Source organism: Apteryx mantelli, chromosome 14 (assembly GCF_036417845.1).
Source record: "Apteryx mantelli isolate bAptMan1 chromosome 14, bAptMan1.hap1, whole genome shotgun sequence".
NCBI lineage: Eukaryota > Metazoa > Chordata > Aves > Apterygiformes > Apterygidae > Apteryx > Apteryx mantelli.
The window spans coordinates 20092860-20236252 of NC_089991.1; the positions used below are offsets into that span (position 1 = coordinate 20092860).

The 143393-nt window shown below is 47.1% G+C and overlaps 1 protein-coding gene across 1 annotated transcript; it reads left to right on the top strand.

Annotated features, from left to right (window-relative positions):
- Positions 1–6376: 6376 nt before the first annotated feature.
- Positions 6377–54640, top strand: FGF18 (fibroblast growth factor 18). The gene is made up of 4 exons (XM_067305086.1): positions 6377–6388; positions 6475–6655; positions 33042–33148; positions 53683–54640. The coding sequence occupies exons 1-4, from the start codon at positions 6377–6379 to the stop codon at positions 53947–53949; spliced, it is 567 nt and encodes a 188-aa protein (XP_067161187.1). The 3' UTR covers positions 53950–54640.
- The last annotated feature ends 88753 nt before the right edge of the window (positions 54641–143393 follow it).

Sequence of the window (143393 nt, forward strand, 5' to 3'; positions counted from 1 at the left end):
TGCGGCGCATCATTCGGACGCCACCTCTGCGCTGGGCTGCTCGGCGCGGGGCGGCCGCGGTGCCTCCGGGAGGGAAGTTTCGGGGCGGCCCAGGGGAGCCCGGGGGGGACACGCTCAGCACCGACCCTTGCGCAAGGGCGCTGCGCCGCGCCGGGAGCAGGCGAGCGTGGACGGGCTGGACAGAAGTACGCAAGCTAGAATATTAAGACTTCTAATATTAGGGAAATGTGTTTCTGAAACAGCTTTTGAGGGAAGCAAGGCCAAAAGATGATTCATAATTCCTGACACGGGCTACAGCGTGGCATAGCTCACGTGCAGCAAAGTCTTTTGGCATCTGGATTTTGAATAGAACTTTCCCACTTCTACATGGAGTTGTGTTTTTTTTTCTTTTTTTCCCAACAAAAAGGTCAAAACACAAAGCATGTCAATTGAAATCATTTGCAAATGCCGTTGGTGGAGTCTTTTGTGGAGTTCGGGTGTCTCGTGTCCGGCTTTGTGGGTTGAGTGACCTCTTCTGTGGCGCATGGTGTTGCCCTTTTCTTATAGTGCATCCTGGAGGTTGTATAGCCATCATTCAAGGTGACGTCTCCCAAGACGGAGAGTCTGACTTAGCTTTAGGGATATTTATTTTTCAGGGAAAATTCATTTTTCTGTGGAGAACAGGAATAAATTGTTCAGTAAGACAAGAAAACAAAGTTCTGTTATTTTGAAAGGTTTCCTTAAATTTGTGCAATTTTTGGCACTGCCGCACCATAGCCTCTCTCCTGTTGGATGCATAGAAATTTGCTTGGGATTCCTGCTGTGCGTCTGAATACGGAGCTGCTTTGTGTCAGGTTCATTTCCAAATGTGCATCTAAGCACAAAGAAGTGAATACGTCAAGCCAGCGCACATCCACGACTGTCTTGCTTTTAATGAGGCCGTATAACCTGAACCGAACAATATCCTGGCTATGAATTGACTTTGCAGTTGAGATGCAGTGAATAATAATAAGAAAAAGCAGCGAATAAGGGATACATCATGCTTCACTCTATGACTGAAAAATGACTGTAATGGTGAGCTAGCAAATCTTGTAAATTGGCATGGAGGAGTTTTGCCAAAGTCATGGGAGCAAAGTGGTTTGTTACTCGCCTTGGCAGATTTGAGAGAGATCTGTCTTGGATATCCTCTTGTTGACCTTATTAAGTCAAGTTTCATGTGTTTAAAGGTCATGGCGAAAATCATTAACATTAGGTTGATGGCTGAAAGGTAGTAAGTATTTCCTGCTTATCAGATTGGGTTTTGAAAGGACTTTGAATTGCTGGATTTGTTTATCTTTGGAAATCAGGAAGGCCCTCGGTGAAAGGGATTTTGTATTTCTAGTTCAGTTTTGGGAATGACATATGGTTTGCTCTCCGATGAGGTTTGGAGACTCGGTATGATAGCAAAAAACCAGGAAATTCTAAAGTCCAGCTTCCAGCTAATTTGGTTGTGCTGTGGGCCTCGAATGTCTAAGGCTGTAACAATTTGTGACGTGAACAATAACATATTAACGTTCCCTTTTACTGGAAAGCTAAAAACAGAAAATGAGACGTGTGTAGAGGTTGGTTGGATTGAAAGCCAGATGCTGTAAACATGGCTTGGCACTATCAGAATTTCATTGACCTTGGCGTGGCTTTGATTGCTTGCAGTTCAAAGCAGCGCATTGGTGTTTGCAGAGTTGTGGCATAAGCTTATGTAGGACCAACAGCGCAGTATTGCTGTCAGAGACTTTTGCAATTCCTGACCGTTTCTTGGATTACTTAATGCTGAAACCTTAGGCTGCATCAGCAAAATTCTCTTTCCCTCGCCCTCCATCTGGGATTTAACAAATATGATAGTTATTCTTTAAATTGATGGATCATTGTAAAGCCATTTAAAATGAAACCCATTCATTGTTTGAAAGTCATTCTGCAAAAAAGCTCTTGAAAATTTGCCGTTGTGGGCTGGCTGAAGGCAGATAAGACGTTGTTTCTAGTTTCTGTGTTTGCTTGAAAAGGAGCTGGGGCTGAATGCACCCACCTTGACTGTCTGGGCAGGTAAAACAGAGAAGGTGGAGAGATGGGAGAACATCCTACTGTCAGAAGTGCACATACTTCTGGGAGGCATTTCTGATGCACCAGTTCCTTGAGGTGACGGTTGTTTCTAAAAGGAATGCTATTTTTTCCCTTGAATAAACGTTTGTATTGCCAGCCATATTTTTAGTATGCCTTTGTAGGTCGTATGTTATTACTGGAAGATGTAATGATAAATAAATAATAAATGTACAAGGAACTGCTTGAAAAGAAAGGAAAAATAAAAATGAATCTGATGTTCTCTGTTTTAATGGCCGAGATCTTCTAGGCTATAAACAGCTGGCAGAGAATTAGATGGAGTTACATGAAAGCAGTTATTCTGAGACGCTCAAGTTGCCCTTCATAGACAGTGGCAAACACCAGTTGGGTAGGTTTGCAAAACAGACCACAAAATACAGTACCAAATCCCAACAAAATGCTGGAGGAGATAAAGCGGTACAGGGAATCATTTTCCTATCTCTAGAGAGCGTCCCCTACAGCCTGTTCCCCATCTGGAGCTAGAAGCAGAATCAGCCGTTTCGTGCAGGTGCAGGTGCTTGGCCGGGGGCCTGTTCCATGGTCCGTTGAAGCGAATTGGAAAGGCAACTGCAAATTTCCATGGGCTTGGGTTGTACGCGTCTCGCAGGATCGGTGGTTACAGGGCAGGTTGCCTGGATGCTCAGACTGAAAGTCAAAAGAACAGGCAGTCATTTTGTATGTAATGTTTTTTATATGCAGTAGTAGCACATAGTAACGATAAAAGGAAGATTTCATTTTGCGTTGGCGAACAGAAGTTAAAGCCCTTAAGTTCTTAAATGTGGCTGGGACTTGATAAAGACATTTCTGTGTTCGTTCTTGTGTGGTTGTGATTGTTGCAGAAATATATATGGGGGGGAACGGGCTTGGTTTTAGGTGACCTTCCTGAGAGAGTGTTGGCGATCAGTTACTGCAGGAGGCATATGTTACTAATTTTTTTTTGAGATTTATGAAAGAGAGCCTCTCTTATGGTATATATAAATGGACTTCCTTATCTCAGTAAAGTTAGCTGCTTGAGGGAGTACACTCTTTAGGGCAGGGATACTGTGAGAGTGGATTTCAGCAACGATCAAATAGGTTTTATCTTATGAAATCAACACTGCATGAAATTTTATTTTAGAATATTGATACTCTCTGCTGTGGGCCAGATGCAACCCAGGCTGGCACAGCTAATTCACTTTGGCCATGCTCCAGCAGAGCATCCTGTTTCAGCAAAGTGATTAAGCATGTACTTATCTTTAAGCACACAGCTAAATCCCGGTGATTTCAGTGCTTCTCTGGATCAGGGCTTCTTGTCCAGGGGACAGTTCAGCCACAAGGAGAGCACTTGTAACTCTACCTTCCTCTTCCAGGATTTCTCCCCCTGCGAGAACTGTTTTAGAGCCGGGTCTGTTGCTGGCAAGATGATGGGGTGATAGGTACTCGGGTGGATTTGCTGCTGGGGCTCACGGTCCCCTTCTGATCCCTGCCAGGCCACAGCTCATCTGTTCTGGTGAGAAACCTTTCCCATTTCTCAGCTCTTCAGAAGGCGATTGCTTTAGCGAGCTGAAGATGAAGGCTGTCATCCTTCACAATTACTGCATTTAATGTTAAATGCTGGGGCTCGGTTGGACTGGCCACGTGGACGCGGCTCGGGAGGATCAGGGCACGGGGAGGAAGCCTGGTAGTTACAGCCTGGGAGATCAGACGGAGCAAGGGGAAATCTGGGGAAGCCGATCCACCCCAAAGGTGTTTCTGTGCAAAGAGACGATTAAAATGTGCTTTGGAAAATAGATTGCCTTTTCTATTTGAAGTTTCCAAGAAAGCAGAACAACCTTCCCTTCCCCCCACTTCCAATCCCACCTGTTTTGTTTTTTCCTAGAAAAAATGTGAAACTCATTAACATGTGGTGAAAGCAATGTACCGACGTCATCTTGATTTAAAATCTGTTTTAAATCTTAAAATGATGGAGCCAGAATCTTTACTGCAAATAGCCTTGCTTTTGTGGCTATGAGGCAGACTGTCAACATTATTTGAACATCTCTATTTTTAGTACTTTTGCATCCTTTGTAACAATGTTATTTGAAAAGAAAACAAGAAGAGATGTAGGAAGAAAAAAAAATTAGTATTATTCATGTTAAAAGCCAAATCCTGCTTGCTTTGCTCAGACTGAGCTCCGGTGACTTGGGATGTAGTAAAGTGAGCGGAGCAGGACTGAAGCAGAGGCCGGGAGCGCCGTTAACCTTGTGCGGTGTCCTGGCAGGTGCGAGGGCTGTTTCTGCTCTTGCTTCCCGAGTTTGAATCGCTGCTTCTTGCCGGACTGTTTTCGGAGGGTGGGAAATACTGCTCCTGTTAACCGTAGAGTCCTCGTCCTTCACCTCTGTTGTCACCTTGAATGTCTGTTCAGACACAGTGGCTCCCTGTGTCTTCTTTTGTGCCACCTGTGTATTTAGCTCCTGCAGGCTCCTTTTGACTTCTGACAGTAAAATAAGAGAGTTAAATTGGTTTCTTTCCTAGGACTCAGGATTCAAATAGCATAATCCCAGCATTTAATGAGGGCAGCAAAGGCGAGCCTGTAACATCCCTGTGAACCTCATTGCTGTTGCCACTGTGTTGAATATAATGTTTTTGTTTGGGTTGCTTAGTGAAGGGCTGGTGCTAAGCAGCACTGCCTGCCCGAAGTTTTCCTCCTGCTGCTGATCGGTGTGTCTACTTGATAATTGGAAAAGCTAAAAAGTTCTTGTGAGGTTTTGACTTTCAGGGAGGATTTGTCTGTTTGGCTTAGACCTTTTCCCGGTATGAGATGACAGATGCAGAAGGCTGAAGTGGGACTGCTTTGTGCATTGCGGCCACTTGCTCCTGTGTGTTTCAGGCTGGCATGGACCCGAGCGAGGATTTATTGACCCTTTTCCATTTGCATTGCCCGCTCCATCCCCACACTAATATATCAGAACATTGTTGCATCCAAGCCTGAAGGAGAAGAATGCTGTAGCTGGAATGTATTAAAAGTAGTAACTCTGCTAGGAGTAAATTTTGTTCCTTTGCCAGCCCCAAACCTAGGCATCATTAAATTCCCATGTGATTCTTATTTTGCGGGGAATTTCATCTCTCACTTGCAGCTCGTACGCAGCATTACAGCTCATCAACGATGAGTAGATTTTGAACATTATTTGTCTTGGTCAAATTAAAAATTGCCTATTGTGAAGAAGTTTTGTGTGTGTGTCACTTGATAATCCTTTGCCGCTTTTGGTTTCTGAATGATTTATTGTCCCGTGAAGGGAGTCTGCCACCAAAATGTTGCCCATGCGTAGGATTTGTGTGGGCAGTGTGGGCACAGTGGTGCAGATGCTCTCAGATCATGGAGTGATTTCTCTCTCTTTTATGTTGAGCGTGAAGTGCTTCGGATGTGTGCTGCAAAGCCTCCCGTTCAGGCTGGCCTTCTCCAGAACTTCTTGGTCGCCTGGTCCTCTCACCCTGGGTGAGCTGGGGTGACTCTGGAGCAGAAGCAGGAATGCTGTTTCAGTGTTTTTTGGGAAACTTAAGTTAAGGTTGGAAACAGTATCTCCAGAGAAGGGCAGATGTGTCAGAGGAAGTTTCTAGTAGTGTTAGAAAGCTGTAGTTAACTAAGGTTAATTTAATCCGTAGGCCAGAAAAAACACGGGAAGTGGCTCAAGAGAGCAGATCCCTGCTGCGAACAGCTCCTTTGCTCCGTGCGCTGCTTGTGCTCTCGCTGACTCAAGTGATCTCTCCCCCAGCGGCGATCCCGTTGGGGCAGACAGAGATGCAGCGGTAGACTGTCAGCAATGAGCTGGCTTCGCTTAAAAGCAGAGCTGGCTAAAACGTTACTCTGAAGAGAGCCCCATATACAAATTCCACTTAGCTTAGTAGATTTTATGTCCATGCATATTCAGAATTGAGGATGCTAATGTCAGCATAAGTAGTTAGTCCTGTGGAAGCAACGTGGCTGCTGAAGGTGAAGCACAAAGCCTTTTCTTTGGAACCGAATCGTCAGCCCCCTGACTCCCATGCATGCCCCTTTGCCCTGGTAGAGGCTATGCATATGCAAGCAAGAGCCTAATTTATGGACAGTTGGGCTGACCAGGATTAAATCAAAGCAGGACTGAGCAGAAGTTTTTACTCAAAACAAAAAAAACCCACACAGTTTGATTGTTAAAATCAAGGTTTGGTTTACTGTCTAGAGCCAGCTCCGGGTAGAATTACATTTTGAGTGCCTGATACAGTGGCCTCAACTGTCAAGTGAAGGCCAGCCAAATTCAAGTACTGTTGCGCCATGTGCCCTTTGGCAGGTTGATGTGTAATCTTTCTATCCAAGATGCTTATTTTGTTTCATAGCCTGTTCTCTCTCATCTCTCCCCTTACCGCTTTCAGATGTTTGCTGCCGAGGAGAATGTAGATTTTCGGATACACGTGGAGAACCAAACGCGAGCAAGGGACGATGTGAGCAGGAAGCAGCTTCGGCTCTATCAGCTCTACAGCAGGACAAGTGGGAAACACATCCAAGTGCTAGGCAGGAGGATCAGCGCCAAAGGAGAAGATGGAGATAAATATGGTAAGAATACTTACTGGGATCCCCAGACTCTAGTTCAAAAGCTTTAATTCACTATGTTGGGTTGAGAACTTTTTGGAAGAAAAACGAGATGAGCAATAAAAAACAGGATAAGAGGGAAAAAAACCTTTTTCAGATTAAGATCATGGGATTTGCTGTGTGAGAGCAGGCTGTCAGCCCAATCTCCCAGCTGCAGACAGTTCCCACAGTAATGTGATGCCCCAATTTATTAGTGTATGATGGTGCTTGAAGAGAAAATCTTTCTCTGCCCAACAGGTGGGCTTACAGTGTGTCTCATGTAATTCACAAATGATCCCAAGGTTGGTGATTTGGGAAGTTCTTTCCATGTGAACTCTGGCCCCAGGCTTAGGGACCTGCGGTTGTGAATTTGGCCTGAGTTTGGGTGAATCCAGTCTGATGCTTGAGTGAAGCATTCCCTTCTCTTCATTTCCAGGGGAGGGATATTTAGTTTGAGCTGGAATGAAGCAGATTTTGGAGCTTTAAGAGCTGGATCTCAGGGCATGTGGGTCCTGCTGGAACACAAATAACTGAACTGCTTGTAGGCCAGCAGTGGATTCAACTGTTTTCACCTTGACTTGCACACAAGAAACATGATAAAAAGTGCTGCTGAGAGACTGAATTGTGAACAAACTCCATAGTCCTGGTACATTTTGAGATGGTTTTGGCAGAGATACTTTTGCTCCGCTTGGTTTAGGCCTGAATGACCACTGCTGGAAGGGTTTCCTCTGTTTTGAGTACTGTTCCTTTCTTCTGTTATGGATGGACAGCCCTGTGCGTTCATGTGTTGTTGCAGAAGTCTATTTGTATGTGTTGGCCAGAACGCATATCCGCATGATGCTGATTTCGCATGCAGTGCTGGTGGAGGTGGAAATGGGGTACAATGAAGGGCAGGTCAACATTTGTTTGAAAATAGTTGTTCCCAGAGGATACTTCAAGCAGGATGAGGGATGGTCCATGCCTACCACAGAGGGGCAGCTACTGGCACTGTGAACATATGCGGAGGAACAGGGTGAGTTGTGCTGTAGCAAGCGTCAGCTAGAAAGTACCTGACCGGTGTGAAATGAACCCCCCAAGGCTGTTTGGTAAAGTGACCCGGTGGCTCAGAGAAAGCTCTGCCCCGAAGGCTCATCTACGTTGTCCTTTGTCATTCCAAAATTTTGCGATAAAACAGGAGTGGAAAGTACTACCATTTGGTTGCTAATTATGGTGTCATTTTATTGCATTCATCCTCTTCAGGTTTGATATGCAAACTAGTTACTGCATGTGAGCTGCTGGCTTCTCAGGAAACGCTCTTGCCCACAGTAAATGGCAGGTAACGTGATGCAGTTTTCTTCTCCGTAAAAGAAGGCAGCATTTACAGTGGGGTGCAGCAGGGAAGTGTGCCCGTGAGCAGCTGACAAGTGCTAATTTATGTGTCAAAGCCCATCTTGTCCCCTTCATACATATGCAATCATGTCTGAACAACAAATCCTCGCGCAGGAGAGTGCTCGTGGCCAGTAGAAAAGCTGCACGATTGTAGAGCCTTAGATTTCCAATCTGAGGAGCTCCCCGGTACGTGCACTGCTACTTGCCACCAAATCCTCTCCACTCCTGGTCGCCGGCATCCTTCTAATAACCCGAAGTGCTCTGACCATTGAGTCCATTTGCTAACGCCCCTGCCTGCTCCCTCCCCCGCTCCCACCGATAAAACTCCTTGATGTGTCAAGCTGCAAAGCCTTCCCATTTCTAGCCATGCTGAAAGGTTATGGAAATCTGTTCGTCATCTTGCTTGGCACAGGAACACTTAGAGCATGATAATCGGGGAGACAGTGAGGTGGGGCCTGGAGGTCCAGGATGTGACCATGCAGAGCTCCTAGCTGTGATAATGAAGGGGGGAGAGATGTCAGAGTTACTGAAGTGAGAACCATCTGTGTTACAGCCAAAACTGGATACAAAGGCAATGACACAGGATTCATTATGTGCTGGGAACCCCTCCCCCAGAGGCATTATTATGGAGTAACCTTTGATCAAGACCAGAGAGAGGCTTAAATCAGGTCTGGGGATCTGAACAGTTGCGAACTTTTGATCCAAATCTCAGTGTTGCTGGTCAGATCTGCCTCGGTAGCAGGACACCTTTCCTCTTGTGCAGCAGATGGCTGTTTTTCCTCCTGCCCTTTCTCTCTTTCCTCCTTTGCTGTCTCCAAGTTGGCACAGCGAGTTGGAGCTAGGCTTAGCATTTGGGAGTGCCTAATTCCCAGTTCTTTTTTTGGCTGCACTGCCCTTGCAGACAATGCTGTCTCCCACAGCTTCTCCACTCTCTTAACCCTGTCCCCACTAAAAGGGGAGATAATGGTGGAGGTGAAATGACGTTGTCGGGATTACAGAGACCACGTCTCAGTCCAGCAAAGGGTTGGGGAGGACAAGCAAGAGCCAGTGTCTGAGAAAAGGCAGCGTAGGAAAAGGTGGATGTGAAACTGGAACGTGAGCTGGCTCCGGCCCTGAATCCTCCTGCCTGCCACTTGCTGAGCCGCGGTACAGCGGCAGGCAGGGCTGTTGCCGACCGCTCGTGCTGGACACCTGCTCTGCAGTCCAGCGGGATAGCTATAGCTGGTCGGGCACAAGCGTGGGCAACGGAAAAACGTGCCAAAGTGGAAAGCTGTGAGACAGAACAAGTGATCCTGAGTGTGCCACCAGCAGCAGGACTCATTGCTTCAGCACAGCAAGGCCGTGAGCAGGAGGCTCTGCAGAGCTTACAGCGTGGAGGGTGCATCGAGGGGCCAGAAGCCCTTTTCCTGGCTCATCGAAGTGGCACTGTGTCCTTCCAGCTTAGTCCCAGTAAGAGAAGGCAACATTGGGCAAGGGCTATAAGGACTCGATCTTGGTGCGGGAAGCAGGGGAGTCTCTGCAGAGCTGTGCGGCCATGGCTGTGTCCCACGGTGCTCATCACGCGCAACTAGCACTGGCCAGTCCTGAGGATGGGCGAGCTAATTGAGCTCCTTTTTCCCCTCGCCCCCATCCACACACAACTGATTAAAGAACAGAGTGTCCAAGTGAAGAGGTGACCTTTTCTTGTGCACGTATACAGCTTCCAAATGGCTGGTGTGTGAGGGTTACCCTGCCTTTGAAGACCGGGAAAATTGACTAGTTTTATTGCAAGCTTTTATTGACTTCTGTAAAACTTCTCACCTCTTGGTTGAAGAGAATGCCCAGAAAAGAAGGGAAGCGACAAATCTTAGGCAGGGAATTGCTGTTTTCCAGGCACCATCATGAGTACAGCAAAAAGACCAGCCAGCCACGGCTCAGCGAAGAGCTGAGATAGTGCGGGGTCTGGAGCAATCCAGCTGGAGGAAGCCCCTTGAATGCTTCATCTTGCCCTGCAAATTCCATGTGCAAAGAAAAACGCAGGCTCTGAAATAGATAGTTTTACTGGCATAATAATTCTGGTATGTGATTTTTGGTTTATGCCCTATTCATGGCCAAGATCTGGCCCCATGTGTCGAATTATTAAATGGCAAATTAAGTCAGTTAATAGAATTAATTGAGTCGATGTAATCCTTTTAATCAGATGGATTTGATCCCTTTGCAGATGAATTAGAATCCATTAACAGATAAGTCAATTATTGGACTAAATTAAATCTAATAATAATGCCTGCTGCTCACAGAAGCACTAATTAATCTAAATACACTTACCTATCTCCCATGGCTGTTTTTTTTTAAGGGTTAATTGATGTTCCTAAAGTGCTCTGAGATCTTTAGATAACAGGCGATCTATGTGAGCAAAATATTATCTCTTAACAGACTATAAACTAATTAAAAGACTGATCTATTTACCAATTGCATTTTTGCTTTAATGTCTTCAGCCTATTCAGAAAGAGTTTGCACTGGCTCAGAAAAACAATATTCCTGTTATAAGCTTATTATTACTTTACAGGTTCCTAAGTGGTTCTTTCATTCAGAAAATGAAAGGGGGAAGGAGAAAAAACAACCATTAAAGAGCTTGACAAAAAAAAAGAAAAGGACCTGGAACCTTTATTTTCTACCTCCGATAAATGGTACAGATAGGGAAGAGAGGGATCAGTGACCTGAAACCTTAGATCCTTTCATTTATTTTCATTTCACAAAAGGCAGAAGACATTCTATCCTGTTTGTTCACTATCTTTGTATCCGGTTCACTCGGTGAGACAGAGCTCTCTTGGTTGGGTGAAGGCATTTTTTGCCTCATTTGTATTTCACAGCCATGTGATTTTTGTTTTAAAGTGTCCCTGTCTACTGTTGTCCTGGGGGGCAGCGTGAAGTGGTGGCCGTGAGGAGAGATGTAAGGGGAGTGTGAGGGGTGTTTTGGGCTGGCCCTCTCTCCGGAGTTAAGTTGTATCTGCAGTGAGGAGATTGCCTGGGAATACTTAAGGATAGGATGTGGTTATTAGCTGTTGGGTTATTAGGTAGGTTATTAGCTGTTACGGGTTATTGCCATTGGTATTTTGGCCTGAAGTACAACATTGACTTAGTCTATCCCAATTAAAAAAAAAATTCTTGAGTCCAAACCTCCTAGTTTATATTGTAAAAGTGGCTTGTTTTAAGATACCCCAGGCAAGGGGCACAGCGCGCAGGTGTGCTAGCTCTCGCTCACAGCCTCCCTTCAGCCACCAGCATTTTCAGCCTCCCGGAGGACCCGGCCCTGAGCTGGCCAAGGATTTTCAAAAATTCCCACTGAATTCGGTGGGTTTGAGCTCAGGACTCAGCACGTCCTCCGCAGACAGGAGCCTCGCAGAGGTTAGCAGAGCATGTGTTTGCTGACAGAGCGTGAACAACTCTGGGCTCAGGTAGACCAAGGAGGGAGGCAAACTGCAGAGATGCTGCGCACGCGTGATGCCAGCCTTTGCCTTCGCTTATCGTGAAGACGCGTCCTGGCCGTTCCTCGGCGCTGGCATTGCACCCGGCACAGAAGTGCTTTCGCAGGTAGGAAGGTCTCTAGCTCGGAGGGTTGCACCGGGCACACGAATTCCTCCTGCAGCCTTACGGAGGAAGCAAGGAGCTCGGGGAGGCCGGTGCCTCCTTCCTCGGCCACGCCAGGCTGGGCGAGGTGCTCAGCAGCTGGCTGCCCCCCCTTCCCTTCTAGCCGGAGCATCCCACAGATGCCAGTGGACAGGCCCATGTCGGGCACGTTACAGCTGTCTAGACATCAGCCACACTCCATCCCGACGGAGATTTCATTTGCGGTAGAAGTGGGCTCTGTTCCATGAGGAGGTGTAATACGTGTGGAAAATATTATTATAGCAAAATAGCCTCCTTTAATTGACTCTAAATTTTGCAGGATTCCTTCCTAGGTTCGGGTAATCCTGCGCTCTCCAGAATTAATGAGCTGACATAGCACTTCTTTGGGTTTGGCAGCCTGACAGCTAATTTAGAACTCCCTAAACTCATTTCACTAATGACTCCCATTTGTTCTATCTCAAAGCCGGGAAACAAATGCAAAATACCAGTGCCATTGTCCCATCTTTAGCAAGTCATTCTTTCCCCTCAGCATTTCTGGCACCTTAACAGCAAGCTGCCTTGGGAAAACTGGTTAACCCTTTCCCTTCCTAGAATAGTTAAAATCAATTTTGACCCCCCTGGGAAGAGCAAGAAGAAAAACTATCTCATTGTGGCTGGAAGGCACAGAATTAACCTGTAAGAAAGACAGGAGATGCATCCCAAGTAGTGACTAGGGCTAGAAGGTATTAGACGTATTTCCACAGGCATGACGTTCAGAAATTGCTTTTCTTCCCAGGAACCAGGTATGTGCGAAAGAGCCTGTCTGGCCCAGTACAGATCAGCAAATACCCTGAATGAACTGTGATTTGCTTTGTAATTTATTCAGCTGAAACATCGGGATGGCTGTTTCCTATTTAAGCTACGTATTGCTGCCTCCAGTCTCTTCCCGTTACAGTTTTGACATGACAACAAGACAAATAATTTTTTTAAAAGACCTTTTATCTTCTAAACCATTTATTTTCACTTACTTAGCCTGGGGGCAGAGCTGACCTCAGCGTAAGCGATGATCATTCACCATGGCAGCTGTACAGTCATATGGGGCCGGTGATTGGCCTAAGCCAGGCAAGCCTTCGCTGTCCAGCTGCTGTGTTGTCTCGGTTTTTTTCCCTCTTGCCCAACATCGCCCGATTCCTTTATTATTACTTTTTTTAACGTCTCCCCTTCTCATTTGGGCAGCGCGATCAGCCAGTGGCAAAGTTTTCCCTTGCGCGGCGGGGCCGAACCGGCAGCGCTGCAAGGCAACTCGGTGCTTTGCTGAGCCGCTAACAGCGAGGCTGGAGCTGGACCTCCCCGTTCCCGGCGCGGCCAGGAGGCTCCATTGCCGTCACCTTAGCGTCGGCTCTGAAAGGTTCAGCAGCCATTTGAAATATGTTGTAATCGTCTTATACGAACCATCTGTACATTCAAGACTTTTTTTTTTTTGCTGTATTCTGTGTCTGTGCCAATGTAGGGGGAAGCTCTGCTTAGACAAGATGAGAAGTCTGGGGAAAAAAAAACCCAAACCTTTTGCTTTTTGATTTATGAACAACCTATTTCAAACAATATGTTTTTTTGCCAAATTCCTAAACCTTTGTTTTTGATACCTGCTACTCCAAACTCCCACTGAGGCAAGTTTCGCACCTGAAGTTCATTTGTCTCTGCAGACTCTGCTTTGTATAAGTACCTGTAGTAGCCCCTGTAGCAGAAGCAGTTGTTCATTTCTCCTCCTGACAGTAAAGTGATTTTTGATTTCCTTATTTCTGGACCTTGAGATGTCTTAAAGAGTCTTGGCTTTTAGGAAAAAAAACCCAGTCACCTATTTTATGTATGTATTTCTGTGTCTGAAATTAAAGTCCCCTAAATCACTGGTCATGCTTTGGAAAACGTAGGCCTGCCTGTCAGTAAATATTAGGTACCCAGAAATAACGAGGAGAAGTAATTTAGAGGTCTGCTGATAATTTGTCACTTTTAATTTCTATGTGGAGTGGAAAGTGAGCTACAAAATGAAAAATCTTTATTTTCATGCAAGTCGTAAAAGGGTTTTTGTTAACAGTTTGTGTGTGTATATAATTCTATGCTGTGATTTAAGTGTTCCCATTAGAAATGCAGAATAGGAAATAGGATCCCATCTGTGAGCAATTTAAGAGGAAGTGAGACAATGGAGTCGATTGCTGCTTCAGTTTAGATAATCAATACAAATATTATTAGTATAGTGATTTATCTTCCTAGGCACTTTATGAAAATGTGAATGCCAGACCCTGAAGACAGGTCAATATGATATTATCTGTTCCTGCCTTGCTGTGATTACGCTTTTTTCCCGTGAAGCTTGAGCAGCTGCTTTGCTAAATGTTCTTTCCTGGCTGTGATGAAATAACACAGAAACAAAGTTGGGGGTTCCCTGTCTCTTCTGTGATTCTGGAAACACATTGTGTATATTAGTACAAAAATTACTTTTATGCAGAATTTATATACGGGAACTCCCTTGTGGTTACTGGGAGATGATGAAGTTCTAAAAGAAGTTTGCGTAATTTTAATATTTCTAGACCATGAGTGATTTTATGCACAAGGGCTGAGAGAGTCTCAAGTTTATTCTAGTTGTTTTATTTTCGTGTCTATTATCAAACCTTTTATTGTGGTATCTGAGGTTTTCCCGTATCTCGTCATTTGGATAGTCATGAATTCAAGTTGGTTCTTGGGGCACAATTAAAAGTACCCTGAGAATAGGTTACCCAGAATTTCTGAAAGGCTTTTTTAATTACTTTTGAGGGAGAGGGAACAGGAAAACATCTTAAACAAATTGACTTGTAGTAATTTGCTTCTTTGCCTTCTGCATGCATTAATGTGCGTTAGCAAGTGGCCGCTGAGATTTGTCCTTTGTCGGAAATGCAGCTTGGGGGAAATGAAGAATGTCAATAACTGCATTAAGAACATTCTAATTAATTTTTTGTTACGCATTCTTCCCTCTCCCCCTGTATTACTAAGAATTTCACAGGCAAAATGGGTTTGCTTCAAAAGAACTGAAGACAAGATGGGAAATTCAGAATTTGATGTGTAAAAAAGCACACTTCTGCTCGAAGGTAACACGTATACCTTGCTAGGCTGCAGTCTGAGAGACCTAAACTGAGCAGCTTGCTTTGCCGGAGACTTACGCCAGTGGTGGCAGCTGAGGCAATCAGCTGGAGCATCTCCCCTGCTTCACTCTCCCCAAATTAGATGATGAGACACTGGGGCTAGACCCTCTGGGCAGTGGCAGCCAAAGGACCCTAGCTCCTTACGTAGAGTGACACGGTATGAATTTCTTCCTCCCTCTTCGTCTCCTTGTGGGTCCATTCCTCATCCCTAAAATGAGAGTTGCAACATTACCTTACCTCATAGGCGTCCTGTCAGGATAAAAACATTACAAATGGTGAGATGCTAAAGAGAGGGTGATAATGGAGACCCTATCAGCAGCTTGTTCAGAACTAATTATTTGGTGATTTTAGATGCTGTGAGATCATCCCTGTTTTTCAGGTTTGGGTTTCTCCAGGAAAGGTGCTAGGCTTTATAAAAAGCAAGGCACTTCAATTGCATAAGATTTTACCTTGGCTTTTTTAAAAAACAGATAGTTAGGAATTTCTGCAGCTGCGAGGTGGAGCACAGCAAATATTAACAAAGCCAGTAACATTGCGTGGCCGTCTGGAAGAGCAGGGAAGAGCCTGGTGCCCTACTAAAACTGCAGAGAGCCTTAGTCTGGGCAGAAAGGTGAAAAGTAAGAAGTTCTGAAGAGGAGAAATTGCTGACGCATGACACTTGGAAATCTGGAAGAGTCCAAAAAGGGAGCTGAAAATACCCCCCAAAAATGAGTATCTGTGGCTTGAATGAAATAGTGTCCGATCAGCATTCAGAAACCGCTGAATTCAGGCCGTTCCAATACTGGCATTTTCCAGACTGCCTGCCAGTCGGATGCTGAGGAGAACACGTGTAGAGCGTCTGCGGTCTCCTCAGCGTTCGCAAGAAGGGGAAGGCATGCTAGAAGGAAAGGGAATGAGAAGGCCCAGTAAAAAGCCCCATCTTTTTCTCACTGCGTGTGAGGAAGGAAAGGGGCACTGGGATTGGAGGGAGATGGTAGCATGGCTTGTACTGTGTGAGCATCCTTCTTAATGAACCATGCCAGCAACAGTACACACTCTGTCCATAATACATTTTCAGTATTTTTAGAATACCCGAAACAGAAGAGTCATACTTTTTTGCTGATAGAGAAGCTGAGAGCTTCTAAATGGCTCTTGAGCTCTATCTCCCTGACTTTGGTTGTCATAGCTTTAGAAATGCACCTTTTCTTTTCTTTGCTTATGCTACCAGGAGTGATTGAGTTTGAAGAGTCTCTGGGCAGCACTCTGATTATTATTATTATTTTTTTTTTGTCCTTGTGTCTCAGAAGCGAGATGGATGCATACAAGGCCTTCTCCTCCTTTGCATCCACTGCTGCCAAAAAGTGTGCCTTTCTAACCAAAGCAATAAGAAAAAATCCTGCCATCTGCTGAGACCCTGCCTTCTGCAACTGTAACGAATTTTGGGTCTTCTCCAACAAGCAGTTTCCCATTTATCACAACTGGATGGCAGCTGTTTTGGCTGGAAGGATCTGGTCCCAGGTAGCGCAGTGTAGACGAGTCCTTATTCTCTCCTGCTGCTCAGCTGCTTCTGTTCTCCATCAAAGAACGGGACTTGTGCAATGGAGGAGGAGCGGGTATTGTGCCTTGAATGATGATGGTGGCAGCTGAGATGTTTTCTGGTTGGCATTTGAGCATGTGGTAGGCAAAATACACTTGGGATTCAGGCTTCAAGTTGGTGTGGCAGGTATGGTTTGGTTTATACCCTTTGTTCTCAACTGCTTTTCAAGACTAAGTGGGAGTGGAAACTGGCAATTAAGTATGGGGCGGGGGGCTCTAGCAGCAGGGGATAATCGGCCACAACCGTTGGAAGCGGTGAAGACCCCACGCTGTGGAGAAGCAGCAGGGGAGAGCTAAGAATAGGACGGCATATACACGCCAGAGAAGTCTAAAAAGTGGAGAAGACGTGTACAAATGGCCTCAGCACTGGGCCAGGGACAGCTGTGAGGGCCATGTTGTGTCCCTGGCTCCCACCACGTGGGATGGGTGTGAGGGGAAACCTCAGTGCAAACGCCATTATTACTGTTGCTGGTTTTTGCAGTGGTGAGTGACAAAGCGGTCCGAGGGGTGCTTGGATTTCCCAGTTTCAGCTAACGTACTGCGTCGAGGCAGAAGGAAAACTCCTCAGCTGCTGCAATCTGCTCTTGTCCTGTTGGTGTCAGTGATGTTGTCCCAGATTTGACCAGCTAAGCATCTTGCCTCATACCTTTAGTATAAATCCAAAATAATGTTTCTACTAGTTCCATGGAGCCAGAAGGATCACCAGGCTGCTTCTCTGCTACAGCTGAGGCCTGATTTTCCTCTTGCCTGCACTCCTGAAACTCTACTGACATCTGTAGAGCCGTTCCTGAGCCTCCTGTGTGAGACTGAAAGGAGATTAAGCGCCCAGCAGTGCCTCCCGTTCATCATGCGTCTTGCACCTTTGATAAGACCTTGCATTTCAAACCTTTTTAGCCAGTGGGAGGCAAATCAAAGCTGTTAAGTTTTAGCCTGTGATAATAGTCGGGTGCTGCGTGGTTAGCCCGGCCTCCCGGTCTTTGTGTGACATTTGATCAGCGGTGATTCTTACCTTTATTTAATTTGCTTCTGCATCTGCATTTTTAACAGTCTTTTTCAAGTTAAGTTTTTTAACTGGCAACAAGTTAGGAGGCAAATAAGAAAAGGATATTGACTTTACACCTACTAATTTGGGGGTGCTAACAAGTAAACCTAAGAGCTTTGTAGTCGCTGGGTAAATTGACCCAGCTGGGAGGGCTGGAGGAGGGGAGCTAAAAGGCATTGCAAAGAAACCGCGCTGTTGTTTCTAGCTGGAAGCCTTGGCTGTTCTTGCAACTATAATGAGTTTGGGTGAACACTTGGCTGGCACCATTGCCGTAACCTGTTTTGGGCTATGCCAGGATTTTCTAGGGCTGTACCAAGTCCACAGTGCCAGGACTATTAGACCTGCGTGGGCACAAGAAGAAGCTGAGATCCTAATTAGAAGATGCTAAATATGTTGCCTCCGAAATGAGGTGCCCTTTTCGGTGGATGGTGGAACAAAGCCTTCTTCCTGCAGCATATGTGAGTGCAGTTGGATGGATGAGTCAGGATGCTCGTAGTTATCAGGTCTGGCATGCTAAGAGGGGTTTTTTTTGACGTGATGTGTATGCTGCAGGCAGAAGGGTAGCTATAGAAGGTGCAGACATATAGTAGCTGTAACACAGCTAGTGTAGATACCAGCAGCAAAAAATGGCAATGTGGGAGCACAGCTGCTAGCAGTCCCCAGCGGCAGTGCGGAGGCACGCAGAGAGCGGGGAGGGGTGTGCAGGGAATGGGGAGGAAGCTTCAACCTCCAGAGCAAAATACTGGAGACGGTCATGATGGTAACCAAAGGAAGGAGCTGTGCGGGTGGGGACTGTAATGTAGAGTGTATATTAATGAGCACTGAAAAGGTACTTAGCAAATGCGAATCAGCGTGGCTCCATGGATGTTGGATGCAAGGACCGTGGAGGCCTGCCCTGGGCTGGGACACATACGTGGGCAGTGGGCTTCTGCTGCAAGCCACTCTGTCTGGACCACTGCTGCTGGGGCTCAAGGCAGCTGTGGATGTGTCTGTCCCTCTCCAACCGTATCTCTGACACCGTAACTACTCACCCTTATGTATTCTTAAACCAATGCGAGGATGTCAGCCTTCCTGGGGGGAGAAACCCATTGCAGGGGTGCTGGAGCCCAGCTAAGGAGTGATGGTCTCTGACCCTGATGATCGTCCTTGAGCCCAGGATTGAGCCAGATGACCTCTGGAGATCCTTACCCACCTAAATGACTCTGTGATTCTGTGCCTGTCTTTCAACACCAACTCTCAGGACAGACCTGGCAGACAGTCAGTGATCTGTTGCTTTGAAGGCAGTGGGTCTCCTTTGGGGGAATTCAGTGGGACCCTCAGGAGGCCTGTTCTGGAGGTCTGTCTCTCTCTGTCCTCCTTGTGGTTTTGTATTGCGATTTTAAGGAATTTGTATTCTGTAAAAATGGAATGGAGGCAAAATTCTCCATACATATTGTTGGGGTGACCACTTACATCTGTAAGGAGTCTACATTGTGCAGGATGGAATAATCTGTAGTTGGTGTTAAAAGGCCTGCACTGTGGCGTGGAGAGGCAAGCTTTGCGCACCACTGCCATAACCAATACCTCGTCATCTTTACCTCTTTCAGGACGTTAAACCAGTTTACTTTGCCCTTTGAGTGGGGAAGAAAGGCAGAGGTGAAAGAAATCTCTTGGCTTGAGCCTGTCTCTTTAGAGTGCTTCCCAAACTCCAGACTGTTTTACAGTCCTGTTGTATCTGTTGTCAGGCGTCCCTTCACAGTCCAACGTTGTGATTGTGACTTTCAGCCTCAGTCCTTCTCCTTGGTGTCTGACCTGGCTAAAACCAATATCTGTCTCTCAGCAGGAAGAATCCGAGGAAACACAGCAAATTTCAGCTCCTGGGGCTAAATTGTTGTGCTCTTTAATGGCAAACTGTGTTGAACTAATTGATAACCAGCTTTAAATATACCCCCTGATCAAGAAAATACATTGATTTATTTTTTCCTCTCTTCCCAAGTGTTAAGCAGCTTCCAGCTTGGTTTCCTCCCCAAGATTTGGATAGCTCATCTATTGTGTAGTAAAACTGATGGGCAGTTTTGACCTCTATACAATCCTTTCAGTATGTCGAGGGAGGAAGGAGTTTCTTATACTTGTATGAATGTTTGACCACTTAAAAAAAAACAAAACAAAAAAGCCCAACCCAAAACCACACACAACAACAAAAGATGATCCATTTTCTCTGGATGTCTTTGAAAGAAGCTTAGTCTAGAGACAGACTGGAGAGAAAGGCTATTGATTTTGTTTGACCTCCAAACAGACTGCGGTCAGTATATTTTCCCTGTTGGAAGCAGTTCAGGACTCTGAATTTCAGTGTCAGCGTTTGTATTCTAAAGTGCACTGGCGCTTTTGCTGCTTCTTCAATAAATAGTGAGCTGTAAGGAAAGGTAATGCTGGAACATATGTATTTCCCTCCGGATCTGCCCTTCCTTTCTTTTTCTTTCCTTTATAACTTGGTCGTGTTGCTGATTAAGCATTTGCAAGTCCTGTTCACTGAGCTTCGGTGCAGGTTAGTGGCTTCGGCCATGACTGCATGCAACGGTTTTGTAATTCCCACCTTGCTTTTTCCAGTGCTGAGCCAGGTCCTTTTCCAGCCTGTTAATTTCTTTCCTGCACTAGCACCCATCATATACCTGATGTTAGGAAAGACGGTCTGGATTTTCCGATCAGCTGGGCACATGCAATGCTGCTGCAATCTTTATCCCTTCGGCAGAGTGTTCCTAGTTTGGCCATATGTTAGATCTCATTTCCCTCTCTCTTCCCCCTTCTTCTTTTTTTTTTTACCCCTTCTTGTACAGAATAATAAACCCTCTGAGAAGTACCATCTCCATCTTATACCCCCAATTGCTCTCAACTTCATATAGGAAAGCCTTCCTAATTTGCACTTAGCATCCTGCAGCTAAATGGAGTATTCCGTTCTGTGACTGCCGTAGTACTGGAGGAAACACAGTTACTGCTCTGTTTGACACGGGATTGTATCATTTGTAGATGTTCTTGTAAAACTTCTTGTGACAACTGATTTGCCCTTTTCCTGACAACTGCCTGCGGAGGAGTGGTTAAAGGGATGGATACATCTAGGACTGCTGTTAAAAAACAGGCCATTAAATCGGGGAAGTTTTTGGTCAACGAAGAGCCTAAAGCCACAGGAGATGCATTGTTAAGGCCACAGAGCTCTTAAATGTCAGGTTTCAAATTAGCTTCTCAGAACCCCTTTGAGATGAGCAATCTCAATCAGCATCTGTCCGTGCCGAGGTGTTGACTGCGTTATCTCCTCGTAATTTAACAATAATGCTTTACACAGTGTGGTTTTGGTTTGTGGATTTCCGCCGCTTTGTGGCAAATTCAACCCAGTGAGCTTGCCGCTGTCAGCAAAGGATGCAGATCAAAGGGCAGCCAGATAAACCAGAAACGATTTAATCAAGCCGTAGGCAGAGGGTAGGTGATGCTGGATGCCAGTTGCTGAGTTCCCCTGTTGGCTTCGGTAGTACATGCTCCATTTCAGCCCGAACAGATGGACACTAACTGTGCTAACACTGACCCCTTCTTTAGAAAAATCGCTGGGCTTCATTGCCACCGCCGGCCTCGTGTGTGCTTCCGAGCTATGTTTTAGGTGAGGGAAAGGCTGCTGATACAGATGCGTGACAGCCTGCCTGCAGCCTATGTGGGCTGCTGACAATCATACAGCACCAGTTTTTAACAGAAGTGCTTCATTTCCCACAGTGCCCACTGCATCCCTAAGGAATAACGACTGACGGAATAGGTGTTTGCACAGCCTGTGCCAAGCCTGGCCGAGGCTGCAGCCTCTGTTGTGTGTGTAGCTCCAGTGACTCCCCAGAGCAGGACTTTAAGGGTCCCCCAGAACCTTTTCTTGCTGTCCTCAACCCAAACCCCCTCTCCCGACATCTGAATATTCAATTACGTTAACCTTTTGCAAATGGCTCAGCAAACACCTCTGGAAGTGGTGAGAAAGAGAACGCAGGTTTATGGCAACTGTTAAACCTTTGCACAAACACGAAGCAAAGCAGCCGACGGCCAGAGATTACGAGAAGTGATTGACTCGCTCTTAAAAACGCCCTCGCCTCCAGCCCGAGCGCGAGCCTGCCCAAGGTGGCACCTCCGTGCTGCACCCGGCAGCGTCTGCTGAGCGTCCAGCTGGCGCGGAGCTGGTGGAGGCGAGTCCCAAGGGTGCTATCCGCCAGCCCGCCCCGTTGCCCAGCCGCGCTTTACGCGTGCACCTGCCTGTGGGTGCCCGTGGGTGCCCGTGCCGAAACCCTGGGCACCAGCGGTGCCAATTATCCCTCAGCCCCAGCTTCCAGGGCCTCGTGGCGAGTGGTCCCCATCTGCTCACCGCGGGCCGTCAGGCGGAGAGGGAGTGCAGACGGGCCGGCACAGGCTGCGCGCCTCCACGGCCAGTCTCTGCGGCCACAGTAACTTTGTTCACCATCCAGTTTCAAGTGGTTTCCTGGGAATAAGCGATAATATTCATGTGCCTGCTCCTCAGCTTGGGAGCAAGCAGCCACGGGCTTGCGCTCTGACCACCGGCTGCTCTGGCCGGTTATTACCCCCCTCCAAGATATCACGAAGCCTTGCTAATTAGTAAGCAGGAAGTTTTGGAAGATGCCTGAGTGGCAGGTGATACATCAGTAAAATGTATCATTGGAAACTTAGGAAATCACTAGGAAAGCAGCAACACAGTGTGTTACCATATTGCATCTGCTGTCGTAGGCGTTCTTCATGCATTGCAATACTGGAATAGGAATATGACAGTTTCCCTCTAATGGTCTAAATCAAAAATTAAGCGTGTGTAGAAAAGCTAGGATGTCCTTGTCTTTTAAGTGCCTGTAATCTGTTTCTATGAGCTGGGCACCAAAATATCCCTTTGATTCTCAGAGGTAATTGTACCTCTTAATTAGCTGGAGGGAAAAAAAAAACCCCACAGCCTGAGATCTTGCTATATAAATTATAATTAACCCCTTGGCACTGGAAGTTGAGATTTCCTGCCCCCAAGCACAAATGCAAAACGCATTAGCGGCACTTAACGTGAGGCGCTCTCGCCCGCCGCAGCCGAGGGGTCGGCTCGCTACCCAGTAAATCCTGCCGCCCTCGGAAGTCCACTCGGGAAGCGGCGGGGAAGCCGCGGCAGCCCGAGGGGAAGCGCTCCGTGCGCCACGCGGGGATGCCTGACCTGCCGGTTTTGAGCGCCGCGAATGCCGCGGCGGGGAAGGACAACGCGGGAAAGCCCCGGTGAGGGGGCGCGAGCGAGGAGCGGTTTTGCCCGCCGCCGCGGCCGGTTGCCCCGCCGTGAGAAGGGCTCGCCAGCGCCCCGCTCGCAGCCCTCGGCGCCGTGGCTGTCCGCCGCCGGACACGCTCGGCTGCGCCTGTTGTGGGCCGAGCGCCCGGCCACGGGCCCTCGGCCGCCCGCTGCCCTCGTTCGCCAGCGTCCTGCTTTTTAGTCTCCCTTTCGGTCGTGCCCGGTGGGGGATGGATTTTAACCCTTCGCGCTGGACGGGGACCTGGCGGAAAGCGGCAGCAGCAGCTCGGCGCCGGGCTGCATGGCGCTGCAGAACGGGCTCCGGTTCCCCCGGCCGGCTGCCGCTCCGTGGGCCGTGCGGCGTTCCCTGGCCGCGGGGCGCCGCGGCTCCGACGGGATTGCCTGGGCGAGCCGGGAGAAACGCAGCCGGTGCGGGCTCCGGAAGGGCCTGCCGCTGGGAAAGGCCCTGCTGGGCTCCCGCGGGGCTTTCCGTGCGCTGAGGTTTTTGCAATGGAACGATACGAGTGATAAATCGCGACAGAACTGGGGCTTTCAGTAAAAGCGCCTGCAGGTGTACAGCCGAGCCTGAACCGAGACGTTTGGGCAACACCGCGAAAGTTCACGTAGAAGTAAACGTGGGAGTGAATCTGAGCTTTTTGGATGGGGTGCGCCTCTAGATGCATCGAAACCGGGCTCAGCAACAAATAACACCATAGAGATCCTACACTGTCAGTACTGGCTCTTGAAACCCAGAACGGCAAAAAGAAGCTGTTAGAGATCCTGCCTCTCTTCCTCGCGGCTCGTGTTTGTAGCCCGCGGAGGAGGACTGGCTTAGTCTTGTACTTCATTCACTTTTATATCGCGACTTAGCATGGGGTCTGTTTTCTAAATCCAAACGCTTGTGCTTCGAACAGAGAATTATATTTGAGATATTTAAAGTACATTTATTAAAACATAAAACTAATTTTACAGTTCTGACAGGTCTTATTTAAATATCCAGTGCCAGATGCCTTTTGTCCCAAATGATTCAAGTAATGAAAAAAAAAAAACCTTTCAAACTTCTCACGCAATTAAAACGCACTAAAAGGCAAGTAAACAGCCTTACCTCTGCTGCGTACTGAGGGTAATAATTTAAGAAAACCTTCGTGAGAAATATGCTTCCAAAAATAAATGTTCTCTCAAACCAAAGGTGCTAAAGGCAGAGTCAATGTGGTATCTGATTTTCGTTATTGTTGCCATTGCTGCTGCTCTGAGCAAGGCTGAAAGAAAATATCTCGGGGGGAGAGGCCTTTTTGGCAGGGCTGATGCAGAGCCCCGTCCTCCGAGGGACTTGTCTTGAGAGCGCTCGGTTCCCGAGCGTGTCCCCTCAGAGGAGGGACCAGGCGCTATAGAAGATCAGTCCTTGTTCCTCTTTCAGCCTTTGCCCCCCAAATAGTCACACTGTAATATTCTTATTTGAAAGCGATGGTTGCGTACGTCATTCAATAGTATTATCTTTTACATGGCAAAAGTGAGTGCTAGTAGCGTGAACATTAAAAATCAAGGTCAGGCTTATTTGATACTGGCTGTGCATCTGTTTGTCACAGCAGAGACTGTTTTTAATCTTAAAGCATAGAATAATCTTCCCCACGTTCAACATTTGTTCTTGTGGACTGCACTACTGCCTTTGCCTCTCTGAGTTCCAGAGCCCCAAGAACCCTATTGAAAGTGCTGTAGATTCGTGTGACTTTGCTTTCAGCATATTTCTTACTTCCTGGTGAAGTTACAGTGTGCCCCTTTGGGAAAATGCACAGATGATACACATATATTCCCATCCATAAAATTAATTGTCATAATTTCAGTTTTTACTGGAGGGCACAGAGTAATAAAACCTGCACAGCGCACAGAGAAAGTAGCACCTTTTTATAGCAGGCACAGCTGACAATCTTAATTCGCTGCAAATTCTTTATGGATTTCTCCTGATTAGCCCCAATTTGGAGCACTCACAAGTCCAGCAGTGGAACCTGGATGGACTAACTTTTGGAGTATGTGAAGCCATCATGATGTTGGTATACAGAGGAGATTTATGTGTTTGGGACTCCTAGATAAGAGGATATGGTGGTGCTCACATCACACCTACTTCACTGCTGAGGACGAGCAGCCAACCACCAGGCTGCCCAAGACGGATGGGTGAAGTGCTTCAGAGTAAATACGGTCTGTCCTAAACTTCTGGCTGCAAATAAAGCAGCTTTGAAGAAGCAAGAGTACATGGGGTTCCCATGATTGTCATTCACTGCTTATTATTATTTTCATGTACATCAGTATTTTTGTTGGGTTCAGCTGAGACTGGGAACAAGAGAGTCAAAATAACCTCAGCAGAGTTTGTTCTTGTGGTAATTCTAACCCTCTGCGGGACAGGAAAGGTTCATGATATTTCCAGACCCAAGAGATTCCAATACTTTGGATGCATTTCAGCGAAACACTCAGGGCCAGGCTCTAAGGTCCTTGTCTGTTGGTCTTTACTGTGTCAGTAGGAGTTTATTCAAATGAGAATGATCAAAGACATCAGAGTTTGGCCCTTTATTTTTCATTTTAGGTGCTTTTTCAAGCATAACAGAGCTTCTGAACTTTTTGAGGCTCATCCTTCACTAATTCCAGACTCGGAGCCTGGCAGCTTTTCAAGCAGTTTTCCTGCCTCTGTAGAAATACTGTCCACTTTTGAGCTGTGTTTGGAGACAGTAAGACACCCTGGTGAGATAGAGGAATTTCTGTGCTAACATTTTTAACGTTTCTCTTTCCAGGCCTACTTCTTAGTCATTGCAAGTTTGCAGGTGGTAAAGTTCAGTTCAGAATTTGTTCGTTGCCACTCCCCACCCAGACGTTTTTTTAAAGCACACAACCTATTGCCTCCAGTTTTACTGAATCTTGTCTAAATAAGCTTATTCAACAGAATCAAAGCTGCTGCCAAAATATTTTTAGTGCCTCTTAAGGTGAATTATGCATAAAACATCTGCAAGAGTCCAGGTCTGATTCTCCACTGCTTTATCCTGTTTTATTATATCTACAAATGGGTGCAAATGGCACCATGACAAAATGACAATATTTTGCATTCATTTTTCACATGGTAAATGATGAACACACTCTGGATAGTGGAGTCTTGGGCTGGTAACATACCTGTAATCTTAGCATTATCCTCATGTGTTTTGTGTTTTGTTTTTTCTGAGTTAAGTTGGGCAAAATTTCTAAGATCTACCTTGATATTTATTCTGGTCTTATGTCAGCCTAGCTAGCAAAGGATTTTCATAGGCACGGACTGATTAAAGACCTCCAGGTTTAGCATATTTACATTTAAGCTTCTCCCAAAATGTGGTGACTAGAGTTAGTTTATAGAGACCGTGTCTGAAGAGCTTTGTCATCCTTTAGGCATCAGAGTGGGCAATACTGAAAAGAGTACTTTGTTTCAGGATCTTATTTTTCCTTGGCATTGCCATGCTGGCATAAGCAATACGTCCTCTACAGAGCTGTGAGGCAGCTTCGCCCCTGAGATGATCCCTGAGACGCTTGGGGAGCACCAGCAGATCAAAGTCATGCCTTGTGGATGTTTTAGAGTCATTGCTGAACGGGTGGTGGGAGTTTTGGGGTGGGCGCCCCTTATGGTTGAACCCCCGTGACGGTGGCCAGGCTCACATAGTGGATTTTGGCGGTAGGGCGCAAGTGGTATTTTAGTACCCGAATACTGTGGTCTGTGCACACTGCAGGGTTAAGTGCCTGAGGCAGTGTGTCATGCTTGCACATCTGTATTGGGCTGGGTACTCAGGCTAGCGTGGTTGGCACGAGCACGGATATTTCCGCATGTCTTGGCATCGTGTCATGTAGACGTGCCCAGTGAGCGCAGAACGGATAGCTCAGGAGCCTGGAAGTGGGACAGGACGGCCCTCGGTTGTGAGATTGCTGCTTGCAAACGAGAGTGCCTGAAAGCCGTTCCCTGACCCTCGAGCTCTTATCAGCTAGCTCGGAGGCGAAACCTCAGGAAGGTAAAGCGGAGTGCGTTAGGGAGGGTGTCTGAGCCCTCGTTGCTCTGTTAAAGTGCTGGGATCCTACACGCTTCTCCGGCTCTTCCCTTGTGCCAGCTGTAGGTAGGCAGAGCACAGAGACAGCCCAGCGGTGGACTAGGAAGGCGAGCAGGGTGTCCCTCTGTCCCAAACCCGTGCTCCTGCCGTGTCCAGCCCCGTGGCCCATGGCAGGAGCTGGATGCTCTGCAGGGGTCTTCACCAGCACCTGTGGGACTTCTGTGTGTGTGAAGGCCTTGGTGTGAAAGCATTTCCAGTATCAGATTGCTGCAATGAAAGTGCCTTGGAGACCTTTGCAACGCTAGAGACCTTCCTGTGGTGGCTCCCATACAAATGCTCAGCCATGTCTGGTTCCTGAGACCTGCCAGAGCTGGTGGGCGCTGTCACGAGACGGACGGACTGTCTTTGTAGTCGTCCCTTTGTTTGCACCGAACTCTCCGTTCTGCTTCGCCTCAGTCCCAAAATCAGGCACGGAGAAGTGCAACAAGGGACTCGGCGCTGGAGGTGTATTACTGTGTTGTTGCTGTAAGGGCTTTATGGGCCTGAAATCTTCTCTTTTCCCTAACTACATGAGCTGACCTAATAAAAGATATTCATTATCTCTTCAGACCTGGATACTCTGGGATGTTAAAAAGAGAACCTCAGTTAGACCACAAAAAAGGCTGATTTAAGACTATTTTAGTGCGCTGTTCACTGCATAGTCTCACTGATTTAAGACTGGATAGTTCCCATTCTTGTACAAAGCGATGGCTTAAAAAACGTAAGTACCTGGAGGCTGAATCTTGGAGCTGTTGGTATGGCACCTCGCTGGAGAGGTGGGATTAGTAGAAACGTCCCGATGACCATGCCTTTTTATAATTTGACATCTATATTCTGTGCTCACTAAAGACAAACTTGATGAGCTAACTGTAATGGTATGTGGGTCAGAGCTCAGCACTCCTGAGCACCGACCTTCTTGATTTCTGTAGGTACTCCTGATTTGCACCTAACTGAGAAGGGAATTGGATTGTATGGCTTATAACTTTTTAAAATGATACGCTTTTGAGAAATATGCAAATGTGCAAATAAAACTTCAAATGCAGCGGATTCCCTCACTTGTTCATAGCCCGCAGGCTTTATTAGACCCTACAGACTTTACATAATTTTGGCATTATTCCCTCTTCATTATGTCATAAATGTGAAGTGGAGACAGGGTCATTCTGTCCTATGTTGTGGTCATGTAAAGCATTCAAAATTTTGGGGGGCAGGTTGTGTTTGAACAGGTTTCAACTATTTTAAGCGTGGAGGCATATAAGAATCCATGCTCAGCTATACTGAGCTTTTCCCTGGAAGATACAGTCTTACGAGAAAGTAAATCTTATTCTCCCGAGCTCTTTGAGGGTGAGTTAGATGTGGTACATGCTGAGAACTGTGGCAAGTGCACTCTGCCTCGGTTCATAGCAGTAGACTTAATAAATTGGAAAGCTGCTCCCTGTCACAGAAGCTGTGGTCTCAGCCTCGGCTTATCTGTGCATCATTTCTCTTCATTAGCTGGAAATGGTTTCAAGTGCTAAGAATAGTTTCCCTGGCTTTGTAATAGTATGAGCTTGTAATGAGAAAAAGTGCAACAAAAGCTGGGATCCTGGTCCCCTCTGGGAGCCTTTCCCACAAAAGAGGTGTCTTAGTCGGCCTGCTTAAAGATGACGGTGGGCAGCAAAAGTGGCAATATTTTCTTTTCCCCCACAACTCCTTTTGCAGGATTTGTACCTGCAGAAAGCCCCTGTGGATTGACACAAGCCTGCATCGTGGTTAAATCTGGTTGGCATAACATTTCCTTGGGGACTGTTGCAGCCTGTGCTGTTCAGCCTTGGAGCTTTTAAAAATTGTGCTCAAGACCTTGTTAGTCCAGGAACTGCAAATATAGCACAGGCGTACCTTGGTTAGGCTCCAGCGCCCATCATTAGCAAACAGACTCCTCCAACCTCTGCGTTTTGTCTCATCCGTTTCCCCTTTAAGGCAGCAGCAGCATCGCTACTGCAAGACGGCTCAAGTCTGTCCACTGTGCTTATGGCCAGTGCTTCTTCGGAAACATCTATGAAGTGCCCAGTCCTTCTGCACCTTAACTGGGTTTTCCTCTGTCACTTAATTTATCTGAAACTTGCTGGAATTTAGGATTTTGCGATAGATACTGTGTGAGCCTTAAACGTCTCAGGTGCCTTCTTTCTCCTGTCTTTTCCTCTGCTTTTCTGGCTCCCATCCTCCCACTCCCGGGAAATATTTGAAAGATAATTTGGCATATTTTCTGCCACCTTCACATATCTCCCTGACTTCATGTTTTCTTAGCTGGAAGATAGCTTTTCAACATATATATGTAATCCTTTTCACCTAGACATGTGAGGAATTCCAATCTCTTCCAGTGGGAGTTTTCAGGAAGGTTTAGGTTAAATGGGCCAATAAGGCAAAAGCATGTAGCAGAAGATCTTACCCTCTAAAGACATCTTTTCTCTTTCTCTTTTTTCTTTCTCTTTTTTTTTTTTTCTGGAAAATATATCAGAATATCTAGCTGTCAAAGAATTTAAACAATAATACCTGATCTGGAGGCTAGAGTGCAGGGCTTTTGAAAATAAAGATTGTAATCTCCCTACAGTGTATCCAGGGACTAATGGAGTTTAAAGTAACACGTCCTGCAGGGCGAGCTAGCTGCGAACTGCCACGGGGACACTGCTCCAACCTGGTGTCACTTATTTCCACTGAGCGCTCAGGTAAAATTCTCTTGAGTCCTTCCTCACGCTTTTTTTGTGGCTGCAGTATTTTTATTGCAGAGTCAAACAAGACAGCAATCCAAGGCCAATTTACGTTTATTGAGATCCTGTTGGTGGTGACTGAACTTTTTTGCAGCCTCATGTGAAGGGGGTAGGAGACCTCAGCACCAAGTTCTGGTGGACAAGCATCTATGTCGCAGAAACTCTTACTGCAGTGTTGGAGGGTCCAGGGCTGGGATTCATCCCAGGTAATTTTAGCTGTCTAGCAGTTAGACGTGTTGTCCAAGCTCACTGTCGAGGCTCCTGAGAGAATTTGGGGAGAGAGAGGCAAATCCTCCCCCTGTTAGATGCCTGTTTTAAAGAGGAGAGTCAGTTGTAAAGGGGAGCCTTCGACTGGAAGCCAACTGGGTGGTGAACCTAACCCCAAAGCCAAAATGATCTCTTGTAAAAGGAGGAGGATGAGGATCCCTAAAAATGAGAATATTTCCAGCAACTGAGGAAGATTAAGACTCAGATTCTTGAAAGATGGGTGCCTGTGCTTTGGCTTCATCACCTGCGCCCTGCTAGCTAGCAAAGCCCGTCCTGATCCCACAGCGAGGAGCAGAGGCAGCGCGCTGACCCGCTGTCCCTGAGCTCCTGGCTCCCGACCACACCACGGCGTAGGGTGATCTCCGGGGCCTGAGAACTGTGGCGGGCAGTGGGGTGGGCTGGGGTATTTCCCGGTGGAGGTGTCGCGCGGGATGTTTGCCCATCCACTGCTGCTCGGTCCATGTTGTGGCGCTTGGTGATGAGGCATTTAAGTGCAGGCATAACCTTCGCAGTCCACAGGAAAGGTGAGTCCCATTTAGTTCTAAATTATGACATTATTTTATTAGATCTTTAAACTTTATTTAAATTCTTTATTTAAAGAAGGGGGAGGAAGGTATCATATTTTAATTAGTAGCAGTGTCAAAGGAGACCTAGATTAATTATTTGAAATCACTCCATCCAGATGGTTTTAATTTTCACAGCAGGGAACCGGCATCTTTTTAAGGTGATATTTTTCAAATTAAAATCAGCTTGGATATTACTCATACTGGCTGCAGTGAGAGGGGGTGGGGAGCGCAGGATGGTGTGCCCCGCGGTTGTTAATCCGAGTACATGCTGCCCCAGCGAGTGCCAGCGTTGCAAAGGTGTGGGTGGCTCACTGGCACACGGGACTGCTGCTCAAGGCCCTAGCAGAGGCGTGCTGCGTTTTATGAACATCAGGCTGGCCAAAGTTATTATCTGATATTCAACATTATTCTTAGCAGTTTTGAGTAGCAGCATCGAGACTTGAATGGACAGGGAACGCCTTGCAGCTCAGACACCGTGTTTCCGGAGCAGGGATGAGCAGATGGCATGGGACACGCTTGCCGTGTCCTGTCTACAAGCTGTCAAGCCAGGCCCTTTGGTGGTCCCTGGTCCTTTTGCATTGCCAGGTGGATCTGCGGATGACTCCTTGGAGCTCTCGCAGTTGGCCGTGGTGCTTGGGCCAGTTTTTGGGATCTCTAGTGCTGGCCCAATGACCTGCACTTGGGCATGGGCTGCTGCGCTCTCCCTCTGCAGTTGACCATTAGTCCTCTGGCCTTTGCTCGTGGTGGGGAGAGGACTTTTCACAGTCACTTCTCTAAAGGTAGTCATACCCCGACTATCCCTGGTCTGTTTGTGTGGCTGGGAGAGCTCCTCTGAGCACTCTCCCTGAACTCCTTGAAGCTCTTGGTATTTACCAAGTTATTTACCATTTTGCTCAGCCTCTTCTTGAATGCCTCTCTTTGACCCAGCGTCATCTCCCCCATTGTGGCTTTGCTCATCTTTATATCCTTGCTATCATGCCATATTTCTGGTTCATGGAGCTCTTCCTCACTTAAGTGGATGGGATGTCGGTGGTTTGATACCTCCTGGGCAGGTGGGGAGACAAGGCCTGCAGCACCTAGTTATCATCAGTGAGCTGGCCTCTATCCCAGATACCCCAAAGTATGGATACATTTCTGAAAGACTTAGATAAATGCCCATATTTATGTGTGTTTGTAAGTAATGTGCTGGCATAATACAGGCATGATCCCATTTGCTATTAGAAATAAGTTAATCTTTAAATATCCCTTGTGATAAAGGTGTAATAGATATATCTAAATAAATGTGAACAGGTAGTTACTGAAAAACCCTGAACTTGCATATGTGATTGAGCTGCAAAGGGAAAACTCCATTTAGGGCCCTTGCGAGTTAAAGGTTTGTGATATTTGCGCTGCTGCAGAAGCCAAAAGCTGACTTTACAAGTGGGAAAAATATTGATGTGTTTAAATGAAACAAACTCCTATTTCTATCCCCATGGTAAATCCTTACAGTGAACATATTTGCTCTTAGAGGGTTTTAAAGTTTGAAATATGAATGCCAAAAAGAATGTGACTTTTTGCAGCACAGATCAAACATTCTCCAGAGTTTGGCAAAAGCAGGGTTTCTACGGCAAGACTTAGTTCTTACAAATGTGAGGATTTCCAGAACAGGATTGTGGATTTGCACTTGCTGACACTTACACATTCTTGCATTGTGTTTCGACCATGTCTACTTTCTCCCCTGCATATCAGAGATGGATCTGAACCAAAATGTCCAGTCTGCATGTTCCTGACTCTCCAGGGAAATTTGTGGAATCTGAACCTCGGGCATGACTGGAATTCACGTTTAGATCCTAATTCTGAAAGGAGACAGAATAAAATGCTGACTTCAAACATGTCCAGGTTTTAGTGATGATGGCAGCATGCTACATCCGGCTGGCAGCTTGGCCCACTTCTGCAGATTAAATCATGTCAACGCAGGTGACATATTAAGCTGCAGAAGAAGTCCATCCTCTGCCATGGCTCCTGGAAATGCTGCAAACCATGCGGCCCTCATAGACGGGCATTATGTGATTGGCCGTATTTCTCCCAGCCAGGGCAAGAGTCATAGACTCAGCTGAACTAGACTGACACAGAGCAATTAGTGACCTTCTGGGAACAGGTTTGGACACAAAGGACTTCTAAAGTGCAGGTGTTCATCATAAAGAGTAACTAGCACTGAATTTCTCCCCTCCTAGCTGTCTCAGTGACCTCTAGGAGGCCTGAAGAGTGGAGTGTTGTTTTGCCCCTCTAATGTGTGGCTGGGACACTTTTGTGAAGTGTTTCAGGGCTGCTGACAGGGGAAAAAGGAATTTCATTCTTGTGCTGATCTTCTGCCTTCTGCAAGACTGTAATCTGCAGCCTCAGTGTGAAGGAGAACCTCTAGCTGCATATTACTGGTGATGTAGTAGTGTTGGGTGGACAAGCGGAGTGCACAGGTGTATATGCACATTTTCTGGCATTAAACCTGGAGTGGGTGCACGGGACTCGGTGGAGACCGGGTCCTGCACCTGCGACAGGTTCAGCCTACGGATGGGTTCTCTGGGTTTCCTTGTGGTGCCCCACAGCTTTGCATGGTTCAGGTAGCTGTAACGGGAGAACATGCTGATGAGCCTTGCACACCCCATGACTTAATGTGACCACACTGGTAAATGTTTTTTCTTCTTCTTCTTCTTCCTTTACAAGCCCAGCTTCTAGTGGAAACAGACACTTTTGGCAGTCAAGTCCGGATCAAAGGGAAAGAGACAGACTTTTACCTTTGCATGAACAGAAAAGGCAAGCTAGTGGGGAAGGTAAGTGTTTCCTATTAATTCATTTGTAACATGAGTGTTACCTTTAGCAGCCTCCTCAAAGCCGTAATGATGTGTTCGAACTTTGCCTGTCAGCCCCAAATGAGAAGCGGGACTGAGGGAATGTGGCCTTTCCAAGGCAGCCCGTGCATTTCCCAAGCCCTCCCCCATGTCCATAAAACCAAGCGCTGTAGCCAGCCGCTGGGGTTTTATGATGATGGTTTGGATATGCATGGGTTTGCAGTCGCATAAATGGGCAAAAGATGTCATCCCCCCGTCACAGTGCTGGGGACATTTCTGCAATACTGCACTGCTCGATAGAAATATAACGTACTTTGGGGTGGAATTCAAAAAAAAAAAAGGCAAAAAACGTGCTCAGAAGGTTAGCAGTGTAATGCTCATTTCAATAGTGAGTCAGGGTATAGTGTGGCAAAGCTAATACTGGAATCTGAACATCTTACTAGGGCTGGGCCTCACGGTTCTAACATTACAGGAATATTTTATTACTTTGGATCCCTGCACAATGGAAGCATGTAACAAATTACAGCATATTCGCCCGTGTAGCTGAACTTCTTTGCTGAAGTCATATTTTTTATGTATTAACTTGTTTTTGTAACTTAGGCAGTTTTTCTCTATTGTTGGCAAACCAAGAAGCTTAATAACCAGGCAGGAGGTTGTTCAGAGTTGAAGTATCACCAAACACCCATAAAAGGCCCCTTCCCCCGCTGCCCACGCTTTGCACCGCCAGGAATTAAAATCTGGCATCTCTGTGGCTGTGAAAAGGGAAGCTGAGTTTTGTTTTGTGTCAACCAAGCCGGAGCAGCGAAAGCCGCGCTCCCAAACAGAAACCAGAAACCAATTGCTCTGACGAAACATTATTTACTTTTGTGGTCCCAAGAGTGACACTTGCGGGGCAAGTGCCTTTGCCGGAGGATCCCTCCTGCCACTTTGGTTTTGCTCGCAAGGAGCGCGGATGCTTCTTTTGAGACTCGGGCCGGATCTTTCAAATGCGGCCACGAGTTGTGGCACGCTGCCTAAGCCACCTTCGCGAAGCACCGAGCTTCCAGGATGCTGCTTCAAATCAGAGGGGATTTGGAAATAACCTGGTAGGCTGGGAGAATTGGACCCGAACGGCCAGTTTGCTGCTGCTTGCGCTTCTGTGGTTTATTACCTGCTCCGAAGGAGACATCGTTGTTTGATCTTGGACAAGCAAATTAGTTCTTTAACTGGGCTTGGATTGCTTAGGATACGGATGGATGCTTTTGAAAATTGCTCTCAACACGTCTAAAATCTGACCCTTGATTTCTTTATGCCTTAGTTTTCCATCCTTTAAATGTGATAACAGCAGCTCCCCTTCTCTTAGAAATGTTATAAGGATAAATATGTTAATGTTTATGAGGTGCTGATAGCACAATAATGGAGGCCTTAGCAGCGTCTAAATTAGATGGGATAAAATGAGCATAAAATCTTACTGTTTTCTTTAATAGCATTTACCCTAGCGTGGATCACTAATGGTACACAGCAGCAACCCACTTCCTTTCCTCATCTGTGCTGAGTGTCCAGAAGCGCCCTGGCAAAGTCGGAGGCTGTTTTTCAAAACGTATAGTATGTTTTGGCAAGATCCGTCCCTTCGGTTGGCCCACTGGGCAACAAGGCAGGGCGATTCTTTAGCCTGTCACCTTTCATGCCACACAAAGCTTTTGTTTTTTCTCGATGTGCTTTTTATAACGTTGAGTTGGCGAACAGTTTGTTATTTAAAAAAAAAAAGCACAACAGAAAAACCCCTTTTTCTTGTAAATATCCCATCTGAGCCTTCCCGCCCCGCACTGCTGACAAGTTCATAAACCAGCCGACCTGAGCAGGAGGGGGTACTGAGCATTGCGCTTGGAAGGAAAATGTTCCAGACGCACTGCCCATATTAACAGCTTCTCATGAGCAAAAAAGAAAATAAGAGCATGTCTTCTTGATACCAAAGAGTGTGGTTTTAATTAGTATCATAGTTTCAACTCTTTTTGTGGCAAGCGTCTGAGGGAATGCTTTTTAGACTGAATGCTCTAAACAGCTAGTAAACCCCAAGGAAAACATTAGATAAAAGTTACGCCTCGGCTTATACAAATATTTAAGTTCAGTCTGGGGGTGGAGGGGAATGAAACCCATAAACTGATTGTTTCACGGTTGCCCCGGTATGTTCATTTGGCAACGGAGGAGCCATGGGACAAAATTGGTTTTTTTCTCTGCTCGTTTCCTATTGCCTTACACTGCATAATCCCCAACAATACCAGCAGATGCCATCTGGCTTTGTTCTCCTTCTCAGTCAGCGTTTTTGGATCCCCCCCAGTTGAAAAACCTGCTTTGAATTTAGTGCTTTTTTGTTTCCCATAATCACCTACAAAGGGTATTACAAACCCGAGCAGGTTGTTGTTGCTCTCAACTGGAACGTCTGATGAATGTGACCGCTCCAGAAACTGGGCTCCTTCCCCACCTTGGAGCTAGCTACGTTACATGCAAACGCACTAATCCGCAGGGTTCAAAAGAGCAGCCTTTGGGTTTTTTGTTGTTTTGTTTTGTTTTATATCAGGCCTTGCAGCCATGCCAGCTTTTCTGAGCTGCGGCCATCTGATGGAGCTTTCTCGGGAGCCCAAAGCCTTGCGCTTGTTTCTGCACGCGAGTTTGCGGCTCGCGTCGGCCAAGGGGCTCGGAGGTGTTACGGGCAGGCTTCTGACTTTATTTATTGTCACAGCATGCAGCTTTTGAGGTCAGTTAGGTTCTGCGTGGTGCTTATGAAAACTGGCGGCAGGGCAGGTGTTGCACGGGGAATGACTTTTCTGCTAAAGACAACCTGTACCAGGCGAAAGCAAATTGGATTGCGTTTCTTGGTTGATTTTTGGTGTTGTGTTAAAGAAGGCCCAAGAAAGATCTCCTTTTATTTTTTCCTTCTGACCATATTTTTTTGCTTCTGGCTTCTTGGTGTCTCTATTTTAACGCATGAAGAAATTGTATGTCCCGACTTTTCTGATTTTCCTTTTCTGTGGACCACTGAACTTTATGGTGGGGTTATATTACAAGGAGAGAGATTAAAATATGAAAATTCAGAAGAGGAATAGTAGATGTTTTTGTTAAAGACTTTTTTCTTTTATTATTACTGTTTATTTAACTCGGGCTTCCTATGAACACTGGGGAGAAGAGGACTCTGTGAAAGGTTCAGCCTCCCTTCCCTTTCATGTGAAAATGCTTCTGTTCGAGGTCTTTAGTATTCCTACACCATCTCTCTAGTTACCTCATTTTAATAATTCCTCCTAATATTGTGCTTTCCATATTGAATAGAACCATTTTCAGATACGTTTCAACTGGTGCTCACACGTGCTCTCCCTCTCTCCTGTATCTGTAGCTTCCTACGTATAGACGTGTGAGGGTGTTCATGGCAAAGGGCATAGTGTGACTTCTCATGTAGAACATAGGAACCCTGAATATTTGCAATAATATAATGTTAGGGGAGGAGAGGAGCTAACGGTGTCTTTGGAGGAGCTCTGGGTTTCTAGCTGCGTTTCTCCCGGTGAATCCTCTTGTGGCTTTTCTCTCTGCCTCTGCTTCTCTTATCTATCTCATGCGTCGAGATAATGATGTCAATAAAGCGGGGAACTTCACGTTTGTAAAAGGCTGTCAAAGATAAGTCTTTTAAATCTCCGCAGCAGGGAACAGCAGACAGGGATGTGAGCAGGTGGCTGTTAATTAGTTTGGCCACCTCTAACTGCTCTTGCTGCGCCTGCCCTTACTGCAAATTCGTGCTATCTAGAGTAGCAGGACATTGCAGAGGTTTCCTTTCCCTTTCCTTGCCGGTCTTCTGTCCCCCTCACCAGGAGAGTGTTTGCAAGAGGTCACTGATCTGTTTGAAGACTTAGACAGGATCTGTCGGCAGGACAGGATCCCCTAGCAGAGCTCTGCCCCTTCCCATAGGGAAGGGCATCCCATGATCTGATTCCCCATCTGCCTCATGTAACATGTAGGCTTTGAAGGCCCCAGGTCCCTGGTAGTGTCTTCTGACAGACAGCAGCTTAATTTCTCCCTGTTATTTCCATGCAAAGACAGAGATGCTACGCTGTGATTTTCAGGGGCTGATAGCCACCCCATGCATCGTAGATCTTCAGCAGAGGTGACTAATAAAGGGCTCTGCCCTTCCTTCCTTTTCCATACCCTGCACCCCTTAGTCTATGAGGATATTTGAGGTTGGAGCCAAAAGTGGCCCAATCTTGCGTGAGGCTCTCCTAATGCTAGAGTGGCTGGTACTTGGTGATTAGAGCATCTTCAGTCCTCAGTGCGCTGTTGCTAGGGAATTTTCTGTGATTCTCTAGCAACCACCCATGGGATTATACAGTACAGTGAGCAGTAGCGCTCAGGTTATCAGCTGGTGTCCATAACAGGAATGTTTCACATTTCGAACCATAAAGGAGAGGCAAGAATAGGCCTGTCTGTATGGACTGACCAAGAACAGAGGAGAACAGACCTTGGCTTCCCTCAAAGCTGCAAAGTGGGAGGAGAGGCTGCTTACTGCAGGCCATGGGAAGGGAGACATCAGTTTTCAGAGCAAGATGTAGGAGCAGTGAAGGTAAGTAATGACTGGCAGGAATCCAAAAGATTTGAGATGAATGGGGAAGGAGCTAAGCATATCTCAAATTTGATCCAGAGATTGCTTCAGAAGATGCTCCAAGCAGTCCCACTAATGTTCTTCTGTGGCTGGTCCACCTTATCTGGACTGTGTCTTTTCCAGATCCATAGGTAATATTGTTCCCTGCTTGTTGTTCCTTTCATTTTGAATACAGCTCCTCCTTTCAGTAAGCTAAATCAGTCCTGGAACTCTTCCAGGAGGGAGAAGCAGGTGCTGGGTAACAGAGCTTTCTCCTCATGGTGGCCAGGGCTCTTGACATGGAGGAGTCAGGACTGCGCTTGTCCGTTTTGTGCTGTGGTCCCATGTGATGCTGTTCCACATGGTGTGGCTGCAGTCTTGATACTGCAAGTCTTTAGGAAACTCCCACCCCACAGGAATTAGGGTGAGTTCTCGTCCTGACATAGGCTGCGACTATAGAGAAATGTCAAGAAACAGGAGCAGAGTTGGATAAGCAGTTGATGGAATAGTGTGTCTATCCCAGGTGTCATCCTCTGCCGGTTTATTCTGATAAAGGGAAGGTGGGGAGTGAATGTGAAAGTATGAGAAAAGCCGCAGTTACTTTTCCAAGGTGACTGCTATGACCAAGCCTGAATCTTTCCGGCTGATGGCTTGCTTAACTGTAAATCAGGCGCAACTGTGTTTTTAAGGAGGGGGGGAAGTGCACTGCATGTCAGATCTGAAGTCAAACACGAGCAAGAATCCTGTTAGTCCGGATTCATAGCTCTGCGTTCAGATTTGGCTTTGTCAGACTTCCCTTGACAAAAGCCTTGGGATTTAGCCCAGTGGGACTACTGTCTGTGTAAGAAGTGCTGCTTACTCCGGGTTTTGTCTCCCTTCTGGGAGCATAGTCTGGGAGGGAGGGGAATACATTTTGAGCCCTACAGAAAGTGAGAGAAGTAAAGTCATGTCCCCAGAAGTCTCTGCTCGTTTGCATCAGTTCAGCTCCTTCTAAAAATTCAAGCCTAAGAGCATGTGATACTATAAAATACGTGTTTTCCCACCAAATCTGCATGCCGACTTGCACCATCTCACTTTTGGATTTCTTTAAAACACCTTCAGTGATCCTCTGTATAAACACTCTCAGAAAATCATTAGAATATATATGCATTATTCTTAAAAAAGCTTTTTAATGACTTTGTTTTTATTTCTCCCTTCTGTCTGTTTAATATGAATAGTGGGGAAAAAGCTGTTCATTAGAAGGCAAGGAGCCCCCGGCCACTTGGGATGCCTGGAGCGTTGCTTCAGCTTTGCGTTGAGCCCAGGAGGAGGATAGGTATCGCGGGTGCTTTCCGGGGCCAGCTCTGCGGTAGCTGTGTCTGCAGCGCTGAAGCCCTCGCAGCGCGCAGGGAGCGCGGACGGGGAGGGCTGAGCCCGTGCCCTCGAAGCTCGGTCCAGCTCCTCTCGGCCCAGGAGAAACGGCTGGGCCAGCCGAAAGGTGGCCGTGCCAGCGGCGCGTCATCCGTGGCTGGAGGTGACACGGCTCTGCTGGCCACCGTCACCTCCCCTTGCTCCCCCGACCAGCGCCGCTGTGCTGATACCAGTTTACAGCATAGACCTGCCTCAGAAACGTAGGATTTTTTTCTGGTGTGATAACTGCTTTCCAAGCCAATATATTTCTTAATGTTACCAGAAAGTTGCTAATACCATATGGCAAGGCGCTCTGTATTTTTGCAGGACAACAAACAAATTGTTGCTAGATGCCAGACTGCTCTGGCAGAGCTTTATCACTGATTCCTGCCAGCAGTAGCCTTTAGGGGATAGTAATAATTTGGGGTTGTTTACATTACAGCTTTAAAATAGGGGTTTTCTTGAAGCATGTGTGTGTTTAGTCAGGAAAGTTGGCTAAAAAAACCTCTGACGGCATCAAAGAGTGCAGGCGCTTGTTACGGCCCATGCATGCGGTCTTGGCCCTTCATAATACCTCTGGCCTTGCAGGAAAAGGAGTGTCTTGGGTTACACGAAGTCCAGGTTGCTCCGTGGGAGCCACCCTGCGGCTCAGGGAATCCCCCGTTGGACAAAGAGACGTGCCTAGGTGAGGAAAACCGGGCGGATTCTCCAAAGCCTTTGTTTTTAGTGCATCTGGAGCAGCCGTGGGTTTTCTTTTCTTTTTTTTCTCTTTTTTAATGCCTTGACTTTGGTGATCAAGACTACTGAGGTTGAGCCTTCTTGAAAAGCTACCTTTGAAATCCTAATGGTGTGAAACCGGAGCGTTTCTGTAAAGCTGGGGAGCTGTGGCAGCTGGAGGAGGAGGAGAGCCGGGGATTAGAGCGTGATGCCTGTAGCTTGCCTGCGCGCGCCTGCACAGCGTCTGGCCCCGCTCTTCCGCGTGTTGTGCCGAGGGCTGGTCCCCGTCGCGGGGCGGCGGGAAGCCCGGCGAGGACCGCCGGCCAAGCGCGTTGCAGAGACGGGGGCGCGCGGGCGGGGGGCGCGCTGCCAGCCGCGCTGTTATTCAGCGCTTCTGCGTAGCCAGAGGTTTGTAGTTTGAAACCCTGATGCAGCAGATGAGGTGTTTGCACTCCTCAGCTTGTATATTTAAAACCATGCCTAACTGCGTCTTGGATTTGGGGCAAAACTCTGCTTTTTACAGGGTTTTGATGCTTGTCCAGATTTTTTTTTTCCCCGAGTTACACAGTGTTAGGGTTGCTCGAAAGGGGCTTATAAAGTCAAACAATTTCTGGGCTGAATGTTGCACTTGCAACAAAGCCGGGACCAGATCTTGGTGGAGTGTCAGGTTTAACAGCGCACATTTTGCAGATCTTTGTGACATGTTGGATCATAAGCTATTCTGACTTGGCATCTCGCGTGAAAACAGAACTTGACATGGTTTTTGCTGGATTTCACTCATCTCGTTTTGAACTGCAGTGTGGTTCTTCATATATGGCAGAACTGGTTCTTTTTTAAAGTGAACTGTTGCTGCGTTTTCACTCCCCTTTGAGTCTGCCTTCCATTTTAGTCATCCAAATAAACACCCGAAAAAGAAGGTGGATCCAAACAACCATGAACCTTGTCATACTTTTAATATGGACCTAATCTGAAACCAACCTCAGTTATCCAGAAATCTTGACCCAGGGCCCCTTAAATTGTAAGGGTCTTAAAAACAGTAAGATAAGAAAAATGATATTTTTTCGATTGAACTATTAGTCTTCTGCATTCACTTATTCAGACTTTTCTCTGCAACCAGTGGAAAAAAAAATTGAATTTTTGTTCTGGAAATTCAGTAGCTGAGATTCTCATGAAACTAAAAGTAGAAGCGGAAGCTAAAATCAGCCATCGCCCTCCTCCAGTCTGAGTCCCAGAATATCACGAGGCTTCGGTAACACTGCAGCTTTTCGCAGCTGCTCCTTTTCCACTGCTGGGCAAACTGAAACATCACACTCGAACTCCCGTGAACGCTGGTGGGACTTGTAACTGGCTCATTTGTCACAATTTCACACCTTTACAGTGCCGGAAGCGTGTCGGAAAGCCTCTCCGAGGAGGGGCGGGGGGGCAGCGCGGCAGGCACGTACAGTCGTACAGTCTCGGGGTACGTGGACACACAGTAATTGCGTTGTCATATTACTTCTCTGTATGCGCACTGCGTTAAATGCTGGCCCGAGCCCTCGTGCACCTTGGTCCCTGGCGGCTTGTGACGATCCTCCCGTCCTTTGCAAAGTGGCACCGGGTCTGGGGGCGAAACGCTGCAGCCGGAGGGGCGGCACGGTCGTGTCGGGTCTGCCCAAAAGCCAGGGTCAGACGGGAACGCTCCTTCCCTCGAGCAGAGCGCAGCCGAGGCGGCCGCCAGACGCTGCGTGTTACCTGGCTTTTCCTGGAAGTCTTGCCCTGAACGGCACAAGCCGTGTAATGATTCCCCAGAAGCCATTTATGGTGGAGCCTAATGAAACTACTTTCCAGTGTTTACTACGCTGCGGCGGCTTTGGCTCAGAAGCGAAGAGACGTAGATGCTGCAGTGGCTCCTTCAAAGCGGCAGGAGTCTGTGTGAACTAACTGGACCTTTGCAGCATTAATATTTGCTATTAGCAATGGGCCTTGTCCTGGTTCTGTGTTTTTGACCGTTTGTTTACAGCAGTATTTTGCATAGAGGTTCCCTGGAGGTAGAAAGGAGAGGGGAAAAATGACATAAACACAGGTAATGATTTCTATGGAAAAAGTTCAGATTTTTTTTGTAATGTTTTGGGATAGGAAACAGCTGATCTTGGTGTTTCAGGGAGATGAAAACTGAAGGTCGTTCTGGAGCTCCATATGCTCAGGAGAGGGAGAGCAGTTTTGTGGATGCTGATAAATATGGAAAAGCAGCAGAGCTTGGGAAGGAGAGATGGGAGAGCTCGCACAGAGAATGGGGATAGCTGGGAGATACGGAGGTGCTTGAGCTGATGTGCTGTACCCACTTTGGAAGAGAGGATGAGGCGATGGAAGAAACTGGCTCATATGGAGAAGGCCCCTTTGTTTCGTAAATGGCTAAAAATGGCATTAACTCTTAAGGAAGAGATTCTGACCTCGGTTGTGTGCGTGTGTCTGTGTATTTTTGGATGCCAAGGCTCTGAAGGGTTTTTTTAGCCAGAAGACTGTAATATTCATGCCACTGAATGGAGAGAGAAAAAGAAGCTTATCACTATTTAGGCAATTTTTGAATATATTCCCTTCAGCATTCATTCATTACTGAATGTTTAATCAATGATTTCAGAGGACTGAATAATGTATTGTATATTTTACCGGTGTGTTCTCATGGATTTAGGTTACAGGTTTCATAAATGGAGATTATTAAGATTGTATAAACACACACAATGTGGTTGTGGTTTGGTTTGGATTTAGCGGCTTTGCCAGGTAGGACGCTTACGTTGTTGGTTTGACATCAGCTAACGTCTTATAGCAATAACGGGAATATTTAAGGTCTGTGCTAAGTTGTTGTAAGCTACCTTCAGTCTGTGCAGTCTTTCAAGCACCCTAGACTGATAGAGATACTCTTAGGTCCACCAAGGACCGAGGGTTTTCACTTCAACCAAGCTGTGGGTAGAGGAGTTGTGCATGACATGAGCTGTGTATCCTGCAAGCGGGACATCCTAAGATGGCAGCGGGAATATCTGAGATGGGACGGGTGCTCCACACACCATTTCACAGGACAGCCCAGGTGGTCCAGAGGGGCTAGTAGTCACACTTAGGATCTATCAAAATCTTCAGTTATCTTAGGTTTCTTAGTACAGCCAGAGTACTTCAAGTCAAGTGTTTGCTCAAAGATAAAACAAAAGGTGCCTTTGGACAACCACTTATCCTGTTATTTTAAAAATAAATTTCTTCATGATATGGGTTTATGTTAGGGAGCCCCAGTTGCTCAGCTGAGGATGTGAACGTTGGCTCTTTATCTCCAGGCTATATCTGGTCACCAGAGACCTGCGTAATAAGCATACGGATTTCTTGAGATTCCTCTTTAGCAAACTTCATGTTTTCCTTTGGCTATTCTTAAGAAGCACCAATTATCTGTCTCAGATTGAAGTTTCGCAAAGTCTAGGTTTGCATTACAGACCAAGCTTGTAAGCTTGACCTTTAAAGCTTTATCTTACTCCATGGCCGGAACCTGTACATCCCCTTCCAGAGAAAAGCTGTCTTTTTCAAAACTGCATGAGAATTTAATTTAATCCTTTCTGTGCTCAAGGAATGAGTATCACCACAAACCTGCTAACATGCTGTCCCCTGTGTTTCGTGGTGTTTGCAGCTGTGTGTCGTATTGGAGCCGCAGTGGTGCGGATGGGAGGCTTCCTCTTTGGGCCTCATCCCTTCCCAGTGCAGGTGCAGGATTCCTGTTCAGTGTGAACATTACCTTTGCAGCGCTAGGAGAATGCTCCAGGAAAGACTATTTTGACCTTGTCAAACAGGAATAATTCAGTTTCCTAAGGTCAAACATTAATTAAAATTATTGGGAGGGAATGATCATCCCTGAGCACTGGCAGTGTCTCGCGCTGCTTGGGTGGAGAGGGTGTGTTGCATGCATCTTGTGTAGACGCTTGAATAAAGATGAATTGCATTGCTTTTTTCAGACCACCTTATCTCCCAAGTGCAATTTTTGTTGATCTTGAGCCTCTCCAAGTTGGGGGTGATGTTTCTTTTAAATGTTACTTCAGAAATACACTTTTTTTTTTTTTTTTTTTTTTAAACTTGCAGTAAGGAGCAGAATAATACACTGTTGTCATTCTCAAGTGGATGTGGTTGAGATGCACATTCAGGTGAATCCTGCTGCTCAAGGACTGTTTCTGCTTGACTCTCGAGTGTGTTCTGAATATGAAGTGAGAACAGATGCTAATTTTGAAGGGAAGGATAAAACCTGTGCTCCAACTTCTGCAAAAGAGAGTACATTTAATATGGCCATTACAATAGCATTTTTAAGGTCAAAAAAAGTAGACCTTGTTTAAATATATTTTTGGCCTAGACATTTTCTTGCATTATTTTTCGGGTACGTAAAGAAAGGTATTAGGTTTTCATGAAGGAAGACAAATCTTGCAACTCTTACATTTGTGGTACACAGAAGGAAGCTTTTCATTCCCAGGCTGGAGCAATCCTTGATGACCTGTTTTTTTTTTAATACATGACACTTGATTTCATCATGGGATTCTCTTTTTCTTAGTAATATAATGCTTCACTGAGAATTAACACTACCCTGCAACAGTCAGTGACCACCTTTCACGGTCTTAAATTCCACCCTGATTTAAACTTGCCCCAGGGAAACTGAAGTCATTACAAGAATGGCAGTTGAATGAGACTGCACTAGTTTAAAATGATAACTTAAAATGTCCATGCATATGTTTGGTTAGTATGAATAAACCTAGGATTTACCAGACCTGTTGCCAAATCAACACCTGTGCTCATTGCCTAGACCTGGTGTTTTATATAAAAGCTTTTTTTTTTTCTTTTAATTTTTGTGGGATGTCCTAGGCCCCTATATAATGAACTTAAGCCTACTTAAAATACGCTGCTCTTCTTAGTTATCTTTTGTAGAAAGTTTAGGACAGTCATGTGTAGTCTCAGTGGAGGCTAAAAATGACTGCTTTAAAAGGAAACGCAACACACCCCAGCAGTGTATTTAACGAAACAGATAGTCCTTTGTATGGGTGGATAGAAATGCCTACCCACCCCTAACCTTAATTGGCACCTAGAAGCATGCATTTGGTTGGATCAGGTGGATGCAGGTAATGATAGATGTCATGAAATGATAAAGTATGTCCGAAACCTGCTTATGGTTTCGAACCTCCCCAAGCAATAGCTTCATGTGGCAGCAAGCCCAAAGTATGTGACTTAAATTAAATTTTCCTCAGTTTTCTGTTGGTTTCATAAAGTTCGTTTAGGAAGTGACTGACATTCTCATCATCAATCGTAAGTATACACTGTTCTCAGAGAGACAGTTTTGAATTTCTGTTAATCAAATTTACGTCTTTCTAGATGAAGCCATCCTAGTTTGCTCCAGTTGTGCATATTTGCCTTCCTGCCGTACTGTTCGCAATAAACTTGGCTGGGACCGAGGCAGCAGGTTAGGAGGCAGCTCCTGGCATAGCCACAGCCTTGTGTGGCTGACCTTTACAAATACTCGTTTGATCTCTTTGTGCTTCTGTATCTCCTACAGTGAAATGCTATTCCAGGGTAGTACGAGGGTTAGTGAGCAGATAATAGTGAGAAATGTGAAATTTTTGAATGAAAGGTAGAAGAAAAGAAAAATATAAAAAGTGCATCCACCTAGAAACCTCTCTTCTGTCCTTGGTTCTCGCGGTTTCTGCTGTGTCCTGCACCGTGAGTGCAACGGATGCTGTAGATACACGGCAGTTGGACAGGACACAGTGCCGCAAAGCAGTAATTCCCATCCCACGCAGGCAAAAGACTGTGCCCATGCTTGCAGGAGAGATGGAAGCAACCCCCGGACACACGGGCAAGCTTGTGCGAAACTGGCAACGGGGCCTCCAAATGCAGGTGCGCCTTCTCTCCAAAGCGTCTCCTCTTCGCGGCCTGAGTCTTGCTCCCCCCTGCTTTATGCATGCACTTCGCTGTCCTGCACCCGTAATTAACCTCCCTGGTGCGCCGGCAGACGTTTTTATCGAACTGCCCGTGGTGACTCCTGAGTATTTTCCTCGGAGGATTGTGCCGGTTCAGAGGCCAGCGAGCGGGAGGAAGCGGGCTGGCGGCTGAGTGACTCTGGGCACTTAGGGATGCAGCTGCCCTGATTTACAGCACCGTGTGGGAGCAGAGCGTGCATTCGGGTCAAGAGGTGTCTTTGTGGTCAGGATAAGTGCCGTAAATCCAGGAGGCTGAGCACCAGGATGCTTGTGACGGGTCTGTCCTCTCATTTCCCATAAAGTGCGTGAGTCCGGCTGGGCCCAGCTTCCCGCCAGCCAGCGCGCCGAGATTCGCCGTGCTGCAAGGAGGGCGATTTCTTCCCAAAGCTTTACCCGAGCTGGAGCAGGCAGCTGCCTCCCCCACCTTATTTGTCACACCTTCTGACCTGCTTTTAAAGGCCGATGCGTGAGGGGGGGGAGTGGGACTGCTAAAGGCTGCTGCATTACCATAACCGCTGCCTTACGTTCTTCCACTCGGGATTTTTCCAAGCCGTGTGGAGTGAGTCTGGAGGCTTTGAGCCTTGCCCATCTGTTCGGCTTTGAGCTGAGCTTGTGCTAAAGCACAGAGAAGTAGTATGCTGCTTGAAAATCATATGCCGCTGTGTAAGTGGGGTTTTAGAAGGGTACCAGTGATGCTGGGCGCCTCGGCCTTTGGCGCTCAGCTGGGGGTGATTTGGGAATGGCCTGTTGGATCTGCTGTGGGAGCAAAACCCTGGTGTAGCACTGACCAGGGAACCGAGCTGCGGGGGCAGAGGCATGCCAAAGGGTCCCTTTTCCAGGTTTTTCCTTAATAATAATTTTGTCTGAAAGATGCATATGTGTCTTGGAAACATCTTGGTTGGGTGACAGCTTTTTTGGGAGGAGGGGGCTCACAGAGAGGAAAGCGACCCGGCTTTGTAGGGAGGGCTCCATCTCCAGACCTGTGCTTCGAGCCTGGGGGGCTGCACTGGCCCAGAGGTGATAATTAGGCAGGAGACTCGTCCCAGTCTCACTTGAGAGGTTGAGTCTCGCTGTGGCCCGTGCCAAGCCGGCATTCCTGGGTCGTACCAGCCGTGTTTCGTACAGTTTGTTATTATTTGCAGCACATCGCCGGTGCATTCAGTCACCCCAGCCTTACCCGGAGAGCTTCTAATTTCAACGTGGTTTGGGGGGGGGGGGAGCGTGTTAGCATAAGCTCAGCTAACAACAGCTTAACGCAGCATTACTCGACAGGCTTAATTTGTGCCCTGATCTTTGCGAACAGAGAAACCTTTCAATTTTGGAGGCATCTCTCGCCGCACCGCGTTGTTATCCGAGCCGCTTGTGCGAGCTCATTGTTGCCATAAAAGCCGAGCGAAGTTTGGATTTGCTGGTGCCCACTGAGCCAGATTTGTGAAGCATAAATGAGAAAACCTGCCCTGGCCTCCCTTTCCCATAAAAAGCTGCTCAGGTGGCTTAGTGTTGCAGGCTAATGGGGAGAAGGAGGAGGCGGCTGCTGCACCTGCTAATGCTTTGGCTCCGGCTGGTGGCACAGAGGCTCCCGAGATTTCCCTCTGAGCCGCAAGCTGTTAGCGGCAGCACCGGCTCGCTCCGAGGAGCGCTCCTGCTCCAACAACAAAGAGCCCTTTGATCCTTTCCATTTGGAGAACTTAAAACACGAAAGCAAAACTACAATAAGACCAAGTTGGGCCATAAAAAAAAAAAAAGGAGCGCAGGAGAGAAGGAGCACCAAAGAGCTCCAGCGTGTAATTGTAGAAGCAGCAAATGCTTTGGCACTTAATTCCGCTTTAGTGTCAGTTCAACATGTTTCATGTTTAATACTGGAGGGGCTGTCGCCAAATGCTCTGCGCAAACAATCCAGCGCCTCCGTGTTGGTAAGTTCATGGCACTCGGAGACACCCTGGCTGGCCTGCAGCTCCTTTGACTCCGCTGCCCGCAGTTGCACATGGGATGGAATTGGCCCACGGCGTATAAACAGCTCTGCGTGAGAGACATCCCCGCCTGGAGTGGGAGCCTTGCACAGCTGCTGCTGCTCTAGCCCGGCCTGATAAAGAAACTGCAACCATTTGAGTTTATTGCCTCGTTACTGGGCAGCAGTTCTCCCGGTCCGGAGCGGATCTCCGGCTGTTTTATACTGGAGATGCCCCACTGGAAGGATGGTGCTCTGTAACGCCTGGATCGCATAGTCCATCTGTTTGCCCTCCGCTGCTACCGCTTCTCGCACCTCTTTGCAGGCCTGGGTGATACCTGGGAGTTTTCTGTGGAAGGTGGAATTTAGGAATCGGGCATTTATAAGAAGCTGATCAAAAGCTAACAGCTACCACCTCTTCCCCCAGGTACTAGGGATGTGTAAAAATAGGCTCTGAATTATTCCTCTGGAAAGAATTGAGGTCGCGGGAAAGCCGTTTCTTTCCGTTCTCCCCCTGGAGATGGGTGTCGGTGTCCTCGTTGCGAGAGCGCGGGTCTGTCCCGTCCTGGAGCCCTTTCCGCCAGGCAGCTGCGGGCCGGGACCGCTCCCGCGGAGCGCGCAGGGAGTTGGGAGCGCAGCGTCGGCGCGGCGCGGGCGCCTGCGGAGGAAGGCTTACGTGGTGGGCGCACGTGAAGGGCGGTCTGCTGCAAGGAGTCTCTGCTTTCCGAGTAAAAAAGGGGAAGGAAAACGGGCCAAGCCGACATGCTGCATGGCGCTTTTGTCTTTAAAACTTCATTTACGCGCCATCCCCCTGCAGCCTGACCCCCTCCAGGCGGGCGTTTGCCCCTGGGCCGCAGAGGTAAAGGGGGCTGGGTGTCAGCGCGGTGCCAGGCCGGGGCGTCCCCGGCGGGTGGAGATGGCCCTGTTCCTTCCGGGGCCACCCTGGCACCCCAGCTGGTGTTGACTGGGGCCGTGCCTCGCCGTTAATTGTGGATGTGCTGCCTCCTGAGGGTGAAGCTTTTACGTGTGATAGCAAGGCCTGGCAGTCCCCCAGCGCGTGACACGCCGCGGCCGACCAGCTCAGGGCGCGTTTGCAGCCCGCATCTGTTTTGCTCAGCTGGTGCTTGTCGGTGGCACGTAGGTGCCGTTACCTGCTTGGCTTAACGACGAGATGGAGAGGCACGAGGCAGCTCTTGGAGCAGTGCAGATGCTGCATTGCTCTCTGCCCTCTTTCCCGTGTGACGGTGATGGAGCTGGGCTGGCTCACACCAGCTGCTGCCCTGCCTCCGGCAGGGTGGAGCGACTTGCGGGTTAGACCAGGAGTGAGCAAGCAAGACTTTTGGATGGGAGGGAGAGGAGATCGAAATGCTCCTGGATATTTATTTTTGTGAGTCCTGGAAACTCGGCAGTAGCCTGGGAAGGTTACAGACAGTAGCTTTGGAGAAGTGTGCATGAAGGAAGCTTGGAAGGAATGATCGCCATGACGTGTCTGTGAAGGATTACTCTGAGCTGTGCTCAAAATGGGCAAAAAAATTACTGTGTAGGGGAGGGGAGAGTGTGTTTGGCACAAGCATGTGCTCCTCCAAGAGCAACGTGACACAGGTTGTCCCATCAGTGGGATCTTGCTTGCACCTGGCAGTGACTTCCAGCTTTCGCTGGAGTTGAACGAGTTGGTAACTAGAAGAGAGCTTGTGCTTTGGAAGAGAGCTTGGAGCACGGCTGGGGTCTGGCTTCCCGAATGCCACGGCCAGTGCGCTGTCCTCCAGCTCTCCGTGCCCAGCACGTAGGTAACTGTGTGCGGGGGGGACAGCAGCGCAAACTGCCCTGCCCAGATTTGGGCAGGGAGGACCAAAGTAGCCCTGGAGCCATCTGGTGGGAGGACACATTATGGGGGATGGCACTCGCAAAAAGGTGCCTGTTTCTAATTCAGGTTGGCCCGGGGCAAGATTTCAGCTGCAACTCTGCAGGTGGAGTTTCTCCCTCTGATTTTCACTTGTTCCAAGTCCTAGCACAGTTCGACACCCTTGTGTCGCAAAGTCCTTGCCTCAATCCCGTCCTGTGGGGCTAGTCGGGAATTGGGGCTGCAGATAGTCCTCCTGCATTGCTCGGCAGTGCCACCGCGCTGGGGCCGGGCGGCTCCTGCCGTCTCCTGTGCTTTCAAGTGTTCTTGTTCATTTTAAAGAACCATTTCAACCTGTAAAAGTCCACGTTTGGAAGGGTGCGTGCTCTGCGAGGTGCATCCTGACAGCTAAGTATGTATGAAATGTAACTTGGCAGCGTCCCACTGCTGACGTCTGCCTGAGAGGGTACAACCCCGTATCGGTAGCAAATGTTTGCACTAAAAACTCTTAGGAAAAGGTGAGCAGGCAGCTGGAGCAGAGAGTACGGGTATCTTCATGTCAGGAAAGCCAGCTCTGTCTTGGACCTGAGGAGGGCCATGTCCCTCTTCTCGCGCATCCTTCCCTCTCTTTGAGGGCAGAGGGGGTGAGGGGACAGGCCCAATGAGTTGTTTAGCTGTTGCTTTTAAATAGGAACATGATTAGACCTTAAACAATTGGCACCCAGTGGAAACAAGGTAACGCTTAGAAATTATTGACATAAATTGCATTTTCCCCCTAATAGACTGTCCGGGGTCCAGCTCTCTGTGGTGTAGGTAACGTGTGTGAATGACTTACGTTCTGCTGGGGTTTATAACAGATGCTATAAAATCATATTGTAAGTATTTGAAGATCATTTGTCTGTCTCCGACATGTCTTAGCATGTACAGGAATGCTCTGTTTGGGGAAGAGTGAGGTCCTTATCCTGATTTATCTTGAAGTACTTGTAAATGTTACTGTAATTTCACGTTATCAAATCGTTTAGCTCTTCCTCTTCCAGAACGAAGTTATTTTATCTCATGCGCCTTGTTTACTTCAAATTAGCCCTGAGGTTGGCCTGAAGTTGCACCTTGTTATTCCTACACCTCCTGTCTCCGTCTTAGGCTCTGTCGGCAGATTTGAAGGTATAAGTAAATACTTCTTTGTTATTAATAGAATAACTTCCCCCTCCTACACACACGTTTTCTTTTAAATCCAGTCTTCATTTTCCATGAGAAACTGACATTGCAGTGCAAGCGGAAACCTCCCAAACTGCATGAAAATGCCTAAATTCTCCTAGCAACAAGCTCGTGGCTCAAATCCAGGACCTTTCTGCAAGTATGAGGGAAATGACCGTTCCAATTACCTGCTACCCCTGCAGTACAAATTTGGTCGGTTCATCAGCACCTGGTTTTGGGTGGATTTGAAACCCAGCCATGGTATTGTTTAAAAATTCTCCATTTATTGGTGAAAGGTTTGTAGTGGGCTGAGCCCTGAGAAACCTGGGGCGGTTTTTATGGCCTCGCATTGAAACCTGGTGGAACCCTGTGGTGTCAACTGATTTCCCCCTTCTCCGCTCATGTGGCTTTGATCAAACCCAGGACTCGGAGAATGACCCCCCCAGGAACCGAGACCCCTCCGCTTTGCCCGGTCCTGCCATTCATTAAGGCATTTGTGAGCTTCAAGTTGTGGATGATAAAATCAGGACCTTTGTGCCGAAGCAGGGATGGAGTTTGCCAGTTGCACGGCTTTGCCCCCGTGCGCAGACGCCGGATTCGGCATGTTTGTGGAGAAGGGAGGCAACCCGGCACCTTCTTTCAAATCCTTTGCCTGTTGTGAGCGCTCTGTCTTGCTGTTGCAGACTTGCTGCTGTTGCCCCTGCCTTCTTCATGAGACCTGCGTGTAATAACAACCTCTTCGGCAGGAAAGCACGCTGATGGCTGTAGCCTTAACGTCACATATTATCGCATTGATCGAGTTGAAGGTCTGCTGAAGTATTAAACCAGGGAGGGATGGCCGGTTCCGGAGGCTGGGGATGAGGCAGCTTTTCCTCTTTGTTGCCTGCGTGAATCCAGCCTGCGTTGTTGTGCCGGACGGTTCCTGTCTCGCGGCCGCTTCCATAGCTCGTCCACAGTGATTTGGGGATCGCAGGTGCCGCGAAGCCGGAGCCAGCTCCGGCGGCTCTGCCGTGCTCCCGCCCTGCCATGCCCCGCCGTTCCCGTGCGCGGGCTCTCGAACCCCACCAAGCTCTGCTGTGATTTTGCAGGGCTTTTTAGAAAGGCTTTTAGAAAAGAGCAGGAGCGCTGGCTTCGCCGTGCCTGGCCCGGCCTGGCTCCGAGCGCTGCCGCTCACCGCCGCTACGGTTTGCTGCAAATACCCTGCTGCTTGGTTGTCTGTCCCTTTCCGTTCCCCTCAGACGTACGATGGGTGAAAAGGCTGAGGACTGAAAGGGTCTGATACTGTTTCGTTTGTGCGGGGAGGGCGCGAGTTTACTAGTAAAAGTAAATATAGGCCTGCAGTACATTTAAAAAACCCGTGTTTGTCTTCAGCGGGAGTTGGATTGGACTGATGCTACAAGGGAAATCCTTCCTTTGGCTTTGCTAAGCATTAGATTAAATCCTGTATAATGTTCCATGTTGTGTTTACCGCTGTAAAGCGCCCAGCGCTGCGACGGTATCCAGGGGCCGAAATGAGCACGTGTCTCCTCCTTAACGTCTCTTGACTTGCAGAGCCGAGGCCCGGTACACGGAGGGGAGGCACTCAGCGTGCGATACGCTCTAGGTGCGGGACCGGTAACTCGGCAGTTAAAGCACAAAACGTGTTTTCTGGCAGGAGGCTGGAGGCGAGAAGAGCTTCCCCTGCGCTGAGCGACCTGGACGTGCTATTGTGTGATGCTGCAACTCCCTCCAGTGCTGCCTGCGCTGCACAAGTGAGAGCCCGGCATCTCGGCCGAGCGCCGTGTTCAGAGTCCCCTTCCGTGTCTCGTTAAAGGTCCAGATCTTTCAGCTGCAGCTTTTTGCCAAAATCTCCAGCCCGCGAGTGCCTGGACAGCTGCGTGCTGCCGCTTCGGCGGTGCGTGGCCCTAGCGCTAGCAGAGGAGACGGGTTCACGTGAGACTGCTCCCTCCGTGAGCAGCGGAGTCATGCAGAGACGTGTTTTCCTAAGCCAGGTCCTTTGGGTGTCTGCTTTTAGGCCGGCGTTGAAAGGTGGGGAAAGGGGAAGTATCACTTCCCCTCTGCCACCAGGAACGAAACCCCCTCGAAACAAAAAACAGCCCTGAAAAAGCAGAGGCTTAAAGTTAGGATCTTTCGTGCTTGTGTTACCACCTCCAGCCGCAGCTCCTAAAGAGCTGGCTGGGTTCGGGGCCCTCCGCGGTCCCAGGGACTCGCCAGGAAATTCGAGGTCCTTAGCACCCATGGGTGCTTCCAGCGCGCATCCATCGCCTGGATGAGTCGGCTCGTCCCCGGCTCCCCGTGCACCGTTAACTTGCCTGGCCCCTATGTGGTGCCTTGGAAACTGAGGGAGAGCGTTCCCAAAGCACCCCAAGGGCTTAGGCTGAAGCTTGTAGTGGTTTTAGAGGGATTTGGAGATATGCACACAAGGCCAAAAGGTATTTTTGAAAAATATATCAGAAGTGAGCAGTAGAAGTGGAAGTGCTGTTGCCCATTTGGGATTTTGATCACTTTTCTTCCGTTGCAAATATGATGCTTCCTTGGAACAAATTCACTTCACCCTCCTTTCTATTAGAAAATGCAAAGCCAAACATCTTGCTTTTCTTGCAGTTGAAGGAGCTGGGTACCTAACAGAGCTCATCTATCTGAGGAGAGAAAGATTTTTCAAAGGAGTATATGGAAAAAAAAGTTGAATGATGCTCTCACACTTTTCTTATCGTTTCTATTTCAGTTGACATTTCTTTCTGCTCCTATTAAGATGTTTAAACCAAAAAACAGGTCCAAATGTGATGATTGTATTTATGCCAAGTTGGGTTTTGGTTTTTGAGTTTACGTTTGAATAATGGATTTTTTTTCCCCTTTTTTCAGCCTGATGGCACCAGCAAGGAGTGTGTCTTCATTGAAAAAGTCCTAGAAAACAACTACACGGCACTGATGTCAGCAAAATATTCAGGCTGGTATGTTGGATTCACCAAAAAAGGAAGGCCACGAAAAGGGCCCAAGACCCGGGAAAACCAGCAAGATGTACATTTTATGAAGAGGTACCCAAAGGGTCAAGTGGAGATACAGAAACCTTTCAAGTACACAACAGTCACCAAGAGGACTAAGAGAATACGACCCACCAACCCCAGTTAAAAATAGACAAAAACAGTGTCACAATAATAAACCACAAAAAAAAAAACTGCACCAGAGGAATATTTTTACATTAAAAATAAGGAAGAAGCTCTATTTTTGTACATTGTGTTTAAAAAAAATAAAAATAAAAAAATTAATAAAAGACTAGATGGCAAACGCTGGGGAAAAGCTGTTAGGGATTTATTGTGACTTGAAAAACAAAATGAACTGCTCTATTTAAATTGACTTCTTGTTGTTGATGACACACAGGTGCTTATTTCTCTTTTTGGAAAGGACAACTTTTCAAGCATATCCCCAGAGGAAAAAGTAATTATTAAAAATAAATAAATAAAACCAAAGAAAACCAAAGTTCTTTCCCAAAGTTACTGAGACCCTGCCCTGAAACTTGCCAGTTTTGCAGTAATCTATTTATTGTCTGCTGCAAGCTGGACCGAGACAAGATGGTGTGTGCCGCAGTGATTGAGTTTCCGTGGAGTTCTCAACGCATCGATCTTCTGTAACCTTTTTGACGACATAAGGTGTCACGGCTCTGTGATCCTGCATTATGCTCAGTTCTGGAGAATGCTGCTAAATACATTCAAGTGACTACAAAATGACCTAGTACACCAATGATAAGGGAATATTTTAAAACCAGCTATATTATATATATTATATATATATAAGCTATTTATTTCACCTCTCTGTATATTGCAGTTCCATGAACCAAGTATTACTGCCTCAACAATTAAAAAAATTATTTAAAACACATGTACATTTTTTTTTTGCTGTTCACACTTCTTTCCCCTTGCTGAATAGTATTTTTTAATGAACATTTCTCTTTTAGCTGAGGGCAACAGGATGTGTTCGGAGTAGTTTCCCTACAGCAAATTTCATTGCTAACTCAGTAATTCCTCCTTTTCCGCAATGCCATCTTCTTTCTTCTCCCTAATTGCTCCCAAAAGAAACAAATCTTTTTATGTGGGGTGATGGGCTGAGAGTGGGGAAATACAGGCTGAAGTTTTTCAAGAGCAGGAGTTAAATTTGACACGTCTCAGTCTAATGAATATTTCCTAAAGCTTTGGCCAAGGAGTAGGTAAACTGGAAAATTAGCATATGGCTCAATTAACATGTGCATATGTACAGCTTGTTTCCTTCACCAGAGTTTTTGAGAGGGGCTATTTGTTTACGTGAGGTCAATGTGATTTAATATTGTATCTTTTAAAACTTACTCTAGACTGAAAGAACTCCCCAAACAAAGTTTCTTCCCTCCTTGCCATGAGTAATTCTCCTAGCCTTTCTATGATTTGGTTTCCTCATCAGTACAGCCAATTTTCATCGCAAATGTTTTGCATAGAATTTGGAGTATGTAAACACAAAGTGTAAATCTTTCTTTACCAACAGCGCATATACTGACCTACTTGGCCGTAGGCTGAGACAGACTTAAATGGAGAGTGGGAAAAAAGAAGAAAGATGCCACGTTAGAACTCAGTTGAAATAAGAATTGACCTCAAATTTTGACTGAAATGACAATTGATCCCAAGAGCAGCTTTGAGAAGAAGTTCTCCTAACTTTTTTGTTCTTGCTGTTTGCATGCATTGCTCTGCTCCCTGATTCCAGCCAGGGCTAAAAATGCTCAAAGCCACTAAGAAAGCTTTTTCTTGTTAATCAGAAGAATGACTCTCCCAAGAACAAGCTTTCTCAAGATAACTTTGAGAGCTCCAGCCAAATCCTGCAGATCAAAGCCATTTGGGAGATGGCTGAGATAAGCATGCAAACTCGAGGATGCTTATCTGAACAGAATCGCCAAACCTCGCAAGCCTAGAGAAAAATGAACAATGTGAAGCAGGGTCACTCCACGTTGCTCATAGAAAAGCTCCACAGCCGTACAGGTGATATCTCGCCCTGCAGCTAAGCACGGGTGGTCACTTGAGAAGCCTGTCTCACCAGGAATATATGGGGAGCTGTTCTCGGGACCCATCTGGGGCCAGCACTGGAGATGAGGACCTCACTGCCTGACGGTGCAGCGAAGGACTTGGCTGGTGGGGGCTGGAGAGGCTTGCCAGGTCTGCCTTTGCATCGATTCATGTGGCAGAGATTTGGGGGAAGTTCAGAGGAGCGTTGGGGCCGGGGAATTGGGAGTGGCAGTAGATTTGCTTGTGTTAGTACCTCGAAGAGGAGAAACCCAATTGATTTCAAGAGTAAGAAAGGATTTATGGATTTTTTTTTTTTTTTTCTCCTTGAAACACAGCCATGGCCCATGGCACTGGTGGTTTCATTGTCAGACCGACGGGACTTGTTTGCAGTAAGGGAAATCAGAAGGGGTGGAGGCGTTAACGCAGCAGAAGGGCTGGGCAGAAGGGATCTCCCCAGGGGTGAGCGTGACCAGGGGCAAATTCCTCCCCGTCCTGAAGAACCCCTGGGCAAAGGCAGCTTGGCATCCTTCAGGTGAGAATTAGAGGAGGTGCAATCTGTGGGAGAGGTCCCTAACACTTGTGTCAGATGATAGATGTCTCAGGCCATGAAAAGTCAGTGTGGTGAGAAGATACAATGCTCACCTGAGTCAGGTGTCTTTGGAGCAATTGGTTGGCTGAGGACGGTGTATGCTGAGCATGTGTGTATGAACAACTGCTCTTTATGCTTTATTGAACAAGACAAAAACGGCAGAAAAGATCAGAAGAATTCAGTCAGCAGGTTCCCTGTTCAGAGCACCTTCATGTAGGGCCATAGGGCATTCTGGGGAGGAGACATTCAAGAAATTAGAAGTTAATTAACAGGGGAAATTAATTGTGTGCCCAATAACCAACTCAGCCTTATGCTCCTAGTCTGCTGCCTGCTGGGTACTTGCAATTTCTGCCCATGGGCCATGGTCAGTGGTTGGACCAGAGGTTTGCAAGCAGTCTTCAACAGCTGAGTTGAACCCTTCTTTCTCTGTTGACCTCAGGCTTATAGAGAAGAAGGTTGTCTGTGTTTAGGTGTGATTCCTTGTGTAGACTATTACATTTGATTTACTTTATAATTGAAAATTGTTAATGAGGATTTAATTACTATTGTGGAAATAACCTCAATAGCGAGGGGTGTAACACTAGGTAATTGCTTGAAGCAACTGATGCCATTAATGTGTGTGGAGCTCTGGGTGGGCATGCTTTAAACAAGCATACTACTTAATTGAATTTAATAATAGCACGTTGTAGCTACTGTTTCAGAAATACTGCTAGATTTATAGTAAGGTTTTTATAGCTGAGATCAGATAGTGGCATGCTCTGATAATGCTGTGGTTGGTTTTGTCATGAATCTGGGCACCAGCGCTTGAGGACCCCTGGGCATTCTTGATATGTGAGCCCACCTCCGAGGGGAGCCTATGTGGGCTTGGAGAAATTCCCACTCGGTACCTTGAGCATGTTGAACAAACTGGGCTGCTGTTCAGTGAGACCTTTCAGATGATGGGTATCACGCTCTCCATGGCAGTGAAGGAGCAGCAGCAAAAGCTCACAGCCAGGCTCTGCATCTGATCCGTGCCGCTGACCCGTGTCTTTATGCTGAGCCAGGCCAGACCCTCCAACAGAAACCCTGAAGGAGCTTTGCAAAAATCTGGATCCTAGTCTAGACCTGAACTTTGCACTTAGACATGTAGTAGTACATAAAATAACTTGTCAGAGATGCAACGAAGGGAGAAAGCATGTGGATAAAAATACGCCTGGCAGTCTTGGACTGCTGTCTAGACAGACGCAACCTAAGGTGAAGGCTGTGGTGAAGTGCAGTGTATATGCAGCACTAGGGTCAGCTTTTTCCATTTCAACATCACCTTCCACAGAGCTATTGGCAGAACCGAGCGAGGGAACCCATTCCCAACTTCATCGCCTCCTGGCTTGGACGCGTCTCTCACTGCGAGGGCAGTGAGCGTCCGGCCGGTGTGTGGTGTGCGTTCTGACTCACCTGAGGCCTTTCTTAGATAATAATAATAAAAAAAAAAAGCTCTTAGCAGATGGTGATCAGCCTGCCAGGTAAGTTTACATTCCCAAAGCTGGAGTTTTCGGTTACCCAGACAAAAGCATGTGCGGTGTTTCCTGTTCAACAACAGAGTATTTTTGTTCTGCCCCTGTAGTGTTGATGCAAATGCAGCTGCCATTGCAGACTTATCTCTGAATCCGCGGGGTTGCTGCACCTGGGCTGCACTCAGGCTCTGTGAGCCTAACTTGCCACGATTGTAAACAGCTGGCTTTTATCACCCCTTCCCTTGAGAATGAAAGACGTCCCTGCCTACACTGGGGCTTGACAGTACTAGAATTTGTGCTTGTGTTCTTCTGCTGTACTTGCAGTCTTGTTTAGCTCAGTATCATTCACATAACACTGGCCCACAGACTAACCTTTAAAGATGAGCTTTTTGCAGATTTGAAGCAGTGAGAAAGTCTCTTCCAAGAACTCACTTGCAGTTTTAGCTGTGCCATTCTGCAAGCGCAAGATTATCCTGTAACCTACCTATGCAGAGCAGTCGGTCCCTTCCACTGAATCTCCTCTCATAAGCTAATGTCTGTGATACTTACCCAGAATTAATATTAGTTTCTGGGAGCGTAGCTGATGACACACTTCTCCAACAAATGGCACCTCAGTGACGTAGGTTATAGTCAGGGTAAGAAAGATCAGGACCAAAATGATGAAGTCTGTGGAAGGGATGCTGCCTTAATGCTTCAGCGAGAGCCTGATCAGACCACATTTTTGCATTCATGATTCGTAGCATTAAGGCCATAGCTCTCGTGCCAGTGAACCTGGGTGTCTGCAGGGAGCCACAGAGCAGCAGAGCAGGACTTGGGGGCGCAACCCAGAGAGCGCAGTAAGGCCTGAGCTCGGCTCAGCCCTGCCGCCTCTCCTGCTGGAACCATTGTGGTCTTTGCAGTGGCTTGTTTACTTTGGCTCACAAAAATATTGCTAAAGGTAAGCTTAGCTTTGGTTTGCCTAACCTACATGAGCTCTGTGACCAAAGCTTGACAGGCACATGCCTGGAGGAGTGTTGCAGGCTACAAGCAGTGTTTTGCTCCATGGATGCCCATCAGGTTTCCTAGATTCGCAGAGCCGTTTTGCTGCCTCTCCCGGCACATGTACTTTCACAAAACTAGTGGAGCTAGATCTTCAACTAGGAATTAAAACTTCAGCTTTAGAAGATGGTCTAGTAACCTCTCTTATTCAGGAGAGTCTGTCCACCAGTGAAGATGTGACTCTAAGCAAATAGAGTCAGCTGTAGGGAGGATAGCTTGGATAATGCAAAGCATATGTGAATTAGGCTTTAAGAACATGCTATATTATCATACATACCTTTGAAAAATAAGGTTGTAATATGTGAAAAAGTGTTTGTGTGCATGGAGCAGGAGTGGCTGTTCTTTTTTAGGGCAGCAGAATGGATCTACAATCCAGATATCTGCCTTTGAAGAACCAGGAGGTGTGTGCGCGTGGCCGTGTAGCTGTGTGTAAATTCACCCTGCAAAGCCCTCCGTCCAGCTCGCCGCGGCCGAGACCCCACTCGGTCTCGCTCGGCTGCCCCTTGGATGTACCAGAAAGGGAAGGACTAAGCCTGGGTGACCCCCAGGAAGAAAGCTGCACTCTCCCAGGCACTCTCAAAGTATTAAACATTGTGATTTTAGTCTACTGCAAGGGAAAGCAGGTATATTCCTATGCATAATTTCCTGATTTATTGCCAAAGGGTGGAAGTTTATACTTAAGATTCACAACAGCTGTTTAAAGTGCCTATGTCTCGTGCCAGCCATACCACCTGAATGGCCAAGGGATATATATAAAACTTCAATTATTTTTTGAATGTTTGTTGTTATTCATTTGGAGACGGATGAGAGGAGATTCCTCACGAATGATGTAACCTACGTAGACTCTGTTATTTCCAACGGTGTGAGCTGAAAAATTAGGGAGGAAAAATCAGGTCAAACCGAAACTTTTCTTTTTTAAGTGAGGCAAAGTACAGGGTGGAGAGGTCTGGGTTTGTGCAAAACTTTTAATTCAACCTATTTAACAATTTAATTGTTTTCTTTAAATTTAGATAATTTTAAAGGGAAAAATGAGAAATCCAAAGCTTCATTTTGAAAATAAAAAGAAGTATGTGGTGTTTAAAAAGTCTCCCTGTCTATTTCTCCATTTAAACTCTTTTTTAAATCTTCAAATAGCTTTGATACCCCTCTCTAAAATTCTACTTTTGAGGCAATGTACCGTTAGTTTAGAAAATGCCACCTCACTCTGCTTGCAAGTGTGTCTAGTCAGGCCCTGGGTGAGGACTGCCACAGCCTTTTACTGGAGCCTGCTGCAAGGGGTCCAGATCCCAAACCAGACCCAGGTTATTCGTCTCTCACCTGTTTCTCCTGCTCCTCCTCTGTTGCCATCCCTTTCTTCCTGGGGGATGGATCCCAGCTGTGCTGACAGGTACCAAAGACGAGGCTTCTCCAGCAATCGTAACCAGAGGAAAACATTCATAACATCGTTTCCTATCTCCTGTGGCCTTTTAAGCAGTCTGACTTTTGCAGCAGCCAACAGTCGTGTGCAATACCCGTGTCAAGGTGCAAATCCAGCGAGTGCTGGCTTGCAGTGGCCACTTCGGCGTTTCCCCTGCAGGGACAGTCTGAGCAGGAGGTGCTGTCCTGCAAGAGGGTTTGACAAAGACCATCATCTCAACAGACGTAAAGACTCCTAGATTCAGTGGTTACCCACTGAGACAAGCCAACCCCTGAGCTCTGGACCGATGGAGGCTTTGGCAATACCTGGCTGTGTTTGTTTTGGGTGGGACCTGTTCCTAGTTGCAAAGTTATGGAAAGTTGTAGTCTGACCAGGGCAGCCCAAAGGTGGCCGACACCTCCTTGGGCAAGAGCTGATTTAAAATTTCAGACCAGACAAAAGTGTAAGTGTCTGAACATCCCTTGTGTTTGCCAGCCTGGGAGACCCATGGCTAAGCCACAGGAAGCTTAACTGAATTATGCTGGGCTTGGGAAATTGTCGGTTGAGTTTCCCAAGCCACATCAAACCAATCTGAAGAGAGATGAATTGGTCTGCTCAGGCCTAAAGTATAGAAAACACCGCCTTTGTTTTGAAAAAAACAACCTTAGGGGCCAGAAATAACAGAAGATGTAACCGCAGTGAACCCTTTAATGATAGTTTCTTCCGAGGTTAAACAGCACAAGTGTCGTGAGGTTCCCTGTGCATTTTGAGGGATGTAGCTGTTAAAAGGACAATGCAGACAGGCTGGGCAAAATGCTGCAGGTAAAGTGAGAGATTACCTCTTCCCAAACTGGAGCCAAGGAGCTGTTTTTCATCTTCACCTGTGTGTGCAGTCCCAGGCTTGGAAGTGCCATTTTATATCAGAACGGGCAATTCTGGACTTGCTTCCACCTTGAATAAAATAAGAGCTGTGGAATTCTCGAGGGAAATTTATAATTTGGAGATTTCCAACCCAAACCTTCCAGCTAAGGACTTTGGAGAAACGTGCCTGTTTGGGAGTCCTCTGTCAGGGACCCGCTCACCACCTTCCTCTCGTCCCGCTGTCAGTGGGCCGAGGAAATGGGCCATCAGAGACTTTGGCATGGGTCGAGAAGAAAGAAAGAAAGAAAGAAAGGAAAGACTTTTTTCGGAGTGTTTTGTGATGCCTCACGGTAAGTCAGCTCAAAGCAGACCTCGGTTATTTTAGAGCCAGCTGTCTACTTGAGGGATGTTGTGTGCAAAGACAGGAGGAAGCAGTGTCAGTAACAACGGAGCAAAGCGATGGTGTAAGATAGGCCGTGGCCTGCGGCGCAGAACTGATTAGTGCATTAGTTTCTGGGAGGTAGCACATGTTACTTTGATCATATGACCATATTTGCATGAATCAGAATGTAAAAATCTTGGCTGGGATTTACAAAGGAGCCTAAAGGAATTAGCTGCCTATCTATCTATGTATCTGACACAAGCAAATAGTGAAAACCCTTCCACTCCCGCACGGTACTATTTCCGAAGGAGAGACGGCTATGTGGAGCTTAAATGTTGTTTACAGCAATGGCAGGCTTTAGGGCTGTGATCATCTTTGCTCGAGAGCTTTCAAAAGGATAAAATGAGCCTCCTATTATAAGGGTTGAAAATGATCCTAAATGAATAACACACATGCAGCTTTCGCAGGCACACATTTCTGAGACACTGGAAATGTTGGCACATGCAAACAAACAAAAACACATGTCTCGGGTCTCTGGTTTTCATAGATTTCTGCATGCCATGACATTTTGGGGGATGGCATTGCCAAGAACTAACGAACCAGATTCCCGAGTCTGGCTTGCACGACTGGCTCGGTGACACCGGGGCAAAGCGGGGAGGCCGCTGGGCTGTGGGAACGCGCGGGCGCCGGGGAGAGCCCTCGCCGGGTGCCATCCGGGCGTCCAGGACGTGGCTGCTTCCCGCGGGAAGGGAGCGCCGCTGGGGCGGCCGGGCGGGCGGCCGGGGAGGGCTCCTCACGGGGCTCCGCGGAGCTGAGGAGGGACCCTGCCACGCAGGGAGTGCGGTTTGCTGGTCATCTGCAACCCACCTCCTGTTACAACCGAAGAAATGACGGCTCGCGATTGCCCTGGTGCGGTTCGGGCACCCGCGGTGCCCCAGATCACCCCCAGAGCTTTCGGCAGAAAGCTTCGGTGAGTCACGCGAGCGTGGCTCCTGCCAGCGGATCCTCCGGCCCTTGGGTTTCCCGGTGGGATCCCAAGAGTGCGCTGATGGCTACGCTGGTCGTTCCCGTCGGAGCCTCCGGGGTGCCTCGTCCTCACGGATGCCGGGTGGCACCCCAAAACGCCGGTGCTTCCATGGGGTGAGCGAGCACATGGCTGGTGGGGCTCACCCAGCTCGTGCACACCGGCCCGCCGTCTGCCTGCCTGTCTGGGTCTGAATTGCTTGGGAAAGGTAAAATAGCATTTCCTCTGGGGTCAGATATTTTGGAGAGGGAAGAAAGCAATTTGCGGCTGTGTTGTCTGCCTGATCAAAAGTGTTACCGGACTCTGCTACACAATGTGCACTCTTTAAACCAGTCCCAATTAGCCCTTCTTGCTAATGCTGTGTTTCATTCCTGGGAGACTGCACTCGGAGCGCTGTTATGACTTTGTGATTGTGCACATACCTTTATGTGCTTTCATTCTTAATCCCCTTTTTGCAGAAGCCAAAAGGTCTTCCAGCCAAAAAGGAAATCAAAACCTTTTGTTGGCTGCTTCATAAGAATTAAGGGTGGGATGAAGGTTGTAGCAGGATCTTAATTAGCCATTGTAAATAATGAGAGCGGCAGTGCCTGCAACCATATACCACCTTGGGTTGCGATATTGTCAGACCACACAAAGCTAGGTGAATGGGCAGCACAATGGCAGATGCAATTCTCCGCTGACAATTGCAAGGCACGGCACACTGGAATGAATAATTCGAGCTACGCATGCACGCTGCCGGGCTCCAAATTAATTGTAATCATTTGCACTTTCATTGAGCTGTCCGCATTGATTCCTGGATCTCTTTTTCTTTTTTGCTGTCAGAAAAGTAAGACAAAATATGAGGCTAGTTAAAGAGAGGGATGTAAAACGTTACTGAAAACACACCCGCTAAAATCAGAAATCCAGAGGAGACCCTTGCTCAAAAGCTGGGTTCCTCTCTGGATATCTGATCTCAAAAGAGGATATAGTGGAAATAATAAGTGTTCAGAAGCTGACAATGAAAATGATTAGAGGCCTTGTGAGGGAATGCTTTATGAAGAGGTATTGAAAGGACTGCGCCTGCTTCGTTTGGAGACAGGAAAGTAATGAATAGTCTAGACTGCAGAGAAAGTAAATTGGGATCTCCTACTCACCTGCCCTCATAGCACGTAGATGGGGGAAGTTCAATGAAAGGCAGGAAACTTCAAAACCTGGTAAAAGGTTCTTGACTTGATGAAAATTAACATATGGAGCGGCGGTTAACCTTGGGAACTCGCTGCAAAAAGAGGTTAGGGCATAAATGGGATGGGATGCTTATCAGGACTGGATTTCACCCCTTCTGCCTTTGGGCTCTGGCTGTGTGAGTGTTCTCATAGGGCTGATAGCACTGGTCTGGAAAGTGAAACCAGTTCTCAATATTCAGCTCTTAGCTGGTCTGCTAAGAGGCTAAGAAAGGAGGGGCTTAATAGGGAATGATTATTGGGGAAGAGATTATGAAGTGAATTCAGGAACTGCTCTTTGGCAATGAAGACTTCATGCTATGAGAGCCTGAAGGAGAAGGCATTCAAGCAGTGCAGCTGCACGAGGACAGGTGCTTCTCCCGTTCCGGTGACAAAGGCCCGGGGGTACGTCCTTGTTTCACTCGGGTTAAACTGCACTGAAGAAAGTGCAAGATGTTGCTCGTTCTACTTGGGGTCCTTTTCCATTTCTAACACACAGACCTGTCATTTCTCACCCTCTCATGCTGGCTGAAGGAGCAGCAAAGAAACAACATGATGCGCGAGTAGGGAGGCCTTCCTTTCCATGTGGCAGGGACTGTGGGAGGAACACAGTATGGCTTTCCTTGGGAGCTGTGATGAGCAAGAGCCACCATCCCTCTTGCGCTGGCTGATGTGGCACATGCGTCGTCGCTCCGTGCCGGGGTTGTGGACCCTAGAGCCAGGAGTGCTGTAGTGCCTTGGAGCCCCGGCCTGACCCATGCCTGTGTGGCCAGTCCCGAGTCCTTCCTCTCTCTCTTACCTTCTCAGCCCCACAAGAAACTCCAGGGGATCTCTCCTCCAAAGAAAGCTTTTTCTGGGCTGCTGCCATGCCGCTTACAAACATGCCACGTTTTCTCTCGGTGCCTTTTGTAACAAAGGATCCCAAAGTACTTTCCACGTAGTCCAGGCACAAGCCCATTTGCTCACCTTTGAGGACCAGCCAGCCCAGGAGCATGGCAGCTGTACGCTGTAGTCCTTGCCAGCTGTTTAGAGTTGGAGAGAAGAACAATCAGCCTTTGCATTTACAGAGGCTCCCAGTTTTTCTCCATCATTTGCTTAGTTTCACAAAAGCCATGCCAGGCAAGTGAGTGTAAATGGTCCCATTCTGGGGGTGGAGAAGTTGAGATTATTCTACTCGTTTGATCTTGAACGTGGAAAGTTTTGATTTTGGTGTTTTAGAGCCTGATTCTACAAGCTCCCTGCATACATACGGGCTGAGATCTTTCGTCGCCTGGAGGATTTGGGTGTTCAAATCCCATTCATTTAGCATGTTGCAGCCGGAGTTCTCATGGATTTCAGGAGGGCTTCCATGTGCACAGCAGGCACTCGCTAAGGAAATCCAAATGGGCACATGGTGTGATTTTCTGGGAAGCATCCAAAATACCTGCTGGGTGGGAGGTGAGGCTGACTCTGAAACCTCCAGGGCGCTCCTGTGTTAAATGCAAAGCGGGTTGTCTGAATGTCCTCTGCCCTGGTTGTGCAGGGAGCAGGGTTTGGCCTGGGCATCTGCACTGTGCATTGCTGCCTTCAGACGTCATAGTAGGTGGTCTGAACCCGACCCAAAGTGCTCTAATCTATGATCTGCTGTAGGAGCCAAGTGATTCAGGGCTGGATGTTTGTTTTGTACCAGTTCAAGGTGTGAACTGGGATCACGTAATGCTCTAGGAACAAGACAACAAAAACAGACCCTCGCCCTTCCCACCCAGCTTTCCAGGCAGCCCTGCTCTGGTGGGTGGGAGACGCGCTCAGAGGGTGCTGCTCCTCGAGTGTCCTGCTCAGAAACAAGCCCTGGAGAAGCTCTCCTCTCTCCGTGGGGCACCGCTCGCCTAACGCACAGTGCAAGTCGGGTGGCACCTCATGGCAGCCCTGGGCTGCAGGGATCACTTAGATGTGAAGGTGGAATTCTCATAACATTTACTGAAATAAATTAGGGATTCTGCATCAATAAAGACCAAATAAAATTAAAGGCTCTGGGATCTGGGCCTTTTCATTAATATGAACTTTTTTGCTTTGTTTTGGTTTCATTCCTTTGCAGGTTGCCTTGAAAGTGGATGGTGCATTCCAGTGCGACAGGCTATTTCACAGCTGTTCCATAACCTCCCCTTTTAAATTTATAGGTGGCTTCTGTGTAGCCACGTATTGTGCGGGAGCCAGCAGCAGGACTTTGTGACTGGGTGCATACCTTCACGGTATGTGCTTCATTAAACACCTTTCCACCAAAGCCAAGTGGTTTGCACACCAGAACGGAAATCAAAGCCTTTTTTGGCTGCTTCACAACCAGACGAAAAAGGACCATGCTGTCTTCTGATACACAGAGAAAAAGCTCTGGGAAACAGTTGGCAACAAGTGGAAGGGAGCATCGGCTCAGCCCGGAGCACCTGGAACAACCCTGGTGGAAGAGACGCTCCTGCACACAGAGGTTACCTGTTCTGGCAGACAACAAAAATGTTGCTTCAGTAGACATTACCACAACTCGTTGCAAATGGCAGCAATAGGAGCATGAAAAATGGATCAAAGGAGCACACAGAAAAGAAAGATTAGTAAGAGTTATTTGCTCTGGAAGTTTCCAGAGAAGCGATCATAGGTGAGAGAGCGAAACGTGGCTCTGGCTGTGTCTGGTGGTTAGAGAAACAAGGGAGGGCTGAGCCCACGTCTTCTGGCAAAAGTCCTAATTTGAGCATTTTGTTTAATTATATACTTTTTGGTTTTGTTATCGACTTTGCATCTGTCCTGCAATTTCTCCTCAGTTGTTTGAAGAGCACTGCTGTTGGGTTCCCGACCAGAAATAGCCGCGTGTTCCTGGAGGGCGAAGGGACACCTGCTAAAGCAGTCGAGTCCTGTGATCAGATCGTGGGGAGGAGGGCCAAGTGCGGCCCCCGTACTGCACTTATCAGCGTTCGTTCGCATGTTGCTGCCGGCCAGGTCCGCGCCGCTACGTGGGAGATCTCCGGATTTCTGTCGGTGTAAGTCACTGTGCCGTATTTCAGTCATCTAACCACCCCGGTGCCCTGCACCAATGTCAAGAGTTACACTCGGGGTGAATTGAGTCAATTATCTTCCACCATCTCTGTTGAAAGTGGTACTTAATCCTTTCCTCTAAACCTTTTATCTGATATTAAATGGTCATTAGTTTAAAAGAAAAAAAAAGTTAAGCTGACTCTCTTTCCAGCTGGAAAAACCTTTATAATTGCAGTAAAAATGCACTGAGGGCATGTACTGATAACATTGTTTTAGGGCACAAACAAAAACCACCATCAGCTTTGCATTAATTATTTTTCTGAGCAAATGAATTAAACAAACAGGACCACTGATTTGTAACTTGTGGGCACATTATTGTGTTTACTATCAGACCTTCCTGGAAATTTCCCGAGTTAGAAGAAACATTTAAATTATAACCAGCTACACGTTTCTGGTGGGAATCGTTCCCAGTCATAAATAATAAAGAAGTCTTTAGGCTGATGAGAAGGAATTCAGATTCATCTCGCTGATGTTTTCCGTCAAAAGCATGAATTCAAGACCCTGCAGTTTTGCGCAGAAGCTTTTGCTGCGGAGGGAGCAGCCGCCGGGGAGCCCATGGGACGAGTACAGCCGGGACCTGCAGAGACGTCCGGTAGGTGAGAGCGAGAGGTGAGCTCGGCAACCTGTCCTCCTCCGCCGGACTCAGTAGCTGTTTGCAGCTAATAGCTTGCACCGTTAAGCAAACACGGCATGAAGAGGGGCCCATCCCACAGCAGGGGCTGAGGTCTGCCCCAGCACGTGCTCCTGTTGGAGCGAACGTGCTCGCCGGGCACCGTGGCCTTGCAGGACCCCTCTCAGAGCTTTTTTTCCACTTTGTAGAAGTTAATGTTCCTCATGGCAAACGTTCAAGCTGAGGAACTTGGTGCCTTGCCCTACAAGCTCCCTGAGCCCTGGATAGTGCTGATGTTCCTGATCCTGCCAGGTCCCGAGCAGCCTTGGCTCGCGGCCTCCCCAGCCCTGCACCCGGCTGAGCACCCAACGGGGTGCAGCCCCCAGGAGCATTGGTCTTCTGCGAGGGTGTCTCCATGTGGGCAGCATCCTGATGCCTCTGTCATTGGTGCGTGACCCTCCAGGCAGGTGGCTGGTGCTCCAGGGTGGCTGCCCCGTGGTCTGTGCCGAGGAATCTGGGGTGAAATGTGGCGACTGGAGCTAAGCAGGGTCTTTCCCGCGGCGCTGCAGTTGAGCACCAGGGGCTGCCAGCCCTGCGCGAGGGGGGTCCTTGGATTGGGGCCCATATGACGGGTCAAATAGTATTAGTGGCCTCAATTCCTCAGCTTCCTTACCCTGCAAGGCTTGAAAACCAGTGGTGATGTCTCTGCAAGTGCCCGAGGCAGCCCTCTGCCCTCTGCCAAGGTGCCCGCCACAGCTCTCCCCCGGCCGCAGTCACCCTCCGAGGCTCTGCTGAGCCATCTCCCAGGACCAAATACCTGGAGAGCCGAGACAGGGAAGATGCGGCACTTGCGGTGAGCTGACTTGGCAAGGAGCACACAGCGAGAGCGTCAACACTTTTTTTTTTTTTTCTTTTTAACATCTCCTATGGTAAAAATTGTGCTGCCGCTACTGTAAGAGATGAATCAGTTCATTCACGGGCATCTTCTTTATTACGCAATAGCAGCCATTCACCCGCTTCCGCTGAATGGTGGTTTAGAAGTAAAACCAGGGCGGTGTACTCCTGATGTGAAAGCGTCTATTAATAGCTGGATTTGGACCTCGGCTCACGGTGGTGCAAACCTGGAGTAATTCCGTTGACGTCAGTGGCGTTAACCGCGCTGGTTGAAGTCGAAGGCAAGGCTGTTGATGTCAGCAGCTGGTGATTTTTGTGTGTGTGCGTGCATTTTGGGGGGGTTTTGGTGTGAGCACATGTTGCAGCTGAGATGAGAATCTGGCCCTAAGCGCTCTTTGACTTGAGATTTGTAAACCTAAGCAATTTTTTTCTTTTTCCTGCCAGCCCAGAGTAAAATAATTGGGCAATTAAGGAGAACTGCAGGAGTGAATGAGCAAGCAGGTGGGATTTTGCGCGGAGAGAAAGGAATGGGGAGAGAACAAGAGTTACCGGGGGCTGGCCGTAAGCGTCGCTGCCTTCTGCATCCCTGGCTGTCGTTGGCTCATTGTGCGACCTGGGACGAGGAAAAGGGGAGCCCGCGGTCCGCTCCCCCAGCCCGGCCTCTCGCCCCGCAGCGTACCCAATTACCGCGCGGCCTCCAGGCGAGCTTAACAGTCCTGCTCCACACGAGGGCCGGGGCCGTTTTAACATCCTTGCTTGATGTTTGACATTGCCGACGGCCTCAGAAGGCGCCTTTATCAAGGCCAGGAGCTGAATCAGGGGGTTGACTGAGATGATTGAAATCTGACCCCCCCCCCCAAATTAGAAGGAACACCGACTAAACATTAAGTAAGGAATTAGGTAGGTGTCCGGTGAAATGTGACTGAGAATCTTTTCCGCTTTGGATTAGAAAGTACAACAAAAAGGTTAACAACTTTTGCATTTTTATTGCATTTTTTTCTTGGAAAGCTTTTTCAACCTAGAAACAAAGCCTGGAAATATTTAAGTGTGAGAATAATGCATTTCAGTTCCCATTTTTTCCCCACTTTTGACAGCAATGAAGGTTTTTTTTAAATGTAAAGTTTTTGCTTATCTGTAGACATGCAGAAATTTCCAGCCAGCTCTAGCATAGATTCTGCGCTCAGGTTGTCAGTTTAGAAATTAAAATGCAGAGTTTCCCCAGAGTTAGAAATGCTATTGAAGCAACTGCCGACGGAGTGAAAAAGTGCCGTTACGTCTTGAGGGGCAGAAGCCCTCTTTCCGCCAGCCGGTGTTGCTTCACCTGCGTCCAAGAGGAACGCGGATACACGTGAGCCCAGCATCCGGCAGCACCACCTTCCCTGCGGTATGAACGGGAGGAAACCTGTGAGATGACGTGCTCCTGCCAGCTTAGCGGAGCTGCATCCCGAGCGGGGCGTGAGCAGTGCGTTAAGCTTTTGAAGGACACCAGGACCGGACTGACTTGATCAAACCAGCTGTTGACTTCTGCTTGCTCCGAACAGCTTGTTCCGACCTGGAGAGCAGGGTGCACCGTTGCCCCCTCTGCCGGGAGCCTTCCCGGCTGGGCGCTGCCCTGTAGCATCCTTCCCCAGGCTGAGCGTGGCTGCAGCCCGCGCGAGGTGTTGCCCTTCCCATCCGTATTTAATATACTCGCATATTACAGACTGTGTCTATTAGCTGCTGTGCTGGCGCTGTTGGTGTTTGGTGTTTACGTGGAAGCGGCAAAGTTTCCAAGGTGAAAGCCAGCAGTACATCCGCACAGATTAAAACCCTTCCGTGGCCTCGGGAGGTCAGCCAGGCCATCCTCAGCCCGCTAGCCTCCAAGGCCAGGCTGAGAGTCCGGTCGCCCCAATGTCAGGGGCAGGTTTGCCAATGAGTGAGGGCCTGGGAATGGACCCCAGCCCCGCGCAGGTTGTGCCCTGTAGTTAGACTCGCTCTGTGTTGCTTGAGGACATTTTACTGATGTGACATGCAAACCGGCTGGGGCTGCCCCATTAGTGCCAGGGCCTTAGGACAGTGGGATTCTTTACAGCTGTTTTAGCAGTTTGACTCTCCCAGAGCTGAGCAGGTCCCTTCGGACTCCTCAGCGAGCTACCTGCTCTACAAGCATGGCACAGAAGCGGCTCTGTGCATCGTTCGCTATAACCGAGGAGCTGGCAGGACCAAACGCTCATTTTGCACAGTGTGTTTCATAGGGCTAAGTGGAAATAACAGCAGTAAAACAGTCATGGTAAGAGACAAAGGCATGGGCAAGAACAGCCTACGTTCAAGTCTCACCGCTTCTTGTGCGCTGGTGCACAGATCTCTTCTTTGGGCTTTGATCTGGGGTTTATCGAGACTAAGCTTTTTAGGGCGGGGTAGTGGGCTTGCACAGCATTTAGCATGCCAGCGTGAGAAAAGTCGTCATAATGAAAGAGGAGGACAAAGCACGAAAGAAAGGAGCTGGCGGACAAGTCCGTTCCCAGCGCGAGGCACGGCACTGCTCCGCTCCGAGAGGCTCCTGCTCGTTCCGAGCCGCAGCGCGGCTCTAGCTGTCTGCCCGACTCATTTACACTTTTCTGCAGTCAGTAGCCCGAATCCAGCCAGACTTGACATCAGCGGATGCCAAGTGAATATTTGCACAAACGTTCACCAGCGCGCTTCCTCGCCGCTCCCTCCCTCAAGGTGGCAAGGGTGGGTGCGGCGGCGGCGGCGGCGCGTGCTTGCGAGCATGTCCCTTTGAACTCCCAGGCGGAGCGGGTGAAGGAGAGGGGAAAAGGTTTTCCAAGCAAGGAAAGAAATCATCTGAACAGGTTCCAGCGCGTGTTATTTTGTTGTTAACCCAGAAACCTGTGGCTATTGGAATCTGGGAAAGGAGAGCAAGAACTGAAATGAGCTTAGCAAGAAAGGAGATATGAAGAGAAATAAACCAAACCCGAAAAAGACCCTAATGATGACTTCAGCTTTGTTGATATGAAAATTAGACACATACAAATTAGCTAGGAAATATCCTGTTTCTTGAGGGGGGTGGGGGTGGAGAAGGTATTAACCTTATAAAGGGAACTCTCCGGCCACCCCAGGGAGAGTGTGAAGTAAGTGTTGGGTGATGTGTTGACTTTAATGCAGGAAAGAAGTCTGCTGCTGAGAGTAATATTAATCCTGCGTCTGCATTTGGTCTGCAGTTGTTAGCATCCTCCCTTGTCTCTGAAATGTAAGCGCTACATTTAAAGCAGTAGTCAGAGGATGCTGCCGTAGGCAGGGCTGCCGACGCGGGGCCACCCTGCTCCGGCTGGCCCCATCTCCGGGCGGGACGTCTGGCCTCCTCCTCCTCCCCTAGACCCCGCTGGCGTGGAGGTCACGACGGGTCTCGGGGCCCGCGAGGAGGAGCTGGAGAGAAATGTCCAAGGAAGCACAAGTTAACAGAAGATCCTTCTGGTAACAGGTGAGCCAGGGCAGAAATATCCCAGTGTCCCCTGTGAAGAGGGACGTTTTGGACCCACCTAGGGCTGTGGTAGCTTGGGGTGACTTCTGTCATGGGGAGCAGATGTCAACTGTGCTGTTAGCATTTAGGTATAAAAGACAAGTCCCAGGTGGGCTGGAATAGAAATGTGCCTTTCCCCTTTTGGTGTGCCCTTGCTTTGGGTGCACTGACATCCTTGGTCCTCAGGGGAATTCCAGAATAATGAGCAGTTTTTAACTGCTGAGGGCACATCATGCCACGTAAGTGGCTCTGACAGAGACTGTTTTCTTCAAAAACAAGCAGAAAAAAAAAATTACGTATCCAGCATGGCTGAGACATCCCAAAGTAAGGTGTTTTGTCAGCAGGTGGTTTATTGTTGGTGCTTGCTGGGCTAAAGGGACTGGTTCCAGCTCCATCTTTTTGAGTGACGTCCAGTGTCACCTTCCCCACACAACTTCACTGCTTTTCCCCAAAGCTGCCTCCTCTGCAGGCTGAGGGCATCAGCACTCCGTCTCCCCTGACATTACTTCGGTCTTTGCACATGAAAGGTGCATTGCAAACAAAGCGTTATTGATTATTATTACCTCTAATTTCAAAGTAGGATACCATTCCGTGCATGTGATACAGTCCACGGACTTGCTGGAATAAATAACACATGCGAGCTTGTTCGTATGCCTAGTCAATAGGGAGCTGTCGGCTCACATGTGATTTCACACATTTTTTCAGCTAGCTCAGCAATCCAAATGCAAAATCCTGCAAACAGGGCCATCATGTTTATTTCTGACAATCCCTGGAGAGGTCTGTATCCGTAAACCAATGAATGGATTACACTCATCCATAGATGATGGGGTTTTTTCCATCTGTGACAGATAGTATATGGAAAATCTCCATTTAATATGTGATCCAAGAATAATTCAATACAAGTGAGTAATATAAGTTTAAAAACATTGTAAGTTCTTCTTAACTCTTTCAGAGTAGTATGTGCAGGAGGAAAGCAAAAGCCCGTGGAAATCACTTGCAAACTGGGGGAGGGGGAATGACACTTTGCAGTTTGTGTCTCCACCCACGTACCTAACATTCATGCAACTCTTGAGAATAAAGGTTGTGATGGATTGATCAGGTTTTGACCCTTCTGAGGGGCATCCTACAAGTCTGATGGTGAAAAGAAAGAGGGCTCTGAAATGCAGAGGTCACTCTCAGATCCCAGCGATCTCAGCTTTGCTTCAAGGCAATATCTGGGGAAAGCTCAAGTGCAAGGAAAAGAAAGATGCTTTTCTGCTCTAGTCCCTGGACTCACACCTGGATGGATCATCCAGGGTTTGGGCCAGCAGCTTCAAAAAAGTGATAAGCCATTAATATGAGGTCATGATGATGTGGTGCATGATAAATGCTCATGGGTGAATAATTGCGACATGGGTCACAGAATATCTGCGGGGGCTTTTCGCCTTCATTAAAGCATGGTTGTCAGTGTAGTGATGGCAATACCATCCTGAAGACCAAAAACGTGGTGGTAAGGCAGTTGTATGAGATTCCTGAGCTGCATTAGCACTAAGGATAGAAACACCCTGAGCAGAGAGTGGTAGAGCTTTTAGTGAAAGCCTCAAAACATTTTGATGTTGGGCTCTGTGCACCAGGCTCTTGCCTTTTGGGCCTTCAAAAGGCAGCTTCCCGTAGCTGCTAACTGGGTTGAACTGGATGAAACAGGCAGCCCACAAGTAAAAGACTCCATGGCCTCAGACCTTCTCCTGAACTAGCCAGTGCGTCCTAGGACCAGTGAGTGTGATTGTGGTATGAGCTGGATATTAGACACGGAAAGGAAGGGGATGAGCCCCTGCTTTCTGCTCTCCTAGCCTGGCATTTTTAAAAATTGCTGTAGTCCTTCTGAATTTATACCAGAGCAAAGGAGCTCTGCTCATTAATAATCGCGTATTAATAGGCTATCACTGCGGTATTTTGGCTCATACAGACTTTGAAAGATAGTGGACCATTCCTAATATGCTCTGGTGTTGGGCAGAGGGGCAAACCAGGACAGTTGTTAGCAAACACAGCTAAGAAGTGAGTAAAAAGTCACTCTGGGCCGAAAAGCCATAATATGAAATGTCTCTAATTGAAAAAAACAAGTGTCAATACAGATCTCTGCAGGAGTGTGAGTGTGGGTGAAACACTGCCGGTATGCGCCAGCAGGCTGGATCAGAGAACCCCACCCAGAGCCAGCTCCATCCACATCGGCCTGCCAAAGCAAATGGAGAGTCAGCTGCTCTTACAGCTCCAGTCGCATAGTCTTTACTTGGGCAAAACCCACGTTAAAATACTTTTGCCTGTTCGAGGATTTCAGGACTGACTTTCTCAAGAGCCTGGGGTCAAGCTTTTTGGCTTGCTCAGGACTCGCCATGATGGCAATTTATTTTAACAGCTAAATGCTACTTAGCTCTTGTAAGTTGGCTCTTTGTCCGCCTTGCACAGAGACTCAGCGCTGCAAGTATAGAAGTGTGTGCACAGGGTCTGGCCCTTAGCACACGACTGGCCCACGTCCCTGCCTACGGCAACGGCAAGAGGAACAGTTAGCGTAGGACAGTGTAGTCCCTCCTGTTCCTTCTGGCCCACCTTGTCCTTAGCAATAGGAGTGAAGGCTGCAATCTTCATGCTGAAAGGGATTTTGGTAGTTTTTCACAGTGAAAACTCAGAATATTGAAACTTCTAACCACACAAAGAGCTTAGACAAATTCCAGTGTGGAAACATTATCTCATGTTACGTCAGGTCATGCTGATGTTACTCAGTGTGTCTCTTGAGCTGTCCCAGGGTCTTTAAAGAGTTGTAGCTGCAGGTTCCCTCATGCCCCCAGTCTCATTTCAGAGCCCTACTCTTCCAGCTGTCCTTTTTCTCATAATACTCACTATAATCCTGCTGCTGAGCTGCCCCATGCGCTGTGGTAATGTCTGGCCATGGCACACCGTGATGGCTCAGGCAGATGTGGAATTTTCTATTGGTCTGGCATGAAATGAAACACTTTGATTTTTCTGCTGGAAGAATCTGCTCAAACAGATCTCATTCTGCAGACGTTTAGATTTTGGCGAAGTCCCATTTTCTAATGGGATTTGGGGTTTTTTTCCACCTAGCTAGGAGAAACAAGGCACTGACTACCAAAGGCTGGACCCTGCTGAATACAAATATATATGTGTGTGTGTGTGTGTGTGTGTGTGTGTGTGTATGCCTCTCTGTCTTTACTGCTATCATTGCAGCATCCAGAAGCTTTTGTCGTTGACCTGTGTTATCTGCAGTACCAAAGCTTCGAACCTAAGCCTAAGATGAAAGACAGCAGATGGATGCAGACAGAGAGAGAGAACAGGAAGACAATGAGCCAATATTGCTCAGCATGATAGACAGTGGTCTTAGCACACCAGCAGCCTAATTCAATTTTTTGCTGTCAGTTTTTTGGTAGATATGCTGACAAAGGACAGATTTAAGGAGGAATGCGTAGGAGAGCAGTGGCAGGCCTCCACTGGGTTTTGCGGAGATGGGCAGCCTGCAGGAAGCACCCAGTGGGCCTGCGGGGCAGCCGGCACGGGTAAGGGAAGCAGCCTGGGCGGCAGCGTCCTGCTATGCATCCCCACGTTTCCAGGTGGCCCATGCAAACAGATGCAAATGAGCAGCCAAGGTGAAAGATGTGAAAATAAATGGTCGCGATGTTTTGCACCGGTCAATACTATCGTGGCGCGGGTGAAGCTCCAACTGAATTCAGTGTGGATTTTACCTGCCTGGGGAGTTGGTGCCCTTCTGATAAACTGAGGGATGAGATCTGGAGTTGACATGGGGAAAAGCAAGAAGAGAGGGGAAAAATAGCAGAGAATCAATGTTTCTTTTTGATGAGGGAATTTTGTGTGAGATGATAGGCTTATTTTAATCTTAAGAGAATATGATCATGGAATCAATACATACCGTATATATATTTATAAATATATAATTTAATGGCATAGTTTAGCATTCAGAAGGCAGGATACAAGTGAACTTCCTCCCTGGCAATGTAATCTCTACACAGTTCTTCCCCCTATAAACGAGGGCAAGGTAAGACTGTAAAGCTCTGCGTGCGTCAGAAGGCTGAAGAAGACCACGGAAAGAAGCCCAGCTCTCCAGGAAAAGGACACCATGCCCACAGCTGGGCCTACAGCTGGGCCCACAGCTGGGATGGAGGGGCCAGGATTTCACCTCCTCTGAAGAGCTGATTTCAGTGGGGTAAGTGGGGAGATGGGATCCCTCCATCTGAGGGGATGGGAGAGGCAGGAGACAAGGTGGAAAGCAAAGAAGAGCAGTAATGACAGACCTCCTTCGGGCAGAGTGGAGAGCAACCCATTTTCCCTCCGCAGGAAAAATAATAGAGTTGTGGTAAGAAGTCATGGGGGACGACTCGGTTTTGCTCCTCAGCCCTTCATGCCAGTGGCTTAGATGTTCAGTGTAGCCCCTCTGCCCTCAGCCTGTCAGTCACCCCCTTCTTGACCTGGATGCTACATCCTAGACCATCTCCTTCATCCTGGAGGTTCCCCTTCATCTCTGAGTGCCAGGTGCCTCACACCACCTTGGTGTTGTTTCATGAACCTGATACCATCTTTTACCTTAGTTTTCAGCCCTCAAGACCTTTTAGCTCTTTGCAGGTGTATTTCCCCACTCTTACTCGCTGCTGCCAGAAACAAGCTCAGGATTTGGGATTCCTGCTCGAGCTGGATACTAGCATGAAAAAAATCACTGTCCGAGGGGAAAGCTGCCAGGGAGCTCTCCGTGTTCCCTTCCGCCGTCCTGCAGCTCATTCCCTTAAATACTTGCCTTTCTCAACTTCGAGGACATTAGACTCTTTCCCTGTGCTGCACTGGTTTCTGGTATAATTTTTCTGGGCATAGGGCGGCCAGCTACGAGTCAGCCAGTTCTAAGCTGCAGGTTGATTTGGTTTGTGCTCCTAAGCACAAATGCTGCTATGAATGATGAATTCTGCGTCCTTTTCTCTCCCCACTGCCATACCCTGGGCCAAGACTTTTTCATCTCTTTCTACATAATCAAGCATAATTCTTTGCATTTTCTGGTTTCCCTAGCACTCAGGTAGTTCCTAGGAATTTGATAACACTTTCCTTTTTCCTCCCGCTTCACTGCATTTTGATATTGCCAGTGTTTTGGACTGTATCCTATTGTGTCCTTTCAGCCATGAACTTCAAATGACTACACTGTATTCAGGAATATTTTTGAAAAAAATGTTACTCCACCTCTCCAGGGCCAAATCTTTCATTTTGTTTTAAATGTCAGGGAGGAAATAATTGATTAATGTGGTTGTTTTAGTCAGTTCTGGTACAGCAGAATCTAGACATGTGAAGTATAATCCATGTCTCTTTGTGGTAAGCACGGTACAAACTTATATTAAGAGACTGTAATTGCCTTTTCAGTGTAATGCTTGGTATTTGAGAAATGAACCCAATTCCAGTTTTGCATTTCCTGGTGAGCAAAAATTACATCGTTGCTACTGTCATATAACTTTGGATAAACCTGCCGCAGTCTTGAAGACGTTTGTTTATGATTAGAGCCCTGCTAACTCTTGCAAGGCTTGTATTGTAATTTATAGTGCAGTATAATATTTGCGTGTGTCCTTATGCTTTTAGTGTTCAATCAGTGAGAAAAGAAAGAGGAAATAAGATTTGTTAGCAATAAAGCAGTATACAATAGCTATTAAAATGGGGTAATTACATAATTAGCACGGTAGTGGTAACTCACCCAGCATGAACAACAGTAAAACCGGGCCCTGTTTCCCTCGGTCTGACTCTAGCAGGGACCCTAACAAAACCTCCAAAATGGTTATTTAGTTGAAACACACACGAAAAACTTAAAAGCCATCGTAAAACTGAGAAGGGAGGCCCAAAAAACCACAGGGAAGCCAAACACTTTCAAAGAAACAATAGTAAATTAGGTGTTAAAGATATAAAAGCCTGTTCCCTAACAATTTAATTAGGTAGCATGTCTGTTACAGACATTATGCTGCTAGTTTTGGAACCCATGGCAGGGCCTCACAGCTCTCAATTCACACTAGCCCCCAAGAGAGGAGTTTGTTATGAAGGACTGATGTTTTTGCTCTACAGAAAAGTGTGATGGTAATCAAGTGAAAATGGCAGGTAGCACAAGAAATTACTATTTTTCTTCCCCTTTGCAACTTTCCTTGACATATTTTTACAGTAATTAAAAGCCCAGTTTGAAGAATAGTCCTGTTTTTAATTAGCACCTGCTTCGGTTTCATCTGAGCTCATTCCCCTGTAAGAAAGAACAAAACAACAAAACTCTCCTGCAATGGGCTCGAGTTTGACAGGCGTAAGATAAGCCTGCCTCCAACTTCTGTCCTGGATGCTGGAACAGGACTTAACAGCCAGATGCATGTCAGCTGCAAGCTCCCCTTTGCTGGGTGAGCAGCCTGCAAACACCAGTTTTCTGCATGCTCGTTTTTACAGTTTTCATTCTGTCTTTTAACTCCTCCTATAGCCGGTATTGCATCTCTTTTACTTAGCACTTCTTCCCCATCTGAAATCTTTTTGGTGGGATTCTGGCCCCACTGAAGAAAATGAAAGTGCTGGTGGCTTTACCTGGGCTGTGAGTCCACCATTAATGACTTAAGATTACTCCTGTAATGTGGAACAGGGGACAGGCATGCCTGCGGAAGGATGGGAATTCCTTGCTGAGAGTCTGTCACTAAACGGAAGGGAGAGGTCTGTGCCTTCCTGCATCTCCAAAAGCCACACCATCTCTAGATACTGGAGCAAATCCTCTCTGGAAAGGATAGCTTTTACCTCTGAGGCTCTGAAGAGGCAGTTTTTGTCTTTTCGGCAAAGAAGGTTGCACTTAATGACTGCTATAGAAAGAAAAGGATCTTGTGGGAAGACTCTCCCTGACCCCTTCTCAAAGGCAGGATACTGAGCAGTACTCCTGCTGTGCTCAGGGTAATTTTCAGGGATAAAGTTTCCATTGGAGTGTTGCTTGATGGTTTGCTCTTCCATTACTTCTCAGCAATGTTTATACCCAGGAACTCGGAGTCCATCATGAGCCAAGGGGTCATTTATTTTTAGTGGAATTTCATTGTTAAAAAAGGATGGCACATCCCTGTTGGAGTTAATCAAAGGGAGAGGAGAGGTCCTGAGGTAACCTTTCTGTTGTTTTTGGACTTTGCCTGAGCAGTCAGTCTTATTTTATATCATCTAATGGTAAATGTGCCATGCATAGGCAGCCTGTACAGCATGCTAGAGCCGTGTGCTACCTCCAACTAGCACACCACTTCGGTGCCGCCCTGGCCTGCTCTGAGTCATCACTTCCATGCAGTGCTGCTTCCTACCCAGCAGATCTTGGACCGGCGACAAGCAGTCGCTGTTCCAAACAAGCCCAGGCCCATTGGAGAACTGACCCTCCTCCCTCCGGAAATGTAGACCTTCTCCTCCAGCTTAATGTTTGTTTAAGTCTCAGGATGCAGCGATGGACATTCAAGTCCACTCCAACCTAGCCAGTTGGAGTAGAAATCAGCGCTGTGTACTCTGGGAGCCTGAACACTCTGACGTGCACACAAATTGCTTTGAGCCCTCCAATTGCACTCCCGATATGGGCGACAGCTCTTTTACGTGGTTTTTTTGGAGGCTTCTAATCTTTACTTACGGCTTTACGCCCACCTCCGCTCCTGTCCTGCTGCGCTCAGCCGGCGAAAGGAGTAGCGCTTACAAACAAAGGCGAGCTGGCAGCAGAGCCAGCCCTGCTCTAAAGGACGGGGTGATGGGGAAGGAGCAGCACCGCTCCCCTTGCCCTGAGCCTGGTCCCCGTGTTTGAAGAGCACGTCCCCCTCTCCGGGTCGGGTGCTGAGAAGGGGCCTCAGCTAGAGAGAGGCAGGCACACCGCCAGGCCTGGTTGCACCCCTCCGGAGCTTCTGGAGACCGGCGCAGGCAGAACCGGTTCTCAGTCGTGCTGACTAGCCGGAGCGGACCGAGCGCTTCCTCAGACCTCGCATCAGCCGCCCAGCCGAACTGAGACGCTGCCCTGAGGCGTGTGGATAAGGAGTAGAGATCCAATGACTTTTCTTACTCTGGTATCCGTGGCCAAAGTTTCCTCCCCAAGCCACCGAGATTCCACTTCTCCTCCCAAAGCAGCTGGCAGCAGCTCCCCTCCCCAGAGTGCAAAGGCTCCTGCATTTCCATGCTGTTGTGTGTGTTGTTTGTGAAGGGCTTTGGAGTGAAATCTTTCTCACTAGGCTTTTTTTTTTTATTAGCACTTCATTGTTTTTTCAGGGCTGGAAACATAAGCTCAGCCATCCTGATGCTATTTTGGACCTCACACCTCTATTTGACCTAATAGAACTAAGGACAGCTGCAAAAATACAAACAAACAAATAACTGAGAGCATTGGATATGCTTTAAACCACTAATGAGCTAAGCCTAACAACCCCCCTAGGAGGCATATGTTAATTTATATGTTTTCATTAAATCCGGTCTTCAGACTCTTGATTTGTCTGTGAAGCGTGCAGCGTTCCAGGCAAGACGGGGTCCTCGGTAAACAGAGGAGACAAAGGTGATGCTGAAGCTTTGGCAAGGTTTGCCTGGTGAGCATTTCACATTAGAGCTTTTTCTTTCGTTAAACATTTCCTGCTTAAGCTGGACAGTGATGGTGTGCGTTACGGCAGAGTGGCGAGACGTTCTGGTCACTGCATGTGCAGATGCAGCACATGAGGCTCCAAAGAGCTGAAGTAATTCTCCTCGAGTTGAACGGCAAGGGAAGGAGACGGCGCAGATGCTCGGTGCGCTGGCGCAGCTCGCACAGAAGCCTCCCCGGGCTCCTCGCAGATGATCCCGCAGCGGGGCTCCCGCGGCGAGGGGCTCCGCTTTGGCGAAGCCGTGTGCTCCTGCCCGTCTCGCTTCATCTTATTCCAGCTGAGTTCAGACTTTTCACACCCAGGCATGGGGGAAAAGAAGCTGTTCAAAGAAAGCACTATAATAGTATTCCCCCCTCTTGCTTCTCAGTGTTACTAGATGTCAAGCGATTCTGGCATAAACAGCATGTTCCCCCCTCGTAACGCTCTCTTCCAGCTCGTTCCCGCGAAGCTGCAGCTATTTGTGACTTCATTCCAGATCTATTGCTCTGGGACTCGGGAAGCGCTGCCACTCCCTCAGCCCACATTGCCGCGCCGGGGCGGGGAGCAGCCGGGGTGGGAGTCGGCCGGCATAAACAGGGCCGGCACCTGGTGCGAGGAGGGCGACGGAGCCCGCCTCCGCCGTCCTGCCCCGGGCAGGCAACGCGGGCTGCGTCCTTCCCCTGCTGGCGCCGAGGGGCTGCGGGATGCGGAGGAGCTAGAGGAAACCTTTGCCCCGGTGTACAGATGAGATGATAGTCACATAGCAGTTGCAATAGCAGACCAGTGGATATGTCCACACACTGCGGCTCCTCCTCTATAATTTCTTGTACCCAATGCCTCCATCTCCGTGTGCGTTGGGTCGTGCCTGTTAGGAGTAGGAGCAGGCACCAGCCAGCAGGTCAGCTGCTGGTGAGGCAACGAAGTAGGCTCCATCCCACACCTTGCTGTCCTGTTAGGGATGCTTGTTCTGACGAGTGGCGTCCTCAGCCCTCGGGGAGAGCGGTGGGAGCTCCTTCGCACATCTTGCTCCTCGTAGAGCTACACAGGGCAGATTTGTCCCCCGGGATTTTTGTCTGGGGTTGTCTGTTGAGTCAGTACTGATTGATCAGAGCACTGTGCTGTTGATGAAGAAGAAAGTGAGGCCCTACCCTCTACTCAGTAGGGAGAGCTCCTTGCATAACTCCACAGAAGGCAAAGGGACACCTCTGGATTTTGGTGCTGGACTGATTCAGAGCAGAGCCCACTGTCTTTAAAGTGTCTCTTTGGTTAGTGAAGTGAAATGTGTAAAAATAGCAGCTTACTGTTCAGGAAAACTGCTTCCTGTCTGGGCCTTATTTCATCACCCAAGGCTAGAGCTGTGCAGAGCTGTGCAGCTGTGAAATCATATTCTGGACTCGGCCCTGTTTGCTCCCTACCAGGACATGGGCAGCTTAGTTCTAACCAGACAACTTCTGAGGTAGCCTCTAGTCCTCTGAGCTCTGTCTGAGGGTAGCCAGCCTGAAATATTTGGGGCTCCAGATCAGTCAAATGTGAAGAATATTATTATTTGTTTATTTGCACTGAAATTGCCTTAAGAGGCTTCAATTGAAGCTCTGCTAGGAAGTTCCCACCCTGTTATACTTATGATCTAACCTCATGGTTCGTAACCTTTTGGCTGGGGGTGGGCACATGTGGTCTGAATAGCTCAGTGCCCTTCGTCTTGTGATGGGAGTTCATTTTGTTTGTATGCTGGATTTGTCTCTAGTTGGATGACAAGTGGAAAAGGCCAAAGGGCCCTCAGGAAGGTGGACAGAGGAGCAGGTCACAAACTCAATAAATTCTTCTTGGATCTGATCCAGAGGTTGTAGCTTAGGCACAGTTAAATATTAGTGGGTATAGGAACAAAGGTTGAAGAAATTGGAACAATTTGGCCAGGATAACCCTGCAATTACCTGATCTTCTAAGTTCTCTTATCAGTGGTGAGAAAGGTTCTTCAGCTGCTAGAACTACAGGACCATCCTTGGTTTGCTTTGCAGAGGTGAAGTCATTTTGTAGGTGATCTTAGAAACAGCCATAACCCTGAAAATAGGTCCAAAAGTTTTTTTTCAAAGGCAAATGCCCTTTGGGTATTCTCCTGGATTCTCCTGGAATTCTGAGATGACAGCTCTAGAGAAATGTGGAAGGACAAGGACAACAAGGAAACAAAGGAAAGCACAGGGAAAAAAAGGTGGTTGATTTGCCAATATCATTTTGCCACCGGGAGACAAAGTGGAAGCACTGAAGGGATCAGATCTCATCCTGACAAACTGATGCTTCCTCTCTTTCTGCAGATGACTTGCACTCAGTGTTGCACCAGCCTATATGGCCACCTACTTTCTCCTTCCTTGCATTGCTACTTGACCACCAAATAAATAGGAGGGAGCTATATTACCTGAAAGTAGTAAACTCTAGAAAGTGGTGGACGAGTTCCAGCAGTCAAGGAGGTAAGTTCAGAAAGAAAGGAGTAGCTCTGTCCAGAGGAATGTATCCCTGTCTGAAGGTGTTTCAGACAAAAGAGGAGGGACTGGCTGAATTTCAGCTGGGATGTGCCACTGCGCTCAGAGTGGTTTCCCATTCCACAAACACTCAGTATAACTCACTTGGGGAAGGGATTCCTTGCTTGTGGTGGGATCTGGTGTAGATTCTAGAAGCTCCTCAGTCAAAGCCTGTGGGGAGAAGGGATGTCCAACATCACATGGTGTTATTACTTCAATGGCCTGAGCTTGGAGCCTTGCATTTCTGTCTCGCTCTCATTTTTGGTCAAGGTACATTTGGAAAAAAAGTTTTGCCTGTCTTAGGAGTAAAATAACTCTGAGGATTTGTTCCACTACAATTCATCATCCCAGAAGAACAGTAGATAAATATTTCAAGCTGCATCTGATTTAAGATATTATTTCTGTTGCTGAGGTACATTTTCCTCGCAAGGAGGGCAGACTGCATCAAAGCTGTGATGATTCACTGAGTTTCGCAAATGGATGATTTGCCAGTTGTGTTCTCTCAGACTGTTGCTAGGCTTGTGAATCAGATTTACCTTATACATTCCCACAGAGCCAAGGACTTCAGCTGGAGCCATGTCTGGGTGAGCACTGAGCAGTAGAGTTGGTCAGAAGGTGGAATTTCCTTTCTAGGAGAAATTCTGACGCTCCCCATTTCTTTTTGTTATGAATCAACATGAAAAGGTGAAATTTTGGAATTTCCCATAAAATGTAAATTTAGAAAATACTCAGAAAAATTTAATTTAAATGACATTTTTGTTTCTGCTTTCCTACTATGTAAAAAATGGAAAAACTAAGACGTTAAGCAGTGCAAAATCTAAAATATGTGTAATGTTTAAGTCAGTATTCATATATGTACAGAAGTGGAAGTGAAATGAGCCTAAAGAAATGGAGCATGTCAGTATCATTGAAAAGAACCATTGTGGTGGTGATGAAACAACATGTTTTGACATTTTCCCGTTGTAAAATTTCATTGAAATTGACAAACTGCTGAGAAATATTTTGATTTTGAATACACTGTACTGGATGAGAAATTGCTCTGTTGAAAAATTTTCAGCTGGCTCTGCTGCGAACTGAGGGAAGAGCTGACGAGCAGTCCATCATCACTGCTACAGAGGACTTGGAGACAGTGACGCAAACATGTGGGGGGTCAAATCCTGAGCATTTTAGCAGTCAGTCAATCAAAATGTCATTTGACTTGAGCAGGGAACTGGACTAAATAAGGACTGCAGCGTTTGGCACTTTGCGGGTCTCCAGATGGTCTAGCATTAGGCACTGGCTTCTACCAGTGGATACTTCCCAAGTTAGTGTCAAGGCTACCCGCAGCAGCCATTGGAGAGACTGACAACTCCGAATGCCTTCATGAGGAGCCAAAGTCAGGTCTGCTAAATCACCCTCTAAATTTCAAGCGAAAGAAAGAGACAAAAGTAGGTGGAAGAATGCAAGAAGAGCTGTTCCACTGGAATAAATGCACTACAGCATTCTCTTGCCATCTTCTGCTGGATGGGCCTCTGCCAAAGGAGAACCTCAGTTCTGAAGAATTGCTGGTTCCAATTGCCATTAATCCCTCCAAAAGAGTGTTCATGTATAAACACGGCACACAGTTCTTAACTGCCTGGTAAGTCTGAAAGTCCACACCATCCTATTGTGAGCTTCGGGTAAGGCAAAACAAAAATGCCGAAATCCACAATTGCTTCACTTAAACTAATTCCTTTTAAACAAGTTGAAGTATTTACTTGAAGTGCTAAAAAAATAATAGTCATTTAAAACTTCAGAGGAGCTGTCAGTTAGAAAAATGCATGTACTGTTTTTGAAAACATAATGATATACCACTTTGTTTTATGTGCAAAACTCAGCAGAGCTCAACCTGAGGCGCCGCAGTTGCCACTTACACTGTAAAATTTGACTAGGGCTGCACTGAAGAAATGTGCCAAGGCAACAGATGCAGAAAAATGCATAACACTACAGTATCCTCAACCGTTGTAAATTAGGACTATTGCATGACAGGAGGATTTGTCTTCTGAGTTTTATAATTGGAAGATGTGAGTGATAAATTTGTGGTAGTAGATAAGACCTTTTTTGGATGCATAAAAAAAGAACGATGTAGCTATCTGAAATTACACAAGCCATGTTGTTTTGTAAAATCCAAATTAACAGTAATGCTATCACCCTAAGGAAGGTGTGTATTTAAACTGGAGTTTTGATATGCCTCATTTTGTTGATAGCACACAGGAGCTTTGCAGATTGAGACTGGGAGATGGAAGTTGTTAGATGCCAATATGCAGCATGGCTGCAGCTTTCACGGTGCTGAGACAAGGGGGGCTTCATAGGGTTCACTGTGAGGGCTGTATTTGTTTTCTATTATGACTTTGGCATTGACAGGGAACAACAGTATGCTAGTAAATGTGGCAAACGCTGCTTGCAGATAACCTACATTTCAAGGGGGAAACCCTATAAAGCATTGCTCTGTTTTGCAGTAAAGTTCTAGTGCTTTGCTTCCACTGATTGATCTTCTGGAAGGTCTCAAAAACCAGATGTTTTATCATCTGTTTTGACACTGTCTGCTTTTTTTTCCCTGTTTATGACAATGTGATGGGAGCTCGGTGAATGGCTTCTTATAATTGCCTCCTGATGTGGTTTGAAGGTTAGAGGTGGGCAGACAAATCACTGTCTTGGGCAAAGCAGTTAATTTTTGATGCACAGCAATGTGTTGTAGGCCTACAATAAAAGGCAGTGTAAGACTGTAAAATTTGCACATGGATACTGTGGGACAGTGATACTACAAACTGAAGAGGAAAAACAAAACTACCCAGGAAGTAAGCTCCTCGGAGCAGGCAATGTCCTCGTGTACATTGCATAACATGGTGGGTTCCCACTGCCATTTCTGCAACAGTCACAAACATTCATTGTCTAAACCTGCAGCTCCTTGAAGAGAGCCTGAACTTACTGAATTTCTCCCCGCTCATCTATGTACAAACATGCATGCATACAAACGCATCATTTAACACCGAACGTCTTCCAGTTTCTGCTGTGGCTTCAGTAACACTCTACACCTTCCCCATACACCCCTCCGGAGGCTGTAGATCAGTACCGTTATCTCATAGTCCTCCCAGTGGAAGGGAGCTGGGAAGAGACTATGCCTCCCACCCATGAAGGCACCTTCACTTCCAGGTCTACGTAGATCCCGTCTGTCACTGCTCTAAGCCTTTCTAACCACACAGAAGTAGTGCGGTGTCGGTGAGGCATTTCTCCATGAAATTGCAACAACACTTTTAGTTACTCACTGAAGATCTCCATGCAGTTTGTGCCATTTTGTTTTTATTGTTTATTTTGATCATACCTGTGTGTCCCTCTGCAGACAAAAAGCTCCAAAGAAGCTTTACTGATGCCCAGGTTGTCAGAGTAGACATTTGCTGCTGGCTTTGGTGGAAAAATTAGAACCTGCATTGCAAAGGATGGACTTGATGGTTTTATTAATGTTGCAAAATAGCTGGCTTCTACAATCAGCAGGGAGTGGAGCTAGTTCCTTTCCCAGCCGCAGGTGGTCTCACTTGTTAAACACTTCCCTTGGCAGTGCAGTGCAAATGTGGGAGCCATGACGTCTCCTGCAGATGTTATCACATTTCTCAGGGATCCCCAACAAACTGCCCAGTCTGGCTTAACTGAAAATATAAGATGCCTCTTTACCATAGCCAGCCCTGCTTGCTGAGGTGGGTGAGGGAAGGGAGGGCAGATTAGCATCCTGACAGCAAACTGGATCCCACTGTCCCATTTCAGACCCAATCCACCTGAACTCAGCCTCGCTGAATGTCACTGAGCTGGCTGCAGCGACCCTTCTCTGTCTGAAGTGACTCTAGCTTTGCTTTTTCATGGTTCCAGGTAGAGGAAAAGCACCACTGGCTGCAAGAACCGGGTGAGTAATCTGTAATGAATAATTTCTGTGAGTAATGTTGCCTTTTTTTTCTGCTATGTGAGTTGTCTGTATGAAAAGGCTGGATTTTTTCCCTGAGAAACTTATTTGGAAATGTTTATTGAATAATCTCTGAAAAAAGAAAATCTTGTTCTGCAGCTTATTAGTGAGTTGTTTGTTGTGAGTGTTTGATAGTCCAAATCCACACTGTCTTGCATATATGTACACAGCTCACATGGGCCTGATTAAAGCCCATCTAAAGTCAGAGGGAGGCTTCCAGTTGGCATCACTGGGCCCTGGCATGGACCATAGAGTATATCTATTGATTTGAAGGGTGTAAGCAGTTCTCAGAAACAGGTTTCTCCCATGCTTGCACCTGGAGTATCCATTGTGTTTGCTGAGAATCTTCAATTTTGGCTTAAAATTTTCAATTGAGGGAATAAATCTATTCATGAACTCAGTCACCAGAATCCTCTGATAATAAACACAAGGGGGCTTTGGGCAGCATCCTTGTAAACTCAGAATTTAACAAGAGAGTTTCTACAGAGTTTTGCAAAGGCAACTTCTTTTGGGGCAGAAGAAAGAAGACAGTCTGGCATGTACAGGTTTAAAATTATGCGGGATAAATTGTTTGAAAGTGCTTTTCCAATTTTGGAGCACAATTCCCACTTTCTTTTCATCTTCCTAAGTCAGTTCTCTCCATTAGATGATTCCAACCTTTATTATAGCTGTTGGCTTTATTCTTGATTCCAAATCTTTGAAAATATCATGCTGCCTATTTCTCTCCCGGAGCAGTCAGAAGGAAGAAGGCACCTATACATCTGTGAAGACTTGGGCCACAGTTCCCACCCATTATAATGAGAGGTATAGCAGATCTGCACACAGAGAACTAGTGATGTATCAGTAACAAGCCTGGAGAAAGGACTGCAGGCTGGGAATGGACCTCCTGGGCCATCCAGTCCAGTGCATGCTACCACTAGTGAGCTGTAGCAATGTCCTGTAATCCCATTCGTGACTGTTTTTCAGACTGCCATTACATTTTTTCCTGGTGGGCTGTTTCAGAGGCTCACTATCTTGATGGCTGGAAACTTGTTTAGGAACTCCCAGTCAGAGCTTTCTTGTACCTTTAGATAAAAGTCTGGCTTGGCAAGCATGAGTCCCATTGACTTTCCCCATCTCTTGTGCTCCAGAAACGCTCATTCCCATGGACCTGCTTCCTAGTGCTTTGGTTGATGAGGCTTTGGCTGATGCAGTATGTTATATTCCTTGCAGCCCACAACCAAACATACCAACTCCTATCGAGAGGAGAGTGTAACTACACAAGGAATACAGCTACCCTCCATGTTCTCTGGTCAAGGTTACCCCAAGGTTAATGCACCATAGGCTCACGTGTGTGGTGAGTCGCAGAGGGGAGATGGTCCCCTTGAGCTCGTGTGCAGTACAGCATACATTCCCTTCTGGAAGGTAGATCGGAGAAAACAAGAGCAGTGCATTTTTGAGAGTAGTTGTACATGGATGTTGAGAGCCAGCCTCGAGATTGCTCTCATCCAGCCTGAGTCATCCAGGGCCTTGGCCTACCCTTGTTAAAGTGAGGACATCAAGAGATGCCTGATTTCCAAACCGAGGTATTCTTAGAACTTTGGAATACTGAACTAGGGTGAGGCAGTTCCTTTAAAATGAGAATGCTCAAAGCTGCTTCTTGAAGCAGTGTCAGCGCTGAAAAAGCAAATTTATCTCTGAGGGAGGAGAGAAGATCCTTCCTGCCAGTTTGGCTTTGCAATCCAAGAACTTTCAGGGGCTCCCTGGTTGCTCAAATGCTCTACAGTCCCCTCAGGTTCCTGAGAAAGCCTCCATCTTTCGTCATCTCTGAAACTTGGTTGCGAGTCTGCTACTACAGATTGCCTGCTTCTTGCAGGAGTCTCCCAGCTTGCTCTCCATGATGAAAACTCTACAGGTGCTCCTCACCACAACCTTCTCCTGCAGTCTCCCTTTCCCCAAAATGGTTCCAGCTGGTCTAGAGCATAGGAGCTAGGACAAGGCCTACTGCCCAGTCATAGGCTTCTAAACGTAAAGTACAGTGGACCATACCTATGAATGAGACTGGAACATGCAGGACAAAGGTTTTCAGCCTTTGCCTTGCAATGAACTGAGGGTTTGTACCACCTCCTGTGGCACATCTGAGAGCTTAGGCCCAAACCCATCCACACTGTATCCCTTAGGTGAAGCACTTCTAGCACTCGGACCTTTGTCTCTGCCCAGGCTTGTCCATAAGCAGAGGAAAGAAGAAGTATGTAAAGGAGGCAGAATGGGTAATGTCTTTAAAAACAAAAGAGGTGATAATTTTTTGGTGGAATTAACGCATACACATCCAAGGAGGGACTGAGAAAGAGTAGGTCAGGGAAAGAGCTCTGCTTGCACCACTGCATGGATGGCCACGGCTTAGCCGGCGTGTTCCCAGCTGTGCAGCGAGAGAACGAAGCAATGACAGGAGACTGGAGCAGTATCATCTCAGATTATTAGTGTCTCTTGTTTTACAAGCTAAGTTCTGGGGGAGGAAATATGTAGTGAAGTGAAACTGGTGATTGCACAGGCACGCCGGCGATTAAGGTTGAAGTGGGTGGGCAGTCTGTGGGGGCTGGTGTGTTAACTCAAGCCAAGGAGAGGCACATGCTTTCCAATCTATGCTATCTCAGTTTCAGCGCTGCAGACAACCCATCAGGGTGTCATTAACAAGCAGTTACTTTGCTCTTGTTGCTGCGCTTTAAAGAAATATGTCAAAGGCATGTCTGGTGAGCGAGGGCTCTGCACGATCGGATTGCTCGAGCCTTCTCACAGCATTCCATTCGGATTATAATACACAATAGTTCAGACCCTGCTGTGTCCCATTACTCAATTATGAAATTGCTTTAGAAGTTGGGAGCTTACTGATTGGCTCTGAATGATTTCATACCCATCATATTTCTGTGTGTGTTTGTGCTCTTGGGCTGATTGCTCTGCCTGGTTGGCTAAAGCCATTTCACCTTCTGTTTCAGGCACTAGAATACATTTTATACATCTCTATGGCACTGAAGAAATATCCCTCAATGTACTTTGCAACTTCCAACCGTGTGGTGGAGGCACAAATTACTTTTGAGGTCAGCTGTTGTGGTTTTGGACCCTTAAGGTAATTGCGTAAGAGCCAGGAGAAACGATAAGGTGTAGTGAACCGAATTACACTCATATTGTGCAGAAGTCTTCTGCCTTACCCATCTGGCGGGCTGGGAATATACAGACCCCTGTGACAGAGCTGTGTACGGAACGAGAAAAGAATACAGGAATTGCAACTGGATTTATTTGTGCAGTATCTGCCACTCGGACTGCATCCTAAAGCACTTATGTTAGTCCAGTAAGCACCATAATGAGTCCATTTAAAATTCAACTTTGTTCACGAATGATATGAAAGAGGTAAGAAAAAAGTTATACTTATAGTTTGTGCAGATACGACCTGGTTTTCTGTACATCAGATCTTTACGTATCTGCATGCCTTCCTGCCTTTTGTGTTGTGCGGTAAACATTTCTCCGTGATGGACAGCTTAACGGAGAGAGGCACTCCTGCTTTACGCTTCACGGAGATTTTACACCTGTGTGAAATAAAACCCACGAAAGCTGAATGGATGCGACTTGATTCTGTTGAACGACCCCATTTATCCGTATCCTCTGTAAAACTGGAGGGCCCTGAAGGACTGGAGTCAATGGGTTGCAGTTTGTGCATCTCTGAGACGTTCAGTGCTGTTCGCTTTAGTCCACTCAAGAATTGAAGCAAGGTCCTCTTCTAAATTGAAATAGTGTTATATGTTCTAGTTTGGAGAGCTAAAATAAACGCAGTCTCTGAACTTTTCTGCAATTTATGGCAAGTGGTTGCTTTGGGCACCTATTGTTAATAGCAGTGTCAATTTTAGGGAACGTTTTGTCCTATGCAGAGCAACTGAAAGCTGAGGCTGATAACCTGATAGCAAGATTCATTGCCAGAGGCTATTAAAATCAAACCATTGACATTTTCTAGGGAGACATTGAGCTTATTAAAATTTTTTGAGTAATAATGGCCTTGATATGCAATTAGGAGTTTTCTCCCTCCTCCATCAATAAAGCAATGTCACTTAAAGTCAGAGCAAACTGTTCAGGGGGTTGGATGTGTTTAGAAGCCTGTGGATGTGGCCAAGCAATTAAATGTTGTTGACCTTGTATGCAAGCCCTAAATCTGCTGTTCAAAGGGGTGAATTTTCTTAATTTCTTAATTAAAAAAAAAGGTGGTCCCTTAAGAGTTCCTCCTGGGCCGAATCCTGAAATCCTCATTAGGCGAAGTTCCCAGCTGGAGACATTTGGACATGCACAGGTAAAAATGAAATGAGGACACTGGGTCTGGCTTGTTTTTACAGAATGGTTTTTTTTCCAGAATCAGCATTTAGGATTTTCTTTTTCCTTGTTCAGATTAGACCACCAGCAGGCTTGTTTCACCCTCTAGGTGTTATCACGGAATTGCTGGAAAGCAGCATGACTTTCTCTACCTTTGATGCTGTTAAAATGATAGTCCCTTTTGCCTGCACAGGGATGTAGCTAGAAGGTCTGTGGAAGGTTTCAGCTATGTTTCCAAGAAGAACCACTGATTTTCTGATGAGTTAAGGCTTTGGCAACTGCAACTGGATTCTCTCACCTGCCAGCAGATAAGGATCATTGTAAATGTTCATCATTCTGGGCTGTGCTATTCAGCCAATTGAAAACTCAAAAAAAAAAAAAAAAAAAAGTCCAATATTGTGCCATCTAAACTTTCCCCTTTCAGAATTTCCATTGGACGTGATTGTTCTGACAGTCTGCCATGCCACTAGCACAGAGAGGTGCTTATCTTGCAAAGTTATTTCATGTATTTATTAACTCATTGTGTTTACTTATTTAAATATTCTCTGCAGATGAGACATATGGCAAAAGCTGGCTAGTTTAGTCTCAGCTGCTTCTTAGATCCAGATGCTAATATCATTTCATAACTTGGCTTGTGCAGTTCAGATCTGTACCAAAAGATTCTGTTTTGAATTACCATTATATTTGATATTAATACTAAGCATACTCACAGCTGTCCTACATTGCTATTTCCACCCTCCCTGGGATTCGGCTCTCAGACAGAGGACATAACACTCTTGTATGTCTGCCTTCAGGCTTTCAGATCTATCCTGGACTCGCAGTGTATTGTCTACAGCCGAGAAGATGTGCTGATTGCCTCTGCATTACTCTCAACTTCTAAGCTGGGTGACTTCTTCCAGGTCAGGCCTAGCCTGAAAAGATTTTCCAACATCATAGCAGTGACCTTTAACTGGGCAGCCCAGAAAAGACTTACGTGGGGATCATCTAAAGTCTCTGAGGGCATTCGGGACTGCATTTCGGAAGTATTTAGTCACCTAAAGATGAGGAATGGTATCTGATGGGATTTTCCAAACCATGTTGGGCCCAGATCCTCAGTGGTGTTGTATGTCTTCGTCTCGGTGAAGTCAATGGAAGTTAAGCACTTAAACATGCTGAGGGTGGAGGTCTCAAGGCCCACGTCTCTTGGCATTCGTCTGGACAGCTAGCTGCATGTTTAGGAACGTAAATACCTTTACAAGCCTGGTGATAGCTAGCCAAGACCAGGCAGCTGAGCACACGGCTTCCTCGGGCTCCGTCGGGAACAGCCTCACCTCTGGACCTCTATCTTGTAGACATGCTCAAGTGAAACTTTTTCAGCTTGTGTGAGTTTGGCTGCTCTGCATGGAGACCATGCCCACCTCTCGGCCACGGCACTTGCGAAGGGTGTGGAGGGTGCAAAAGAATAAAATCTCCAGCCTGCTAAGGGTAGTGCTCTACCAGCTGAGACTCGGGAAACATCTCCCGTCAGCAGGAACGACACTCTGGTCAGCTTCATGACTCAAGTATTTTCTTTTTCCCACAGAGCCAGGGTTGTTAGGGAGAAGAAAAACATCAAACAATTTGATTTGTTTTGCTCTCTGAATCCTGCCTGAGCAACAGGCAGAGTCACCTTTTTGTACATGGCCATGGAGGTGTCCTGGGCACTGTTTCTTTAACACGAGAGCAGAATATAGTCTTCTGTTAATGAGCAGGTCAGCAGTTACTTTTTCCAGGGAGAGGGGTCGTGTGCCTATCCTTGCCTGCTAAAAGATAAATACTCCTGTTAGTGACAAACTAACTTATCACCTTTTATCAGAAAAAAAATCAGGGGAAAAAAAGCTGTAAATCCCACAAAATCCTAAGGAAGCCCCTCAGGATTCAGTGCAGAGATGTTAGGACAAAGGCTAGAGAACATCTTGGGTCATTTTCAGATTTGAGCAGGTTGGCATCCTTGGCACGAACCCATTAAAATCAACAGCGCCGCACCAGGCATAAATCTGGCCTCGGCGGTGAAATGTTCTGGCCGGACGTGGGTTAGAGGTGCACCTCGCCTGGGTATTTTCCAAGGTACACCAACATGCACGCTGTGCAGCGGAGAGTCAGCTCCTCTCCCTCCATCTTCTGCTTTCTCCTCAGAGAGGATTCAAGTTTATTTAATCTCAGATTTCTTGCTGAAAAACGCTCAGTGAGCATGAAATGCCTTTGAACTCTGGGAGTATTGCTACTGCCTGTAATAAGGCTGGGTAGCAGGAGACAGCCGCTTCCGTAGCTATTACAAAGACATCTGCACAATGCGATTCAGGAAGCATCTAAATGCCCCCACAGCCTTGGACACTTTTGTAAGTGCATTAGGAAACATGAAGGGCGCAATTTGTGACCTGTGCACCCCACTCACTGGCCCTCGCACTGTATGCAATGGGGGCAAATTGTTGAGCTTAATATAAAAGCATTTCCAGCCCAGACAACAATCAGTTGCAAGGGACTTGGAATACATTAGAAAGCGGATAGCCAGGAAACCCTTTCCATGAAGTGCAGAGAGGATTTAGTTGCTGAGTGCTGCAAAGATGCATACATTTTCCTAAAAAAACATTCTTGGTGCCAACATGAAGATTCAGTGCATTGTCAAAACAAGCCAAGATTCTTATTAAAACCAATTGCTTTGGTTTGTTAGGCTACTTTACTTATGGTGCCTCTAAGCCAACATATGTATCTGGGTTTAGAAGAGCTGTTTCAGCCAAACCTTAGGTGGCTAGAAATGAATGCGATCTGAACAGATGCAGGGTATCATTTGCCCGCTGTTGTCCTTTTGAGGCTGCTTCGTAGTGCGCGGTACACAGTAGGTCGGCTGTTGGCTTTCTCGTCTGTGAGAGTAGGTGGCTTCGTGGTGGAACTGTACCATATAACCCTGCGAGAGGTGCGAGCAATGCTGTGAGAACCCTAGGTGCCCCGAATTTGTACACACAGTAATTTAACAGAAGAGTATACAATAGAATACACTTGCTATTTCTTCTAATCCAGATTTCATTTGGCTGAATGTCATGAGTATGAAAGGCCATTTTGAAGAGAGAGGCAATCTCTTTTATTAGACTGTTATAATTTCAAAAAAAAAACAGACAAGCTTTTAGGCATGTGAAGAAGAAGGCCTTGTGTGCCTGAAAGCTGATCTGTTTTTCCCAGCTACATTGGTCTAATAAAAGATATTACCTCTCTGCAAGCCTTACCTCACTTGTATCTTTTGCCCGTCGTGGCTACAGCAACGCTGCTTCCTAGAATAAGAAATAAATGGTGTGTGCTTCTGAAGCATGGCTTCTGTTCTTCACGGTATCAGAGCCGAGGAAGAGCTGTTCCGCCTGTGTCAGTGAAGGCAGGCTGGGGTAAATGAAGCTGGAATCAGGCCTGATGTGGCTGTGATGCATGGGCTAGTAAAGGTTTTATATTAGTATCGAAGCAAACTTTAAAAAAAACTTTGAAAATCTCTTGAATGTTTATTTGAAGCCAGAATTACTAATTTTTACATTATTCTGAATATGGTTCCAGAAGGTTGACTCCGCTTTAATAATGCGAGGCAAAAAAGTTTAAGTCTTCCAGGCTGATGGGTAGAGATGCCAATTCCACATATTAAAATGCACCAAAAGTCATGAAGCTGAAAAATAAACAGAAGGGAATTTTTCTCTTTGCTAGTTATTTTTGAGCCTTTTAGTCCCTCTCAGCTCAACTCGATATGGTACGGTGCTGGTGTGTTCCTCTGAACACGACTCCTGCGGCACAGCTGTTGCTGCTTTCATGATGGCAGATGCAGAGCAAGGAAGAAAACCCGAAAGAACCTATTTGGGGAAGAGTTTGCTGAAAGCAGAAGGCTCTTTAATTTCGTGGAAAACAACAGAATGAGAGTTAGAAACTGTGGTTAAAAAATATTCAGACTCAGCTTGCACAGGCCTGGGATCTTGGCAGGCCCCATGCCTGAGTTCGGTCCCTGACTCTTCCATTAACATGTTTTGTGACCCCGATCAGATCACTTAGTGCTGTTTGTGTCATGGATTATTTATTTCCTAAAAACATTCAACAAACCAATGGCATTGTAATGAGTTGGCTAATGAGGCAATCAGCTGTGCTGTACACTGGGTACTGGAAAGAACAGCTCTGCTGCGACCCGCGGCCCCGTGGCTAACAAGTCGGGAGCATGTCATTTTTAGGTGTACGGAAACAGAATTAAAAAAGCACATGGGGAGAGCTGCTTTTCAGCAGCGAAGCCCTACGTGTTAGTAAGCGGCACAGCAGAGAGTCTGTGCTCCGTGTCCTCCAAGCACCTGCCTTTTCTGCAGTGCTGCCTTCTCTGCAGCCAGCTGAAGAGTGATCCCGTGGAAAACGAAGACCTGACTCCCTCTTTTCCCACATACCCTGGAAGCTATGGAGTGTCCTCACCGTGGGTTGTGGGGGAACACTCAGTACAGTCAGAGCTTTTTAAGAGAAGGAAGGACATGCACCAAGTCCTAGATTCCCATGAGCCGAGCAAAACTCAAATTCAGTCCACCTTCAGAGAGCTTTATTCGCACATCTGAGCCTCAAGGCAAGCTCCCAGTCTAACTATTAGACTCTTGGCAGTAATTTCCACATGGGTTTGTTGTATTTGGACTCAAGATTCCCCCTTGACCCCAAAAGTCACAGTAAAACTCTAAAAGTATTTTCTTTACTTGCTAAAGAAAACACAGAGGACTTTATTTAGTTACTCAGAACTCCTCAGCCATTCTTCAGTCACTTCATGATTTCCAGAGATTGTATCTGTGCTGTTGTCTCCTAGCTAGGGTCACTCTGTGCAGCACCGAGGGGAAGAAAAGCTGTTACATTTCATTGTCCTCAAAAGAGGGGAGAAAAATTCTGCTCATGCTCCCAATCCAAACAACTCCATTGCCTTGTGCATTCTTGACAGCTAGCAAGGCTTCATTGAAAAGCATTTGTAGCATTTAACTCCCTTCTAGCAAGTTGGCCATTTCCATAGAGAAGATTTTTTTCTCAGCTGATTTATGAGCTTTAATTTATATGCAATCCTGGAATACTTGCTTTGGGAAGAGTTCTACCACAAGCCAAGCTAGCACTGAGATATATAGCAATTCGCATGGTATGTTCTGTATTTTCATGGTCCAATTGTAGCAGGCCAAAAAATCTCAAGTTAGGAACAAGTGTGATAGTAAATGGTGCTTAGCATTCTCACTTCCCAGCGGTTCTGGCTGGTTGGGCCAAAAAGGTGCATTACTTAATCTAGCGAATTTAACAGGTTTGGAAAGCCTCCACATGACCCAGGCAGATGCAGTTTGAAAGTGTTAAAGTTCTGCTGTTGCCTGGGCTCCTGTATAGCCTATCACATGATCACGTAGTGTGGCTGTGAAATTGTTTAACTGTGTCTCAATGGGTGGTAATGGGATTTTCCAATCCTGAGCTGACTCGATTGAGTCCTGGTGTAGGTAGGATTGTGCTGACACTGCCATTTCCTTTGGAAGGAATTGAGAGCGTTTGGCACTTTTTTGCATCAGGTCAGGAGCTCCTGACTTCTTGCTTCTTGGCAATTGATGATGTGCACCCTGATCTGTGGTGGTTACCCTTTTTTGCTTTGCATTTGTACCTGACAGGAGCGTGCAAATTGCAGTTACTGTGTCTCAGCTGAAGGTTGGTGCCTTCTAGCTGAAAGGTGGTAAATTTTTAATATGCTTTGCTAACATCATGGCTTGCAATGTAGGAAGAACACACTTTTCATCCCTCCCCTTTCTCCGTAGGTTTGTTTTGACTATTTGTTGCATTGTATTATACATATAAATGAATGAATTGGCTTTGGTACACTTTAAATCTAAGGAGCTGTGTTAAAATTATTTGAGTTCAGTGGAGCAAGGAAAAACACTCATCAAACTCATCCCTTCCTGCCCTTTCAAATAGAAGATTTAATGCCCAGGAAATGTGCCCTGTGGGCAGTCCCATTGCTTGAGGTCACTCTCCACAAGAGAAGAGGCATTTTGTGCTTGTCCGGAGCAGCAGGTCCTCCCAGGACTCTGCTGAGGTGGCTGCGACCACCACGGGCAGCAGCCGCCTGAGAGCTGACGAGGAGGGACCGGCTGATTGCACGTGGCCAAAGAGGACTTGTCAGACAGTAACGCCTTTCAGGAGTGCCTTACATTGGCCAGGTTGCAGGGCGAGCAATGGCACCTGGTTGCATGCCTGTGGCTGCTCAGCCATGCACGTGTGGTTTAAGAAGTGACCATCCTACAAGCGCTTGTGACTGTCCCCTCAGATGAGTCACACCAGCCTGGGGAGGTGGCTTGTGATCTGCGTTGCAGTGGCCAGGAGCGCGCAGGCGGCTAGCAAGCACGCGAGCCTGCCCTCGGGGCAGAGATGCACCACCGAGTTACCCGGCGCAGCGGGTTACGACACGCTGGCTAAGCCACGCCAGTCTTGTACTCGCGCCCGGAGCCCGTGGCAGGTATGGAGTACGGCGTGTCAGCTTAGACCTCGGGGAAAGCGATTAGAGCTGATGAGTTTGGGTTTGCCTTTGTGAGAGGCGAAGAGGGTAAGTGCAGGCACTTACTGCGGCGCAGTAAACTTGTTAGCTGTAGTAACAGGATCGTGTCTGAGCCCCCAAGGGTTTGGTCCAACAGCACGGCCAGACGCAGCGCAGAAAAGCACTTAACTGTCTGGGTAAGTAAGTCCCTCTACGCAGGAAAACACTTACCAACATGCTAACAGTGAGGCACATGTTTAAATGGTTTTCTAAACACTGTGGCCTTAGGCCAGGATCTTCAAGGATATTTAGCTCTCTGATTCCCATTGATTGCACTAAATACCTTCAAAGGCCAGGGCCTTAGTGTCTGAAACCTGACTGTAGAGGAAAGATTCATGCTGGCTTCATTGAATGTTAATGAAGCCCTGTAGACTGGATTCATTGAATTGGCACTGGACCTTGATGCTTACAGTCCTGGAGCTAGGAAGACCTGCTGGCCCGGCGGGTCACCTGCTCGGAGCTGTGAACTAGTGGCGCAGCTAGTGGTGTTTACACAGTCCTGGTTGTCTGATCTTTATTGTTATTATTATTGTACATAACTTCCACAAGCCTCAAAATGCTTTATCTAGAGCGTTGATGCTGGGGTCTTATTACTGACTGCAAATGTGCCTCAACCTTCATACAGGAATAAAGAGACAGTGCTTTAACATATGCTCTGCTTTAAGTAAACCCTTCTAAGAGGGTCTGGGTAGACAGGGAAGGAGATGATTGTCTTCACAGATGAAATCATGAGGAGCTCAAGCAACAAGTCCTTCAGCCTATGGGTCTCTGCAGCAGGTTTGTTCTGCTCAATGCCTAGCCAACAGAGTCTTCGGTCAGCAGCTGGGCCACTTCCACCCCATGGTGGTACACCCCATGGTGTATCACCCCATGGTGATACAATTAATAATGAATCATTAATTGCATCTGAAGCTTGGAAGGACCCTGCTACCCTTGCAAATCATGTTTCATCTGACAGATGACTTCTCTGACTGTGTAGTTCACTGGAGCCCACTGGATTACTACTGGATCTGTGGGAAGACTCACAGAAGGGCACCTGGAAGGTCTCCCTTGGAAAATGTGTGGGATTTATGGAACAACCATGTGGGTGGTGCATTCAGGTCCTGAAGATGGATGTAGCTCCATATGGGAGAGTGTGATAGACATCCCAGGAGGCTGGGAGTGTGACATCTGGATCCAAGCACCGAAGCTCACTCACACCCTTATGATAGAAGGCTTGGGGGAGAGGCCTGGGGTTATTTATCCATTTGTTTGGCTGTAGACCAGGCAATAAAAGGTGATCTTTTAAACTGCTAAAAACGAGGAAACCTGGGTCAGAGACAGCCTCAGCCTCCTTAGCTGTTATCTGTGTAACGCTAAACAGAATAATTCATAGCTCTCTCTGACTTACTCAAAAATTGCACTCTTGGATTTGAGCTCCCTCCCGGGACTCACTCCACCCACCAGTACCTCTCTGACCTCATCTCCCCTCTCCCTTCTCCGTCCGGAGACTCGCTCCTGCGGTTTCGGCCTCCTCGTTGTCCCCCGCAGGCAGCTCCTCGCAGCGGGGGGCTGCCTGCTCGCAGGGCGGCTCGTCTCGCGGTTACCAAGTTTTCCTTTGCTCGGTTTTTCGGTTAAGCCTGGGAGTCACCTCCCCGCGTCGGCTCTCACCTTCAGCCTACCTTTCTGATTTCCCCCTAGACAGCTTCCTGATCCTCCCTCTAAAAATAGGCTCTGTGGCTTGGGAGTTTCCAAACACGCAAACAAAACCAGCGGAAGGCTGTGGTTTCCGCTTACCTGCGGTGATAAACTACTGTTCGTACAAAGGCCCCACCACGCGCCACGCAGAATTAGGTCTTATGCAGTTGGCTTCAGCCGCAGCATCTTGGCAGCAGAGGATTTCTGCGCACAGCCCTGCAGCCTCTCCATGCCCCGGGCACGTGCCCTGGGAGACGATCCTCACGGACGAGGGAATCCCGACCCCTTAACGCCTCTCCCCATCCCCACCAGAGGCTCTTCTGAGTTACGGTGACACATGAGCCCGGTTTTACTGTAAAGAAAGCAAGACATGGAGGTGGTCATTGAAGCAGTTTGGTCACTGTATGAGGTTCTCCACTAAGTCGGGCAACGTGAGATGAGCTGAGAGCACTGGGTGTATTTGCTGTTGTGAAGCAGATAAAATGTTCATTGCAATGCTCAGGAACCAAAATTATCTTTAGATATGACATCTACGCTGTTTGATCAACAGTTGTATAACACGGGGAAGGTCTCACAAGCAATTAAAAAAAAAAATCTAAACTATACATACATATGTATTTTATATCTCAGGAATACAACTTGTTTGATTAGTTGGATTAGTAAAATCCCATATTCTGGCTCCTGGCAGCTTGCTTGCTCCCTGCTTCCAGAGGTGGGCATCTCTCTGAGTCCCAGTGACTCTGTTGGCACGATGAGGCATGCGAGCGCTGCTGCATTTTTCCATGCCATATTCCTTGGTCAGGTCGTTAAATCCTCACCAGCATTTCTGCCTGAAACGGGGAGCCATTTTATGCTAGTTCAGACGCTTTCCTCTACGCATCCGAGGCCTTGTGTGTGCTAGAAAAGGAGATTGGTATTGATAGGGTTGTGCTAAGGGTATGTCTGTGTACAGAAATAGTTATTCTGGTGCAACACTGAGCGTGGCTTTGGTTAGACTGCTGTTCTTGTGCCTTTTTCCAGCGCTGCGTGTTCCCTTCCCCAACCTGTAAGCGTATTTGTAGCAATAAAACCGAGTCCATGCTGTTCCCCCACTTTAGCTAGCCCAGAATTGCTTATGGGGCGAGATTTCCACATGGATTATAAAGATTTCGAACATAAACCGGACTATGGATCCTTAGAGAAAACACATGCTTTGGGCTGCCTCCCTTGCAGACTGTGCTTTGCTTATTCTTTTATTGTTAATTTACAAGAAAAAGCATTTGACCTGGAAGTACCTGTTTGCTTTTTGTGTAAGGGAGAAGGAGAAGAAAAAAAATCTTGTCCTAAAGCATTAGCATTAGTAGTTGTGTTCCTGACACAATAGTCTGAGGGCGGAAAAGAGTCAAAGTTTGCAGAGAGAAGTAATATCTTACATGCTCATCTCGTAGGCCTAAAGGCTTGTCAGGTGTTTTTTTTTTTTCATCTACATCAGTTTGTCTGATAAAATATCCTGCCTCTCTCTCTTCAAGCCTTCCTTTCCAGAAGGTATGCCGCAAAATCCCCACACTTCCCAGGGATTATGAGATTAATCAAACAATCTCTAACCTTTGATGTGCGGGAAACCAGCAAGAAATTGCAGCATCTTTTGTTACGTGCTTGGAGTTGCACAGATGAACGCTGCTATATAAACTATGTATCATCCTCATTGTATTTGTTCCTTCTTTATAGCTCCTGAAGTCCTGAAGCTGCAGATCTTGGATTTCCTTGCATTTTGTAGAGTGTGGAGGAAAAAAAAAGGACTCCATTTCATAATCCTGCTTCAGGCCTTTCCCTTCACTTTTGCTTCAGAGATTTGTTTTTTTACACACTCTCACAGGAGCTGAATTCTGTCAGCAACTGAAGTAACTCTATGCTCCAGTAGTTACTGGCAACAGTTATTTATGGTGCACTTTCATGGTGGAATGCTGAAAGAAAGGAATTAGAGAAAGATATAGGAGTGATGAGGAGCCAGCTCAGGATTTTTTTGTTCCTGATACCTAGCATAGTCCTGCAGTTAGCTAGAAAAGCTTTTTTTTTTTTTTTTTTTTTTTATATATATATATATATATATATAAAGTCACTTATATTGAGATGGGAAAAATACAAGCCAGGCTTGTCCCTAGTTGTGAGTCTCTGGGCTGAATTTTGCCCTGTGAGACTTAAATAATCTCAGACTAGTTTGCCAGCGTCCAGTAAAGCTCTGAACTATATCGGGTTTACTTCCTCGCTCTGAGGCTTCCCTCAGATGAAATCTAGAAATCAGTTAATAATTTTCCACCAAACAGAAACATACCTGAGCATCCCAGCTATGCTGGCAGCCTTGTCGTACTGAAAAGCCCTTAGTGTCCCTCTTTTTCATGGGTTTGAGGAGCTTATTTGCATACCTGCTTGAAGCTAACTTGTTTTATTTTCTCTGGTAAGTTATTAACGATGTGCCTGTTGGATATGCTGCTCCGTTTCAAAGCACACCGCAGTGATAGCTGTAAGGCCATAACCGTATAAAATGCAGTGCATGGGAAAACTCAGGCAGCTGAAACATAAAATGAAAATGTGAGGAGAACTGGGAAAGAAAAGGGTTAACCGTTTAAGTGGCTGAGTTAAACAAAACAAATCTGTGCAAGAGCCTCCCCAAGGAAGCGGCTGAGACCACATCGTTTGGATCATTTAAAATTGGGCTGTACAAAGTAATAGAAAAAATTCTGCGGGGAACAATCCTTCACTGGCAGGTGGGGTGGACTCAGGGACCTGATAAGTCTTTTCCATCTCTAAGTCTATGAGATGAGTCTATAACCAGCGCAATATGGTTTTGCCCAGAGCTCTCACGTGTTGGTTATGAGCAGAGCCAAGCTACACCAAACCGTGTCTTGTTTAAGTTAACTGTTTACGTGGGTCTCTTTTGCCCCAGACTGGTTTCTTTTTAGCAGATTCCCTTCCCAAACAGGTGATTCTTTTGTACTCACTTCTTTTTTTAGTATGTAAAACAAGTTAAATCAGATACTGAGTCATATCTTTTCCTTAAAATAGAATAAGAGTGCAGGAAATGGTCCCTTTTCTCCTCCATTTCTGCAGGTCACTCTAGTCTCAGGCAGGATCCGAACTGCCAGGCTCCGTGGCCTAGTTGTGCATCAGGCAGGCACTGGCATCTCTTCAGCCACTTGGCAGAGGAAAGTTCCTGTCTTCCTGCATGTGCGATGCGGCACCAGAGAGGGCCCCCCAATTCTCATGTGACCATTTGTCATGGGAGCATTTCTCATGCTCACCCTGCCCAAGTAGTGGTCCTCTTGGGTCTCAGAGCTCAAAGCCTATTACCATGTTTGCTTTTTCTCTCGAGTGACAGATTAGGCACGGGCAAGGCCAGCCAGGTGACCTTAAAGTCCATGTAGCCTGTGCTTTGCACCCAAACTCAAGTCCACAAGGGGAAAGGCACTGGGGAAGTGCAGCTGGCAGATGCTGGACCTGTCAGCACATCTGCAGGTGGGTGACCCAGCTGTGCCCAGAGGGGAGCGTTAAGAGCCCTCTACTTCCTCAGGATCTTCTGATGGAGCCTATGGCCCTGGCCAGTCCTGCCTGGCAGAGGGTCTGCTCCTAGTCCCGCAGGAGAGCAAGCACTACAGATATTGTATTTGGCTCCAGATGGTTTTTTCTCCCCTCCGCCTCAGAAATGTATTGGCAGAACCCAGGCAATGAATTTGGACTGACTGCTATAGATGATGGGACTGACCGAAATGATCTAAGAGCTGCGGCTGCAGAACCTGGGACTGTGTTTAGCTTTCTGCCTGCTCTGTGTGTCTACTCAGGCAGTAGGGGGTTTGGGCACAGGCAGCCAAGCGTGTGGCTCTCGTATTCTTCTCTGGCCTCAAGACCTTCCATGAGAGGAATCTAGGAACTGGCATTAAGCAGAGAAAGCTCGTTCTATGACAGGATTTGCTGGCTTCCTAGGCGCTCACTGGAAGGAGAGTTGGGTGTGAACCTTACCAAATTACACTCCTTTTTCCTGGAAATCTCTGTTTCCTGGTGGGAAGCCTAACACAGTCCCACTGAAATAAAAATAAATGTTCCTATTGACCTACGTGGCAGGAAATACTCCATCCTTTGGGAAGAAGGAACAGGACTGGTCTGTCTCTCTGTGCTCCTGAGCCTACTATGGAGCACAACATCCTCCGTGAAGGTGGTTTCCTTTGAAACAAATGGAAACTGAACTGAGCTGCTGTCGAGTCTGATGCTTGTGTGTGCCCCAAACGCAATGCCCACATCCTTTCCCCAGAAACAGTGGCCCCTCCACGCAGCAGAACTGGAGCGCTGCTACAAACCAAGATCGTGGAGAAACATCTTCCTGGATGAGCCTAGAAAATGTTATTGACAAAGGCTAAGTTGTTCTTTGCCCAGCTGTTTAAATGGGAGAAATTTTCTCAACAGCAAAAGGTCTTTGCCGTGTTTGTAATACCTGAACGCCTTGCAGTGTCTAATGCCATGTGCCTGCTGTTCCTGGCACACCAAAGAATTATTCCACTTACTTTACAAAGCTGAGAGCTGAAGAAGCTAAGGGCTACTTTGCTAGTTTTTAAAAGTAATAAGGAATTGAAGTCCTTCTCATTTCAGTGAGAGTTGGGGCCCAGAGTTGCATGGCTTAGATTCCACCTGAGATCCTGTGCGTCATGTTGGGTAAGGTTCTCCAAAAGTTTAGAGCCAGTCAAAAGGAAGTACTTTCCTGAGTGAAATGAAGTGCCTTGCGGCGTAGGTGCCTAAACACGTTTAAAAAGCTAGCTCTAACTAGGGGGTGTGAAGACATCCTAGGACTCTCTGGTCGAGGAGAGAATGGACGTCCATTTTTTCCTGGCTTGGGTTAGGATCGACTACGCTGTGTCTGCAAGCTGTGGCACACGGCCCTGAGGAAGGAGCACTGAAATGCAGCACCCCAGCGCAGCTCCGAGAGATGCTGCTCCAGTGTGAACCTTCAGTCTTGCCTTCTCCTCCTTGCCCTGAGGTGAGAGTAGCTGGGTTAGATCAACAGCAAAGTATGACATGCTCATGATAGCTTAGCCGTAGCAGGAAATGGAAGCAGGAGACAAACTCAAACCTCCTCAAATTCCCCGCTCCTACTCACCCATCTGACTTGAAGAAGTAAATCAGGACGTAACATGCAGTTGCTTCTTGTCTAGACCTAAAGTCCAGATAGCTTGTACAGGGCTTTGAGGATGGGTGTGTGGTAATTCGGTGTGCTTGCGCAGACATGTAATCCAAGTACCCCTCTTGCGTGCTGAGTTCAGCGAGGTCGCATGAGTGTAACTGAGAGGAGGAATTTGCCCCCGGGACTATACAGCGTGCAGGAGCCCACTCACTCCTTTCTGGAGGCCTGGGTTTTCTTCCGTCCCACGGAGGGACCCTGCAGGGCTCGCTGAAGTGAACGAGGATCTTCCTGTGGACGCAGTGGTCGCTGGAAGAGACTGGCAATGAGTAACGCTGGATATTCCCAGGCTGACCACACTGACTTCATCGCTCGCACTATTTATTTCTTAGCTCCGTGTCTGAGCAAACAGAACTATTTCAATTTGTATCATCCCAGGCTAGTAAACATCATTTCTCCTTGCCAGGGCAGCCAGACTTTCTGCTTGGCCTTTCGATCGTTTGCTGAGTGTTTCCACGTCTGCTTCGGGCAGAAGATTGGAAAACAATCTTTTGACTGCTGAGTTCAAGCAGTTCAAAGAGCGGCTGTTACTCGAGCTGAATCCTTGCTGCTCTGTTGCCTGCTCTGACATCCCATCGTGCTCTGAATGTCTCCGCTCTGACCGGCCTTCCCAGGCTGGTTTCCATGGAAGTGGGGTGGATGGGAGGATGCAGAAATCGAGCAGTGAATCAGGATGACTCAGGTTCGCTGCCTGATGTTTCCCACGCAGGGATACCTCTCCCTGCTCTCTGCTAACTCATGATCCTGGGTATGATTTGGCAGAATGTGGCCTGTGGCTCTCCGAAGAAGAAGAAAATACCCTTGAATGCGGTAACCAAGCCAGCATGGGGCTTGGCATCCAGCCAGTACAGTGATGTTGATTGCTAGCACTTTGCAAAGGAGAACGATACACCGGGAAGCAGCGGCGTGGCTGTCAATAACACCCAAGAGCAAGCTAGCATGAAGATGTGCAACCAATGGGAAGGTTGACAAAGATGGGTTTGAGTTTTTGGGAATCTGGGTACAGAACCTCTCAGGCCTCACTGATGTCACATTTGGGGTTTTCTGAGTTCATGTACTGGGATGGTGTCACAACCCATATCACCTGAGTCCCCATAACCCCCCTAGGAGCCTCCTTCCCACCAGTGACACTTTTCCTGGACTGAGGCTTTTAAGGGGTCCTGAGGCTGTTGTCTGTTGTGCCTGTTCCTAGGAGAAATCAGTTATCCCAACTGTTTTACAGAAAGATAAATATACATACGTGTGTGCACACACACGCACACACACCGCCCCCACGGAAATCTGGCAAGAATAAATGGAATTGCTTTATCGGCCAAGAACATTGTCCTCTCTCTGAGCCGATCCGGCCGCGGGGGAGCGAGCTGCAGAGAGCTTCCCTCCTGGCGGGGCCGCGGTCCGGGTGCCGGCGCAGAGCTTGCTCGAGCACGCGGTATTTGCTGGCGTCCTCCCCGGAGCCCCTCGCGCCGGTGTGACTGAGCGGGTGGCAGCGGTGCTCTCGGTCTCCGAGCACGGCCGCCGGGCAGCTGGTGAGACCCGGCCGTGCCCAGTGAGCGCGGCCAGCGAGCCGGAGCTGGGTCTGGTCAGCAAATACCAGCAGCCTCCTCCCCTCCTGGCTGTCGTCTGCCTGTGGGGAGAGATTTGAGGTAGGGGTGTCTCCGGTTATCCTGGTCCAGCACAAAGACTCCACTAAAACAGCTCTGAAAACACTATTAATTAAGGCTGTGTATTAATCCCTTTATGTCCTACTTCTGGAGGTTCTTTGTTCTGGCAAGGCAACATACAGAAGCTGTCCAGGAAGGGCGTCGTGGTCACCAGCTAACTCGAGGAAGGGTTGCTGGGCTCGGCAGGTCCGAGCTCCTGCACGGGGCGGTCCAGCATCGCCTTTGCCTAGACTCCACGGCTTGGCGTCTGCAGCGAAGAGCGCTGGCCCGGCGGGTGGCAGCCCTTCTAGCCTCCGCTCGCTGCTGCTGTTCTTTAAGGTTTCATCTTATTGGAGGAAAAAATCTCCTTCCAGCTGGAGGCAGAGCGAAGGGCGAGATTACAGTGAGCACCAACAGACAGCACGTCTAGAAACGGGCCGGTGGCTGGAAAGGGCAGTTACAGGCCAAGGAGACGCTGACTGGTACCAAAATCTCCACCTCGTACCTCCATACTCCAGCTCGCTGCGTGGTTACAAAAATACGCGGTTGTGTGAAGTTTCTCCAAAGTGAGTCATTCGTGGCAGAACCTCCGTCGTGCACGGAGCGTGCGAGGCATGGGTCGCTCTCTGAGGAAAGCACATTTCCCTTCATGGCTTTTTAGACCTTTTAAATATTTGTTGTGATTGCGGTACTAATTAAATTCAGCTGTTGCAGGTAATATAACTCCTAACAGCTTTTTTTTGATGTTTTCTTCTCCCTTTTAGGGGGCAAGTGAGCAGCCCTTAAAGGTACACCGGCTGTCCGTGGGGATGGCGGCTGGCAGAAGTGCAGAGCTTTGGTTGATCTCTGAAATCACTGCTTTTAACTGTGCCGGTTCGGCTTAGCGCTGCACGCGGCGAGAGGGGGCACGCTGCTCTGACGGGAAGGTGCAGATCATCATCACCTGCCTCTGCCCTCCCTGCTCCCCCTTGAATCCACCCTGCTGGATTAAATGGCTGCTGCGCAAGACCGGAAGCCCCAGCGCTTTTCCTCGCTTTCTTCGGGTCTTTCTGAACCTCAGCTCCGTCACTTCTTCAGCCTGGTGAAGCGAAAATAGAGGCTTCCCTGCCCTCTCCACTCCTGTGTAAGGGTTATCCGCATCTAAACCTTTCGGCAACGTGGCTCCGATTTGTGGGCAAAGAAGAAAAGCCAGTGTCTCATGAGAAAACTGCATTTTTGTGGTCTTGTTCTGATCCTGCGCTGAGCCCGATGTGTGGTGCAGGGCTTCCTCGCGCTCACCTTTCAGGTCGTCCAGGAGATTTTTTTGCTTGTCAGAAACGCTTCAAAGCGCCCTCTCCGTGTGTCCTCCAATGTTTTGAATTTTAAAGAGTAGCCCTAGGGCAGCATATTGACGACATGATCTCGGGGAAAGCGGTTCATTGCTTTTGCGAGCCTGAAGAGAGCGCTCGGACTGACACCGCTAAATAGCCATCAGGGCTTGCGGAGTCACCCGGAGGTCAGGCGCCCCCCCACCCCCTGCGCCTCACCCCCCGGGCTGGGCCCCTATTGCATCTCCTAATTCAATAACCCCGCCTGTTTCCTGGGGCTTTACAAGCGCTCGTCTGGTGAGGCCACCGTGGCCGTGGTGGCCTTCCGGCACGGGTGCTCCCGACGCTCCTCTCACAGCTGCAGCTTAGTGCCTGAGCTTGGAAACCTGGGGACTCCGGGCTGGGCACGGAGCTGTGCGCAGACATCTGCACAAGGCGCCTTGATCTTCAGCAAGCTGAAGCACCTGCAAGCCCCTTCAGTGCCGATGGGACCCGCCAGCGCTCAGAGCCTCTGAAAAAAATCAGACCGCTGAGTTAGGGAATGGAGACTGGGATGATAGCGAGCGACTGACTTATTGCGAGTTAATGAGGTACCGCTCATCTGCCAAGCCACAGCAACACACTGTGTGTGTGTGTGTGCGTGTGTGCGTGTGTGCGTGTGTGTGTGCGCGCACGTGTGCACGCACACTCCTGTTCATCGAAGCTGCGGGATTTAAACTGAAATAGTTCCCGTGGATTGGCAGCGCTCCTGAGGCCAGCTACCAGGCACTGCCGCCAAGTCTTAGCCGTGGCGTTAAGCGCACGTGGAGTCTGAAGAGCCCCGCTCAAGGCACGTTGTGATGGGGTGTGCTCCCAAGGGCAGAGCAGAAGTCGGGTCGGGCAGCTATGGGGTGGGTGCAGCTCTTACACGTATTGGCTACACGGCGCCTGGCTTATTCTGAATTTTGGAAGAAAGTAATGAGTTAGGAAAGAGAGTTTTGGTGGAAATAAGAGCGGCGCTACATTTGCATTTACCGCAGTGCTAAGCTGTGCTAGCAAATGCCGTAGTGTAGCTAAGCCTATGAGCTGGGATCTCGGAGCTGGTTTCAGGTGCTCCCAAAGCTTAGGTTTGGCCTCTGGGTTTTGACTATGCTAATGAAGAGTGAGAGGACTTGTGTGAGAGCTGGTCCTGGCTCCTTTCTAGAATTTTCCTTCAATATAGCTCTGAGCTTTTGGTTGAAGTCCATCCACTAGTGAAACGGGCAGAAAAAGAGAGTCTTCTGGTCTTCCCGTCAGGTCCCTAGGGTGCCTACCTTTCCAGCACTAGCCTCCTTATTTAACTACTGCACGGAGAGTCAGGGGAAGGGGGACCTGTACGGATAATAAACCATCATGTTGTCCTATGCATAAAAGAAGCTTTCTGTAGTTTGAACAGGCCAAATAACATTTTCCCCCATAATTTTTCAACTTTGGGCACCTTTGCAAATCACTCTCCTGGCTGGGATGGAAACGAGGAGTGCCAGAACACCATGGGAAGAGACTGCTCTGTGATACTGCCAACCTGAGAAGAAGGAGGAAATGCTGGAAATCCCCTAAGCACGCCTGTTTTTTTGAGATTCCCAACTCAGTTTTGCAAACTCAGAAGATTTTATATAATTCGGTATAGTCAGTTCAGAGGTTTTATGCAGTTGGCTATGCATCTGGATTGCATCTTTGGGGTGGTTTATCCAAAAAAGAACTCAGACAGCACAGCTTGAAATTCATCCATTGCTAGGAAAAATAAAGGAAAAAAAAAAGGGATACGGGAAGGGAGTTTCTGCTTTGCTACTTGGTGTTCTGGACTCTCGATTGAAACCTGTGCTCTGTTCCTGTACCTCGCTGAGCTATCAGGTGGCAGAGGGAGAGGCAGGGAGCGCTGGCCTGATGCGCCATAAGCCAAAGGCAAGGCAGAGCCTCGGGGCCACTGGCCCGCCAGACTGGGGGCCAAAGTATGCACCGTGCACAGTATAGCTCATACACATGCTTATATATATACATATATATATGTATATATACATATATGCTCATATATACATTTATACAGTTGCTGCAGAGACTGTAGGTTCAGCAAGGCTGTGTTGCGCAGTGTGACCAGCATGGAGAGGACAGCTTTTATTCCACCAGGACGATGAGGTCCGTGGAGATATGTGCAGACCTGCTTGCTAAGAGCATTAACGCTCAGCCCTGATTAAGTGGCGCGGGTCCCGAGTGACGACAGGGTTTGCCCTGTCCTGCGGCAGACACCACTCCCTGGGTCTGCAGCTGAACGGAGGCGAAGATGCATGTGAAATGTGTGCTGCCAAACCCCAGATGAACCCCAGAGATTTTGAAGGCCCTTTGCTTTAGATAATCATGTAATCTGATATCCTGGTTAGTGCCAGGGAAGGAAACTTAAGACTTGCTCTCTAATCACCTGCCTTTGCCACATGAAGGTCTTAGGGGAAGAAAAGAAAAAGAAAAAAAGAGAGATGAAATTTCTAAATGTGCAACTAAATCTCTCATCAGATGGGCAAGTGGAACAACCCCAACTCTCTGACACAACGGTTTCTGTACGCGAGCCAAAGGTCTTTATTCAGGCTTCCCAGACTGAAAATGTTGGCCTTAAAAAGCCCCTAAATGAAACATTTTAAGTTGAAAAGTCCAAGTCAATTCAAAAGAGAAACAAAGTAAGTTAATTTCAAGATCCCTTTATTTTTTTGAATGTAAAAGCCAAGAAAGCTGAGTACGGATGAGACACTGCCTCAAGACAAATGAAAGCTGCTGCTCAGCACCCTGCTGCTCGTGTTGACTATCCTTAGGTCTCGTTGTCTTCAAGAAGAGCTGATAGAGATCAGCACCTCCTTGGGCTGAGCCTTTGCCATTTGCCATGTTTTGACTCACAGGCAACTGCATTTCAGTGGGTGAAACGATTCCTGGTTGTCTTAAAGGGCAAATTCTTCCCTTCAGATGCTTGTGCTCACCTCCCATTAACTTTGGTATGAGCTGAGCTCATGCTTCCAAGAGCAAAATTTGGCTTGCAATTTCTGCATGCTTTGGGATCCTTTGGGTACCATATAAATGTAAGATACTGTGATTCAGTGCTAAAGAGCAGAGAGAATGCAAAGCCCCAGGAGACACGCTGTAAGAGAAAATCATATAGAGCCTTTGTTTCAAAAAAAAAAAAAGAAAAAAAGATTAAGAAAAACAATTGAGGTTCCTTCCAAAGCTGATTTCATTGCAAATAAAGGACCTCAGCACACATCTCTTTTACTTATAGGAGAGCTTCTTTGACTTCAGTGAGTTACAGGCCATTGGATCAGGCCCCGGTTTTGAAGGCATTATTGAAAATGTCTTACCTCCTATATTTCCTGGTTTTTAATCAAACTCACTGCACTGCCAGAGGTGTTTCATTTACCATGAGAGGGGTCAGCAAGGCAACCGCGAGCAACAGGAAATAGAAAATGCAGAACAGCTCCTCCATACTTGGAAGCTCTCCGAGGGCAAATAGCGCTTGGATGCTCATTATCTCACTTTGCTGCACCCCTCACAAATTTGCGGTATCCTGCTGTCTCTCCAGGGACCCAAGTGGTGTATGGAGGGGAACCAGAGGCTGCTGGGTTTTGGACTATATATTGTCTTCTGATTTCGCTGATCAGCTCCGTGCCAGTGAAAAGAGCTAACAATGCATACATTTTACAATTTTATTTTCTATCTGCTGCCATTTTATAGTTTCTTGGCTTGTTACAACTGTCATAAAATTACTTTATTATATTTTCCCATCTGTTACATTTTTGCCTCTTTACAGGAGGACATTGCATGATGCACATAGGCTAATTTAGATTTAAAATTGTTGTATGACTGTTGTTTATGGAAAACGAATAGTATATTTGCGGAATAACATGTGGCTTTTCTGAAGCACCGAAGAGAACATATGAAGTCAGCAAACACAAATGACAGCAGATGGACGTGGCTGCCCCCTCCTCTCCTACCCCGGCTCATTTTCTCCGAGTTGCAGTCTTGTCTATATAAGTTAGAGTTATAATTGCTCACTGCTTAGTTAGTTATCACTCTGCGTTCAGAAACAGTTATTCCCACTGCCCAGTTCGATACCTGTCTCCGCTGGAGAGGTGCACCACTTTCGCTAGCTTTGAAGCCACTCAAGCTTTGTCTGCAAAGCAGCTCTTAGAAGATTTAGTTCCACAAAAAAAAAGTGGATTGAGGAACAACCAGGTGGATCTTCTCTCCCTGCCTTGCTTTCTTTCTGCTTTCAATTTTCTTTGCTTCTTCTGTTCATTATTTCCCTCCTGGTTTGACTATTCTTGCCCATATGTTGTGTCTCTACTGGGGAGTGAGCAGTCACCTGCTCCCCCACTCCCACCATGACAACTGAGCTGACGGGCCAGTCTCGGCAGAGGGAAGGCCTGGGGAAGCTCTGAGCCCACACTGGCTTTAACAAGGGCTTCTGAAGGTCTTCCTCTTTTTTTTTTTTTTGCTTTTTTTTTTCTTTGCATTTCATTGCTTTGCTCTCAAAAAAGGAGCCGGTTCTCTAGTCTTTATGGCTGATAGCACCAGCGGCCCAAGGGTGCCGGTGGTCTTCCCTGGGAAAAACATGGAAATGGCCGAGGCTATTAATGCTTGGACCTCACTGAAATGAATGGGTTCCTGGAAAGCAGATTTCAGTACCTGCTGAGGAGGAAGACATTACTAGACCTTAATATTACTAGACCTTTTCTTTGGGAATAGGAGAGGGACTTTTGGAGAAAAGATACCAAAAGGAGTTTTGCGTCTCCAGATGAACACCAGTTACCTCTTTCCCCGTGTGTAGTTAGAGAAGGCTGTAGTTCTCCAAAGGAAGATTTTTAAATCCGTATGAGATGTATATTAAAGACTTGGTACTGTTAAATTATTCAGATTATTCAGTATTGAAACCGAGTATTTAGTCTGGGGTTTTGCTGATGGTGATGGATTTCTGAAAACATAAAGTCCTGTTTTAAGAGAAAAATAGATGGTGAAGTTTTAGAGTTGTATTTATGTAAAATCCCCCGCACCTTCCTCTCACCCTCCTGCCCCCAGTTGCAATATGTTTTACCTTTCAAACATAATTTTTTCTCCAAGAGGGTGAGCAATAATTACTCTTAGCTATAGGCCAGATCCTGTTCCTACCAGAAAAACCTACATAATATTTAGGACACGGGGCAAAGAAATACTGCGTACCTGCAATGCCTAATGACTTCAATAGAAATGGAAGATATGAGAGCAATTACGGAAGGAGCTAAATGAGTTGGAAGATTTCAAGCAATGATGTGAGTGTGCAGCCTTTATTAGGATTGGTGAAGAACAAGGAATACATCTTGTGTGTGCTTTCAAAATATAATTGTGAAATTTATGGATGTAGATGATGATCAGCTATTTTTTGATTACAGTTGTCTAGCTGGAAAGTCTGGGTGCATTTTCATTCTCTATTATTGTCAACATTTTTTAAAAAGGGAATCCAGGTTTCCTGTTTAAAATTATTTTTCATTTCAGCTGATTGTAGTAAAAAAAGGTAAAAATAAATAATCAGAGAAGGCATGTCAATATTATATCTGACCACATTAGAGCACGATCATTTCTGTGTCGCTTCTCTTCTGTGACTTTTATTTCTTTGGCAGTAGGTATTTCTCTGGTGGATGCTGTCCTTCAAGATTAAAAAAGGAAATAGAATTTTACATAAAATCCTGGAATTTAGATTGATGAAGACCTCAGAATGAACTGGCAAGTAAATTTTGTTTGAACTCTGAAGCCCCTGTGTTCAATTCTTTATTAACTTTTTCAATATGTTCTATTACAGTCAGGCAACAGTATGGGAGCTATCTTGCAGCTAATTTAACACCTGTAAATTCCCATGGCTGGTAATGAAACATTGTATAGGCTAATGGATGAAGCATTTGCTTCATATATCAAAGGTCACTAGTTCAGTATTTGTTAGCACTGTAGTTTTTATTAAATTTTTTCATCTTTTTTGCATCAGTGTACCTGGAGCCTGATTAATTCTTCTACTTCCCAAAGCTAAACACAAAAAAGTGAATATCCAACCCAGAACATTGAGGCTAAATTCTTTGTTGAAATCTTACAGTAACCTGCTTGAAATCATCCTTCCAAAGCTCCTCTTCTCTCCAATTTAGCTGCATGTAGGTTGGAGGCAGTCCGAGAGAGAAAACGGGGAGGTCAGCATCCCCCTCACTGTCCTGGCTGTCCTGCGAGAACGGTGGGTAACTGTTGTGCTTCGTATCAACTCCAAGGCAGACAAGCACTTAAGCTTGTGGGTTTTTGTATCTGCAGGAGAAGTCTCCATTTCGGTCAGTACAATTCCCCATGTGCTCGATGTTCAGTGTGTACTTCAGCGTTTTGCTGGCTGAGGTCATGACAGGTACCACTAGTGCGGTAAGGAGCTACGGCCTTAGGTAACTCAGGTACCTTCTGACATTTAAATTCACTGCCCTCTGTGCCGTGTTCAACATCTAGACACCTCTCTAGTACCATGTATATTTTCTTTTTCCTTGCTTTCCCCTTTTTGCCTGGTTTTGGTTAAGCTAGCTTACAATTTTTGACTATTTGGTGGCAACAGGCTATCTGTTAACCATGGGAAGACTTGGTGAAGAAGAGACAAAACGCACCCCAACCAAACCAAACCATCTGCCAGTGAGTGATGTCCTCACTCCATGTCCTTGGCCACATTGCACGGCCACCACTTGGTGGTGCTAGATAGAGGCATGAAAGCCCATGTTTCGAAGATGGTGGCCACCAGCAACTTCCATCGGTCAGGGATATGGTTACACATACAATGCCGCTGCTTCATCCTGGACTGCTGATGAAAGCATTTCCCTCTAGCTAAGAGTGTGCTGGGTCATCACTGCTGCACCATCCGTGCTAAAAAGTCCTGACACAGTCAGCTCTGAGCCCTGCAGCTGGTTCCTTCTGGATGTTTTGTATTAGGCTTATGGGGAGGGTTTTGCAGGATGTGCTTCTAATCTGCCCCTTTCTCAACCCTGTCATGGGTTGCATCCACCACAGTAGCCAACTTTTCAAAACACAAGCACAAAGCAACAGTATAATGAAACTCAGCAGCTCCTGAAGATTAAATCCCATGAACTGTGCATCTAAATGTGATGCTGCAGCTTCTGGGAAACGCTGAGTGTGCACTTCTGCACCTTTAAAAGCTCTTGGCATGTACGCTGTTTATCAAAATAACAAGTCTTTGAAATACAGCTGAAAGTATTGCCAGAAATATTGAATGAACCACTGTTGTTTCCAGTGTACCATGGTCTCTACTGGTTTTTCCAGATGAGGCAAATCAGTGGGCTCAGAGAATGAACCCCATATACAGATCTCATCTAATTTTAGCTCTCTTTAACCTGCACTGATTGCTGCACCATAAATATCAGCAGGCCTTGAACAGAGTGCAGATGCATGGAGCCCACTGCACGAGTGGGGCCTCCATCGCCATTTAGTGTTTCAAGACACAATTTTTAATATTAGGTGACACTTGTCAAGACTGTCCCCTGCAACATACTATTTAATGAATCTGGTCATCAAGAGAGAAAAGAAATTCTGAATGTATTCCTGAGACTCGCTATTTATTTAATCTGTAAATAAGCTATGTTTTTATTAACATCTTTACATGGTAGCATTTTATAGGATGTTTGGTTCTTCGTAGGACACACGTGCTGTTTTATATTGGTATCTATATCTGTCTTATAGTTAGCTGGCTTTATGTGATACAATTCATTAATTCAAGCTTGAAACGTCTTTCTCATTCTATGACATTTGGATGCTAGGCATTTTGTACCAAGCTTATTAAGATTCAGTTTTGTACTTCATCATTCACAGCATTACCAAATAGTCACATCAGTGCATCCTCTTGCTTATATATTTCACTGGAGAAGGTCTTATTCAGGTTGCAGAGTAAGAAAAATTAACCACAAGGCACACGTCTTTTTAGACAAAGGGAAAAATAATTGTTAGAATGTCAGAGGTGTTCCAAAATTAACGGCTGCTTCTGGCCATAGTCTGAATATTATGATTTGTAATAGCATATATACATGGATAACATCAAACAGATCAGCTCTTCTCGAATAGTAAAAGTGTCATTCTAGGCACACAACCGCTAAAAACATTTTCATGCTAAATAGCAGCAAAGGCTGTTCAGGGCATGGACTCATCTTTTTAGCGGTGTGGGCTACTAAGTCTTCAGAAAGAACACAGCTGGGATCCCTCGTGCTAGTGACACCTCTCACCACGGTTGGACGCATTTATGGTTATCCTGGCAGCTTTAGCGATCTTGATGGTATTGGCTGCACATTTGTGACCCTCCTCTCCTGCTGCGCCTGGTCGGCACTTTTGGACCCCTCCTTGCAAAGCCGGTGTCCTCCAGGGCCCAGGAGCAGGAAAGCAGGGCAGTGACTCGGCCACCTCCACCGTAGCCCAGCAGGGAGAAGCCATTTAGTACCGAGGAGGAGGAGGAGGAGGAGGCCGTGGGCAGGAGCAATCCTGCTGCGACCGGGCACGGCAGGGCTGAACGGGCACGTCCGGCCGCCAAGCTCTGCAGGGCCAGCCTTCCTGCGAGAACGTCCACAGGCTGCGCACGGCGCCCAGCTACAAAAGGTGCCCTGAAGAAATGAGGTCCAGCAGCTGCTTTTGCATCCGTGCCGGACCAGGTCTGTAAGAGAACCACGTTTCTGCAGTCAGCAAGACTGCTGCATCGCTGGGTCTCAGGCCATTGCTGCCCCGCACCGCAGAGGTGCGTAAGGGCTCCTTGGTGGGAGAAACGGCTCAGCAGATGATGCTAGGAAGGACCAAGAGCTGGATTTGGCCCTGCTGAACTCAAGAAGCCTCTTGCCCTGCTGAGCCCCTGGTAAAGGGCCCCGTTTCTTAGCCGGCTCCCGCTTGCTCCTGCCGCTCTCCCGCCGCACGGGTACCTCCAGCCATGCCACAGCCGTGCTGGCGGGCAGCGAGCTTGCTCGACACTTCTTGGGGGGTCACGTTACAGGCAGGAGCGCTCGGAGGCTTGCACGCGGCTCGGCAGCCAAGGGGAGGAACGCTGAATCACCGCAAAGGAACTTGCTGATGGAAAGACCCTGTGGGGAAAGGAGAGAGTGAGGAAAAGCGAGCGAGAGGTGTGTGTGCGCGTGTGTGTCGGAGGGCGAGCAGAAACACAGAGGCCGTTTTGCTTCTAGCAGAGCAAACTGAGGCGCTGGCCCTCGAATTATCCAAAAGTCAGAGCACGCGTGGCCCTGGGTCACCCGAATCCCCTCTGGGCCAGCAAACGCCAGCGGAGGGCAGGGAGCGGGAGCACAAGGACCCAAGGTGACTCCTCCGTCGCGCACGTGGGAACCCCGGGTCTCACCCTGGCAGCCGATGTTCAGCTTGCTCACGCTTCCTCCGTGCTCGGGGAAAAGAAGCGACGGACTTGGGTACCGAGCAAGCTTCATTCTGCCTCGGGAAATGGCTCCACTTTCCCAGCCCTTCCTGCTGCTGCGACCTGAAGAAGTGCCGCTGGGGCCACGGTACCTGTGAACAGAGCAACTGGCTTAACACCAAACAGACTGCTCTTGAAGTGCGATAGCTCTCAGCTTCGTTTAGCACGAAGTTGTTAGCGAGCAGGTTCGCGTTACCTTCATAAAGATAATTTACTACAAAAAAGAACAGAAATAATGAGGTCGTGATTTTCATCCAGCCAAGCAGTTCAGCTCCTAAGTGGCATTTCTGCAGGTCCGACGCTCCCCTCGGACAGAGCAGCAGGATCGGGCTCTTATGACTGTGCTTAAAATGAATGGTGGTTTGAGGTTCTCTTTTACTGAGTTAATCTTGTTTTTGTTGTAATTTCCCCATATGTGTTATAAAAAGGCCTGAAACAATATAGGCCAGCCCTGCTGACTTTTGATTGGCAAAACCAGTCCCGTGCCAGGGTTGGCCCATGTATCCTGTCTGAATTCAGATGGTGCTTTCCCCTGTGCAGCTTTGATGTGTGTTTTTGGAAGTATTCAAACCGAGATAGAAAATTCGTATTTGACAATGTTTCTGTATGTTTGATTGAACTTCTCAAATCTCTCCATTTCTCTTTAGACATACAGAGACCGTTAGCTAAAAGCCAAGCTTTTTCCACAGCTTATGTTCTTGTAAAAACAGCTCCAAGTACACACATTCTGCTCTTCACTCCAGTCAGGGCTCTGCATGCCAAGTCAAGTATTTATTTTCATTACTTTTGAGACCACCAAAATTAATGTATCTTTCAGACAGGAAGAATTTTATTTATTATGGTGGATTTGAATCCAAGAGATGAAAGAAGAGCAGTGTGCATCTTGAAACCGAATGAGGCTGGGAGCAGAAGAAGCCCGCGTGATCTGAGCCACCGCACTCCCCTTCCTCAGCAGACACCAGCAGCAGCCTGCCCCGATGCAGTCACAGGCAGACTGACCACAACACCACAAATCCATACACAAAACAGCACTCTAAATCCTTCTAGCTTGCGATTACAATTATGGTAGCAAGGGCAAGTTACAAGGTTTTAATGAATTCCTGCTTTTCCCGAGTCCCCAGTGTATTTGCTGCTCGATGGTGTACTTGGGTGGGGCTGCGGGAAAGGAAGCTGGTTCTCCTTGGGGAATGGCACCCAGGGGAGAAAACAGATTACTTTTCCCTCTTTCGTGTGCCGACCTCTAAACTACGACCGCTCCCCCTGAAGGACAGGAAAATGTTCAAGCCAAGAGTCATCTCTTAAGTGACTGCCACAGTCCTCCGTGTCCGACCAGCCCCTTTGATAAGCTTCCTTCAAACTGCTTGGGTCGGCATTTCAGTATTAGCTTGTGTTCTCCAGCCTCCAGAAATTCCGCTTTCCTTGGAGGGATCCCGGCAGGGTCACTACCGGGACTTGTGTGCATCCACCAAGCAGCACCTCAGCTTCAACTTGCTCTCTGAGGCTGTCAGGCAGAGATGGGGCTCCACATGGGCTCAGCGATCAGCGTGAATTTAGATCCCACTAACTCTGTGGACCTTAAACTTGTGTTTCAGATTGCTTCTGCCCTAACCTGCTTCCCCTGAATCAGGCCTACACTGGCATACGTGTGATCCATGCCAAGGCTGGCTGCACCTGGGAGGAAACGTATTCGAGATGTTTCATCTGTGTTACACTTTGGTTACACGATGAATACATCGCTGTTTATTCACTTTGTATTGTTGTGGTTTAAGAAGTCATAAATAAATTATAAAAACTTATTCAAAGTTTGGACTCAACCATTCAACCATTTCAGCCAAGAGTTTGGAGGCAAAGCGGGCCTTAGTTATTTTGAGAGAGATCTCTGCTTAAATCCTGCTATGCATCGCACACAAAGAAGCCAGACGATCCCCCAAATTGGGGATCCTGGTCACAGGAGCTGACCTTTCATTTGCACACTCCCTTTATTCCAGCGTTTTGCTACCGGTACTTTCTGAAAATGGGATTCCAGCTCTGACGGAGCCGAAGGACAGCACCAAGAGCTCTTTGTTGACTACTTCACTGGTATTAAATAGCTGTGTCATTGTACTGTTTTATTTTTTCAACCAGTGAACAAAATGCAATTCAAAGCAATTGAAAAGTCAAGCTGTTTGTATAAAGTACATTCCTGTTAGCTTTCATTTATCATAATGACTGCTGTCCGAGCTTAGTTCTTCAGGAAAGCTGACTCAGGAAATGAAATTATGCACCTGCCATTTTACCCAGATCCATAATCCTTCATTTAAAAACTTCACCATGAGGTAATGTAAAAAAGTGATACACGTTTTATGCATTCGTTGCATTTGCTTTTCAGTCAACTTGCAAACTAGGCTCCAGTACTTTATGTGCACCAGCAGATAAAGGCGCTTTCGGAGTTTCATTTGACCAGACTATTCACAGGTTACTGGGGTCTGACGTGGTTTATTAGCTTCTGCGCAGGGGGAAAAAGGCGTTTGCACTCAGCAAGTCACACGGGAGAATCGGTCGTGCCGCTGCAGTTCGTTCGCACTCAGCGCAGTTCAACGCCTTACGGTTCCCCTAACGGTAGGCGAATAAATCAAACCGTAGCGCCCCAACGTTTTCCTCTTGTGACCCTTGCCCGTCTCCTGGCACTGGCGGAGTCAGCCGGCGCCGGCCGCGGGCGGGAAGGGCCGAGGGCCCCCGTCCTGCCCCCGCGGGGAGCCGGCACACGGCCGAGGCTCGCGGCTGCGGATGGGCATCCGGCGGGAGCGCCGCCATCGCCGGGAAGGCAGCTGCGGGGTACGGCGGAGAGGCGTCTGGCGGACAGGGACGCGGTTGGGTCTCCGTGCGATTAATAAGCCGATTTCAGAAAGCTTTTAATCACTTGGGCAGTAAGCAGCAGCTCCCGTGTAAGCGTGCGGCCAGGCCCTGTAGATGCCCTTACGAGACCGCTCTTATCCAAGTTAAATCGAAGATTAAACACGCCAAATTAGGGATACACCGAACTTGTGCAGCACTCTCCAGATGAATCATTTTTTCTCTCAAGCTCAGCTGAGGCACCTCAGGCCACCAAGTGAGACCATGAGAAAGCAGCTGTGTCCTCAAACCTGACTAATACGGCTCACCAGTGGCTTTTCCTATGGGGAAATCCAGATCCGGCAGTGGGTAGGATTTTCCCTATATTACTTAATTGTCTGGCTATGGATCCCACCACAACCTTCTTTAAAAGTGTAGAAACGAAACTCCAGCTCATAAAAGGAAAAAAAAAAATGTTGCTGTTGATTTCAATTGTGTCTACAGTTCCACCAGAACATTGCTGAAGTCATCCTGCCTTTTAGGGAAAAAAATGGAAAAGACAAGAGATTATGTTTCTATAAGAATACTTTAGAAAACATAATTTCACTTTTAGACCAGATCCAGTGCAAAGATGGTTTGCATTTGTCACTGGCATGGTCATTTTTAGGTAAAAATACCCCACAAAGAAACTTCATAGATGCACTTAAGTTCAGGAAGGAGGAAGGCAACGGGGTTGATAATGTGTGGAGAGAGAGACCAGAAGAAACCACCAAACCATAAGAAACTAGGTTTCATAGCTCAACACCTCGTAAAACAACTTGTTCTTTCTTAAAATCTTGTGCTACATCCTCTCCAGCTTAAGAATGATTAGGTGCCCATGAGGCGGTGGTGGCCGCCGAGGTGACTGTCCTGCAATGAGGACCACACGCGTGGTTTTTTCCACGAAGCTCCCTGAAGCTTCAGATAGTTTTGAAAGCAGCAGTGGGGCTCCTGCCCGCCTGACGTGCTCGTCTGACCTGAACGGGAATCCGGCAGGTCCCCAGCTGCTGGATCATGAGGCAGTGTCAGGCTCTTTCCTGCTGAATTTGATATTGTTTCTCATCGCAAAACTCTACATGGAACCACAAGCTTAAGTTGCTTTCATCATCTTTGATACTGTCTCAAGCCTGGGTTCGAGTTCTTTTGAGTTAAAAGTGCACAAAAAAAGCTATGTATTGGACACCCAATAAAAGAGAATTTGTGCTATCCACAGTTAGTTTGAATTCAGCTTAATTGTTTATTACTCTGAGGTCTCTGAAGGATAAAGAATATGGAAAAAAACATTTCTACCACATCAGCCTTTGTAAAAACATTCACAACCTGTTAAATGCCGGGGTCACTAACTTTGAAATGATCTCACAATTTGATTTCGTTATATTTTAATTGTAAATGATATATTCCAGGGCTCATGGAGGGTGAGAGGCTCGGACCAAGGGAAAATTAAACCCCTGCTTTTTTTAATTCTCAAGCCAGATGTATTGCAGGCAGGTGCAACACAAACTCCCAAATACCCTACGAACATAACTAAGCCCTGACCTAGCGGGACCAATCTGAACAGGCTTTTGAGCCTGCATGCTTATTCAATCCGTTCGGAGGAAAGGCTGCCAACCGGGAGACACGGTGCCAGAAGTGTGGTGGTTTTTTTAATGCAAAGTTGCAAAACCACAAAACTCATTTTTACTAGTGACCTTTTTACCACTAATTGTCGGGGTACTTTTTAAAAAAAAAAAAGTTACTTTGGTCAGAGCTGAAATGACATCCCAGAAATGATCATCCAGCAGCTACTCCCTAACCCTGCTCTGTTTTCCCAGTGTTTGTATCCAAACGAGACTGGGTCCCGCTTGGATGAGTCAGGCTTTTTTTTTTTTTGAAAAGTAGCTTTTGATTGTGAAATAGATCACCGAAAAATAGCCAGACTGTTAGGAAGAGGGAGCGAAAAGCATGGGGGTGGGGATAGAAAAGGAGAGACTCTGTGTATGTGTACACATACATATGTATATATAAAATATATGTGTATGCATATACATATATGTGCATGCACACGCACACACACACACATACACACACACACATATATATATATATATACCTCTCTCCAAATGAGAGTTTGACCAAATTTTGATCTCCTTCACACAGGCTTTTCTACTGATTCATTCCTTTAATTTCATTAGAATTGGCGACATGTAAGTGGTGTATTTGTGAGCAGAGTTTGACCTACTTTTTTCCATCCCCTCTGCCGAGCATTTTATGAAGAGCTTTATATGATGCTCTGCCGGTGGCAGCAGGAGCCGCAGCTGGGCGCCCGCTCGGGCTCTCCCAGTTCTGTGCTCTTCACGCACCGCCACGGAGAACTTCAATTTCAGGCGAAAAAGGAGGCCAGTCTACTTTAAAGGATCCCAATAAACTGAAATAACTCTACGTTCTTTGGCTAGTTTGTTTATTTTTGCCATGTTGTCGTTTCAGCTAAAACAGGGTAAAAAACTGCTCTGTGCACAATGTTTCTACGAACTGAAATACTTCTATGAATGGTATCATAAGACACTGGAAATGCCTTAAAAAAGGAGACAGTATTTACAAAAAAATACATAGGAGAAAGCTGAGAAACAGCAGCCCAGCCTGCTGGCAGGTACTCATAGGAAGAGTGCACTTTTTCCTCAAAAAAATCCCAAATTAAAAAAAAATAAAGCTGTAGCAGCCCTGCTGGGGCAGAAACGTCCCCCCGCAGCCCCAGGGTGGGTGCTGTGGAGGGCGATGACACCCTTCACCGACGCAAAAACCCTGGTGCAAAGCAGAGCCCCGGGCAAGATCTTCAGCCTGCTGAAATTTATGGCAAAACTCCCACCGACTGCAGTGGGGCCAGATTTTCACGACTGGCTTTTGTTGTTGCTTTTGCAGCCAGTAAATTGAAAAGTTTGCAGCCGAAATGAGAAGGAACCACAACTGGAAATGAAGCATCTGATGACAAGCAGCTTGGGGACTGCATTCAGCTACATCCCTAACTGCCCACGTCTGGAGGAAACAGTCCTTTCACCAAGGAGTTTTATTATTTGGCGGGCTGGTTTGTTATTCGCAGCCTTGGTCTCCCGAAAGTTTAATGTGGTCCAAAAGTCCTCAGGTGATTTCCTCTGCTGCTCCCAAGCCAGGTCTTCGCGAAGCACAGCAACTGCACGCTCGCATCTTCCCTAAGCCAAAATCCATTTCCCAGCAACGCGGGCCGGGTCGCCGCGTCTGCCACTACACGTTTTTTCCTTCAGTTTTGCTGGAAGGGAACTTGGGCCGTGGAGACGAGCAGAGAAGGCTGCCGATGATATTTTGCATTCTTATCTCCTAACAAACAACTTTGAAATACTAGCATAAATACTACAGCGCAGTGAGCAGAAAAAACTAAATTTATTCCCATGGCTCCATACATTTATTCTCAAAAGCTCTTTGCTTTTGGAAACATGATTTTACCAGTAAACAACTTACTAAGTTATTTACAGCTCAATTTACCAAGCATCCTACCGTAACAACACAGAAATGCTGCAGTGCACTTTGTCTATCAAGTACTGTTAGTAGGAAATACTTTCTGACATTTTTAAGGCATTTTGAACCCTTTTCTTTTTTCCATCATCATTTAACCATTACGATGCAAATCTGTACACACAGAAGGAAAATTGAATGAAGAAAATGACAGGAACCCAGAAATGCAATCAAAGAGAAGCCCCAAACAGGCAACCTATAATTTTCAGGGTTTTTTTAAATTTAATTATCCCAAAGGGCCTATATTTGAGCTCTGTCAGAAGCCTGTGTAGATGGGCAATTTGGCAGGGAAAAAAGCAATGATGTGCCACCAGTGCAGCGTTCAAAGGGAGCGGCGACGAGGACGGAGCCCCCAGTCCACGCTAATGCCTGCTAGCTTTCACTTGCAGTGGCTCTTGGATTTCACTTTTATTGCCTTCGAGCCTGAGATTTTTCAAAAGTGCTTCAAAAATCTTTCAAATTTTGCTCTCATTTGAAGTCAGGGAAAGTCCTGCCCTCAATTTAAGTGATTACGGAGACAAACCAGCCCAAGGCGGTCTGGAATCGGTAGGTGAGCCGGTCTCCTAGGATCCCCATCACAGACTAGGGCTGCTTAACATTTTCCTGACAATGCTGTGAATCTGAGGCTTAATTCATTAACATGTATTAACTGCGCTCCTTAAAAGCATCTACAAAAGCGCAAACGGACTCCGTCTCAACGAACGAGCAGTTCCGTCAGAAAGCAAGCAAGGTGGAGACTGCTCTCGGAGGCCCTGCTTTAAATATGAGTTCTCCAGAGCTGTGCAAGTAAGGTGGTCTCACTCCTGGCTTGGGCCTCCTCTAGGATCCGGTGCCTTCAGATACGCAGGCGCGAAGGTATTTCCCTCTGCCCCCCAAAACGGGGCTCTTTGCCCCGTGAAGAGCTGAGGCAGAGTGCTGCTGTGCCACATCACTACGGCGGTGATTTCCCAGCCCTGACGTGAATTCACATCTCCTCAGGCTGCTTTGGGTGCCTTGAGCAAGTAAGACATGTCGTCTCCTCAGACTCTTACGCAAACAGACTACGCAGCTGCTCAGCGGTGGCTGGTCTCGTAAGCTCAAGGAAGCAAGTTCCTCCTGAACGAGGACCCTCAAGGGCCCCAGTACCTGCTTGGCTGGCGTGTCTTGGCCTCTCTCTCCCTGCTTCGCACAGGCTTCGTAATTCCCCTCTTCTTCCTCTGTCTCGGAGGATTTGGTCTCCTCTGGAGGTGTGGACTTAGCGACGCGCGGGGAAGGGCTCTGGGGGCCCGCGTAGCCCCTCGCCCCCTCCTGCAGGCTGCTCGGCTAACCCGGACGCCAGGGAGGAGCCTTGAGCCACTGCGTTACGGGATGCCCGGCGGGAGCGAGCAGCGATGGGTGACGTCTGTCGTGAGCCGGTGGGACGGGGAGGGGCGGCCGGGCCGGGTGACTTTGCAAAGCCCGCTCCGCTTGGGAAGGTGAGAGCAAGCAGAGCGGCAGCGGCAGCGCCGGGGTGTCGGGGTGCCCCGCGCACCGAGCACAGCTCGAAGCAAGAGCGAAGCTGCAGCTCGGGGACGGCGAGCGCACGAGGTGCTGGCACAGCAGCCGGCGAGTAGGAGCCGCGGCCAAATGTATGAGGTCTTCAGCCGCGCTGCAGCTGCAAGTGTCCAGGCTCTGCCTGCTTCTCCTGTCCGGGGAGGGGATGCGGTTGCGTTCGGCGGCGCTGCCGGCTGCCCATCGGCCGGCTCCGGGCAGGCAGCTCCTGAATCCCGAGCCCCTCCGAAGCCGCCCTTGCTGCTCAGCTCTGCAAGCGGGCGGCTCTACCTAGCTCCTCAGGGATAGTGTTTCATCCCAGCGTAACAGTGACACCGTGAAGCCTTGGCGCCCGCGCGGCAGAGGCAGCCTGTCACCGTACACCCGGCTGCGCCGCCGGTGTTGGTTCCCGCAACGCTTTCTGCAGATCCGTGCTTTCCCGTGCTCTGCAGGGCCAGCACGCTGGCACTGCATAACGCTGCAGAAACACCAGCCCACCTCCTCAGCCGCTTTAGGACCGCGGGGATCACCGACATCATTGCAGCCGCAGCAGATTTTGCCAGCTAAGGATATCGCCCACAGCTGTCGTATGTGACCTCTCTTCTGCTGTTTTACACCATCTGGGTTTTCCGGGCTTCAAGACAGCAAGTACCGGCATAAACAAAGCCAGACGCAGGAGGCAAAGGACCTGCTTCAGACCCCAGATGACAATTCTGCCCTCGCTTACACCTTCTCGAACAAGAGCAGATTTGCTTAGTAACAAAACACAGAGCTAGTTCTGCCTGTTTTCACACCAGCAAAGCTAGCGGCTCCGTGAGAATGAGGCGAGCTTTACCCTGGCACCGGCGCAGCACCAACCACAGTCGGTGTTCAGTGCCCTGGACGTTTTCTCTGCAGTACGGTTTCACATGTTTGGGAGAGCTGCAAACAAAGAAATGAAATACCAGCCTTGTGCAGACTTTCGAAATGAAAAATAAAATGTCCAGGAAATCCCTGCAAGGTTTTGGACTGAACAGGAAGATACATTATAGAACTTTTTTGACTTTTTTTTTCCAACTTCCAAACAGCAGAATGCCAAAATGCTAACAGGCAGGGCAAATTGAGCAAAAATAAAATATTCTGTGGACTGGGTTAGAAATTAAGTCAATGTTTATTTTTTTATGCTTTACACTTTGGCCAGCATTTATCCCGAATGAAGGCAGCAAATGTTATTAGATTTCATGGAATGTAAATAAACAGTTATTGGTAAATACATTTTGGTGGTCTGCTTGTTACACTGCATGTCAGGAAAACTATAGGGAACTGGCAGGAGTTCAGACGTCTTCAAGGAACACAGAAAACAGACATATTTTACTAATTATAGCTAACAAAAACACTCTGAGATTACAGTTAAATTACATTAAAACATAACTTGTTGGCAAAGGCTGTGAGCATAATGCTTTGCCTATATCTTTCTGTATAATGTTTCATCGGAACGTAGCAGGAACATCGGGAAGCCTTGGCACAGCCGGCGCCTCCGCAGCCGCCCCGGTCCGGCCCGCCGCAGCACCCACCCGGGCGGGCGCTTCGCCCCGCAGCCCCGACGCCTGCCCGTCCCCAGCGCCGCGCGCCGCCAAGGCACCTTCGCCCCGGGGCAAGCGGGGACGTGGGGACTGAAGGAGGGGACGCAGCGCCCCAGGCACGGCGGGGTTCGTGGGGAGGCAGGAAGGGGGCAGCCACCTGCCAGATCCGCTGCCCGCTGCCAGCAAGGGGCAGCCGCAAGGGGAGGCGCGGGAAACAGCTGTCATTTCGATCCTTACCTGACCTGGCCTGACCATCTCCGGCGGCATCCTCACCGAGACCCGTGCCGCACGGCACCGACACGTCTCGTTTCTCTTTGCTAGCTCTTCCCTGATGCGCTTCTATGGGGCAAAGTGAGAAAAGGCAACGATGGCTCTAGTCTGGTTTAGACTGGTTTTTGTCGGGCACAAAATCACGTCTCGCCTGCGTGACTATACAAAGGCCTCCAGGCTCTGGTTGCATAGCTAAAATCAGAAATATGCCTCGACCTAAGCCACGAATCCCCATATTTAATTCCAACTAACCTATTGCCATAGTTACTTAAACGGAGTTACAGCTGGAACTGGGTCCAGAATCCTGCAGAACCTCTCCATGGATGAAGCGACAGAAAAGGCGCTTGTGGGGTTGCAGCTCAGGTACATCGCGTCCTCCTTCACTCGCTTGGGTCAGCGTCCGCCTCCGACCGCACCGTCCTGCGCTCCCGGGCGCCTCCCAGCCCAGTCCCCGTCCCATGTCACTGCCACGGCCCATGCCAAGCAAGTCACGCACCCCAAACCGTCTCCTGTGAGATAGCACCCATCTCAGCTTTACAGCAACAGAAAAGAAAAAAGGATTTTCTACAGAAATTGTTCTCTTTCGATGAGATCCTGAACTTTCACGACAACCAGGAGTTCTGCTGAATGCTTTCGCTGCCCCCCTTAGTGACCGATGCACTACGCAGCTCTTGGGCAAACGCACAAATGACCTGCAGAGACGCTTGCAACACCATTAAACTACGATCTAGCAACTTCTAAGAAGGAAGGTTGGCATTAAGTAATTCAATAAAAAAAGACGCTCAGAAACGTTGCATGCGAGCAGCATTCAGATTGCAAAGAACCTAGGTGCGAGGTGTAACTAGAACAGCATCTTTCCCGCTGCTTGTGGCATGGTAGCAATAAAGGTCCCAGGCGAGCCCGCCAGGCCGGCGCGGCGCGGGTGGCTCCGTTGTGCTATATTGCCGGATCCCTTTAGAGACCAGGTAAATCAGTGGTCATTTAAGCTCACCGTCAACTACCAGTTCCCACAATTAGGAATCGAAGAACGGCGCGTATTATTTTGTCTGCCTGGTAAATGGCAGGGCAACACGCAGGCAGATCTCCCCAAAATATTAATACCCGGCTGCGTGCCTGGTTCCTGCCCGCCGTGCCGCTCTTCAGAAACACATGGCTTCTACGGCACCGTTTAGTTCTGCGCCCAGGCCTATATGTAAAGAAAGCCGCTAATGCAATGGGGCTTCCCTTTTGCCCTGCTCATGGCAATCTCTTCACTTGGACCGCCTTTGTGTCGCGTTTATTGCCCGTTCTTTGCTGGGAAGATTTTTACGCCGGATCTGAAGTTTAAAAGAAGACAGATGACAAGCTGTGATCATGAGGAGGAGAGGCTCACCATATGGAAAGAGAGAGCCCTGCTGCCTCCTCCCCTCCTCCTCCTCCCTCCCCTTCCCCTGCAGAGCTTCTCTGCTTCACATGGCGCGACTGGGATTTGAAGATCAGAATACAAGTTGAATTATTAAACGAGGAACAACAACAACAACACAACGCAGGCCTCTCCTCGCCACCCTCCCAGGCGATCAGTCATTACAAATCAAAGCAGGGAAAACAAGCCAGCAGGAAGCTGGCATTCGGGATGGAGCCCAGTTGCCTATGAAAGGGCACCACGCATGGATCCTCGCATGCCGTGCATGGGTCATGTGCGAATCAGTTCTGGAGCGAAGAAATTATTTTAGTGGGTGAGACTTACTCACAGCCTTACCTTTACTGTATAATTTATTGTGTATTTATAGAAGCTTCCCGGAAGAGCAGAAGCACCGTGCCACAACACGCTGCGTTTCCCCCAAATCCGACTCCCCGGGCACCAACCACCACTTTTAGCTGTGGCCGGGTATCACCATGCCGCGTCCCCCACACCACTACAGACAAATCTCCGGTTGCTACTTCTGAGCCATTAAGTATTGTAACCTTAATGTGTGTTAGCAGTCACGGAAAGCCTGAGCACCTGGACAGGAAAGGATTAATCCATGTACGCAGCACAGAACTTAAGATGTGCTAGGGCTTGGGGTTTGTTTCATTTGATTTTTGTGTGTGTGTGTGGTCAATTTTAAACATGCTGGTGATGTGGCCGGTTTCTAGTACACGAGCTGAGGCTGACCACATCAGATAACCACAGCTGGTGCAAACTGGCTCCCTTGCAGGCAGCCTCTGGACTGCCATCAAGGTCCGAGCGCGTCATGGGGAAGGAAATGTGCTGTTAGCCCAGAGGGAACTCTCTGCTTGCGGTTGGGTACGCCGGGCTAGGCTGCTGTCAGCCTTTCCCACCTGTACCGTGCTGCCGTGGAAGCTAAAGGATATTTGCGCTTTTGCAAAAGCAGAAGACTTCTTCAGGTGCCGAAGCTTACACTGCAGGCACCTATTTTTGACAAAACCAGCAATGGGTTTCAACATTGGTTTTGCAAGGCTCGAGCTCAGCTGCTGACCTCAGTAGCCAGACTTGCTTACAAAATAAGCACTTAGTCCCCTTAATGCAGATTTGGGCCACGGACATCCCATTAAGGCACCCACGTTTGAAAACTGGCTCCCTGTAGCCAAAATAAATAGCTGAATCAATGCTACACAGAGTTTAATCTAAACACGTAATGAAGTCTAACTCAGATATGCACTGTATTCCATCTACAGGTCCTGGAGATGGCAAACTGAAGCCTGCTTTTATAGTGTGCCAACTCAGGGACCTGTTCCCAATTTGCAGATTTGGCCTGTTGCATTCTAAAAGATGTTTAATATACTCGATGCCTGTTTGTGTTAATGTTTACCATTGAAGTTTTTCATTATTTGATGTTATATTTGGCCATAGCATTAAAATTCCATTGGACCGACTGAAATCTAGTGTCAAATCAAAGCCAAAGAAGCGTCTTTGTGATAGACTTGCAGTTCCCATCCAGTTACTTTAAAAAAAAAACCCAAAAAACTATTGTAGGTGTTTTCTTTGTAGCTTTTCTTCCTTTTGCCAAAGAAATAGCAAACACTTTATTTATAAGCTGTTGTTTTTATACACGCAGTTCTGGAAGAGCCGAACCCTTCTGGACCCACCGCAAAGCCGCGGGCTCTCGGGGAGGTGGCGGCGCGGGCTGCCAGGCGGGCACCCGTCAGCCGGGGCTGGCCCGGGGGGCAGGGGGACGGCGGAGACCCCCCTCCAAGCCCTTCGCCAGTGCCTCTCACGTCGGATATAAATGCGCTCACAAACCGACGCTCCTCTGGGGACGTCGCAACGGCTGGAATGATTTTTCTGCTGCTTACAAATTGTTTATTGTTATTTGTATCGCGATCAGGCTTTGAAGCCCAAATTAAAACCCATTTCCCCTTACGCGAAGGCTCTGGTAGGCTTCCACAGTATGGGGAAAGACAGTCCTGGCCCGAGCAGCCTCCAGCCTAAAGTCGCAATTCAGAAAACTGCTTCAGCCCATGCCTAAAATGAGTTTGCCTGAACTGGGGGTCCCGTTCTGCGTCTTGCATTTCCCCGTCTCAGCACATCTGGTTCTATCCCCGGTTTTCATCCCAGTCTTAGGGGAGGACTTTTTTGTGGAAACCTTGCGACCCAAGACGAAGAGGTGTTGTGGGGGACCACCGACCTTCTGGGGCAGGCGAAGGCCCTCAGCACTTGCCGGCTCAGGCCCTGCAGACCGTGCAGGCGCTCACAGAAACCGCGGGAAGGGCTCGGCGAGTCCACGGCGAAAACAAATGAAGGCGCCTGGCCTAAGTCCAGACGTGCATGAACTCAGCGGGACCTGGCAAATAGGACGGCCTAAACAAAAAACTGGGAAACACCATTTGAACATAAAGGCACGAAGACCGGTTTGCAAAACAGTCAACAGGTATTCAGGAGTTCTGTGAAAAGCTGATCTTGCAGTTCACCGAAGAACCACCAAAGCAGACAATGTTTGTTGCAAATCGTGTCCCCCCCCCAGCATATTTTCTTCAAGTTTTCTCATCAAAACTATGATCTGATATTTCTTATTTTAGTGAAATATACATTTTTTTTCTTCAGGATGGTGTTTTTCATTTTTAAAGATTATAAATTAAATTATGTAAATGTCATCTCAATACATAAAAGCATTCATTTTGACAGTACTAAAATGAAATGTTTTCATTAAAGAGTTCCCAGACACTCAGCTCCAAACTGGCTTTCTGAAAAGAAAAAAAAAACAACAAAACCCTCTGCCTGCAAAGCTTTGTTTGACTATAGTTAAATGCTATGAAACACTACAAAAAAGATCTGCAGCATTATACCGAAGTAAACATTATATACTTAATACATAGCAGCAGTTCCTAAAAACACGCACAACCCTGGGAGTATCCATACGAAATTTTTCTCTTTAAGAGGTATGCCAGCGGTTTGACATTTTGGGCAGAAAGAAGTCACATTGCTCAGAAGCCCTAGCGGTCAGAGGCCACTAAGACGACCTTTGTCAGGGCCAGAATGAGATGCCAGTATTTAGCCCATTTGCACAGGGCAAATAGACTGTGTATTAATTTCCGTATTCTGCATGTATTTCTGTATACAAATCTGCTAATCCTGAATGGAGTCACCCTCATGTATCATTCCTGAAGGATCTGATTTACTAAAAGCCTTTGAGATCCTAATGTTATGGGCTGAGAACTGTTATATATCGCTGGTTAAAAAGTGATGTAAAACAACTTTCTCCCAGTTTTAGTATGATTTGATTGTAGTGATCAAGTTAGAATAGTTTACAAGGTCCTCCCAAATCAGCCTCCAGTTCTACATGGTTTCTGTTAAAATGACGGAATAGGTAAAGTTGGCTTCGTGACTTGTTCCTGCTGGTTGGCTGTGGGCTCCAAAAATCTCTCTTCAGCATCTGAAAGAACTGCCTGTACTGGATCAGATTCTTGGTCCACAGAGCTTGATAATTCGCTCCCTGTAGATAAAGATGTTTGACAACGCTCTTAGCGAAGTGTGCCAAGCTGCCACTGCCGGTGCACTGTCCAGTTTCCAGAAGACTTCATAAAACCATAATGCAGGGAAGGCAATTTGCAGTAATGCGATGTCTGAAGGCTGCCCAGACACTTGGCTGATGTAAAGCTATCTCCCACCCTGCTGGTGCATGGGCCGTGCCCTGCACCACGTGTGATGGGGGCAGCAGGCTCCCTGAGGTCCAGTGAACAGCCCTTGTCTCCAATGATCGTTCCACCTTTTCTTCGCTCGGGCACCTCCTCTTGAGCTGAAAAACTACGCTCTCGTTCAGGTCTGAGCGCGAAGGAGGCTGCTCCTTGCTTGACTCAGGCAAGAAAAGAAGGGTACATCTTTCTTTACAGGAAGCAGATGCTATTTTCCCTTGCTAGTAAAGCACCTACTAGAAGGGACTTGACGCCGTTTCTAACTAAAGTCAATCAAAAGACTCTTACCGACTTGGAACTGGCCATCATACAGCAACAGAATACTATCCGGACCAGATCTGCAGGTGCAACTTGGATTGCTCTACTGGCTCCGTTGACTTCAACGGAGCAACCCCCTTTTTTATTAGCAGAGGAATCCAGTCCACATAGTAAGAGAGCTCAGTGCAGCTCTCCTGATGCGTATCAGCTACGAATCTGGCCTCCAGACATAGCTGTCACATCTGCCCCTTTCAAATAAAATGGGTTCCTAGTATCAATGAAATGCCATCACAGAAAGCTTATAGCAAATGTAATATGTTAAACATTAACCACAACGCTCACAGTCCTAGAAAGGTCTGATAAGCCACGATTAAACTTAATTATGGATTATTTTATATTACCTACCTCCAAGCACTGTGGAAAATTGCTTCCTTTTAACTGCCTTGGCTGGCTTTCTCTGACCACACACATACTAGGGGATATTTTCCCATGATTGATGTATTTGTTTACTGAGCTCCTTGCTCAGATACAGGCTGATTCTCCTTTAATCAGAGGTGTGAATACCTTAATTGTTGTCAGAGCCCACGTTAACCTCTTGATTAAAAGACATCCTCACAGTTACCATTAAAGAAATACACGGAACAAAGCAAATTCATATTCTGGGTATAAAGCTCATGATGGGCCAAATACTTCTCTTGTTTTATGTTAGTGAGGTCTACTTGGCCCACTGGCATTTTGTCAAGATACATCTGAAAACAAAAATGCCTTTTCTGTTTTTTTTCTTTTTCACAATGACTAGGTGGAAGGGTTTCTTTTGCCTTTGGGCAAAAAGCTCCATGAACATCAGTTTTCACTTGACTTCTTTTGACTGCTTACCTAAACTGACTATTACGCTCTTTTGCCATAGCAATATTAACAATAAAATAAACACGTCAAAATTCAGAAGCACAAACAAGTTAATCTGTGACACTAATTTTGCCTGGCAAATAATTCTCCTCGTTTCTGCGAGGGCTTCAATTTCTTGTGGATTCAAAGCAAATTCATCTTTAATTTGATGCCTCAGTCTTATTTTTCTTTCCCAATCTCATTAGAGTAAAAATAGCAAGGATATCCATATGATTAAAGACTTCATGTGCAAGAAAGCAATCTGGTCATAGTGCTCCTTAGCTTTATGTACTTCTTTCTATTTGACAACATTAATTTGCCATCTGTCAGCTCAGTTACATAGTTTACTTGCTGCTTGCTTGGTGTTCACCTCCCCCTTTTTTGTTGTCAGCTGTTTTTAATAGTTGGGCCTCCTTGAGTGGGCCATTTATGCAGATTTGAAACAGGAGAAATCCTAAAAACTGACCATATGGGAACCCACTTTGTACTCCCCAGACTGACATAGCCATGCATACGCCTCCTCCTCTCTTCCTCCCTTCCCAGCACTTTAAAAGAAACAGAATTTTTTCGTATCTTTTTAGTACCTTTCCTCCCCAGGGATTCCAACGCATTAAACAACAAATGCAAAGAGCCGAATTTTGCTCTGCCGGGCAGTTCTGCTGAAGTCAACGGAATCGTACAAGATTTACTGGGAGCTAAATTTAGCCCTAGATATACAATCAAATAAATGAATTGAAGAGATCGTTAAGATCATGTAAGAAAGTCTGTAAATGACAAAACGAGCAGGAGCTGGCAACTCTTAACACTGTCTTCTATCGCAGAGAGTATCCTACACGGCCATGTGTTTCACTGCATGGTCACATGTGCGACGCAGGTGCAACATACTGCTGAGATACATCTTACATACGCAGCTGCAATAAGGGTTACGAGTCAAAAACATTCTGTAATTGATTTTTCAATAAAATCTTTTGTGATACCTGAATTCCTCAAAGTGGTTCTTTTTAATCTAAAAACCTCAGTTCCAGAAAATGAAAAATTGGGGGATGGTGAGGATTGGTCAGCCAGCAAAACCTGGAGCGTCTGCATCGGCACGAAGATGCCTCGAGCTGCTGTGCTTCTCTGCGGACGGCACACTCTCCTTGCCGGCCACGCTGCAGGCGTGGGACTACCCGGGTGCGCTCCCTTCCCTCCCCTCCCACGGACGAGAGCGGGTGCTGCTGCACCGGCGACGTGGCCCAGCCCCGAGCCCAGCCCATGCGGAGGAATGGGAGCGTCTAGTTCCCGGCTCCCAACTCCCGCCAGGCACCCCGTGGAGTGGCAGAAGGGAAACAGGCTTTCCTCTGGAAAACCTATTTATTTTTCTTAAACTACCCTTAAAACTCTGAAGCTTTCTGAATTTTCTGTCAACTTCAGCAAAGTGAGTCTGAAACTGTTATTTCTTCATCATTATTGCCCGTTTAGTATGTTTTGTTTCTGAAAATCCTCCCTCTGTATAATATTTAAACAGTGATCTTGCAAATACTTAAGCATGTCTGTAATAGTCCTAATATAATTAATATCTTCTGTCTTCCAAAATCCCTCAGATAGTGGAGTCTAGTGGGCAATGGCTTTCGTGTGAACAAGCGTATTTCCTAGTTGATGCAGCTGAGAGGTAAAAATCGAATGTACTTTCTTCTCTTGGAAATGTCCATAGTTTTCTGGCACAGAAGACTTTTCAAGTAGTTTCTCTAAGGCATCTGGGATGGGGGACCGAACCAGGAGGCGAGCTTGGCTCTCAGATTGACAGGACTCTGTGAGTAGTGGCATTTTTGTCCCGATTCCACATACTTTCTTAATCCTCCAAAACTCATCTCAGAAGAAGGATGCTTAAAAAAGGAGACATGTTAACTCAAATAATATGAAACTATGCTAATATATCTGAATATACAGCAAAAACAGTTCTGGCCATTTTTTTTCATGTCATTTTTCGGCCAATTTAAGAGTTTCTGGATATAAGGGAGCGCTGAAGTGAGAGGGTGAACTTTCCTCCTGAGCAGAAGGCCAGCGTAGACTGGTCACTGCTTAATTCATAAAGTAGAGCTGTGCGCACCCAGTGCCCTGCCCAAGGGTTTCCTTCCTCATTAGTGAAAGTAAGTACCCAGGCTGCTAAGGACCATCTTTTGCCAATCAGGCTGACCCATCTTCTTCTTTCTGCATCTAAATTGTGCATGGAAAAGTGCACTAAAAAGGGTTTTAATGCTCAGGAGTTCAGGGTAGCTGTATTACCTGCTGGTACGTGAATTAAGTGGTTCATACCAACACAAAAATTCATTACATTCCAGAGCGACCATCTGCTCCATTTACGCCCCATTTCAGAAAAAAAGCGACATTATAATGCCCTGTGCCCAGTTTGCACTGGTGGGTGTTTTGTTCTGGTTGCCTTTTCAAAAATCATTTTCAAGTGATCAGAAAAAAAAAAAAGAAAAGCTTAAAATCTTTTAACTTAAGAACAGTAGTAGCTGTAGGAAAATATCTCATGCCTGGCTAGTTTAAGGAGAAGGGGCCTTGATCGCCCTTCCTCACCACTGCGCAGGGAGGGCACTGGGGGAATGCAAACCGATGTGCTCCTGGAGTTTGCACCCTCCTCAAGCCACCGTACTGAAAGCCCAGCAATCCAGCGCCAAGGTTTTACAGCAGCAGCAGAGGGCACCTGAGCTCAGGCTATTACCTGCACCTTACCTGAACGCGGTTTGGTCCTATTTGACCGGCACCGCAAGGCAGAGAAGGAAGCGGTGTTGTGGCAGCTTCTCCTCCAGGGCTCCGGAGGAGAGGGGTGCCGGGCACAGCGCCGCGGACGAAGGCAGGTACACGGGCTGAAAACACTTCGCATCGTGACTATAAAAATTTCCAGAAAAGCAAAGATGGAGATGACCTCACGGCCCGGATAGCAGAACAGCCCTACCCCTGGAATAAGCAGCCCTGAGAAGATCACCCCAGTAAAGGGAAGTCCAACTGTGAGACAGAGTCAAACTAATACCTCCAACACTGCTCCCCTGATGGGAGCGTGGCCAGATGTGTGCCTGCCTCTGGGGCTAGAGCACTTTTGTAATTTATAACAGTCTCCAGGCTGCTCTAATTTATGTCGGGGCCAATGCACAGCTCACTTCAGAGAGAGTTCAAAGCCTGCCGTGCCAAAGGCAGCCCCCGAGCCGACGCTCCTGGGCCCGAGCCAGGCCAGCAGCTCCCGCATTCGGCCTCGAACCCCAAGCCTGGCTGCCTGGCACAGCCCGGCTGGCTACTCTGACCGGTGCCAAACGGCCCCTGGAGCTTCCCCGCTTCTGAACAGTCCTGCTTTGCTTCCCTTATCCAGAAAGTACAAATACTGCCCGATTCGCAGGGGTTGTGCAAAAAATGTAAAGGGACAAAGCTGTGTGCTTGTGTTTTTAGGTTGATGGAGATCATCAAAGCACTGTGTAGCAAAGATGCTAACTTCACTTGGTACCAAAGGCAGCATCGCAAAATTTTGAAGCATAATCACCATTCTAAGCATTTCCCAGTACTGAAAAGCACTTGTTGGATGCAGACTTCCAAATATTTAATAGCATGTTTTGGAGCTTTAAGTTCTGGTCCAGTGGCAAGCTCTGTCTTGTGTAGGAGATGTACGGCTATAGATGAGAGAAGCTGTAATGGCAAAACAAATCCATCTACGCTTTACCAAAATAGAAATAGTGGGGGAAAAAACACCAAGATGAAGTTGTTGGCAAATTTTTTCAGTGCTGACTTTCCCTCGGACATCTCTGTTGGGATCAAGGCTGCAGCGTTGCTGATGTACAGCAGTTAATCAGTTTAACAAAGCTGAGCCGTTTGCATTCGCAGTAAGGTCCGACTGCTTTGGGGATGCAGTGCCTTCAAAGAGGACAGATTCGTTTCAGAATCTCATCCATTTGCACGGCGGCTTGGTGATCCGACCCGTCCCTCCTGCTTGCCGGGAAGACTCATTAGCTGCAGGGAAACGCAGTGTGAACGGAAGGTGTGTGTGGGGTATGGGTAATTACCCAGTCACCTCAGAAATAAATCACGATCCTACTGTTGATATGACTGGAGACCTGGAACTGATCCTAATTTTAGCTGTGAGAAGTTCTTCAGCAACACTCTATAAACTACAAAGAAAAGAAAAGGAAATTGACTTTAAAAACAACATTTTAATAATACTAAGGTGCTGACAAAAATCTCAGAAAGCGAAGGAGCTTAGCCACCCTGGGAGGGAATTAATACGGGAGAGCAGCTACTGGCATCTGCACGTGGCTTTGTCTGGGCAAACCTTTTGTTGGTTCAGTGATCATTGCTATTACGATGTGTCTGGATAGGTGGAAAATACGGTGGAAAAGAGATTGATTACAGAATTATATAAGCTGATACTGGCTTTCGTGTGGACAATCCTCAGACGTGACTGCCCAGCGAGAGCAACGGCAGGCAGAGGTAGGGACAGCCCTTAGCAAAGGGGGAAGCTGCAGAGCCACGTTGCCACCCAGCATCGCATGACACGGAAGGGGAATTCAGAGCTGCCGTAATTCCCAGCAGGGCATCCCAGCGGGCACGTGTGCAGTTAGCCACACGTCTGAGACGTAAACCGGACTGCAACCTGCAAATCTACTGTCCAGCACATGTACTTTGAGTCAGTAATATCCCAGATGCATTGCTGTACATGCACTGTGCTGTTAAATGCATGTATGCAGCAACCATTTACTCTCGAAATGTATAAGCCAGGCTACTGGCCACACCACATATCCCAAAATGCTCCCAAAGTCTCCCCCTGCGTTTTGGCAGAGCCACCTGACACCCAGGCATTTTACACAGGCACAGTGGCGGTGCTAATAGGGACAGAGCAATGCTGGTGAAAAGGATGGACATACAAAAATCCCCTGGTTACACCAGAAAAAATCAAATCTGAGAGGTTCTGGATGCTCTTCTGAAAGCCTGGGGACATTCATTCAATGCCTACAGGGCATCTGAGCTGGCCACAATCGTGGGAGCTATTGAAAATCTCACCTCAGATATTTCTAGGGCTCTGTTCTCTTCCCTTAAATTGCGATAATAGTTTAGGCTGCTTTGGGGAGAAAGACTGTCTTCTACACTGAATATATAAAATGTCTCAGGCAGCAGATCCGTAATCTTCACTGAAGCCAAGTCGACAGTACTGTAAAAAAAATTATATTGATTCTATGTTAGGCTATGGCATAGAGTGCTTGCATTGATAATCTGTTCTCTGTAATAGTGCATGCTGTCAGATGTAAAACTGCAAGTTAGAGATATTAGATTCCTTAAGTGAAAAATTATGGAATGCAATGAAAAAAAGCTACAGAGAAACTAGAAGCATTAGAGTGGCCCAGATTCTCAGATGAGATACCCTGGTACCTTTTGATTGGTTTTGATAAAATTATGCTGTTTCCAGTCAGCCAAGAATCTCACTCAAATCTGAGGATTAGGTAAAGGTATATGAGAAACACAATAATCCCAGTCATTTTGAAAAGAAGAGCTGCTGAGCTCAACATGCTGAGCCGAGAGGACAGTCATTAATGGTTCCAGGTAGCTACTTCATGATTTGTCATGTCAGTCATGCTTGGGTGGCTTGAAGGAATTATTTTTCCATTTAATTTGGGAACTTTTCCCAGAAAGTCTTGAACACGAGGAGAGTTGCTTAGAAAATATTTCATTGCACTTGGCTACCTTTCGGCACAACACTGAATTAAACGAGTAACTCCTTCTGGACAGACTGGCCTGGTTTATTGATGCTGAGGACCCTCTTCTGAATTTACCCACAGCCAGGCACAAGTTAGGACTACAAGGAGCCAAACTGGCTAGAGGTCTTCTGCAGGTATCCACTAATTAGAATTAAGTTTCTTAATTCTCACACATTTTCTGGTCTTCACACTCTTTGAACATGGGACAACAGGCACTTAAAAACAGCACTGATATTATCCAAAGAAGAAATTGCTACACAGGCAACCATTACAATTTTTAACCGAAACCCAACTCTCACCTAAGCAGACTGTGCTGAACCATTCCCATGGGTTCTGCTGCACATTGCAACCCTACTGTAGTTCATCTCATAGTGGGCAGTGCAAACTTTGTCATTAACTGAAATTCGACTTCAGATCTCACAGCATAATACAATAAATTATAACCTAGCAGTTAAGTTGCCCTAGCAGTTGACACCCTTGTAACAGCCACAGCACCAGAACTCACTTTGCTTGGAAGAGTTTTACTGGTTCTTCAGACAGGCAACAGGCAGCACCACTACTGGTAGTCTTGATATTTCACTGAAAGGATAATGCACGTGTAACATGGAAAACCAGGAAACTGATCTTCTACATGGTGGCATAAAGCAATACGAAGATTTAAGAGAGGCCCTTTGACAGCTGATTACATCTCATCCACAAAATTATCATCTTCTATGCTGCACTGAACACACTGGAGGATGAAAATTGCCTTCTCGCCCCCAATGACTACAGGGACAACGGAGTTACACTTACACATGTTTTGGTCAGGCCCTGCTGTTTCAAGCTGATACAAGGGAACTAAAAAACGGAAATAACATGGTCAAAAGACTTCCCCAGTCTTTGAACACATGCTATCTTACTGGGCCATCTCCACAGCGAGGTCCTGGCTGTGGTTTGCAGGAGACTGCAGTGAAAGCATGCAGTAAACCCATGCCGTGCTCCCATGTCTGCTTCTTGTCTGTCTTCTCTCCACGCTTACTGCCCTCAACTTTGCTTTCATTAAAAATTCTGAAGTTTCTTTTGCATTGTGGTTGGTTTTCAGATGCACCATAAAAAACCATGTGTTGGGAATACTGTGGTTAAGACACGGGAATGCAAACATTGTGGAAAGAACTTGGGTTTTGTTTTTCTTTTCCTTCCCCTTTTTTCCCTTCTATAAACTAACTTTTCCACTTCTTCAGTATGTTGGCACTTGGAGTTTGTTTGGCCTGTTAATAGAAACAAGGACTGAAGAGGTCACGTAAATAGTCTTTTTTGAAAAACGTGTGACAGTCTGTTGCAAGCTCCCTGTCAGGACCCAAGCAGGTAACTGCGGGTGCAAGGGCTTGAGCATCGAAGCATTCAGCTGTTGCAAATTCATGTGGTCTGAACGCAGCATGGCAGTGACTCACGACTCTCCACACCCCAGTCTAGCTGCTGCCACCTCCGCATCCTGCTTGTCCCCACGACCCCTGCCTCCCCATCCCGGCCACCCACTACCTGTTCTCCCTCTTCCCTCACCTACGCCTTTTTGCTGCCTCCTGTCCAAGGGCCTTCTCCAGGGCCCTCCTACACCACTTTCTTCTCCCAGCTTTGAGGCAGCCATTAGCTCTTATCATCCCCAATTTTGTCTTCCAGACCCTTGCTGCTATCTCCCTCTTACACCCCAAACCTAAAGAACCAGCTGCCGCGACAGTATGATGCCCCAGTTAACTAACTGGGTCTGGACCACTGGCTCTGGGGCTGGCGGTCCCTACTCAGAGCTGCACAGGCCCGGCAATGCTCATGCTGTGCAGGCTTCTGCCTCCGAGCTCGACAGCGCATTGTAACGACCACCAAAGACTCACAGCTACTGCAGGCTGCTACACCGAGACACCACGTGGCACCATCGTACCGAGCTGCAACCACCCCAAACATAACATGGAAGACTTAGAGTAGAACAAGTTCACTGTACTGCATCCACAGCAGCTAAACATTCAGTAACAGCATACTCAATGCTCTTTTAAAAAAACCAAATACATAGGGCTTGGGTTTTTTTTTTCCAATGTTTTTTAAAGGTCTGTCCTAGATCAGAGACGATCACATATACATTTGTTCTTGAAACAAGCAAATTGTTTGCGTGCATTAAAGATTTTCCTAGGAATTTCTTAGGAAACATTTTCTTAGCAGTGCCTTTTCTGAGGGTGGCTCCCATTACCACAGTATCAACCACTTCACAATCTTCACACCATCACATCCTGCCTTTACTCAGGTCTGAGGGAGAAAAGCGCCAATATGCCCCACTCTATAACCTTGAGAACTAAGAAATACCCAGAGCCCCAGACGGGCCTTGTGTGAGAGCACGTCACTGCTAAGGGCCAAGCTAACCCCTTAACCACTCAGCTTTTCTGAAAGTCTAATTCTACTTTCTAGGAAACAGTGCTTTTGGAAAATGGTACTTTGCTTTTTGCCTTTTTTGGAAAAAAAAGAACATTTCTATAGCTTTCCAAAAATGCTCATGCGTATTTTCTGTTTTTTTTTTTCATGGTACCAATGCAATATAGAGCATTTTGTTTGACACTACTTGGTTACATCATGGATCTTACAATATTTGGTTGCAGCATCTGGTTGTCCAGATTCTTAACTACAGAAAAAAAGTTTACATTTCTAGTTCTTCTGGCTGTAGACAAACTTTAAAAGCCTGAACTGAGTCAAGTTTAGATGTGAGATATCAGAGTTCACTCATTCCAAGATATGATACAGTTAGAAAACTGAAAAAATCTTACAGTTTTTACGACCTTGACCTGTATCTCCTAAATGTTTTGGTTTGGTTGCACTAGGCTGCTCTTCCTTTTTCATTCTTCATCCGTCTTTTGGAGGTGTCTGCATATATCATGTTTCTAAAGGTCTCCGGACAATGATTATTCCAAAAATATTCTAGCAAATGGAGTAACACAAGGGTGATTTGAGCTCCCTAGTCTCTGGCATATCTGCAAAGTGCCTGGTGAAGTGCTGTTGTAGGCAGATCGTAATTAATAACTAGTATTATTTATAGTGGGGCCTGCAGAATAGAATTGAAAGTGTCATCAGATTTTACATCCAAATATTGTCTAAGTTAGTGCTTTCTAATTCCCAGGCATTGCTGTGGGAAGATACAATTGCACATGTAAATACTTTCCCATGCCTCTTCACCATGTGCATATTTCGCATGTGTAAAGCATATGGGAATGTACGTAGGGCCTCGTTGGAAATGTAGTGTGTGTGTAAATTGTTGCTTGTCTACATCTGTGTATCTAATTGCATGTGAAAATCACTACTTTAGTTGCATCAATGAAATACAACTTTTCGAAAATATAGCCTGCATGTGTTTCTCATTCATTTTAGTGAGGCACAAGATGATCCAGTCGAAAAACAGTAGCTAGGACCAGATGTTCTTTTGTTCCTCCAGCGTGAGAGAAGCCGCTCAGCCTTAAGAAACTCGAAGTTGCTTAGCATAGGACACTTGCAGTATCATGGGAGAGAAAGATCATCTGCCTGAGTGGCCTCTCTTTCCAAGGACTTGGACATACTCCCAAATGATTTAAACGGAGAAATTCATCTTTGCTTCCAATAATTTAGAATCAAGCCCCAAGCCTTTTTCATGTGTTGATGACGAGCAATCACTGCAAATGCTATTGTGTGGTCATTCGGTGGATTTTGAGGCAACCATGGGACGCTCTTGGACACTGGCCAGCTAAGATTGGACATACAGCAGAGCTTTAATGTAATATGTGATGGGAAGGGTAAGTCACCCAGCTTTGCCAAAACGTCATTTTTAAACTATGTGCCTAATTTCTAAACAATTGAGTTTTAAAGATTTTAATAACTCCTTGAATTTTTCCAGAGCTCTGCTGCTGCTGTTGTAATATTTCCAAATTCAATGTACCTCTTACTCCTCCACTTAAAACATTCACTTTTCATTTAAACCTGCAGGAAAAACAAAATCTGGATTACTTTCAAATTATTGGCCAAACTCAAAGAGACATCCTAGGCCTTTATGGGGTGCAGATAAAAGGGCTTACAGTCCCTACTCTGCCAGGAAAAACTTTCACTTTCTGTGAAAAACATTAAGAAATCAAATGAAGAGCTTATTAAACTTTTAGATGCAAGAATTTGCAAATTGGACAACGATGCATGTATATGTCAGACCCTTGAGATGAGATGGTGCCCGTCATAACTGCTGCTGGATGCGTAAATAAGACTCACTGTTCTATTCCACAGCCGTAGTGTATTAAAGTAGGAGCTCGGACTGAAAGCACTCTTTGTGAGGATCAGATCCAGAGATTTATGTGGAAGAATCTTTTCTTTATTTACCAGCTTGCTGAGACTGACAAAGTATTTGATAGCTCAGAGCCTCCAGCCTGAGAGCCTTGCTTGTGAGCATGTTCGGGAGTGACTATCTGCTTTGCTATTTATTTCCGAGCACCCCAAGCTGCAAGTGTCCTCATATCCCATTGAAAAAGGATTAAAAATGAAAGCAATCTGCTTCACACTCTTTTCCCTTCCACTTTTCCTGAAGGCCCCA

Excerpts from the sequence above, each read along its gene's own strand:
- FGF18 (XM_067305086.1), top strand. Across the intron at positions 6,656-33,041 it reads AGAAGATGGAGATAAATATG|CCCAGCTTCTAGTGGAAACA; the intron begins GTAAGAATACTT and ends TTCCTTTACAAG. Across the intron at positions 33,149-53,682 it reads AAGGCAAGCTAGTGGGGAAG|CCTGATGGCACCAGCAAGGA; the intron begins GTAAGTGTTTCC and ends CCCTTTTTTCAG.